The 130958-nt window shown below is 44.4% G+C and overlaps 2 protein-coding genes across 5 annotated transcripts; both read right to left on the minus strand.

The window, feature by feature from the left end:
* Positions 1 to 17278: 17278 nt before the first annotated feature.
* GLB1 (galactosidase beta 1) lies at positions 17279 to 118210 on the minus strand. The gene is made up of 16 exons (XM_061127684.1): positions 118087 to 118210; positions 91788 to 91957; positions 89973 to 90123; positions 89374 to 89434; positions 88059 to 88153; positions 81532 to 81712; positions 76375 to 76433; positions 74516 to 74637; positions 74367 to 74407; positions 72108 to 72220; positions 48007 to 48081; positions 45697 to 45786; positions 42849 to 42962; positions 39866 to 39997; positions 37751 to 38005; positions 17279 to 17832 (listed from the first exon to the last, which is right to left on the minus strand). The coding sequence occupies exons 1-16, from the start codon at positions 118156 to 118158 to the stop codon at positions 17545 to 17547; spliced, it is 2019 nt and encodes a 672-aa protein (XP_060983667.1). The 5' UTR covers positions 118159 to 118210; the 3' UTR covers positions 17279 to 17544.
* TMPPE (transmembrane protein with metallophosphoesterase domain) lies at positions 104436 to 118212 on the minus strand. Of its 4 annotated transcripts, XR_009690278.1 has the most exons (3): positions 117457 to 117867; positions 104998 to 115994; positions 104436 to 104850 (listed from the first exon to the last, which is right to left on the minus strand). XR_009690278.1 is itself a non-coding variant. In XM_061127686.1 (2 exons), exon 2 carries the CDS (start codon positions 115883 to 115885, stop codon positions 114551 to 114553), a length of 1335 nt encoding a protein of 444 aa, XP_060983669.1. In that variant the 5' UTR covers positions 115886 to 115994; positions 118087 to 118212; the 3' UTR covers positions 104436 to 114550. The 4 variants fall into 4 exon arrangements, 3 of the variants coding, with proteins under 3 accessions (XP_060983669.1, XP_060983670.1, XP_060983668.1); XM_061127686.1 differs by lacking the exon at positions 117457 to 117867 and adding an exon at positions 118087 to 118212 and having other exon boundaries at positions 104436 to 115994; XM_061127687.1 differs by having other exon boundaries at positions 104436 to 115994; positions 117792 to 117875.
* Between the last annotated feature and the right edge of the window lie 12746 nt (positions 118213 to 130958).

The raw sequence follows: 130958 nt of genomic DNA on the forward strand, positions 1-130958 counted from the left end.
GATCTAGTTCCTTGACCAGGGATTAAACCTGGGCCCCTACATTGAGAGCATGGAATATTAGCCACTGGACCACTAGGGAAGTCCCCAGCATAATGATTTGACTTACATACATCATGAAATGATTACCATGTAAGTTTAGGGAATATCCATCTGCTTATAGAGATATGAAATTTTAAAAAGGTCACCAAAGATATTACATAGTTATTAGATATATTCCCCACACTGTCCATTTTATACTTGTTACTCATATGTTTTGTAACTGGAAACCCGTACGCCTAAAACTCCCTCACCTGGCTTATTCATCCCCCACACCCTCCCTTCTGTTTCTATTTTTTAATGTTTGTTCATTTGTTTTGTTTTTGTTAATTTATTCTCACATCCATACATGACTATTGGAAAAACCATAGCTTTGACTCAATGGGCCTTTGTTGGCAAAGTAATGTCTCTGCTTTTTAATATGCTGTCTAGGTTGGTCATAACTTTTCTTCCAAGGAGCAAGTGTCTTTTAATTTCATGGCTGCAGTCACCATCTGCAGTGATTTTGGAGCCCCCAGAAATAAAGTCTGACACTGTTTCCACTGTTTCCCCATCTATTTGCCATGAAGTGATGGGACCAGATGCCATGATCTTAGTTTTCTGAATGTTGAGTTTTAAGCCAACTTTTCCACTCTCCTCTTTCACTTTCATCAAGAGGCTCTCTAGTTCTTCACTTTCTGCCATAAGAGTAGTGTCATCTGCATATCTGAGGTTATTGATATTTCTCCTGGCAATCTTGATTCCAGCTTATGCTTCTTCATGATGTACTCTGCATATAAGTTAAATAAGAAGAGTGACAATATACAGCCTTGACGTACTCCTTTCCTGATTTGGAACCAGTCTGTTGTTCCATGTCCAGTTCTAAATGTTGCTTCCTGACCTGCATGCAGATTTCTCAGGACACAGGTCAGGTGGTCTGGTATTCCCATCTCTTGAAGAATTTTCCACAGTTTATTGTGATCCACATGGTCAAAGGCTTTGGTATAGTCAATAAAGAAGAAGTAGATGTTTTTCTGGAACTCTCTTGCTTTTTTGATGATCCAGCGGATGTTGGCAATTTCATCTCTGGTTCCTCTGCCTTTTCTAAACCCAGCTTGAACATCTGGAAGTTCACGGTTTACGTACTGTTGAAGCCTGGCTTGGAGAATTTTGAGCATTATTTTGCTAGCATGTGAGGTGAGTGCAATTGTGCGGTAGTTTGAGCATTCTTTGGCATTGCCTTTCTTTGGGATTGGAATGAAAACGGACCTTTTCCAGTCCTGTGGCCACTGCTGAGTTTTCCAAATTTGCTGGCATATTGAGTGCAGCACTTTCACAGCATCATCTTTTAGGACTTGAAATAGCTCAATTGGAATTTCATCATCTCTACTAGCTTTGTTTGTAGTGATGCTTCCTAAGGCCCACTTGACTTCACATTCCAGGATGTCTGGCTCTAGGTGAGTGTGAGTGATCACACCATCATGATTATCTGGGTCCTGAAGATCTTTTTTGTACAGTTCATCTGTGTATTCTTGCCACCTCTTCTTAATATCTTCTGCTTCTGTTACGTCCATACCATTTCTGTCCACCCATGTTGTCACAAATGGCAAGATTTCATTCTTTTTTTTTTTATGCTTTTTTTTTTCCCCCTTTATTTATTTATTTATTTTTTCAGTGGGTTTTGTCATACATTGATATGAATCAGCCATAGATTTACACGTATTCCCCATCCCGATCCCCCCTCCCACCTCCCTCTCCACCCAATTCCTCTGGGTCTTCCCAGTGCACCAGGCCCGAGCACTTGTCTCATGCATCCCACCTGGGCTGGTGATCTGTTTCACCATAGATAATATACATGCTGTTCTTTCGAAACATCCCATCCTCACCTTCTCCCACAGAGTTCAAAAGTCTGTTCTGTACTTCTGTGTCTCTTTTTCTGTTTTGCATATAGGGTTGCGTTACCATCTTTCTAAATTCCATATATATGTGTTAGTATGCTGTAATGTTCTTTATCTTTCTGGCTTACTTCACTCAAGATTTCATTCTTTATTATGGCTGAGTAATATTACATTGTGCGCATATCTTAACCTGTGAAAAAGTGCAAGTGAAAGTGTTCATTACTCAGTCGTGTTCAACTCTTTGTGACCCCATGGACTGTTTGTCCATGTAATTCTCCGTGCAAGAACACTGGAGTGAGTAGCCATTCCCTTCTCCAGGGGATCTTCTTGACCCAGGGATCAAACCCGGGTCTCCTGTACTGCAGGTAGATTCTTTACCATCTGAACCACCAGGGAAGCCCATCTCTACCTGTATCTATATCTAAATCTTCTAAAAAAGAACATTTATACATATATACCTGAATCACTTTGCTATATACCTGAAACTAACACAAAATTGTAAATAAACTATACTTCAATAAAAAAACAAAGATGACATCTTAAATCAAAGGAGGGACACAACAAATTTACTTAAGGAGTTGGCCAAGTTGGACCGTTATCTGGGAAAAAAATTAAGCTTGATTCATTCGTCATACATACATGGTTGAGTGGCAAATAGATAAAAATTTAAATGTAAAAACTGGGACAATAAAAGTTCTAAATGGATACATGGAAGAATTTCTTCATAATTTTGGCATAGGCGAGAACATTCTCAAAATTCAGAAGCCATAAAAGAAATGAGTAATAAATTCAACCATGTGAATACAGAAATAAGCATGATGAAACATCATCAAAATAAAACTCAGAAGACAAGTGACAAACTGGAGAAAATATGTATATGCAATTGAACTTTTTTTCTAACAGGTAAATGACAAAAGGATGTTTGTTACATTATTCTCAATACTTTTCTATATGGTTAAAACATTTAATTAAAAAATTAATTAATGTATATTATGGAATATGCCATTATAAAAAAGAATGGCTTCCAGCTATAAACTTACTACTAGGCACAAAAGTTCATAATATATATATACATATATATATATATTTTTTCTTTGTTTGGCCATGTGGCTTTTTTTGAACGCAGGCCCTGGCACTGAAAGTGTCTAGTCTTAACCACTGGACTACCAAGGAATTCCTGTAAGTGCATTATAAAAACCTGGAACGATAAACCTAAAACTTAAATCCCAAACTGTTATTCATTAAAATTTTTCTGGATTTATTGAGATATTATTGAAATTAACCATTTCTTAAAATTATTTTTAATTACAAATTTTTATACAATTTAAAAATATTTATGTACTTGTTTTTGGCTACACTGGGTCTTCATTGCTGCATGTGGGCTTTCTCTAGTTGTGGCAAACTGGCTCAGTTGCCCCATGGCCTGTGAAATCTTCCCAGACCAGGGATCAAACCTGTGTCCCCTGCACTGGTTTTGGCAGGCAATTCTCAACCACTGAACCACCAGGAAGTCTCTTATCCATTTTATAGAGGGAAGAATTATACTATTTTACAATTTCTAGGCTTCTTTATTTCTTTAAACAAACATGCCTTCTATTCACAACCTGCCAAAACAATCAGGATCTCCCCATTTTAGAAAAATAAAAAGAGGGAGGCCTTGTGATTAGGGAAAGCTGACTAATGAACCACAGAGAGAATCTAAAAAGTAGGGCTCCCAGGTGAGGTGAGCAGGTGGTTGCTCACCCTGGTATGATACCTGCCTACAGAGAGGGGTACTTTGAAGAAGATGCTGATGTCAGTTGTGGGATGGGAAGCAGAGTTTGCATATGAGATGGTTACGAGATAGTTTGTGGGAACCTGCAGAATGTCTGCATTCTTTTGATCTCACAGGAGATAAGCCAAGGCTATGCCTGGAGCCCCGCCAGGCAGGAAAAAGCTCTGCACCAACCCTGGACTGGACTGCTACCTCTCCACGGTTGCCTTGGTTTGAGGGATTCCTCCTAATAGTAATGACATCGCCACAAAAACATAACATGCAAATACAGTGAATGGTGGTTCAAGTGGTGCATTTTGTGGTCTAGCTGGGCTTCTCTTGGGGGAATGACTGAGGAGTTTGAGAGGGTTTGCACAGTCGACAAAAACTGAGCTTGTTGAGGGAATGGATTTAAGCTGAAAATAAAAACATCATCTTTTGAAAGCTTCTTGAAGGTTACAGACATGTTGAGTCTATCACAGAGAAGACTTCCAATTAAGGTGCAACATAAGTCTACAGTGTGGGGGCCTTCCTGTTTTCCAAAACTCACTGGGATGTAACAAGAGAAATTTAAAAGATGGCTGGATACAAAAGCCACTTTAGAAAATACCTTGATAATTGTAAAGTTGAACGTATATGTACCCTATGATCCGGGAATTCTATATCTAGGTATTTGTGCAATAAAAATTAAGACCTTAGTTCTTAAAAAGACTTGTACAAGAATGTTCACAACATCATACTTGATGGTGAAAGACTGAATGCTTTCCCCTTTTAAAAAATTTTATTTATTTTTAATTGGAGGATAATTGCTTTACAATACTGTGCTGGTTTCTGCCATACATCAACATGAATCAGCCATGGGTATACATGTGTCCCCTCCCTCTTGAACCTCCCCCCCACCCCTCTAGGTTGTCATGGAGCACCAGATTGAACTCCCCGTGTGATACAGCCCCTTCCCACTGGCTATCTATTTTGCACATGGCAGTGTATACATTTCCATGCTACTCTCTCAATTTGTCCCACCTTCTCCTGCCCCTGCTGTGTCCATCAGTCTGTTCTCTCTGTCTGAGTCTCTATTCCTGCCCTGCAAATAGGTTCATCAGTACCATTCTTCTAGGTTCCACATGTATACATTAATATGCAATATTTGTTTTTTTCTTTCTGACTTAACTTCACTCTGTACAACGGGCCCTAGGTTTATTCACATCACTAGAACTGACTCAAACGTGTTCCTTTTTATGACTGAGTAATATTCCATTACATATATGTACCACAACTTCTTTATCCATTCATATGTTGACAGACATCTAGGTTGCTTCCATGTCTTGGCTATTGTAAATAGTGCTGCAATGAACATTGGGGTACATGTGTCTTTTTCAATTATGGTTTTCTTAGGGTGTATGCCCAGTGGCGGGATTGCTAGGTCATATGGTAGTTTTATTCCTAGTTTTTAAAGAAATCTCCATACTGTTCTCCATAGGGACTGTATCTGTTTACATTCCCACCAACAGTGCAAGAGGGTTCCCTTTTTTTTTACATCCTCTCCAACATTTATTGTTTGTAGATTTTTTGATGATGGCCATTCTGACCAGTGTGAGGTGATACCTCATTGTAGTTGCCTTTGCCTTAAAATCAGGAAGGAACAAGACAAGGATGTCTGCTCTTGTCACTTCTTTTTTTTTTCTTTTTTGCTCTTGTCACTTCTATCATAGTATATTGGAGGTTCTGGTCAGGAAAACAAGGCAAGAAAAAAAAAAATACTGAATAAAATGCATCCAGATTGGAAAAGAAGAAGTAAAACTATGTCTCTGCAGAGGACATGATCTTTTATGTAGAAAATTGTAAGGAATCCATAAAAAAGGAAAACTCTTAGGGCTATTAAGTGAGTTCAGCAGATTACAGGATAAAAGATCAACATAAATCAATAATACTTCTATTCAAATATTAATCTCATCCAGAAATCCTCACAGACATACCCAGAATACTGTTTAACCAAATGTCTGTGGCTCAGTCAAGTTGACACATAAACTTAACCATTACAAGTTGCCTGCACTGGCTTGATTTCCTAGGGGCTCTGGAGCATGAATTGTTCCACAGAATTAGTGGAAGCAATTTTGAAGCAAAGGGCCTTTTGTATCCACATGTCAGTGAGGCATCCTCCTACTGAAGCCAAGAGTAGATCTGTGGTAGGACTTCCTTGGTGGCTGGTCCACTGCACTTCCAGTCCAGGGCCTGGGTTCGATCTCTGGTCAGGGAACTAGATCCCACATGCCATGCAGCCAAGAAATAAATTAATTAATTAAAAGAGTAGTTTTCTGGGGGAAAAAGCAACTAACACTCACAGCAGCTAAAAGGAGGGGTGCAGCAGTAGGCAAAGGCTTCTGGGGAGGGTACCAGCAACATCCAATACAGAGGCAACCTCAACATTCCTATGCAGAGATGGAAGAGCAGAGAGAGAGAAATAAACCTTTATAAGCAAACTAATATGAAATCTCCATTCAAAATGAGCCTGCAGTCCAACATTCATTACTCCAAGGAAGAAATATGATTGTACAACAATGAACAAGATCAACAATCAAAATGAGATCACTTGAGATGAACTCAATATAATAAAATAGCAGGGAAAATATTTCTAAATAAACATGCTGATCCATTTGGAGGAAGTTATAACACCCACTGACAAAGAACAAGCATTTTTACTGACACATGATAGAACTGATCCTACCCAAAGGTGTTAGGAGAGATGCATGTGGGTGTCAACAGTAAACTTCCTTCTACAACTGAACTGAACTTCTATTTCAAGATCCTAGTTCTCCCAGAAGTCAGAGACTTAATCTCAGCCAATTCAGCATTTCACCTACTCCCCCCTCCTTCAGTGGCATTTTGGTATTACAATTTTGGGAAATGGTCTTCGTCATCTGTTATCAGCAACTGCTGAGACTCACCTAATCCTGTCCAGGCTTCAACCATCAATCCATGGACTGACCTGCTGAGTTTATCCACTGATCCTGTGGCAACACTGGAAATGTTTCATTTTCTCCTGTGTCCCTCTGTGGCCTCAGATGACATAGCAGTTTCGGGAGCCATTGCTACTTCCTGCTGCTCTGGCTGGCGTGAGAGATCACCCTTCTTCTCCCCACTCCGTGTCTGGCTCATAAGAACCCTTGAAGGGACCTTGGTCCTTGTGCAGACACCTATGCTATGCTTCCTCCAGACTTGAGCTACAGTGGGAAACTCAGGGACCTTGCTTCCTCCCCTTTTGCTCAAATTTCAAGACCTTGGCTGGGATTGCATTGTGTTCTCTAACTCTAAGAGCCTGGCCATGGGCGGTGGTCATGCCAGGACCCTTCCCAGGTGTACGTCCTAGCATCTGACTTTTGCTTTCCTTCTGACTCCTCTCTCTCAGCCCATGGAAGCCTCTTCCCTCTCAGGGCCCCTTCCTAAGAAGTTAGATCTGAAGGAGAGAGGCAAGCATGTGTCATTTCAGAAATACAGATGGGACATGCTTAATTTTAAAATCCTTAGAAATTCGGAGGTGGGAGTGGACAAAGAGAAGTGAAGATTAAAAAAAGATGGCCAAGCAATATGGACCATGGTAGAATGTCTTGTAAAAACTGGAATATCTGATATTCAGTACAATTAAGCTTATGCTATTACTCTGTAGACCGCCCCCACCCCCGTCTCTTTAAGCTTCTGTAAAGTTCTAAAGATGAAAGGGCCAATGTGGGTGAGGTTTTTGTGAAACTCAAGGGACTCAGTTCCACATTTGAGTCAAGATACTGCAAGAAAGTATGTGGGACGGTGAGCTTGCTCATGACTTGAACTCATTCAGCGGAGGCACAATGTCTAGCCAGAGGAAATGATGAGAAGGAAGCCCTCCAGGGGTTCACAGAAATCCTGGGAAGGTTTTAAAAACAAATTTTTCTAGATTTTCAAAGAGAAGGAAACCTCAGCTGACATCTGGTAGACATGGCTAAAGGAGTGCTAAAAACACATAGACCCACTCCCAATCTGTGAGTATAGACATAGAAGTTTTTTGGGTTTTTTTTTTTTTTTGCATTCAGGAAACATTGATGGACAACTTACTTTGGGCTAGATGTGCTGAACTGGGTACCAAGGACACAGGAATGAAAATCACATGGTAGTTGTCATGAAGGCTCTCTGGTCAGTGGCGAACAAATAACTACAGTTTTATGAGCTAAGTGCCATAGAGGGGGATGTAACCTGAGAAAGGGTTAACAGTCCCTCCACTGACAAATATCAGGGGAACCTGGCTCTTCCATTTCTTCATCTGCTCCTGAGGCTCACAGAATGTTTTGCCAAACTGGCCCTAATCCACATGTTTGAATTTCTGACACAGTGCCCTGGATATTTGCTTATGTGTCCTTTGCCTAATTAAATGATGGAAGTTTCTCTTCTTTTTTGATTGTTATCATCATTCACTGCTGGTTCATGAGTATAGAACAACTGCAGAATCTCCATGGTGATCCCATGTTGTAGTTGAGCTGATGGGAGAACAAGTGTCACCAAAACAGGAAATTGCCCATCATCTCAAAAGCCTTTGGGTGAGATAATTGCCTTGATGTCCATAGTTAGCATGGGGTTGCGGGAGGCATTTGTCCCAAAGAGACTGATGAGATTCTTAGCACATTTAGCTTGAAGACGGAGAGATTTTATGAGACATGCTAGAGAGGGAGGGATTGTGTGGGACATGCTTTCTTTAGGTGGGAATGGAAAAGAAGAATTCTCCCCTCCCATTTTCCATAATAACACCAATCAAAAAAAGGAAGAAAGAAAGAAAATAAATTTTCTAAGTGTCAAGAGTTGAGGAGGAAGGTAAGTTCTTGTATTCCTGACTCTGCAACAGAGGGATTCATGGGATCCTGATAGAAACATGTTAACTAAAATTTTAGAAACCAATGCCTGATTGAAATAAAAAGGTGTTTATTTGGGGTTTGTTAGGTCTGTAGCCTGGGAGACACAGACTCGAGAAACACCAGAGTTTGTTCTGCTGGACTACAAAATGAGAGAGGCTGATAAAGGCAAAACCCACAGGGTTACAGTCAGTTTCAGGAGTTGTTTATCAAGCCTTAGAATTGGAGCTGGGGAGAAGCAAGGGAACTCGTTGAGGAGGACTAGCTGGGGTCTGAATATTTCTGGAATTCTCTGTTGTCTTTCTGGATCTCTGCAGTTGCTGCTTCCTCCCCGAGATGCCTTCTGTTCTCGTCATTCCTGTTCCTCCCTCCTTCTCTTATTCTCCATGTGTCTCCACTCCAGGAGGGTCACCCTGACCAGCCCTGCTCTGCGTCAGGTCCAGGTCTACAGCTGGCATGCTCACAGCATACTGTTCTTCTCCTTGAAATGGCCTTCCCCACAAACACTGCCTCATCCATTCGCATACAACTGTGATCCTCGAGGGGCAAGAAACATGTCCTACTCAGTCACATGGGCTTCAAAGTAAGTACTGAATGAATGTCTATTGTGTAGGTGAAGACACTCTGCTCATAGTTAAAGGTGAGGGGCACACCGACCCTCAAAGGGACAGGATCTGAACGCCCCCAGGAGTCCTCTCTGGCACTTCTTGGAACACTTAATGTCTTCAAAGGTGTGGAAAAGAGGACAGGTGAGCCAGAATGGCCTAATTACCTGGATAAAGATCCTATTGCCTAGTAAAAATTAAAGCCAAGGTGAAGTAAATTGGACAGACTGCACATCTTGCCTTATGGCACCACCCATATGGCAGAAAGCGAAGAGGAACTAAAGAGCCTCTTGATGAAGGTGAAAGAGGAGAGTGCAAAGGCTGGCTTAAAACTCAGCGTTCAAAAAACTAAGATCATGGCATCTGGTCCATCACTTCATGGCAACTAGATGGGGAAACAATGGAAATCGTGAGAGACTTTATTTTCTTGGGCTCCAAAACCACTGCAGATGGTGACTGCAGCCATGAAATTAAAAGATGCTTGCTCCTTGGAAGAAAAGCTATGACAAACCTATATAGCATATTGAAAAGCAGAGACATTACTTTGCTGACAAAGGTCCATCTAGTCAAAGCTATGGTTTTTCCAGTAGTCATGTATGGATGTGAGAGTTGAACCATAAAGAAAGCCGAGCATCAAAGAATTGATGCTTTTTGAACTGTGGGATTGGAGAAGACTCTTGAGAGTCCCTTGGACAACAAGGAGATCAAACCAGTCAATCCTAAAGGAAATCAGTCCTGAATATTCATTGGAAGGACTGATGCTGAAGCTGAAACTCCAATACTTTGGCCACCTGATGCGAAGAACTGACTCATTGGAAAAGACCCTGATGCTGGGAAAGATTGATGACAGGAGGAGAAGGGGACAACAGAGGATGAAATGGTTGGATGGCATCACTGACTTGATGGACATGAGTTTGAGCAAGCTCTGGGAGTTGGTGATGGACAGGGAAGCCCTGGCGTGCTGCAGTCCATGGGGTCGCAAAGAGTTAGACACGACTGAGTGACTGAATTGAACTGAACTGAACATCTTGCTCAGAAATCTAAATCCAAAGGTTTTGCCAAAGATAAAACAGGAAACCAAACTGAGTTTTAAGTGCAGGACACACTCCTGTCATCTGACCTTGCTATATACTCTCCCTGGTGAGGCCTGTGTTCAGAGTCACAATTCCCATGTGGTTAATACCTGGCAGGACCACCAAAGGCCAGTAATCTGCAAAAGTGACAAAGGAATCCAGCTCATTAACACAGGCGAAACATACCTACTATGGAACAAGCACAGTGCTCTGCCAACGAAACCTTGCGCCAAGGGTGAAAGGACCCGATTCATGCTCACCAGGTTCTCAGACTTGAGTGGGAAGAATGGAAATACATATAACACTCCAGAATGTCCTCCTGGAACACACCCTCTGGAACCTGGCTACCAGGCTGTAAGAAGTCCTAGTCCCAGCAAAGGCCATGGGTGGAAGCTTTGGTTGACAATTCCAGCTGAGCTCAGCCTTCAGACACACCAGCCCAAAGGCCATCTGGAGTGAAGGAACCGCCAGACGATTCTAGGACCCGGCAGAGGTCGCGGTGTCATGACCCCAACAAGCCGTCCCGCAGAGTCTGAATTCCTGATCCATGGAATCACACGCATCACAAGATAGTTTTTTTAGGCCACCTATGCAAATGTATTGAAGTGCTTGGATGTGTAGCAACCGCCCAGGAGCAGCAGGCACATAGTGATGGGACGTGCCCTTCAGATTAGTAATTCAGGTGTTGGCACCAGAGAGTTGCTTAAGTTTTGAGAACAGCTGAACAGAGGCTTTACAGGAATGGAGGACCGTTTAGTCTACACTGAGGTTTCTGACGTCCACGCTGGATTTCAAGTGTTTCCTGTCGGCATAGGCGGCCCCCCAGCAAGGTCAGGCTAGTGCTGGAGGGTCCTGAGGGATGAAGCACCTCCCCCTTCTGTGCAGCCTCTGCCCTCCCCTTTTCTGGTCTGTGTCCATATTCGAAACCAAACTGTCTCCTTGGCTTTGCGTCCTTCAGTCAAGCACGGTGTCCAGTCAGAAGAGCCCCGTTGTTGAACTGAACACAAGGGGTTAAAGGAAAGGACAGTGTCTCCTGGTGGTTTTTCTCCTCAGTCTGTCCCTCAGGTTTCCAGATGACCCTTTACCTGCTTCTGTGGAGGAATGTGATGGGAAAGCACCCAAATAGCCTTCAGGAAAGCCTTTCTCCATGGCAAGTGACCTGGGAGGTACTTTTATGATTATTGCCTTTGATGTAAAAACTCCACAAGTGGAGGCCCCCTTAGGAGGCCCCCTTACGAAATGAGGGCTTCATCAGTGAATTACTTGCTTAAGATCATATCGATGGTGAGTGATGAGCGGGGAGCACCCACCCTGTATTTTTGGACCACCCCTCTGCCTCCAGCCTGTCCTATTTCACTGGGGAGACAGTGGTGCTGGCCTGGGGGCTTACGAGCCTGGGGCTCCTAGGGGACTTACACATGGAAAGCCCCTGGGGGTACAAAGAGAGCAGCTGTCTGCTGGGGAATCAGTTGAGATTCATCACAGATGGCTGCTGGGTGTCTAGTTAGCAAACCTCAGGACCCAAAGGCTGGAAGGCAGGGGACAACCCGGGAGCACGCTTAGTTAGGTCAAGAGCAGAGGCTGGGCTGAACCCAGAACCCCTCACCCTGAGCATCTGGACCCTGACCAGACTCTCCCCACAGCCCACGAGTGGCTGGGCCACACCAGCTGTCTCCTCTACCACAGACCAGACAGAATCCCTCAGAGTACGGACTGAAAAAGCAATTTCAGGAAATGACTTTTTTTTTATGATCATAAGGCAAGAAACAAAGACCACACGAGATTATTTCCTATGTGTGTCATCCGCCAGAAGACCTAGCGCTTGGTGGGGAAACAGTGAAAAAAAACCCAAACTCAGATGAACACAAAACAATTTCATTCTGAATAAACTGGATTTGCTGAGAAATAACAACGGACAGGCTGACAGATAAAAAAGAGAGAGAGATAGTGACTGGCCTGACACAGAGCAAGGCAAAGAGACAGAGGGAGGTGGGAGGGGCGTGAGTACCCTTCTTCATTCCCTCCTCGGCTCAAGTAAGATCTTCTGAAATTGTTTGGTAGTTTATTAAAAAGTTAAACATACACTTGTCATATGACTAAAGGATTCCACTCCTAGGTGCCTACTCAAGGGAAAGGAAAACTGTTGATCACACAAAGAATTGTGCACAGATGTTCAGATCAGCATTATTTGTAAGAGTCCCAAGCTGGAAACAGTCTGATTGCCCATCAACTGACAAATGGATGTTCACACAGGGAACACTCCTCAGCAGGAAAACAGAGGACATTCCACATCGTGCTGCGGCACGAATGAACCTCAAACACATGATGCTGAGTGAAAGAAGTCAGACACAGAAGACTTCATATTCCTAGGCCTACGAAATCCCAACAGAAGGCAAAACTACAGAGATGGAAAATGTTAGTGGTCACCTGACGTGGGGTGGAAATGAAGACTTCCTGCTCGAGAGAGTCTTCTGAGTGAAAACCGTGTCCTAAAACTGGATTGTGGTGGTGGATTTACACCTGAATAAATTTAGTAAAGGACTTCCCCAGTGGCTCAGCTGGTAAAGAACTTGCCCACCAATGCGGGAGACAAAAAGAGATGCTGGTTTGATCCCTGGGTCAGGAAGATCCCCTGAAGGGAATGGCTACCCACTCCAGTGTTCTTGCCTGGAAAATCCCATGGACAGAGGAGCCTGGCAGGCTACAGTCCATGGGATTGTAAATGGTCAGACATGACTGAGCACCACACCCCTCCCCCCACACACACACGTTTAGTAAAACCCATCAAAGTGTACCCTAATATGAGTGAATTTTATGGTATGTATATTATACTTCAACAACACTTTTCCAAATAAGATGATCTGCTGGTTGTGCAAATCTAGGCCAAGGATGCCAAGGGAAAAGCCCTGCTGTTGACAAGGATGGCAGAAAATACAGTAATGTTCTGGGAACATCAGTGTTACGGATGGGTTAGTTCAGGCCTGCTCAGAAAGCTTTGACATATTAAAAAAAATTATTTATTTGGCTGCACCAGGTCTTCATTGCAGCACATGGGATCTTTAGTTGCAACATGTGGGATCTAGTTCCCTGACCAGGGATCAAACCCAGGCCCCTTGCATTGGCAATGTGTAGTCTTAGGCACTGGACAACCAGGGAAGTCCCCATAAAGCTTTGACATATTAAAAATCAGCTTAAGATAAATTTAATATAAAAGGTTTGCACATCAGTCAATAAAGGTGTTGTCCCTATTATTTCCAGAGGCTCATCGAGTTTTATGAATGACATTGTAGAAGGTGAAATGTATGCCCCTGAGAGACAACCAAAGAGTTGGATGAGTTTGGGTAGAGTCCAGGGTAGGGTAACTATGTATTAAGTTACTGTTTTCCACAGTATGGACGTTCCTTAAAAAACTAAAAACAGAACTACCATATGACTCTTGTAATCCCACTCTCGGGCATATACCTGGAAAAAACCATAATTCAAAAAGATATGTGTTTCTCAATATTCATTGCAGCACTGTTTACAATAGCCAAGACAAGGAAGCAACCTAAATATCCATTAACAAATGAATGGATAAAGATATACTACATAAATACAATGGACTACTTACTCAGTCATCAAAAGAAATGAAATCATGCAATTTGCAGTGACTTTGATGGACGTATGGCAACCCACTCCAGTACTCTTGCCTGGAAAATTCTATGGATGGAGGAGCCTGGTGGGCTGCAGTCCATGGGGTCGCGAAGAGTCTGACATGACTGAGCGACTTCACTTTCAATTTTCGCTTTCATGTATTGGAGAAGGAAATGGCAACCCATTTCAGTGTTCTTGCCTGGAGAATCCCGGGGATGGGGGAGCCTGGTGAGCTGCCGTCTATGGGGTCGCACAGAGTCAGACACAACTGACACGACTTAGCAGCAGTAGCAGCAGCAGAGACTGTCATACAGAGTGAAGTAAGTCAGAAAGAGAAAAACAAATGTCGTATAATGTTGCTTATTTGTGGAATCTAGAAAAAATGGTACAGATGAACTTATTGGCAAAGCAGAAATAGAGACACAGATATAGAGAACAGACGTTTGGATACCAGAGGTAAGGGGGAAGGAAGGCAGTGGGATGAATTGGGAGATTGGGATTGACATATATATTTTTGATACTATGTATGAAATACTTAAGTAATGAGAATCTACTGTACAGCACAGGGAAGTCTAGTCAAAGCTCTCAGTTCAGTCAGTTCAGTTCATCTGCTCAGTCGTGTCTGACTCTTTGCGACCCCATGAACCGCAGCACGCCAGGCCTCCCTGTCCATCACCAACTCCCGGAGTTTACTCAAACCCATGTCCATCGAGTCAGTGATGCCATCCAGCCATCTCATCCTCTGTCGTCCCCTTCTCCTCCTGCCCCCAATCCCTCCCAGCATCAGGGTCTTTTCCAATGAGTCAACTCTTCGCATGAGGTGGCCAAAGTATTGGAGTTTCAGCTTCAGCAGCAGTCCTTCCAATGAACATCCAGGACTGATCTCCTTCAGGATGGACTGGTTGGATCTCCTTGCAGTCCAAGGGACTCTCAAGAGTCTTCTCCAACACCACAGTTCAAAAGCATCAATTCTTCAGCACTCAGCTTTCTTCACAGTCCAACTCTCACATCCATATAGGGCTACTGGAAAAACCATAGCCTTGACTAGATGGACCTTTGTTGGCAAAGTAATGTCTCTGCTTTTTAATATGCTGTCTAGGTTGGTCATAACTTTTCTTCCAAGGAGCAAGAGTCTTTTAATTTCATGGCTGCAATCACCATCTGCAGTGATTTTGGAGCCCCCCAAAAATAAAGTCTGACACTGTTTACACTGTCTCCCCATCTATTTCCCAAAGCTATAGGGTGACCTAAATGGGACAGAAATCTGAAAAAGAGGGGATATATATATAGCTAATTCACTTTACAGCAGAAACTAACACAGCATTGTAAAGCAACTATACTCCAATAAAAATTAATTTAAAATTATAAAAAGACTGTTTTCCAGAATATAGCACCCTGGACGAGGGGGAGAACCCCAAAAGACTCCCTCACACAAACAAAGAAAACACTCTGACTTTGGGTGGAGACAGACCAGGCTGGAATCCAGTTCCACCCCTCCCTGAGGTTGAAACGTTTTCATCTGTGAAGCGGGCTCACCACTGCCACTTGTGGGGTGCAGTTCTGAAGGCTGAATGAATGGATCCAGGGAAGGCAATGGAGGGGGAACACTCTGCCGAGGCAGTTTCACTCCAGGGCCTGAGCCTCTGGCGATGTCCCAACAGGAATCCCTGGGACAGGGGATGTGCAGTGGACCAACGCACATAAGGCTTTAGTCTCTCATCTTCCCTGAGCATATCACAAGGCACAGCTCTTGAGTATCATTTTCTCAATTTTCAGGAACTTAGTGGAAGAAAGAGTGATGCACTGAGACTTAGGTGCAGGGAGCATCTAAGCCTTCACCCCGTGGTCTGCCCAACACCCAAAGGATGCAGGACATCCAGCAGAAGATGCTACGGAAGACGTTCCTCAGTCCAGTTCGGGTCTATTTATTTCCGCATGTACATGCCTCCTGCAGAGTTTCCAGACTCCCAGTCATCACTGATGTCTAGGAGACAGAGAAACACACTCCTGTAAAAAGATGCTGTCAATCAGCAACAGACATCTTTCTTCCTCTCTTAAGAAAATGTACATCACCTCTGCACAGAATCTAAAATACAGGTAAGCAAAAAAGAAATTGTAAACAACCTCTCAAACACCCACCACCCAGATATGCTTATATATTTTTAAAATTTTTTATTAATTTATTTGATTTTTGGCTGTGTTGGTCTTCGTTGCTGGGTCTTCGTTGCTGCGCGCAGGCTCTCTCCAGTCGTGAGCGGGGTCTACTCTCTAGTGCGGTGGACGGGCTTCTCACTGCAGCGGCTTCTCTTGACGTGGAGCACAGGCTCTAGGCTGTGTGGGCTTCAGCAGTTGTGCGTGAGTTCAGTAGTCGCTCCGCGGCATGTGGAATCTTCCCGGACAGGGATCTAACCTGTGTCCCCTGCCCCAGATATGCTCATGTCACCATTTCCGTTCATGTCACTGTAGTCCTCTCCTCTGGGAACATGGGCACGTGTCAATATGTGACAGAAGCCGCACCAGAGCCAGAGGACTGGGGTTCAAACCACGTCTCATGACGTGAACGTGTTAGTCACTCAGTCGCGTCCACCTCTTTGAGAGCCCATGAACTGTAGTCTGCCAGGCTCCTCCATCTATGGGATTGTCCAGACAAGAATACTGGAGTGGGTTGCCATTTGCTTCTCCAGAGGATTTTCCCCACCCAGGAATCAAACCTGGCTCTCCCGCATTGCAGGCAGACTCTTTACCACCTGAGCTACCAGGGAAGCCCAACGTGTAGACTTGTGGAAAATCAGGGAAGATGACAGGATGTTCCTCTGAGTTCTGGTGAGGAATGAGTGGGTTAAATACACAGTATGCTCAGAACTGGACATGGCGGAGGACAGTGCTTACGGTGTGAGATCGGGACGCCTGAGGCAGGAAGGGCATCTCCCACAGTTGCTGGGGTCTGCATGTCCACGTGTGTGCACCTGTCTGTTGATGGGTGAACAGGCCTGGACTGACTGTGTGCACATGTACAGCTCTTATGTCCAAACCGACAACACAGGATCCAACTTAAGGCAACATGCTTTTTTCACACCACTTACCATGAAAATATTTTAAGTAAATAAACACAGATCTGCATCTGCATCTTAGTGGTTCTGGTGTCTCCCACTGTACAGATGTACCATCCTATCTATGCTCTCCAACTGCTGATGGTCTGCATAATCATTTGGAGTTGTGTTTATGAGCTCTCCTGGTAGGTATCACAGAAATTCAAAAAGTCAAAGATCAGAAAAGCAATGGTCCACTAGATCAAAACAAGACTATTTTCCACTCCTTTGAACCAACCTCAACTTAGTGAAGTGGCTTATTCAGCCCACTCAAGTCTAGTTATGATTTAAATCAGAAGCTATAATTTAATACCTGCTCAACATTAAAAACAGTAAGATCATTTGAATACAAATTTTATTTAATAAAAAGTCTACATGATTCTTAACAGAATAAAAATCAGAAAAACTTCAAACGCTTCCCTTCCAACCCTGTGGATGCCTCTGTGTTGCTGGGCTACCAGCCCCACCCCATGACCACGCAGCCTGGACGGCTGCGTCAGGCACTGCCGGGCACCAGGGAAACCTAGGTTAGAAGACGCCTAACCCATCTTCCAACCAGAAGTGAACGCTGGCCTTCTGAGCGGCAGGTGAGGTATGTGCAAGGCTAGAATTCTGAAGGGTCACAGTCTTCCTCACAGGGAGTCAGCCATGAGTCTTGCTCCGAGTTTGCATGTCTATCGGCCTGAACTGTGCGAAAAACCGGCTTGTCCACGAACTGCACGGTGCACAGCTCCGGGCCACTGTCCTGGCAGGGCGCACGCTCCAGCTCCAGCACCACGATGGTGTTCGGGGTCGAGGTCACCAGGATGTGCAGAGGCACGAACAGGGTCATCTGCGGGCCCCGCACTGGCCAGTAGCGGCCGAGGTTAAAGCCGTTGATCCACACCTGACCCTGGAGAGACAGAAAACCATCAACCGAGTGTGCTGACCCTGCTGAGGGGCGTGAGAACCTTGGTGCGGGGGGGGTGGGGGGGTGGGGAGGCAGGCGGTGTCCCCAGGAAGATGCTCAAGTCCGGGAGGAGCTGGGTGGGAGAAGCCACTCATCCCGGGACCCACCCTGCTTCAGGAGGAGACATGTTTGGTCCCTCCTGTGGCTTCAGCAGGTCAGCTCTGGATGACGCTGCGGCACATTCACCAAGTTTCTGAATTTTGTCCTGGGTCCGGCGCGACGTGGGGGTGGGGTGCCTGTCTGCACACACCCGCCTCTGCCTGAGGTAAGCAGGAGCCCAGCAGCCCAGACACACGTGCCCTCTAGAAGGATGGTGGGGGGTCGAGGAGGGAGAGGCTGGCTGCCCAGGTGGGCGTCTACCTTCTTGCTGCCTTTTGATGGTTTTCACACCAGCATAAGAGTGAGAGGTGGGGACTTGCTTCAAGGAGCACAGAGGATCCTATAAGCTGCGAGGACTTCTAGGAGTAGGAAAAGCTGCTTCCACCACAAAACCCAGAAGGAGGAAAACAGTTCTCAGGAATGGGGACCAGGCCCCGGTGTGTCTGCACAGCGTGACCGCAGGAGCTAGAATCTGCTGTCAGGTGGGACTTAGCAGTTGACGGAATAGGTGGAACATTCTGTCACAGAGAAAGCAAGGGAGCGAAGGAGAGGAGGTCACACACAAGAGGGAGACAGAATACCTGGGAGAGGATGGGAGGAAAGAAGAAGGGAGGAGGAGGGGTGGGAGGAAGAAGCACCAAAATTGGCCCCACAGTGGCCCTGATGTGTTGGGGGAACATCCTGGAGAGGGCCCGCCCTGGTTGCCCCCTGCAGCCCTGACCCTGAACCCAGCTCTGGGTGCTCACCCTGGAGCTAGCTCCTCAGTTCTCACCTTTGGGTAATTTTCAGCCCCCAGGGGGCCCCTGGATGTGAGCTTCCCAGCTGGCTTCAAACCTTATTCCTGTCGCCTCCTGCCTGTGTGACTCTGGGCAGGTCCCCACTCCCACTGGTACCTGGGGACGGGGCAGGAGGGGGAAGCCGTGCGTGGCCAGCATGGCGTGGCTGCACCCCTCACGCCACCCAGTGAAAAGACCTTGGCCTCCACGGCCCCGTGAAAAGAAGCCAGTGATGGAAAGCCACCTGTCTGTTGGGATAAGTCATTTAGAAAAAGGGTGACAGTTTCACACTTCTCAGAATTATTTTACTCTTGTTTTTACCACGGGATATGCTATCTTGATCCATCCTGAAGGTACACACAACGACAGCTTCACCAGGGTTTATCACATTGAAGATCTGGTGGCGCCCCGTTTCCGCAGTATTAGAGAACAGCAGAGCCCGTCTCTGCGGTTGGCGGGGGGAGACGGGCTCCAAGGGGAAGAGAGGGAGAGCGCTGTGAGCAGCACGTGTGGGCGTACCGGCTCCACACTGTGTCTGGGCCACACTGAGGACCAGTCCCTCCCCAAGATGCTGCCCCTCCAGTACCTCTCCAGCTGCACGGAGCAGGTCTCCTGTGTTGGTCATTGGGACTGGGGAGCTGGGTGGGAAAAGGCTTGCCCTAGCTCCTTCCAGGGTTAGGGGGTGCAATTCACCTGGCAAAGGAGATGGGGTGCGGCGGGCTGGGGCCCCAGGAGCATCTTGCTTGACACTGGAAGGTGGCAGGCCCCACAGAGCTGGGCCACTGTCAGGGGCTTGCCTGGGTAGACGAGGGGCTGGCACCTATGGGCTCAGCTCGCCGCTGGTCCTCCCACAACCCCAGGCCTAGCTTATCCTCCTAAATGCTGCCCTGCTCACAAATAGTGCGGTAGCTGCATGAGACATTAGCCGTAAAGACCGCCCCCGCCATGAGCCTCCAGGGGTACCTCTTGCTCCTGGGAGCCCCTCGAGGTGCCGACTGGACCAGCCCGAGAGGAAGATGAGCGTTTCCACCTTTGATTCTCCAGTCCCTCTTCCAACTTTCGCCTCCCCAGCTGCCCCCACATTTCTGGAAGGTCCAGCTCCCGCCAGTGAACGCCCAGGTGGCCCCTTCCCAGACTGCTCTGTGACTGACAGACGTAACCCCTAACAGTTGCTCCTGCTTGCTCATCAAAGTAGATGTAATTTTTCTTCTGACCCTCCTGGCTTTGCATCCTCTGTTTAAGTTATCTTTTCTCTCCCAAATTATCACCCGTTTGGAGCCTTCAGCTCCCATCTGGATTCTGCCTCCTAACTCACCTAAATGACTCTAATATGTAGATATCATGCCTGGCACCTTCTCTCCAACCTTCCCCAAACTCAGGATTACGGTATTCTCTGTTGCTGATGGTTAGTCGCTAAGTCGTGTCCAACTGTTTTGTGACCCCACGCTGTAGGGGTCATTCTGTAGCCCACCAGGCTTCTCCATGGAATTCTCCAGGCAAGAATACTGCAGTGGATTACCATTTCCTTCTCCAGGGGATCTTCCTGACCCAGGAATCGAACCTGTGTCTCCTACATTGCAGGCGAGTTCTTTGATTTTGGTTAATTCTCAAAAGCAAGGAAAGTCGCCAGGCCAGTTTCCCTCCACTCTCCGTCCCTGGGCGTTCAGTGATGCCTCTGACAGGTGGGTTGCCCTTCCAGCCCAGAGGAATGAAGGATTCCGGGAGCACAGATCATGGTACCTAGTTCTGAGGCCCTGCTGGTCAACAGAACTGTCCACAGAGATGAGGGCTTGGCGCTGCCCCACAGGATAGCTACCTGCACTTACCAGCGGCTGGTGGGCTGGTGCGAGGGAGGAACTAAATTTTCACTTTGAATCAGTTCAAAGGTGAATGTAAAACAGCCAGGTGGCTGGTGACTGTTGAGCTCAGCAGAGGTGTGGTGAATGCCCACCACTCCATCATCAGACCAATCTCCCTGCTCCTCTCTACTTTCACACCCAGTTCTTCAGACACATTCCGGCAGCGCTGGCTCAGGCGCCTGGAGCCACCCCCCATCCCCGACCCGGGCAGATCCCCCTAGTTCCTCTAGCTCTAGATCCCAGGCTCCACACAGCAGCTGCATGAACATCAGACAGTTCTCACGAGGTCCTGCTTCTAAGCCCCGTATGTGGCCCATGGGCACACACCTTGGTCCTCTCGCCCTTGTGGTCAGCTCCCCGCTTTCCTCCTGCCCACACCAAGCTCGCTCACCTGTGCACCATGCTTCACCCCGAGCCTGCAAGGCTATCCCCCACACTCCAAGCCTTCAGATCCCTCAAGTGTCCACCCCATCACCACCTCCACAGAGAGAAGGTCATGTCACCCTCCTCAGTCCTGGGCCTTCCATCCCAAGTTACTTGCTTGCCCTTTAATATCGTTCTTCTCGTTATTGTCATTGTTTGCACACGTAGTCACTTGTTTCACTACTGGTTTATCAGCTATTTCCAGCAGAGGCTCCATGAAGAGGAAGGCTGAGTCCATCTTGTTGAGGGAGAGCTTCTCAGCACCCAGCAGAGAGACATACGATATACACCCATGACACCCAGGAGGTTAAGACTCGTGGACAATTCTGCCCGGGCAAATACCCAGCCCCACTTTAAGAATACGCCTGTCCCTCCCCTCCCAGCTTAAGAATTTTAGGGACTACTTTTCACTGCAAGAACAATGCAGCATTTGCCTACTCCCTTGATTAACACTGTGATTTTTTAAAACACAATTTTTTAAGGCACAAAAAAAAATCAGTTTAGGACTTCCCTGGTGGTCCAGTGATTAAGAATCTGCCTGCCAATGCAGAAGGCATGGGTTCAATCCCGGGTCCAGGAAGATCCCGCATGCTGTGAGCAACTAAGCCCGTGTACCACAGCTTCTGAAGCCCACACTCTAGAGCCTGTGCTCTGCAACAAGAGGAGTCACCGCAATGAGAAGCCGGCGCAGTGAGTGGCCCTCGATTGCGCAACTAGAGAAAGCCTACGCATGGTAACTAAGACCCAGCGCAGCCAAAAAAAAAAAAAAAGAAAAATCACTTTAAAAGAGTCAAACTGAAAAAAAAAAATCTATTAAAATATGTATATATACATTCTGATTCTTGTTTCTCTTTAAAAAAAAATTATGCTGAAATTATTGGTGGGGGGACAGTAGGCCCATGTGATCTAAAAACAGACATATAACTCTTTTTTTTCCCTTTTGTTCTAGCCATGTGGCCTGTGGATCTTAGTTCCCCGCCCAGGGATAGAACCTGTGCCCCTTGAGGCGCAAGCTCGGAGTCCCAACCATTGGACCTCCAGGAAAGTTCCTAAAAGTAGACACACTCTTATTAATCAACACAGTTAAGTATTAATACATACTAAGGCCGAGCATCTGTAGAGCGAACACCGATGGCTTCAGAGTTTCCCTGGGTTGCCCCAGCTGAAACATCTCCATGACAAATGCTGACTTTCTCTGACTGTGGCTTGACCCCTGAGAGACTCCCCGCTCTCCGCTAAATATTACCACCACGGTGGTAATAGTTCCAGTGAAGGACAGGTTCCTGGCAGTGACTGACTTGCTTCTGTGTTAATCAGACAGACATGTGTCTGTCTGTTTTCAATTCTCCAGATAAATAGAACTCTCTGAGAAGAATGTAAAGCAAAAGATTCAATCCTGGTTTAACTCATAGCTTCAACATTTTCAAATATGGTCAGGAGTTCCTTTAACAACACCAAACTTGGGTTGAACGTTGACTCTGTTCTACTCTGGAAGAAGACATTTAGACACTTGGAGGACTTAAAGGTCCATTTCTCAAGGTTAAACGGTTCTCACATACATGCTTCATGAGTATTTATCGGGCTAACTTGGGAGGAAAAAGCAAAGAAAGAAAAAGTAAAACAGTGAGAGATAAGATGTTAAATAAACCTCCACACAGGAGAAAACCAAAATCTCCCCTTCCTTCAGACCCTAAATCTGTAGCTGATGCAAATCCTTTCCTTCCTCCTTTGTCTTAGAGTAAAAAGTTTACGATTCTCTGTATTTTAGGACAGACCCAGATAGAATCGAAGCCACGAAAACGCAGAATATTAACATAAAAGATGAGTCACTTCCTGCTCTCAGCAAACCCCAAAAGATAAATTCCTTCCTTTTCAACTCCCCCAGGGTGCCACCATTGCTTGATCTTTTTATGGAGCATCTCCCTTATGACTGTCTTCATGTGTCCTCACACTCCTGGAATGAAGCTAAGAACTGGTAAGTGAAAACCATCTCTAGGCAGCCAAATATTATTTGTTGCAGAGTCCATGCACTAAAATTTGTAGGAGATTCTCCTTTACTCAGAGCCCATTTACTCCTGTTGGCACACAATTCTTACAAGCCTTGTTACTAAATTAATATACATTTGGGCAAAAGTGTCTATCTAGTTTCCAAGTTCACAGGACTTGTGATTAGGAACAATGAATGAAGTGGAAATAGTAAACTTCATTGGGGGTAGGATAACTGTAAATCAGGCCAAAAAGAGTTGAAAAAGCATATCAAATTCAGAATGAAAGTAGGGTCACACAAGGCTAAGACTTCACGGCAGGCTGCAGAAATGCCCAGTTCTTCACAGCATACGCACTCAGGAAGTAGAATCTTGGATGGGGCTGGTCGAGTGTTGGGCAAAGAACATGGAAGAAGTGACATGTGAATTCTGACTTGGGTCTTAAGAATCCTTGCACATCTGCATTTTTTTCTTTGAACACTGCCAGTCATCATATGAGCAAGCCCAGGTTGGCTTGCTAGATGATGAGAGAGACACAGACTGATCTGTATGGTCTCAGCCAAGCCCCAGGAGGAGGGCCTCCTCGCCTACTGGAAGGGCTTACCCGGCCAAGACCAGCAGAACCACAACCCAGTCTGCCAACACTCTAAATCAGGAGCTAAATACAGGTTTGCTGTTTGAAACCACTAAGTTTGGGGTGGTTTTTTAGACAGCGAAAGCTAACTGATACACCACTCCATGGCATCAATGTACAGCAGAGTGCTACTTTTCAGTAAAGTAAATGATGTCATTGAACCCAATTTTCACAAGAGTAGGGTTATCCTCTACTAGTCAGTTCCTCTTTCACTAATTAGCCTCCAAATGCCATCTTCAAGTCCCCACCTCTGTCGTATCGGTACCTCTCCCAGGGTGGTTGTAAGAAAGTGAGAGGGCTCAGGTGAGCACTCTGCATGGTGGCTGGTGTGCAAGGAGCTCTCCACGACAAGACTGCTGGTATTGTTTCCCATAGCTGGGCCCCTTTTTCATCCTCTCTGCTGCACTAAAGGCCAGCTTCCTCCCTTGTCCCTGTCTTCTCCTGCAGAAGAGCAAGCTTTGGGGGAATGAGGAGGAGGGGTCTGTCTTATACGTATCAGACGAGAGGTGCCTCTGAGGCATCCAGTGGTCAGTCCACCCTGGTTCTGATGTGGTGCTCCCCGCTCTCAAAAATGACGCGCTGGAGCTGGAAACCGGGGTGTTACATATGTGGGGATGAGCGCCCCTAAAAGTGTAAGCAGCGGGCCCCGAATCAAGTCCTGAGAACTGAAACACAGAGAAAGCAAAGCCGGAGAAGGAATGAAGACAGGGCAGGAAACCAGAAGTTGGGTCACAGGCATCAGGAGAGCTTCAAGGGAGGGAGTGGCTACCTGTGTCAGACGTTACTTGCCAAGGAGTTAAGTGAGAAATGTCTGGGGAGCAGTTCACCAGGGGGTGCTGGTGGTCTCAGCAGAGACAGCTTCCGAGGAGCATGGGAGCAGAGTTCCTCCGCATCGCCCTCCACTCTACAGACTGAGTCCGTGCCTGACAGGCACCTTTCTGCTGCATTCCCATAAATGCTGAAGTCTCCCCTTTAACTTGCATCATACAGCCCGGCCCCCGCAACCTGCACAGAATTATCCATACAGACTCAAGATTGACGGGCCATCTAGAAGACGGCCATCAGGTCTGGAAACAGAGATGACACAGTTTCATTATGCTGAATGCAGCTTTCCTTTTTTGCTGTGTTCCAGACTTCATGGCCACCCCCTGTGATGACCAAGAGTGGACAGCTCTTCCTGAATGAGCAGGAAGTACCTGAGTGGCCTCTGGCCCCCACCGTACTCCTGGGTCGTCCCCCTCAGAGGCTGACAGCACCATACCTCCAGTTGTGTAGGCTCCAAACTCTGGAGTCCTAGTTCTGAACAACCAGTTGGGCATTGGGGATTCCCATGAGCCCCTCCTCAGATTCAATAATATCCTAGAATGGCTCACAGAATGCAGAAAAACACTTTACTGATATTTATGGGGTTATTATAAAGGACACAACTCAGAAATGGTCAGACGAAAAAGAGTCACAGGGCAAGGTATTAGGGGTGCAGGGCTGAGCTGCCGGCTGTCTCCATGTGCACCTCCTGCCCAGGTGTAAGCTCTCAGTATCTGGAAGTGTTCACCAACCCAAAAGCTCCTTGAATCTTGTTGTTCTAAAGTTTTTTTTTTTTTTTTAATAGAATTCCATTTCCAGGCCCTGACCCTAACTCCAGAGGTTGAGGAGGGATGGACTGGAAGTTCCAACGTCTAATCACATTGTCTTTCTGGTGACTAGGCCTCAGGATAGGACTGATCACCAGAAAGACCAAATGATTAGAGAGCTGGAAATTTCAAAAGCAAGATTCAAAAAAAGAGTCTCCAAATAGAAGATATTTATCAACCCTTCATTATAAATTCTTTTATCCATGGTTCTTTTACAGCTTCTTGCTTTTCCTCTGTATTCAATGTTGATTTTTTTTGGTCGCCAGCATGTGGGATCCTAGTTCCCTGACCAGGGATCGAACCTGTGTCCCTGGCAGTGGAAGCTTGGAGTTCTAACCACTGGAGGGACCACCAGGGAGGTCCCTCTATGTCGCTTCTTAATGTTCAAAGCTTAATTCTGGTAGAGGAAAAGCCGAAGTTATCCCACCCCTCTCACCCCCATGCTCTGCTAGGCACCCAGACCTACTCAAAGTGGTAAAAAATTCAGGAAGTCTACAGAGAATATTCATGTGGTGTCATCCACACGCATCTGAAGGAGAGATAAAGAGCACACATGTCACTGCAGACAGAGTAAGGGTTTTAGGTCTGGCCCATATGACAAGCTGGAGCACTGAAGAACAATGCTCACTGTGGGGAGTTTGTGGTCAGACGAGAGTTCTACGCAGACAAAGCACTGGCCTGTGTCTCTTGGATGAAGCAAAACATGTCAGACAACTTCCCAAAGAAATCCCAGTTGACGTTCGGGCATTTAACCAGAAAGCCACATCCGGCTCAAGTACGGCCGATTAATCAGAAATGACTTTTTTTTTTAATCTCCTGAATCTCCTTATCAGTGACTTCATTCACCCCATCAAGGTAGTTTCTCTATAACAAGTGAATGGCAGAAGTCAAAGGGTCAGAACAGGGGCCTGGATGGGGCCTCCCGGCTGGAGGATAGAGCAGGTTTGGTGCCCAGGGCAGAGTCTTAGAAATCAGCCACGCTTTGGGTGGTCCATCCCCTCTGCATCCCCCTGAACTGCTAAGTATGCATCCTCCCACACTCAGAACTCCGTGCCCTGCGGGGGGAAGTGTGTGATCTGTCTGCGGTGCATCTGCCCATCACTCAGAACCTCAGGAGCTGGCCTGGACGGTCCATGGCAACAGGGACCACCGCTCGCCAGAACAGAATAGAAAACGCGCTTGCTCTGTCCTAGGCATGATAAACGTGTGTTCTCTGACCTTCAGACCTAGGCAACCCAGGCTCGCAAATCTCATGTGTGTGTGTGTGTGTGTGTGTGTGTGTGTGTAAAGCTTTACTGAGATGTAATTCACATACTACACAACTCCCTCATTTCAAGTATACAATTCAGTGGTTATTAGTTTACTAATGAGAAATCCAACCATCACCCCAAAGAAAAACTCTTCAGTCTTTAGTATCTGCACCCGCCCCCCCGGCATTTTCCCTCAATACCCCCTTTTCCCTGCTCTAGGCAACCACTAATCTTCCTGTGTCTATAGATCTGCCTGATCCAGACATTTCACATACATGGTATCACATGGTATATATGGTTTGTGACTAGTTTCTTTCATGGAACATGTTTTCAAGGTTCATCCATGTTGTTCATTTATCTCTTTTTTTTAAAGATTTTTATTTATAAACTTAGTTTTGGCTGTGCTGGGTCTTCATTGCTGTGTGGACTTTTCTCTAGTTGTGGTGAGCAGGGGCTACTTTCCAGCTGTGGTGTGTAGGCTTCTCACTGTGGTGACTTCTCTTGTGGAGCAAGGGCTCGAGGGCGCACAGGCTTCAGTAATCGTGGTGCATGGGCTTAGTTGCTCTGAAGCATGTGGGATCTTCCCGGATCAGGGATCGAACCCGTGTCTCTTGCACTGGCAGGTGGATTCTTTACCACTGAACCACCGGGAAAGTCCTGTTCGTTTGTTTATACTGCCAAATAATTTTCCATTAAACGGGTAGACCATAGTTTGTTTATCCATTATTAGTTGAGGGGCATTTGGGTTTTTTGACCTTTTAGATGATTTTGGATAATTCTGGGTAATGCTGCTGTGTAGATTTGTGTACGAGTTTTTACATTTATTTTTGGCTGAACCATGCAGCATGTGGGATCTTAGTTCCCCTGCATGCTAGTTTTTGATCAGACATATGAATGAGTTTCTTGTGTTCTAAACACCCTGACACATTCATAAATATTGTGTGCACATGTACTTTAAGATTAATTTCTTTTTTTTTTTTTTTACTTTTGACTGTGCTGGCTCCTGGTTGCTTTGTGCGGGCTTTCTCTAGTTGTGGCGAGGGGGGCTGTGGGGGCTACTTTTAGTTACTGTCCAGGAGCTTCTCACTGCAGTGGCTTCTCTTGCTTTGGAGCACAGAGGCCTCTAGAGTGCAGGCTCAGTAGTTGTGGCTCACAGGCTTAGTTGCTCCATGGCACACAGAATCTTCCCAGGGATGGAACACGTGTCCCCTGCATTGGCAAGAGGATTCTTACCCACTGCACCACCAGTCGAGTCCTGTACATGAACTTTTCAAGCATAAAGGTGCAGAAAACCCATCAGACTAAGTGAAGAGCTTTTGCCTGGATCATTAGTACAAGCTCCCCCTGGCCTTCGAGGCCCTGTATGTGCTGCTGGCCTTTTCACTTGGGCCTCCAAGTCAGACAGACCTAGGGCTGGGGAGCCTTTCCACCAGCATGTCTGTACCTCACACCAGATACTCAGGTCTCTGAGCCTCTATCTGCTCATCTGCAAACTGGAGACACTACCAGGACATCCTACCACACGGGCCTCCTTTGATGATTATAAAGATAGTGTCTCTTAAGTGCTGAGCAAAATGCCTGGGTCAGTAACTCTTGGGTGTGACATTTCCATGACCTGGCCAAGGTGAACCCTTTTGACCTCCAAAAACATGTTATGCTTTTCCATTTACTTTTTCCTTTGTATCTAGTATTCTTTCACTTGAAGCTCCCTCCCTGACATAACCTCTGATTCTGATGAAGGACTATCCATCCTTTGGGTGTATGTCAAGCTCCATCTGAACCCCCAGCCCTGCTCATAACTCCTGGGAAAGATAATGCTGTCTTTATGCGTTGCATCTCTTGAAAGTTCTTTCTCCAAGCCACGGAACTGATACCACCTGGTAAGCCACCGTTTGTGTTGGGTCTTCTCGTGGGCCTTGGTCCCATACCCCCAGCAACAGCCAAGCCTCTCTTCACCAACGGGACCCTCGCAAGGCCTGCACTCCACTCACCTCCAAACTCACCTCCAAGAGGTTTCTTGCAAGGGACCCAGCAACATAAGCAATTTCCCTCTTCCACTTGAAGGCAGTAACAGAGCAACCAGGCCCAGGGAGGAGGCCAAATAAACCAGGCACTTAAAAAAAATGCCCCTCCTGAAACTTATGGCTCAGCAGGTGAAACTGGGGTGACAGCTTGAGTGATGAAGTGTCACGGGTGCCGAGTCCACACTGGGCTCTTGGGGGATCAAGGGGGACAGAGGGTCTAGGAAGGTTTCAGAGAGGAGTTAATGCCAGTCTTGAAGTTGTGAAGACCCAGTGGGCACAGAGAGGGAATGAAAAAGTGTGAACAGAGGACACCAAGAGGCAGAAGAGGAGGACTGGGTGGAAGGGCGGGGTCAGGAAGAGGGAGGGAGAGAAGAATGAGCATGCGCAATCCACTGGGAAGATCCGGGGAAGGCTATAGTATGTTTCCGGGTCAGGCTATACTTTCTTTCTGGGTCCCAGCGTCCCTAGATATTGTTTCTGGGCTGCATGCAACAGGGAGTTGGAGAGAAGATGGAAAAGCTGACAAAATGCTGGAGGAGGAAGAGAGAGAAGAGGATCTCGGCCTGGAGGAAGACGGTGGGGAGGGGTTTGGAGCTTACACTTCCTTCTAGAGGCCACTGGGCAGGAAGTGAGGGTGGAGGCAGAGAGATAAGTCTGACAGGAAGCTGAGGAACAAAGGATCTCACTTGATAGCGTCAAGTAGGGTGAGTCCTCAGTGGAGGAGGTGGGGAGGAGGTAGGTGGTTTAGGGGAGGTGGTGAGAGTTAGAGGCCAGCTGGGGATAGGGAAGACAGAGGCCAAGGACTGCTGGGCAGCTTGGGGACCTCCAGAGTTTGGAGATAGTGAAGGGACAAATATGCCGGAGAGGCCACACCAGGGGTCCTCAGTTACCGATGAACTAGCAGAGGCCAGTGGTGAACTCACTCCCAGTGAGGGTGAACAAGGAGTGGAAGGGCAAGGGGGCCAGTGGATTGACGGCTCCTAAGGGGGGGAAAAAAATGGTGATGTCGTCTAGGCAGGATAGGGAAGAACTGTGGCCCTGATGGTGGAGTTTCAAGTCATCCACAAGATCCAAGAGTAGACCTGGGAGCCTTGAGAGTTTTGAGGGACAGAAACATATGGCCAGAGAGAGGATCATAGAGCTTAAAATTATAGAAGTATGTTCACCAGGAAATATATGCTTGGGCAATAAACCAAGTCTCAATAAATTTAAGAAGATTTTGCAACCATCACCACAATTTAATCTGGGGACAATTCCATCACCCCAAAAAGAAACCCCGTACCCATTTGCAGTCACTCTCTATTCCCACCCTAAGTCCTAGTTAGCCATTCATTTACTTTCTGGCTGTATAGATTGGCCTTTTCTGGACAATTCAGACAAATGGGATCACACAATATGTGGTCTTTTATGACTGGCTGCTTTTACTTAGCATAATGTTTTTCAGATTTATCCATGTTGTAGCCTGTATCAGTAGTCTGCCCTTTTTTATTGTAGAATATCATTCCATTGCATGGATATTCCATAGTTTATCTCTCCATTTATCAGTTGATGGACATTTTGAATTATTTCCAACTCTTGGTTACTTTGATAATGCTACTGTGGATATTTGCATGTAAGTCTTTGTGTAGACACATGTTTTCATTTCTCTTGGAAACAGCTGGGAGTAGAATTGAAGAATCCTATGGTAATTTTAGGAGAAATTGAAGAAACTGCCCAACTGTGTTCCAAGGTGTTTGTATCATTTTACATTTCCACTAGCAATGTAGGAGGGTTCCCATTTCTCCACATCCTTGCCAACATTTGTTCTTGTCCATCTTTTAATATTACAGCCATTCTAGTGGGTGTGAAGTGGTATTTCATTGTGGTTGATTTGCACTTCCTTAATGATGTTGAGCATTAAGCATCTTTTCATGTACTTACCTTCTTTGGTGAAATGTCCATGCAAGTCCTTTGCCCATTTTTTGAGTGGGTTGGTTATCTTTCTATTACTGAGTTATAAGAATTCTTTATAAATTCTTTATATATTCTAGAACCAAGTCCTTTGTCAGATATATGAGTTGAAAACATTTTCTGCCAATCTGTAGTTTGGATATTCATTTTCTTAATAATGTCTTTTGAAGGGAAAATATTTTCAATTTTGATAAAATCTAATTCATCAATGTTTTCCTTTAAGGATTATGTATTAGGTGTCAAGTCTAAGAAGTCTTTGCCTAACCCAAGATCAGGAAGATTTTTCTCCTTCTTCCAGAAGTTTTATAGAAGAATTAAGTTAGAAATAAAAAAAAATAAGAAATGCTTCTAAAACAAAAACAAAAACACAGAGAATTCCTTGGTGATCCAGTTCTTAGGACTGTGTGCTTTCAACGCTGAGGGGCTGGGTTCAGTCCCTGGTCAGGGAACTAAGATCCCACAAGCTGTGCAGTATGGCCAAAAAAAAAAAAAAAAATGAAAATTAAACAATGCATATTTAAATAACTTATGGTTCAAAGAAGAGATATTAAGGGAAATTAGAAAATATTTCAGACAGAATGATAATGAAAACATATTTCCATAAACATGTAAAAATCAAACATTATAAAAGGGCACTTATTAAACACATGCCACGTGCATCTTCGGCTTCCCTGGTAGCTCAGCTGGTAAATAATCTGCCTGCAATGCAGGAGACCTGGGTTCGATCCCTGGGTTGGGACGATCCCTTGGAGAAGGGAATGGCTACCACTTCAGTATTCTGGCAAAGAGTTGGACATGACTGAGCAACATTCACTTTCACACGTGCATCTTCTCTTGCAGTATTTTCTCTGCAAGTATATTCTCTCCCAGTATTTTTTTCCTCTTCTCCTTCAGATTCAAACTTCTCAAGAAGAATGTTTATCTTCAAGTATCTGTATTTTTCATGTGTTCATCTCCTCCCCCTACAGTCCTCAATAGAAGGCTGTTTGGCTTGCAGTGTTCGCTCCACTGGCTTAGCCCTTACTGAGGGTCTCTGTGACCCCTGGTGCTAAATCCAGTAGAGATGCTTCAGTCTTCATCTCACTTGCCTCTTGGCAGCACAAATGCTGTTCTCCTCCCATTTGTTTGGTCTCTCCTCACTCTCCATCATGTTTGTGTCTCTCAAAGATCAGCTCAATGTCTTCCCTTCTTCCTTCTGCATCCTCTCTCCTTAGAGGAACTTGTCTACTCCATGTCTTCAATGACAATCCGTATACAAATGATCTCTTACATATATTCCCAGCCCAGATCCCTCCAACTCTGAATACCCACCCATAAATCTAACAGCCTCCTCGAGAACATTCTCTCCGCTATTCCCCATGGCCTAACTCAACTGTCCACATCCAAACTCATGATCATGCTCTTCTAGCACAAATCCTCTTTTGAAATTCCTTCTTTCAGTAAATGGTGTCATCTTCCTAGCAGCAAGCCTAGAACCTGAGAGTCACCTGATATGTCCTTCTCTTTAAATACCTATATCCAATCTATCACTACCTCTTTATGGATTTAACTACAAACATCTCTCAAATAGTGTGTCATTACCATCTTGTCTCCCACCAACCCAGTCTGGCAATGAAACTATGGTCCAGCCTCCCAGACAGTTTCCCTGAGCCCAGTTCATCCCGGGGTCACAGAAACTCATTGCATCATGACCATATGATGTCACTCTGTTTTGGTGGCTCTCAAAAGAAAGATAAAACTGTAATGTGGTTTAATACCCTGCCCCGATCTAATCTCTACCCACTTTCTAGCTTCTTCTCTGAAGCACACGCCCTCCTCTCTGTGTTCCATACAGTTGAGTTCTCTATAAGTGTCTCATTCCGGCCACTTTTCCCTCTAACCGCATAACCTTTGCATATGCTTTCTCCTCTGCCTGGCGTATGTTTCCCTCCCCTTTCTGCCATGTTAAGTCCTATTCAACCCCTCTATCTCTGTCAAGCATCATGTCCATATGTCCATCATGTTCCTTGACCTCCTTAACATGGTCAAATGCCCAATTATTGTCAGCCTCCATATCTCTTCTTAGCGTCCATTGCCTCTGCAATTTTATTAATTTAATTTGAGTGATGATATGATTTGGGTATACTAGACTTTAAGTTCCATGAGAGCAAGAGGGCTTCCCTTGTGGCTCAGATGGTAAAGAATCTGCCTGCAATGCAGGAGACCTGGGTTTGATCCCTCGGTTGGGAAGATCCCCCGAAGAAGGGAATGGCAACCCACTCCAGTATTCTTGCCTGGAGAATCCCATGGAGAAGACCCTGGTGGTCTACAGTCTGTGGGGTCACAGAGTTGGACACAACTGAATGACTAGCACACACCCAGACTTTTTAAGTTCCAAGACAGCAAGAACCATATCCTGTTCTCTTCATTTTTGGATCCTTAGTGCCTGGCACAAAGTTTGTGTACATAGTAGTGAAAAGGAGCAGGACCCTATAGTCCTTCCCCCCACCATGTTCCCTGCCTGCCTTTTGTCTGTAGAAAACCTTTAGCCAAAGGGTAAGTTTAATCAGAGAACTGAGAAAATACAGAAGCAAAGGAAAACAATCAAATAGGATAAAATAATAATAACTTAAGTCAGTAAGCAAAGTCAAGGATCTTTAGTTTCTTTTCAAGGGCTTTAGATAATATTTGAGCCATATCCTTGGAGCTGTGTTGTAGATACTGAAACCTGTAGATCCAGGTGGAAGAAGTTAACTACATGAAGACCAGACTGTAGCCATGACATAAGGTGCCACAATTCCAAGAACTGGCCCCAGGGAAATGGGAGCAAATTGACCCCGGATCTGAAGATTAATTGTACTTAAAATAATCAAGATGGCACTGGTCAGGGACTTCCTGGCGGCCCAGTGGTTAGGACTCCACACTTCCACTATAGGGAGCCCATGCTCAATCGCTGGTCAGGGAACTAAGATCCCAAAAGCTGTGCAGTGCAGCAAAACAAACACCCAAAATGCTGATCAGACCGCTGCATGATCAATTTCAAGGTGACTGTGAGAGCTGACTGTAGCCCCCTCCCTAATACCTATACAACCCTGAAGATCCCCTTTAAAAGCTCTTGCTCACTGCTTGTCAGTGGGAGGAGGATGAGTTGGCCTTTGGACAGGAGTCTGCCCTCCCTTTGGTTGCATACATCTGACAAAAAGCCAACTTTCCTTTCCACTGACCTTGCCTCTTTATTGGGTTTGAGCTCCGAGCACCTGGACCCACTTTCGCTAACAGATTTTGATGCAACGTGAGACTGAGCTCTCGCGATAACTGCCGGCTGGGGGTTTTCCCGAAAGGAAGCTGCCACCATGAAGACGCGCCAGGAAGGCTTCAAGGAGCCATTGCTCATGGCTCTCAGGCCCTGGGAGGTTTGGGGGACATTCCTACCAGCTGCCGAAACCATTTGTTTCGGGGATCCTCCCTGTTTCTCCCCTGGTCGGCACTGGCCGCCAACATGCGCTTTCTTGGTGGAACGGAAAGACGCCTCAGGACGAGTTGAGGAGCTCCCAGACCCAGTAAGTTCACGGGTGTGCACCCGGATAACTTCTCTTTTGAGCTTGAAGTGCTATTTGGGCATTTTTGCCAACTGGTTCTGATGTATGTATGATGTTGAGGACTGTTTGTGTTGGAAAGTGTTTATTTGGGACTCCATATCCGTCATCCTTTCAGGGGATTTATGACAGTTCTTTCTTCTGGTGTGTGAGTGTGTATTCTGTTTGTGTGATTGGTATTCTTGTCTTTTGTAAAGTGGAAAATTCAGGTTCAATTCATTAGAAAGATTTTAGCTATGAAACTATGACTACAGAAAAAAAAATATTTTTTGAACACTGGGTGGCCACCAAGTGTTCTTCAAACTCCAAAAAAATTGGTTATGATGACAGTCATTTATTTTTGCATATGCAGTTAGAGAAAACATACTTTTTTTTTTTTTCCTTCACAATTCTGACCCTGAGAGAAACAAAAATATGCTTAGGAGAAAGCTTGAAGTTAACTCTTGTCCTTGATATACAAACACAGCTCACATTGAGACTTCAGACTTGGGTTATTCAGTACAATTTTAAACAAAAAGAAAAAAGGAAAGAGGGCTTATATTTAAACACAATAAATGCATATTATTAAATACACATATTGTACCACATTAAAGAGAAATTGTGCTATGAAAAAAATGTATGTTTTTAGAGGTTATGGAATATGTTCTTAAGTTTGCCAATCAGAAATGCTGGTATAACAGTTCAACTACTTGTTTCTTGGTTTTGTTAAGGCTTTAAAAGGGTTAAAAATTGTAATATGTAAAAACGATAAGGGATACATTTTAGTATATAAAGCAAGTAGGATATGTGTTGTCTGCCAGAGAAAATATAAAGGATGGAGATTTTGTTTTTTTTTCCTTTGGCCCCACCGTGTGGCATGCGGGATCTTAGTTTTCACCAAGGACCAACCCTGTGCCCCTGCAGTGGAAGCTCGAAGTCCTAACCACTGCACCTCCAGGGAATTCCCTGGAGATATTTTTGTTGAAGGATAAAAGGAGAATAACTTTTGGGTGGGAAAAAATTAGTGAGAAACTAAAATGGATATAGAAAGTATCCTTTTTTGTAAAGAAAAACAAAGTACTATGAGAAAGGAATTTTGGACACTTAAGATTGATTAAAATTAGATTGAATTTAATAAGGTAAATGAATTTTAACAGTAAGCTGATACAGGGCAGCAATTTGGTTTCCTCTCTGTTATGAGACCATTTTTGGAATATTGTGCTGCTTTTGATAACAGATTATAAGTTTCTTTATCTAGGTAACTTTGAGTTTTCCAGAGGGCCCCTGAGGAATCTCAGAGAAAAATACTGTTAAGAAATTGACAGAATTCTAATGGAAAGCTGTTGTGTTTCTTCTAATCATACTTTTGACCCCAATGTTCAGAATGGAAAAAATTGTTTAATGAAGTTATCACAGAGTATAACTACTCATGATGTGTATCATTGCTGCCTTTAAGTTTACTACTTAAAACACATGTATAATGTGTAAAGATTGGGTATAATCAATAAAATGTATGACCTATAAAATGCTTCCCTGTCAGCATACTTTGCTATGCTTGTTATGTTTAATTAATTTTCTCCCAGTGTGGATGACTAGATAAATATGTAAACAAGAAGTCGGCCTAGCACCGACGGACATGAATGGATCCAGAGCAGGCAAAAACTGAGCCACTCTGGCAACAGTGGAAAAACATATTGATTATCAGTGCTTTTTATGGGAAGATTTACAATTGAAAGGGGAAAATGGTAGAAGTTTTCACATAATGAGGTATGGGGGTCATTCTGGCTTATACATGATTTAATTTGAACTTTAGGCTAACCAGGGCTTCCCTGGTGTCTCAGATGGTAAAGAATCCACCTGCAATGTGGGAGACCTGGGTTCGATCCCTGGGTGGGAGGATCCCTTGGGGAAGGAAATGGCAGCCCACTCCAGTATTCCAAATAGCCGGCTTATGACCTATTAGATATACATTGTACATCTGCTTTAACCATTAAGAAGAAAATACATTCAGAGAATAATTCAAAGATGCATTTTGATTTTTATCCTCATCCGTAATATGTCTGCTAATTTTTAAGCATTTATCCAGGTGCTGTGACAAGACAATCAGACAGAGGTCATGTTTTCATGATACAAGATACTGATGCTAAACTTGAGACTTGAGATTATTTCCAACTCTCTGTCCATTCCCCAAATTAGGCAGGACTGCACCCCATTTCAGCCAAAAGGAACCAGAGCAGTCAGCACCGCACTGCCTCAAAGAATTGGGGAATACTGGAAGAGAAATGGAACTAAAACCAAGTTCCTCTGCCAACTTTATTATTAACTTTATTCTCTATTCAAAACTTTTATTCGGTTTCTTGCTCTGTATGTGTCTCTCCTTAATCTTGAAGAGTGTCAAAAAGGGGTGGATTGAAAGGGAACAAGACCCTATGGTCCCCAACCCCACACGTCCTCTGCCTGCCTTTTGTCTGTAGAAAACTTTAACCAGTTTAATCAGAGAATTGGGAAAATACAGAAGCAAAGGAAAACAAACAGGACAAAATGATAATGGTTTAGCCAGTAAGCAAAGTTAAAGACCTTTAGTTTCTTCTCAATGGTTATAGGTAGTATTCTGAGCCATATCCTTGGAGCTGTGCTGTAGACACTGAAACTCCCACCAGATGGAAGAATTAATTACATGAGGACCAGACTGCAGCCATGACATAAGGCGCCACAATTCTGAGAACTGGCGCCAGGGAAATGGGAACAAACCGACTCTGGAGCTGAAGATTAACTGTACTTAAGACAATCAAGATGACACTGCTCAGACCACTGCATGACCAATTTCAAGATGACTGTCAGAGCTGACTGTGCTGTTTCTGCATGTAGCTCCTCCCTCCACCTATAAAAGCTCTTGCCCACTGATTGTCAGCGGTGGGGGAGTCGGCCTATGGACAGGACTCTGCCCTCCCCCAGTGTTGCCAGCCTCTGAAATAAATAAAGCAAACTTGCCTTTCTAGCAACCTGACCTCTTTATTGGCTTTAGGGTGGCGACAGCTGGACCCAGTCTCAGTAACAGAAACCACTAAAATATTTGTTGAATGAATAACTTGAGTCATGATAAGGTCGTCTAGGATGAAAATAGGACTTGAAGTAGAGAAGACAATGGTGAAAGAAGACATGTCTTCAAAGAATAAAGGAGAATGAAGCAGGCAGTAAAGTGGCCAGGGGGGAGCTGAGGATCCCACAGACAGGGGTGGATGCACCCCAGGCGTGGGAGCATCCTCATACAGAGGTGGGGTGGTCTGGAGAGTATAGAGTTAGGTGTGAACAAGAGAAAACAGACTTCCCAGAGATCTGCCCCTTTGCCTGGGCCAGATTTTCTTCAGTATGAACAAGAAATGCTCTTCCTAGTCAGTTTTCAAAGAAGGTATGATTTTTCTTAGGGGAAGGAGGAAGTTGCTAAAGAAAGTTGTCAATGAAAATGGGCTAGACGGTGTACCTTCAGGCTGACCACAGCATTTTTGAAGATCTGCTATGGCCCTGCTCCTGAGAAATGGATAAACTTCCACAGAAAACCCTCCACTCCCCTGAGTCTCATGCAGCACACCGTTAGCAGTCTTTTTGATGTTGTATCAGACACAGAAAAGAAGACATCTGAGGCCTAAACACAAATACTTTCCATGAAGACACATACCTTGGTCCATCCAGGAAACTGGATGAAGGTGTCCTGAGGCAAGTCTGAGATCCCGCTGGGAATAGTGAAGTTACCCACATAAAAGGTCGGGAGTGCGTAGGTAGGTGGGCTGTGTGCACGGGCTTTAGTGTGGTAGCCGCTGTCACGGCCATCCCAGGTCCCCAGGTGACTGCGTACTGCGTCCTCCATGTCCAGCGGGAAGATCTCCCAGTCCGTGAGGATTTCGGAATCAAGGGTCAGGTTAGAAACAAGACCCTGTAAAAGAGAAACAGAGTGATGAGCTGGGGGGTAAAGATGGGGGTGGAGAGAGGCTTCACGTGACTCTGTGTTCCAGCCCTGAATTCCTGGGAAAAGCACACTGGGATATGAAACACCAACAGCACATGAAACTCAAACTGTGTGTACATCAGAGTGACACAGATCTGGCTCGAGGCCAGAGCTTTAGACCCCAAATCCCTGGTCTTCAGTGTTTGGTTCAGAGACATGGCCAGAAGAGAAGAAATGATGGTTTTGAGGATGGGAGAGTGAATGGAGGTGGGGGGAGAATGCAAAGGAACACTTGGCCCACTGTGAAAGGATAGAAGGGTCTGTGACAATGATGGGGAGCCTGAGACTCACATTCTGAAGTTGCTCTATTTGTCCGGTGGGGGCAAGGGCTTGGGGTGTCCGTGGCACCAGACACTGCATGGAAGCCTTTGTCCAAGGCTCATCTGGCTTCCTCTTCACAGCCTTTCATGAGGGGAACTTTTCCATCCCAGTGGGATCCCACATTTGTTCTCCGACACCTCTCAATACCATGCCTCAGTGGCCCAATCAGTAATTCAATAAGCGTTAACCACGCAGCTGTGTGCCGGGCTCTTTGCTGGGTCCTGGGGACCGAGACACTTCCCAAGAGTCCCTGTCACTCTGTGGGTCAGTGTGGCCTATGATAGCCAAGCAGGACGACCATTAATTAGTCTGACCACAGGACGGTAACAGGGACATTTCTTTTATACTGGAGACAAAAATGGCCCCTGCATGACTGTTCTCTAACAGTGTCACTGCTTTGCTTCGGAGAGGCCACCAGGAGGGTCAGGAGATAGCCCCAGACACCTATCTTGTCGTGGGTGTTGCCGTCATTCCTGAGGTACAGCCTTCCCTCCTCTAGCACGTGGTGAGCTACCCAAGAGGCAGCCTGTATCTCAACATCCTTGCCTTCCCCCAAAAGCACTGCATGGAGCACACACACAGAGTATGAGCATAACAAACATTTACTGAACAGTGCTCTCAAAATGTACATCAGAAAAACATATTTGGACTAGACGCCTAGGCACAGACTAACCAAGAGAGGTGAGAGCAGTGCGCAGAGGGAAAGGCTTTCTAAAATTCAAGAGTTTGTCCACACCCAGAAAACAGCAGAACAAATGCTAAGTTGGCTTTGTTAGCAAAGGAGTGCCTTTTGCAGGCTCGGTGGGTTTTTTAAGCAAAGGAAAAGCATGGTGCGGTGGCTTCCTCCTCCTGTTTCTTGCTAAAGGATGACTGAACTCAAATGCAAGGGTTCTGTTTGCAAAGCTCAACTTTCTCATCATCTACAGAGGAAAACAGATCTTCAAAATAACCCAACTTCTAGGTTGCAAAACAAATCAGGTAAATTTACTCATCAAATTTGGCAAAGCGGGGGGTGGGCTTTTAAAAATTACTTCTATGTGGACTTCCCTGGTGGTACAGTGGATAAGAATCTGCCTGCCAGTGCCGGTGACACGGGTTCAATCCCTGGTCCGGGAAGATTCCACAAGCCTCGGAGCAACCAAGCCCATGAGCCACAACTTCTGGAGCCCCTGCACTCTAGAGCCCACAAGCTGCAACTATTGAAGCTCGTAATTCTTAGAGCCTGTGGCTCCACCAAGAGAAGCCCATGTGCTGCAACAAGAGTGTTGTCCCAACTAGAGAAAGCCTGTGTGCAGCAGCAAAGGCCCAGCACAACCAAAACAGAAAATTACTTCTACGTGAACAGGGCTAGAAGGAAAGAGTGTATGCAGGAGAGTCTTTATGTGGATTTACAGAAACTTCCCCAATGACTTAGGCACAGTTCTGTCACCCTTTGAGTCTTACTCCCAACAGGGAGGCTGGGCCTACCTTGAAATCGTTGATAGACGGGCCATAGTTCACACGCCCCATATTCTCCACTAGGAGGTCCAAGTTGGCTCCAGCTTTCCCTGTTATGTTCAGGGTGAGCACAGATTCTCGTTCAAGGACTCCCTGGGCGACCTGTGAGTTCAATACCAGATGAGAATTAACCAGGGTGGGAGGGTCAGCAGAGGCAGCCTGCTCAGTCAATTCCACACTCATTTTCCTACCCTGAAGTGTCAGCAGACTTGGGACAGAAATGCTCAGATGGCTCCTTTGCCCAAGTCCTCAGCCAGATGCCCAGGCTCCTGCAACCACTGCGTTCTACATAGGCGGATTGCCAGACTCAGCTCCCAGCAGGGAAGGGCTGAGGCTGATTTCCTTAGCTCTGGGATATTTTCCTGTATGGCTATTTTAATTTTTTTTATTTTGTATTTATTATTATTTTAAACATTCATTTATTTTTAATTTTTGGCCATGCCTCAGAGTACACAAGATCTTAGTTCCCCAGCCAGGGATCAAACCTGCACTCCTTGCAGTGGAATCACAGAGTATTAAACACTGAACTTCCAGGGAAGTCCCTTATTTTTTAAATTTAATTTTTATTTTATACTGGGGTATAGTTGATTTACAATGTGTTCATTACAGGTGTACAGCTAAGTGGTCCAGTTATATGTATACATATCAATACATGAATTCTTTTTCAGATTCCTTTCCCATATAGGTTATTACAGAGTACTGAGTAGGCTGTGCATCTATTTTTAATAGGGGATGGAGGCAGAAATTCCAGGGGAAGATTTCTAATACAGGAATGTTTTCATGTGCTCATAGCAAAAAAAAGGTAGTAATAAAAAATAGCTTTTAAACAGCATGGAGACGGGACAAAATAAGACAAACGAGATAAAATCAGAGAGTTAGGTGGAGTAGTTTTACTTCAAAATACCTGATATGATACATTAACCACAAAGATGAAATAATAGAATGAGGGGAAATAGCAGGTATTTTAGCAGCAACATATTCCTAACTTTTTAAAATGCAAGATTCTTAAAAAAAAAAAAAAGACTGTAAATCACTAAAATAACCATCAAATTGGAATTTTAGAAATTGTTGCCATCAGTATACATATTCATAGTGTTTTAGACATTTGCTGCCACTCAAATTAAAACCACTCATGACAATAGAATGGAAATATTTTCATTTAAAATTGTCTGTCACCTGAAACTACCACAACATTGTTAACTGGCTAGACCCCAATACAAAGTAAAAAGTTTAAAATCTGGAAAAAAAAAAAAAGAATAAGTAGTTTGGGAGACATGGGAGATTGCTGTGGAGAAATAGAAGAAGCAGAGAACTAGTTCTGATACTTACTTGAGTAACCTTGGGTGAATCACTTCACTTCTCTGACCCTCAATTTCTTTCCTTTTGTGTTGTTTTTGAAGCATAGTCGATTTAGAATGTTGTGTTAGCTTAAGGTGTCCAGCAAAGTGATTTCACTTTATATATTCTTTTCCATTATAGGTTATTATAAGATATTGAATATAGTTCCCTGTGCTATAGAGTAGGACCTTGTTTGCCTATTTCATCTATTAAAATCACTTCATTCTTTTTAAGAAAAATTAAAACAAAATTTTTTTTTCTCAACAAATTTTCTTGGTTAGGAAAAATCTTTCACTTATTTCACATGATTGTTTCAGTGAGAGGAATGGAAATCCTATAACTTTATGTTTACTTTGTATGAAACCAAAGCGTTTGTATCTCTTAGCTCTAATTATCATGAACAGCCCTTCAGAATATAACTTCTCATGTAGGATGAAGACCCTAAGTTATATGACTCATCTGGTGTGTACGAAACAGACCCTGCCATCCAGGAGCAAAGAAGACACGAATGACACATAGTCAAACGGGATGGCCCTGGACTAGGGGGGTGGCCAGGAAGTTCGGATGGATGAGGCGGTGTATACCTCGGGGAGGTGGCATGCAGGTGAGGCTACATCAGCAGCAAGGGGAACAGCTCAGGAGCATTGCGAGGAGGGTGGAGCCTGAGGGTGGGAAGGCAGCAATGGCCCTGACTATCATGTTACTGAGGTAGGAGATAGATGGGCCCTTGGGTTGGACATCTGGTGTTTGTCAAGTGGGGTCAAACTGAAGACACTCCGAGGACAAAGTTAGTGGCAGAAGCTGCTGAAGAGAAGAGATAAGGAGGCCACTCTTGAGGTCAGGGGGAACTTCCCTGCCACTACCTGTAAAGGCAGGCTCCTTGGGGGTCACAACATGCGCCCCCATGACAAGTGAGGACATGCACCCAGAGGCCTCTGCAGTGGGATCCGTTTGAGCAAAAAGTTAGCACGCATGTTGGGGAAGGCCCGAGGATAGGTCAAGTGTGAAAAATGAAACAATAATTGGCCAATGGTACACAAAGACCGAGAAGGACTGTCATATGAGGGATTTAAATCACCTCGTTACTACACTCCTCATTCAGGACACCTGCTGTCCTCTCCAGGTGTGTATTTCTGCCTTGCTTCAGTCTTTTATTTGTGTTCATTTATTTTTGTATTTTGGCCCTGCTGTGTGGGATGCAAGACAGTTCCTGGATCAGGGCTCAGACCCAGGCCCTGGCAGTGAAATGCTGACTCCTGACCAGCAGGCAACCAGGGAACGTGGATGAACATGCCGTTTCTCTGTGTGCTGTCCCACTTGCTGCGCTATGTCCCTAAGAATACATTTGCTACCTGCTTTTACAGTTTTTGCCTCCTTGAAACATTCCTGCTTTCAAACAGGGCAAAGAGCCGGAGAACTTTGCCCGTAGCCCCTGGTGGCCTAGCGGCTAAGATTTCTGCTTTTCATCCAGGCTACCCAGGTCCAGTTCCTGCGCAAGGAATAAGATCTCTCCTCAGGACTGCTTACTGCTGTCTCTCTGAGATCATTACCAAGTGCAACCCACAACTCTCCTCCCCCGTAGGGGCAGATACACAAATTCAGAGAAAATTCTTACCCCATTCACAGAGACATAGGCCCGGTCATGGACGCCATTGGATGGTGAAGAGAGGGGTGTAGGGTTGCTGCAGTCTTCAGGGAGTGTTGTTCGGTACAGCACAAATCCAAAGTACTGGTTAGAGAAGGATGCAAAGAAAAAGACATCACTCTTGCAGTTCATCTTAGGAGAACTGGGTCACCCTCCCATCTGCGTGAAAGCAATGTTTCTAAAACTATAAGAATGAAATGCTTCCCCAGCCTCGGCAAATATTCTGTTTGAAAGAAGAGAACTGGCTTCAGTTTTCAGATCACAGAATAACCATCACAGCAGCAAACTGCAAGGAAGCCTGGAGGCCTTTGTCAAACATCCCCTCCCCTCCCACAAGAAGGAACCAGACCCTGGAACATGTTAGGTGATGTGCCAGAATCACTTGGGGGGGACCTGTCACAGATCAAAAGGTTACTGCTGTTGTTACCTCAAACCAAAACCAAAGACAACAAAAACAAACGGTAAACAGCAACAGAGTGCTCCGTAAAACATTCTCCAGCTTCTTGGGCTAAATCTGCTCTAACATACAAAACAAGAGTCAATCAGAAACTATTTCAAGTGGAGGCGAAGGGGAAACAGGCGGCGAGAGACAGATGGAGGTGGGGGTGAAATGTGTCTCTAAATGTGCCTCAGAAAGTACTTTGAGATGCTGGGACCCCTGGTCGGAAAGGAAGCCCCCAAACACCAGCCTGGGTGAATGGCTTCCTGGGTAGTCATTAGCTGGGAGAGCTGGACAAATCAAGTCATACAGGAGAATCCAAATGGAAACCCAGCAGAAAACAAAGTTTCCCACTCCTCAGCCCTGAATGCAAGAAAGTGCAGCCCAGCAAAGGGGAGAGGTGATATGCAGGAGCGGAAGGAAAACGCTAACCCATGTTCCTGTGTTGCAGGAAAGTGCTGAACTCAAGAAACGCCACTGTCATCACCCAAACCTTCAAGCACAAGGATGCCTCCCTTCCAGACCCCCAAATCCCCATCTCTTGTTTCTTTTTTTCTTTTGAATGGAGCAGAGTGGTGAGTCCTAGCTCAGAGACTAGGGGTTTCCAGGAGGGGAGCAGAAGGTGAGATGCTCCCTGCAATGGCAAAGTAGAGGACTCCAGGGATGGGGCAGATGGGGGAGGCAGCTGCAAGGGTACCAAAGCTGCACCCCATGCCCTGCATCTGTGCCCGCCGAGAGGTTTGCTGGAAGTAAATCTACGGCCTGTCCCAGATCTGAAGCAGTCAGGGCCCAGGAGCCACGCCTCATTTGAGAGCACTGCCTTGGCCAAAGGTGAGACAGCAGAAAGGGTCTGAGAGAAAGCAAGGACACTAACCTGGGATCCACTTCGCAGGTTCCCACTGCTCTGAGTTGTGTCTTACCTGATGTGCTCCGACCCTACTCGGAGAGGACAGGTAGATGGAGACATGGATGTACAACCAGTGTGTGTTAGAGCCAGAGAAAGAACATTACCCAACGCTCTTAAAAAGCGAGGGGGAGCTGAATTAAGCACTTTCATTTATCACAAAGCAGTACTGCTGGAGTGAAATCACAAACATAACAATAGTAACTGGAAGCAAAATAAGCTAAAGCAAGATCAAATGTGCTGTTATTATATCACCCTCCAGAAGGTGATCTCCTCAGACAGTCAGAAAGGAGCCCCTAGATAATTTTCCATTTCAAAACCCAGAGCTGAGATCTTAACTAAGTGATCAAACAGAACGCTGAACTAAAGGCACCAAGTGATCCTATGACAGTACCCCGAGAAGAACACACCACTGCTGTTGTGCGTGCGCCAAAAATGTTTCACTGAATCTAACCAGTGAGGCGTGGGCTACAAAACTCAGAAACTGTCTGAACTCTTCAGACATGACCATGTCACTAGAGAGAGAGGGAAAACAGACTCAGGAACTGTTGCAGATGAAAGCAGACTAAATGCATTGTGTGATCATGGACTGGCAACTGGACTGAAAAGAGATAAGCTAAAAAGGACATTACTGGAATAAACTGGGATACCTGATTGCAGAATGTATATTAGATAATAGGACTGTATCCCTGCGAGATTTCTTAAGGGTGATCATTATTTGTGATCATGTAGGATAATGTCCTTCTTAAAAATATATGCTCTAATATTTAAGAGTGGAAGTGTCATGATGTTGACAACTACCTCAAATGCTTAAAAAAAAAAAAAAAGCAGCTGATTCTGAACCATACACACGAGAAAGAGAACACAAATGAAGCAGCTGTTAACACTTGATGGATCTAGGTTAAAGCTCTATGGGTGCTGCACTATTCTTGCAAGTTTTCTAACATAAAAAGTTGGGGAAATTTTACAATAAAGATGGAGCTGTGCCTGGAGATTACACACACACACACACACACACACACACACACACACACACACACAACCATGCACTCTGTTCTTTTTCTCTGCAAAGGCAGGAAAAAGAATCTCTAATAACCTAATTAATCTATCAAGAACACAGTCCCTATATCTTGGAACTGAGAACAAACAACTGTCTTTTTTTGAGTAATAAAACAGTGGTTTTACTCTGATACCTAATCAGATGAATTATATCAGACTTATACTCCATGTATAACCTGCAGAGAATTGTGCTAAAGCAGGTTATTACCCGTCTGATAAGAAATGGGGGTGGGGAGAACAGGAAAGGTCAGCCACTTGCAGCAGGCAGAGCTAGAGCCTGGAGGTCCAAGGTGACTTCACGTGGCGTCTGATGTATCTGCCTACCATTTTGGTCCCTGTGTTCAGAACAGGCAGTGTAGAAAGCACGTATTTTTGAGGGTAGAAAAAAGGTTAAAGCATTACCTCTGAAGCCCTACCTGTTTCACATCGATGAATGTCAAGGGATAAACACTTTTTATGGGTCCAGAGGGACACAGGATGTTGAGAGCATCCTCCACTGTCTTTAACTGAAAAGAAACAAAAACAGCATTCACTCACTGTCACCCCTCACTTAATCACAGTAGAAATAATGTCATCATCAGAGACAGCAGATTTGACCAAGCCCCTAAATAAAATGAAATGGTTTGAATTCCACCCAGGGCTGTCCCACAGTCACCTTCAATCAGTTCTATCCAGTCCCTAACTCTGGATGAAAAATAACAGATGACATTGTAAAAAGAGTTTCAAACATACCTATTCACAATCACAACCTCCTGTATAGAAAAGGCCCATAAGATGCATGAAAACCAAGACTCTGTAAAGCCTTCCCACCACCTCCAAGTAAAGTAGCCCCAACTGTGCCCTCCTCTGAGCTTGTCAGCAGCACATTGCCCACGCCTGTATCACCTCCCACTTGTTTACCCCACTGCATTCCTTGTGGACCATCAGCTTCTTTTTTTTTTTTTTCCAGTACTTTATTTCTGTACGTGCTCACCGCCAATGTCCAGCATATAATAGACACCCAATTAACACTTTTTATATTCAGCCTAAATGACTGTGTTTTCTTGTAGCCCATGATGTTTGCTCTGATGCACAGAACAACCCTGGGTGCCTTACCAAACTCTCGGAGAGACCTCCCTGTACCCATACACCTCACTGAGTCCTCACAAAACCGGGCAAGGAAGGCAATACTGTCCCTTGTTAGGGAGGAGGGACTGGGGACTCAGAGGAGTCCACTGGAGTCACGGCCCAGACGGGATTTGCAGTTAGGTTTGGCTTCAAACCCAGGGCTTTCCCCAACATGAAACTGGTTAGGAATTTTATAAACGCTTTTTAGGGCTACCTCACCGATAGGTAGCATGGAAGAAAAAAAAATCCACTCGGACAACTCAAGGAGCTCATGGTGAAAGCTTTTATCCTATATAACTATGATCTACATAAACATCATTCACTATTTTAAAAAATTAATTATTCATTTATTTGGCTGCACTGGGTCTTAGTTGCAGCATGTGGGACCTAGTTCCCTGACCAGGGATCAAACCTTGGGCCCCCCACATTGGAAGCATAGAGTCTTAGACACTGGACCACAAGGGAACTCCCAAACTTTACAGTTTTATGTCAATTTGCTGTCTTCAATTGTATATATTTAGTTTCTGGTCTCACAATTCTCCTTCCTGGTAAACAGACTGTGCTTTGGTACTAAGGTGGCTTTGTTTTAGCAATATTGTTTAAAACATTTGCAGTTATTTTCTGTTGCATAAAAATAAACTTTTCACAGCTTAAAAAGACACAGACCAAGCTCTTCCTTAAGTAGCAGGAGCAAGGAACGAGTAGAAGGTGCTCCCTTTACTAATGTGATTAAAGTCTGATTAATCTAAAGCAAGATTCCTATCAGGCAGAGAAACCGCATTCTTTGTAGAATGTAACACACATGTCTGACACTAGGTGGAAAATGTTACAAGAGCTCAACCAAACATCAAAGGGCTTCACGAGTGGAAACATTATACAATCATGTTTGGCATTTTGCTTAAAGATAAAAACGTATGATGCTATTTTAGCATATCAAGATTCTTAAGAAACGTGTAATTTTTTTTCTTGTTAGTTAACCCAGGTAGGAGTTAGGGATTATCAGAGGGGAAAACCTGAAGATGGTCAAAACAAATTGCCTTGGGCTTACGTCACTCCTGACTATCAAATGAAGCCTCTCCTCTTTTTCTCTTTCCCTAGAAGAAACAGTTCTTCGCTAATATTTATGAATCATTTCTAGCTTTCCCACTCGATGTCCCAATTAGCATACAAGCCACAAGCCATGAGGACATGATTTTTCTTTTTTTCCTGAAGACGTGGTTTTGAGATGGAGGGGAGTGTATCATTTAGAGTTAATGTTTGTGGCTTTTGAGAACTCCTTTTAGAAAGGGAGAATTATAGAAATGAATGTCACTAGCCATAACAATAAGGTTGCCTGTTATTCCTGCAAGGGTTCCTAACACTGGTTTTGACACTGATGATGGAAACAAAATGATCTACGAATGCCCGCTCACGCCTGATGCACTCACCCTGTCAACATCACACACGGCATTTCACGGCCTGTGTCCCCGTTTTCCCAGAAACATCACCCACCCCATCAGTCTCACAGAAAACAAGTTCACAAAAAAATAAGGAACCGATTGCCAGGCTTAACACTTTGACTCATGACTGCTGAATTCCACTTCCTTACTCTCAATGTTTCTGTCAGTTTTTTTTCTTACCTTTTTCAGAGCAACTTTTCCATATGCAAACTTTGGTGTGGATGGGGGGATAGGACCTTCCGGTATTTTTGCAAACTATAAACCACAGTGGAAAAAAGAAAAGAAAAACGGCTGTTAAACTCTCAGAAACATATCTCTACAATTCATGTTTCAAGAGAATGATCAAAGGTTCAAACAGTGCCAGTGATTTTTGGAAAGGCAAAGGAACCAAAAACTCCCTCCAAAACAGAATTCTAAGCATGCGTCTGTGTATGTCTGTGCTTTAAGCTCCAGGAATCATTCAAATAATTATAGAACAAAACACCTGAAAACAGAAAGTGGAAACAAGTAGACTAACATGACATTGTAAATCAACTATCAGTTCAGTTCATTCACTCAGTGGTGTCTGACTCTTTGCGACCCCATGGACTGCAGCACGCCACGCCTCCATGTCCATCACCAACTCCTACAGCTTACTCAAACTCATGTCCATTGAGTCGGTGATGCCATCCAATCATCTCATCCTCTGTTGTCCCCTTCTCCTCCCGCCTTCAATCTTTCCCAGCATCAGGGTCTTTTCCAATGAGTCAGTTCTTCGCATCAGGTGGCCAAAGTATTGGAGTTTCAGCTTCAGCATCAGTCCTTCCAATGAATATTCAGGACTGATTTCCTTTAGGATGGACTGGTTGGATCTCCTTGCAGTCCAAGGGATTCTCAAGAGTCTTCTTCAACACCACAGTTCAAAAGCATCAATTCCTCAGCTCTCAGCTTTCTTTATGGTCCAATTCTCACATCCATCTATGACTGCTGGAAAAACCATAGCTTTAACTAGATAGATCTTTGTTGGCAAAGTAATATCTCTGCCTTTTAATATGCTAAGTTGGTCATAACTTTTCTTCCAAGGAGCAAGCGTCTTAATTTCATGGCTGCAGTCACCATCTGCAGTGATTTTGCAGCCCCCCAAAATAAAGTCTGTCACTCTTTTCATTGCTTCCCCATCTATTTGCCATGAAGTGATGGGACCAGATGCCATGATCTTAGTTTTCTGAATGTTGAGTTTTAAGCCAACACTTTCACTCTCCTCTTTCACTTTCATCAAGAGGCTCTTTAGTTCTTCGATTTCTCCATAAGGGTGGTGTCACATCCTGGAATGCGAAGTTAAGTGGGCCTTAGGAAGCATCACTACAAACAAAGCTAGTGGAGGTGATGGAATTCCAGTTGAGCTGGAATTCCTAAAAGATGCTGCTGCAAAAGTGCTGCACTCAATATGCCAATGAATTTGGAAAACTCAGCAGTGGCCAAAGGACGGGAAAAGGTCAGTTTTCATTCCAATCCCAAAGAAAGGCAAGGCCAAAGAATGCTCAAACTACTGCACAATTGCACTTGGCTCACACACTAGCAAAGTAATGCTCAAAATTCTCCAAGCCAGGCTTCAACAGTATGTGAACTGTGAACTTGCAGATGTTCAAGCTGGATTTAGAAAAGGCAAAGGAACCAGAGCTCAAATTGCTAACATCCATTGGAACATCAAAAAAGCAAGTGAGTTCCAGAAAAACAACTACTTCTGCTTTATTGACTATGCCAAAGCCTTTGACTGTGTGGATCACAACAAACTGTGGAAAATTCTTCAAGAGATGGGAGTACCAGACCACCTGACCTGAGAAATCTGTATGCAGGTCAGGAAGCAATAGTTAGAACTGGACACAGAACAGACTGGTTCCAAATTGGGAAAGGAGTACGTCAAGGCTGTATATTGTCACCCTGCTTATTTAACTTATATGCAGAGTACATCATGAGAAACGCAGGGCTGGATGAGGCAAAAGGTAGAATCAAGATTGCCAGGAGAAATAAACTATACACCAATGAAAAAAATTTTTAAATGCTACCATTAAAAACAACGACAACGGGGGCTTCCCTCGTGGTCCAATGGTAAGGAATCTGCCTGCCAATGCAGGAGACAATGGGTTTGATCCCTGTGGTCTGGGAGGGTCCCACATGTCGCAAAGCAAACAAGCCCATGCACCCCAAGTATTTGAGCCAGTGCTCTAGAGCCCAGGAGCCACAACTACTGAACCCACGTGCTGCAACTACTGAGGACCATGCTCCCGAGAACAAGTCTCCGTGAGAGAAGCCCACATACCACAACTACAGGATCGCCCCTGCTCTAGAGAAAAGCCCATGCAGCAAAGAGGATCCAGCACAGCCAAAAATAGATAAGATTATTTTTAAAAACAACGACAAAAACTGAGACCTGAATTAGGAAGGGGGTGAAACAAAAAAGCAAAAGCAAGTAGAGAGGATGAAAGTGGCAGCAGAAGACTGGGGTGGGGAGGGGGAAAAAAAAGGTACATGGCAAAACTGACTCTGAAGGGAGGGAGTCTACGGTAGGAAAAGATGCTGTTTGCAAATTAAGTCTTATGAGTAGATTAAAGTTTTGTGTCAGTGTTAAATTTGCTGTGGTTATATAAGAGCATATTCTTGCCTATTCTTAAACAATATACACTGAAGTATGTAGGGGTCGAGGGTCTTGATGTCTAAAACCCTCCAGAGGTTTAGAGAACATATGGGCTTGGAGAGGGGCAGATGGTGATACAACTGTAGTGAAATATTCACACGGGTGAATCTGGGTGTAGAATACACAAGTGTTTGTCCTACTATTCTTATTCTTGAAACATTTCTGTAAGTTTGAAATTATTTTTAAATAAAAACAAAACCTTATTAAATACATACACACATAATTTATATTAATGTCAGAAGATATGGGTGTAATTCCCAGGTCTTAAAAAAAGTCTATGTCCATCTGGAATCTCCAAGTATTAATATGTTGTATTATGATCTGTCAGGGCTCTTAGTTCTTTCTTTCTTTCCCCGCCTGCCCCCCACCCCCTGCTGCCTCTCAGCTTCCCTTTTTAAAAGTAATTTTAAAAAGCATAGTAAAAAGCAGTGGTTTCCTGCAATATTCTTTTAGTTCTGTTCTTCAGAGGAAATCATTTTAAAATCATTTCACTGTTTCGATTTTTGCTTCTTTTAGTCTCTAAATTTATCTGCTACTTCTTGTTTGAGCAACTTAAAGCATGATCATTTATTTCTTTAATACATGGGATTTAGCTCAGTTGTGCTCTTCAAATATCACCCTTTCTTGCCAAAGTGGTTACGTCACCATTTTTACTTTCTCTACTGGTTATCTTTGTAGCTTTAAATAATACCCTATACCTTTATTTCTTAGTTCTTACCGACTAGGACACTATTCGTTGTCTCCACACATTTAAAGATAAGGCTGTCTGCATCCTTCCCCTTAGCTCTCCTCTCCACTCTCATCTCCAAACCATCAGCTGTGCTTTTTACAATGTCAAGGTTAAAAGTCTATCCTATAGTCCCTTCAAGTGTACGTTGACATTAAATTAAAAATTAATCACTTGTGCTCACATTATTACAATTATATAAATATTGCTCTCTGCACAGCTAACTGGCGGATATGTATCAGGATGGCATATTCTCTCTCCTTGCAGACGTTATTTTTCTTTTCTCTTCCCTAGGGTTTCTAATTGCCTTTCTTTTTTCCTCTCTGCTGTTCGGTTAACATAGTGGTTAGATGGTTCCCAATTTCCAAAGACAGTATCAAGTTTCTTCCAACACTCTTTTCTCTCCTAGAAAACTTCCTACTGGGCTCTCAGTCTTCTGCTCCAAGGGTTGAGAGTCCATGATTATTTTAGAAAAACTTTCATATTTCCTTTATTTATGGCCCTGCTGCACTGCTGGTGGGATCCCCATTCCCTGACAGGGATCAAACTCATGCTCCCTGCATCGGGAGTGTGGAGTCTTAACTGCTTGACCATCAGGAAAGTCCCCAGGCTTTATCATTATTCTGGCTTTTCCCTCCTGTTTCTAGAATCTCGTGATTTCATTTCACTAGAGCAATCTCAAGTAACTTCCTAAGAACTGGTACATGGGAGGGAAACTTCCTGAATCTTTGCATGTCTGAGTATGTCATATTTAGTTAGCAATTTGAATAGGTATAGAATTCTATGTTGAAATTCATCTTCAGGACTTCCCTGTTGGTCCAGAGGCTAAGACTCCCAATGCAGGGGCCCCAGGTTCAATCCCTGGCCAGGGAACCAGATCCCACATGCCTCAACTAAGAGTTTGCATGCTGCAACTAAGACCCAATGCAGCCAAATAAATATTTTTTTTAAAAAATCATCTTCCCTCAGAATGACCAGGGTGCTGTTTAGTGTCCTCTGTCCCCTGGTGTGGCTCATGCCAAGCACATTCCTGAAAAGGGGGACCAGCTTTTTCTCTCTAGAAGCTTGTAGGTTCTTTATTCCCAATATCCTAAATTTATGTAAAGATTCATCTGGACACACATGGTTTTTACATTCATTGTGCTAGGCAACTCAGATATTCTTTTCTATTTTGGAAAAAGTTCTGTGTTATTTCTTTGATGTTTTCTTTTGCTCCATTTCTTCCCTTCCTTTTAAGTAACCTGCACCTCCCAGATTATTCTTCTATGTGTCTCATCTTTTCTCTCCTGTTTCCATCTGTCTTCTCACTCTCATTTCTAGGAAATTTTTTAAATTTCCAATAACTTTTTCTTGGTCTCCTTTATCAAAGTATTCTGTTCGTATTTTATCAATGCAGTATCTTCTCAAATATCTCTGAAGGATATAAATTTGAGAAGGTTTGCTTTGTTTAAGATCTGTCCTCTTGCCTTTAGGGTTATCTTTTTGTTTATTTCATCTTGGTCTTTCTCCTCCTGGTTGCAGTTTTTATGGGTTTGCACAAACATCTGGCCATCATCCTTAGTTGTCTATTCACATCTAATGGTAATGCAGACGAATGCACTAGCATTTGCACACTCAGCTTCTATGTGCCAGTCCTGTTATGTGTACAGGAGCCGGGCTTGTCCAGTGGGGAGCTTTGTTTTAGGATAACTTTGCAGGGAATCAGATATAATATGTGGGGTCTTTGCTCTGGGGCTATGCACTTTCTTTTTTTTTTAAATCCTCCAATTTTCTGGCTGGTAGAGAGATGCTTCCCTGATGGACAGTTTATTGGAAAGTGGGGTGAAGGAGTGAAGGATCTGACGGGAAATACGTAGAGTTTCATCAGCCTTCCCACCCTGCCACCCCTGCTTTTTAAAAACCTTTTGGCCATGATACACAGCATGTGGGATCTTGGATCTTTGTTCCCTGACTAGGGATCGAACACCTACTCCCTGCATAAGAAGTGCAGAATCTTAACCACTGGACCACCCAGATCTTCCATTTTCAGCTTTCATTTCCATCCTTTGTCTTACTTGCATTTCCAAGACCCCAGCTCTTCTTGATTCTTTAAGGTCAATATACTCCCTGTTCCCTGTTCCTATAACCCTCTTCCATGCTCACTGGGAACCTAGATTTCCTTATCTTACTTTTTCAGTCACCACTGTTCCATCTCTTTTTGTTTCCCAGAGATTGGCTGGAATCTCTCATGCATGGACAGCTCCCTTCTTGTTGGCTTCATTTAGAAAAAAATCTTTTTTTTTTTTTTTCATTATTAGTCACATTTTGGAAGGAAGAAGAGATAGATACTTAGACACGCAGCCATCTGGAAGTGGGAGTCCTTGGTATTTCTAATATTCTATGAGTCTATATTTCTGTGAAATTTAAAAGATCATGTTAAAATGAACTTTATGACTCACAGTAACACAAAGGAGGCCAGAGTTACTCCTGATCTTAAATCAAGATGCAAGGTCTCTCTTCCCAACTTTCCCTGAAGTCTAGATCACATTCTTTCTCTTTTGCCAGGAGACATACCCCATTCTCCCCCCAACCCCCAACATTCTGGCCAATAACAGCAGTCAGCACAGATCCACAGAGGAGACCTTACAGCAGTCTGTAAATGGGGGAGATCCCCCATTTACTTGTATGTGGGAGGGGGCCACGACCCACCTAATTTCTAAAGTCAAGATGTGGCCAGGACTGCAACCTCTCTACCACACTGGATGAAAAAGTCAACTGCACAGACACCTTTATTCAACCTACACTCAGCTAACTTTTATTTGCCAGTTCTGTCATCTTATTTACTCCTTACATAGGCCCTCAGAGTTGGTTATTATATTTCCTCTTTAGAGATGAGACCAAGGAACCTGCTCAAGATTTTGAAAAGGGGCTAAGGGGGGGAGCTGGGACTTTGACTCCAAGTTTAGTGTTGTTCCTCTGGCTCTGTCTTTTTTGTTTTGGCTATTTTAATTTATTTATTTATTTGGCTGCACTGGGTCTTAGTGGTGGCACACAAGAATCTTTGTTGAGGATTGCAGAACCTTTAGTTGCAGCACGTGGGATCCAGCTTCCTGGCCAGGGATCAAACCCAGGCTCCTTGCATTGGGAGCTCCGAGTCTTAGCCACTGGACCACCAGGTAAGTCCCATCTGCAGCTCCATCTTGCCTCCTTTTTTGCCAATTGCAATAATTTTGCCAATTATTGCCAACAATGATACAGTGGAAAGTATCTTCCCCACCCCACAAAACCATCTCTCTAGCGTAGTTTTCCTCCTATACCCCCTCTATTTATGCACACGTAAAGACAAGATAATTTTATAATTTACTCCTGCCACTTAACAAAAGCACTTTTGGCATGGACCAAATAGTAACAACAATTTTACTTACTTGCATATTACATTCAAACAGATATAACAGAATTTATATAACCATCACTTTTCAATATTAGGCATTGAATCATTTCCAGTTTTTGATACTATAAATACTATTGCAATGAACACTTCTTGTCTATAACATTCTCCATGTTCAGAATTTTTAAAATAAAGTTCCAAGTAAGGGACGTGCATGTGAAGCCGCTTCATTCACGTCCGACTGTTTGCGACTCCGGGTACTATAGCCTGTTAGGCTCCTCTGTCCATGGGATTCTCCAGGCAAGAATACTGGAGTGGGTTGCCATGCCCTCCTCCAGTCAAGTGAGGGGTCATTAGGTCAAATGATATAAGCATTTTATATGATTCTTAATATAAGTATGCCAAAGTTTTCACTAGAAGTCTATACTTGTTTATGTCTTCCACCCAGTTATCTATTTGGATCTTGATTTTTTAAATCAGTAGTATGAGCTCATTATATTCTCCATATTAAGCCTCCATCTGTCTATCACATTTGCCACAACCTTTAAAAAAATTATTATAGTGAGTTTTCAGGGTTCGATCCGTGGGTCGGGAAGATCCCCTGGAGAAGGAAATGGCAACCCACTCCAGTACTCTTGCCTGGAAAATCCCATGGACTGAGGATCCTGGTAGGCTACAGTCCATGGGGTCGCAAAGAGTCGGACATGACTGAGCGACTTCACTTCACTTCACTTCACTGATTATCATATAGCAAAATTCTAATCTTCTGTCCAAGTAACCAATGTGTCAGAAAAGAAATAGACAAACATAGCAAAATAAACTTCTGAACCTTTATGTCTCCATAGTAATTTGTACTTTAATCATAGTTTTCAGACTTGTCACTGCTTCTTATCCTACTTATTTAGAGGGACAAACTCAATGTGGGAAGCTGCTCTTTTCCTAGTAGAATCCAACAGATACAACGGTGACCAGCTATTCTCTCCCCAAGACCTCTAACATTTTTGTTCATTTATCTAATAAACTCTTATTAAGAAAGTAATTGGGGAATCCACTGGTAGTCCAGTGTTTAGGACTCTGCACTTTTACTGATGGGGCCAGGTTCAATTCCTGGTCAGGAAACTAAGATCTGGCAAGCCACGTGGCACAGAAAAAAAAAATATAAGAAAGTACTTTGTGTCAGGTCCTGTGCTTGGTACTAAGGATAATAACAGCCCCAAGTCTAGAGTGACAGTGTGTATAAACAAGTTATATTAACACTAGGAGAAGTTGTGTATTCAAGATTTCCACAGTATAACATAGTGGCAGAAAGCAAAGTGTGAGTAAATCTGCAGAGAGATGACTCAAAGATGACTCCCCAGAGAAGGTCATGAGGCATGTCCTCCTTTTCCAGATGGATAAAGGTAGAGGGGCCACTCTGTGCAGAGGCCAGGGGGTAGAAGTGGCACCTCCTGTAGGACGTGAGGAATTTTATGTACCTTTATCTTACGGCTAGACAATCATGTACAAGAAAGGGAGAACTGAATAGCACAGCGAACTATATTCAGTACCTGTAATATAGGAAAAGAATCTGAAAAAGAGTACAAAGAACTGAATCATCTTGTCGTACACCTGAAACTAACACAGGATTGTAAATTACACTTTAATTTTTAAAAAATGGTTTACATAAAAGGGAGAATTGAAAGATAAGGCTTGATGAAAATAGGGGTGGAGTCATGGAAGGCATCCTGACCAGATCAGTGTTTCAGAGAAAGCACTTGGAAAGACAGACTGAAAAAGCCAGGTATGCAGGAAATGAATGGACTAATGCCACAGGAGTTTAGGTGATGCTTTAAAAGACTGTCTGTTTGAATTAGAGCGTATGCAGACTATTATATGTGGAGTGGATAAACAACAAGTGCTGCTGTGTACCACTGGGAACGATAATCAGTACCCTCCGATAAACCTTCATGGAAATGAATATGAAAAAGAATGTATCTATATGTATAACTGAGTCACTTTGTTGTACAGCAGAAATTAACACAACACTGTAAATCAACTGTGCCTCAATAGATTTTTTTTAAAAGACTAACATTCATTAAGCAATATTCACATTTTCATCCTTAATTATCTGACATAAACACTGTGTTTCCACCAGCACCATGGATCATTAGGAGACAGCTGGTTCACCCACTGAATTAATGTCATTCTAGCCATAAACCAAGAGGACATTCAGCCAATGTGGACTGGTCCTGTGTCAAGGCTCAAATGTCATTAAGCTTCTGAAATACTGAAAATCATGTTGGCCATTCTCCCATGCCCTGTCACCACCCAGCCCCAATGCCACCCTCAAGGAATTCCAAGATCCACTCCAGTCATCAAGGTCATCAACTACAACTTGATTAATTTCTACAGAATAACCCATCTTCAAAAAGTCAGCTGGACTTATCTTTGATAGAAGCCCTATTAAGAACTGGAACAAAACTCTCATTCAAAAGCATACAAAAATAAACTCACCACTGCCCCTCTCAGGAATTGGTAATGAGTAGGAGGGCGCTACCCTACAGTCTTATGGTTCATCCTCGAGGTCAAAGTGTTAACCAGGTTGGTTGAGTTTTACCCACAGCAAAGAGAATAGCTTAAAAAATGCAAATATCGAGAGCACGGTCATGCCTTAAAAGAGTCCTGCGCTGCCTGGAGGGCTGCCGGGAGCCTTCACCACTGAGCACAGGCTTGTGCAGCCTGCTGGGAATCATCCCTGGGAATCCATGTCAGTGAGAGACTGTCCATCTCCACCCAGCTTAGTCTTGAGATAGACTAAAGAAGAGACCCATTCAACTTTTTAAGTCTTTGGTGAAGGACAGAGGCAGGAAGAGGTGTATATGGGGATATTTATGATCCCATTTCTTTTCCTCCATGCAAATAAATACTCTGAACACCATCTAACAAACCAGCTAGCTGAACATCTACAAAGTCTCCTAAGAAAGAGCCCACTTTTGAAGTTGTTCTTTTTTCTCTTCCTATACCTAAAATATCAACACAGAGAACGAGGGAAAAGACAACTACATGCTATATTGCAATCTATCATAAGATGCTGAATCACATAAATTTCTGAAGATTCTGTCTCCTTCATAAGTTCATCTTACTGTGGCCACTGGTTAAACACCTGGGATCCCCTGGATTTGTCCTTTGCGTGGCCCACTGCCCTTCTTGATCAGCTCTGCATGTGCAATCTCAGCCTCTCCTGAACTTCACCCTCCGCCTCCACAACGACTGTGGAATCCATGTCTATCCTAACGACTTCTTCCTGGAACTTTTCACTCTTAAGTGAGGTGCCTGCCAGACAGACACCTCCCCCAGATGTCCCCAGAGGCATCCTGAGCATACCTGGCTTCTCTCCCCCTCCCCACTTCCCACCTGTGTTTTCCTCGCAGTGCTCTGTCTTAGCTGCTAACCCCAATACCCATCCAGTTATCCAGTTAATGTAACATGGACCAATCAATGACTCCTCATTCTTCCTCACACCTGCATTCAGCCAGTTGCTAAATCCTACCAACTTTGGGCTTCCCTGGTGGCTCAGATGGTAAAGAATCTGCCTGCAATGCAGGAGACCCAGGGTTGATCCCTGGGTCAGGAAGATCCCCTGGAGAAGGGAATGGCAACTCACTCCAGTATTCTTGCCTGGAGAATCCCAAGGGCAGAGGAGCCTGGTGGGCTACAGTCCACGAGTTTGCAAAGAGTCACACATGACTGAGCCACTAACACTCTCACTTCCCTTTGTCACCAATTTTACCTCCCAAATATTTTTCAAATCAATTGCTGTCTCTCCACTCCCTGCTGCCTGTGCCGTCATCTCATACCGTGGTTACTTCAGCAGCCTCTGAACTCATCTCCTGCACCCAGAAATGCCCTCAAGGGTCACTCCCTCCCCAAGGGGGGGGTGGTCCTAGCAGTGCGTGCTCAGAGGTTTCTGTAAAATTTGCAAAGTATCACAATTTAACCACAAAAGGCTAAAACACTCATCTCTTTCTGCTTCAGCTTTCCTCTGTCAAGCATGCTCTTAGGTGAAGGGGCTTTAGAGTGGCTACAGGCCTTGATTCAACCAGAGGAGAGTTGAGGTGGGGATTTATTTAATTTGGGTGGAAAATATATTTACAAGCTGCACTGTCAGTCCCATGAGTAGGTAAACTATTGCTAACAGATTATGCTGACTTGCAACATGACTGTGCTCTAAGGCATCCAGCCCCAGAAATAATGTGGGTTGTGGAGGGGGAACAGGGTTTGAAATGTTATGCAGCCAGAACCTGTCTGTAATTTCTTCCAAATATTATAGCTCATGCATGCAAGAACTTGAAAGACATCTCCCCAATTTGCATGACAATACTAAATAGTCATATAACACCATCGGTAACAAAATGTGAAGCTTTTCTGTTTTTCTAAACTGTCAATACTGAAAAACAAATTTCTATCAACCACACTCAAGAGCCAGTCTCACTAGAGAAGATTACAAACACTGCTCTCATTTGAAGAGACAATAAAGCAGCATGAAGCCAAAAGAACACAGGGAAAGAAGGATGGCAGAGGTGTTTCAAGCAGTGAATAAATCAAAATACATTTTTAAGTTTTGTGATGTTTCCAATTATATTAATCTTTAAAAAAATTTAACTTGCAGTGATTAAAATTTTTTTTCATTGAGGTATAATTGATTTACATTGTTGTGTTAGTTTCTGGTATATAGTAAAGTGAATCAGTAATGTTGTTGTTCTGTCACTAAGTCGTGTCTGACTCTTTGTGACCCCATGAACTGCAGCACACCAGGCTCCTCTGTCTTTCACTATTTCCCAGAGTTTGTTCAAATTATGTCCATTGAGTTGGTGATGCTATCTAACCATCTCACTCTCTGCTGCTTTCTTCTCCTTTTGCCTTAAATCTTTCCCAGCATTAGAGTCTTCTCCAGTGAGTCAGCTCTTCACATCAGGTGGCCAAAGTATTAGATCTTCAGCTTTAGCATCAGTCCTACCAATGAGTGTTCAGAGTTAACTTCTTTTAGGATTGACTGGTTTGATCTCCTTGCTATCCAAGGGACTCTCAAGAGTCTTCTCCAGCACCACAATTTGAAAGTGTCAATTTGACGCTTGGCTTTCTTTATGGTTAAACTCTTGTATCCTTGCGTGACTACTAGAAAAACCGTAGCTTTGATTATACAGATCTTTGTCAGCAAAGTGATGTTCTCTGCTTTTTTTTTTTTTTTTGTCTCTGCTTTTTAATATGCTGTCTAGGTTGGTCATAGATTTCTTTCCAAGGAGCAAGTGTCTTTTAATTTCATGGCTGCAGTCACCGTCCACAGTGATTTTGTAGCTTAAGAAAATAAAATCTGTCTTGCTTCCACTCTTTCGACTTCTATTTGCCATGAAGTGATGGGACCAGATGCCATGATCTTAGTTTTTTGAATGCTGAGTTTAAGCCAGCTTTTTCACTCTCCTCTTTCATTCTCATCAAGAGGCTCTTTAGTTCCTCTTTACTTTCTGCCATGAGACTGATACCATCTGCATATCTGAGATTTTGTTATTTCTCCTGGCAATCTTGATTCCAGCTTGTGATTCTTCCAGCCCAGCGTTTCTCATGATGTACTCTGCATATAAGTTAAATAAGCAGGGTGACATTATACAGCCTTGTTGTACTCCTTTCCCAACTTTGAACCAGTCAGTTGCTCCAGGTTTGGTTCTAACTGTTGCTTCTTGACACCTGCATACAGGTTTCTGAGGAGACAGGTAAGGTGGTCTGGTATTCCCATCTCTTTAAGAATTGATCTACACAGTCAAAGTCTTTGGTGTAGTCAGTGAAACAGAAGTAGAGTTTTTCTGGAACTCCCTTGCTATCTCCATGATCCAATGAATGTTGACAATTTGATTTCTGGTTTCTCTGTCTCTTTGCTCGTACATCTGGGAGTTCTCGGTTCATGAGCTGCTGAAGCTGAGTTTGAAGGATTTTGAGCATCACCTTGCTAGCAATTGTGTGGTAGCCTGAACATTCTAAGGCATTGCCCTTCTTTGGGACTGGAATGAAAACTGACCTTTTCCAGTCACTGCTGAGTTTTCCAAATTTGCTGACATAATGCAGCACTTTAACAGCATCGTCTTTTAGGATTTGAAATACCTCAGCTGAAATTCCATCACTTCCACTAGCTTTGTCTGTAGTAATGCTTCCTAAGGTTCACCTGACCTCACATTCTAGGATATCTGGCTCTAAGAGAGTAACCACAATATAGTGGTTATCCAAGTCATTAAGACCTTTTTTATATAGTTCTTCTGTATATTCTTGCCACCTCTTCTTTTTTTTTTTTTTTGATAGTTTTTTTTTTCCATTTATTTTTATTAGATGGAGGCTAATTACTTTACAATACTGTAGTGGGTTTTGCCATACACTGACATGAATCAGCCATGGATTTACATGTATTCCCCATCCTGAACCCCCCTCCCACCTCCCTCCCCATCCCATCCTTCTGGGTCATCCCAGTGCACCAGCCCCGAGCACCTGTCTCATGCATCCAACCTGGACTGGCGATCTGTTTCACCCTTGATAATATACATGTTTCGATGCTGTTCTCTCAGATCATCCCACCCTCGCCTTCTCCCATTGAGTCCAGAAGTCTGTTCTACACATCTGTGTCTCTTTTTCTGTCTTGCATATAGGGTTATCGTTACCATCTTTCTAAATTCCATATACATGCATTAGTGTACTGTATTGGTATTTATCTTTCTGGCTTACTTCACTCTGTATAATGGGCTCCAGTTTTATCCATCTCATTAAAACTGATTAAAATGAATTCTTTTTAATGGCTGAGTAATATTCCATGGTGTATATGTACCACAGCTTTCTTATCCATTCATCTGCTGATGGGCATCTAGGTTGCTTCCATGTCCTGGCAATTATAAACAGTGCTGCAATGAACATTGGGGTACACGTGTCTCTTTCAGGTCTGGTTTCCTGGGTGTGTATGCCCAGGAGTGGGATTGCTGGGTCATATGGCAGTTCTATTTCCAGTTTTTTAAGGAATCTCCACACTGTTCTCCATAGTTGCCACCTCTTCTTAATTTCTTCTGCTTCTGTTAGGTCCTTATCATATTTGTCCTTTATTGTGCCCATCCTTACATGAAATGTTCCCTTGATATGTCTGATTTGCTTGAAAATATCTCTAGTCTTTCCCATTCTGTTGTTTTCCTCTGTTTCTTTGCATTGTTCATTTAAGAAGGCCTTCTTGTCTCTCCTTGCTCTTCTCTGGAACTCTGCAGTTGGGTATATCTTTCCCTCTCTCCTTTGCCTTTCACTTCTCTTCTTTCCTCAGCTGTTTGTAAAGCCTCCTCAGACAACCACTTTGCCTTCTTGCATTCTTTTTCTTTGGGATGGTTTTGGTCACTGCCTCCTGTACAATGTTACGAACCTCCATCCATAGTTCTTTGGGCACTCTATCAGATCTAATCCCTTGAATCTATTTGTCACCTCCACTGTATAATCATAAGAGATTTTATTTAGGTTGAATCTGCATGGCCTAATGGTTTTCCCTACTTTCTTCAATTTTAGCCCAAATTTTGCAATAAGGAGTTCACGATCTGAGCCACAGTCAGCTCCACATCTTGTTTTTGCTGATTGTACTGAGCTTCTCCATCTTTGGCTACAAATAACATAATCAGTCTGATTTCAGTACTGACCATCTGATGATGTCCATGTGTAGAGTCACCTCTTGGGTTGTTGGAAAAGCGTGTTTGATATGACCAGCATGTTCTCTTCCCCTTGCCCTGCGTCATTTTGTACTCCAATGCCAAACTTGCCTGTTATTCCAAGTATCTTTTGACTTTCTACTTTTGCATTCCAATCCCCTATGATGAGAAGGACATCTTTTTTTAGTGTTAGTTGTAGACAGTGTTGTACGTCTTCATAGAACCTGTCAACTTCAGCTTCTTTGGCATCAGTGGTTGGGGCATAGACTTGGATCACAGTGAGGCTGAATGGTTTGCCTTGGAAACAAACTGAGATCATTCTGTATTTGAGGTTGCACCCAGGTACTGCATTTTGGACTCTTGTTGACTGTGAGGGCTACTTCATTTCTTCTAAGGGATTCTTGCCCATAGTAGTAGACATAATGGTCGTCTGAATTAAACTGGCCCATTCCTGTCCATTTTCGTTCACTGATTCTTAAGATTTCGATGCTCAATCTTGCCATCTCCTGCTTGACCATGTCCACTTTACCTTGACACATGAACCTAAAATTCCAGGTTCCTATGCAATGTTGTTCTTTACAGCATCAGATTTTAGTTTTACCACCAGATACATCCACACCTGAGCATCGTTTTCACTTTGACCCAGCCGCTTCATTCTTTCTGGAGCTATTAGTAATTGCCCTCTGCTGTTCCCCAGTAGCATATTGGACACCTTCTGACCTGAGGGACTCATTTTCCAGTGTTATATCTTTTTGCCTTTTCATACTGTTCATGGGGTTCTCCAGGTGAGACTCCTGGAGTGGGTTGCCATTTCCTCCTCCAGTGGACCATGTTTTGTCAAAACTCTTCAGTATGACCTGTCCATCTTGGGTGGCCCTGCATGGCATGACTCATAGGCTGTGATCTGTGAAGTGGGATCAGTTAAGCATATACATATATCCACTCTTTTTTTGTTTAGATTCTTTTCCCATTGCTGAGTATTGAGTAGAGTTCCCTGTGCTATACAGCCAGTTCTTATTAGTTGTCTATTTATATATAGCAGTGTGTATACCTTAATCCCAATCTCCCAATTTATTCCTCCCCCCTTACTCCCTGGTACCCATAAATCTGTAATGATTTGTTGTTACTCATTTAAATATACGTTCGTTTTTCGTGCCTCATGCGATACCCTCTCTGAAATGTATATCTATGTCACCTGGCTTTTTCAGCAGCATTAATGTTCTTGATGAAGGAGGAGATAGCATCACCTGTACCTTATGGAAAAAGTGTGGCGGTGATGGTTCACACTGGACGGGGAGAAGAATGAGGGTGGAAACAGAGAAGTGCAGACAGATAGTTAAAGGTCCAGTGGAGGCTGGAAGTACAAATCCCTGTTCCAGCCAGTTGACACTGAAGCTCACAATCCTCCTGCCTGTTTCCAGGGCCAGAGTGTGACAGCAGAATGGCCCGGGCTGGTGTATGGAGCACGGACCCTAAACAGCAGCAGAGAGAGCTATGGAGGGTGACAGTGATTCTTAACAGCCAGCCATCATAAGAGCCAGGGAAGGTCAAGAAAATGTGAGGGGCCGCAGGAGTGGGGAAGAGGCAGAAAGAAGCCGCTAAATGTATAGGAGAATAAGAGTGTGAGGTTGTGATGAGGCCAAAGATAAGACGATGTTTTGTCCAAGAAAGCACATGTAAATATCTGTTTTTAGGTTGACTTGCATTTTTTTTTCTTGTTAGGCATAGAAAAGTTCATTATTTCAGAAAGAAAAGTATTCTAAAAATAAGCCTCCCCAGCAATACCACTGCAAGGTATATAGCCAAAAGAATGGAAAGCAGGACTTGAACAGACATTTGTGCCCTGACGTTTAATATAGTGTTATTCAAAATAGCCAAAAGAGTGTCACACAATTCAAAGTGTCCGTCAAGAGGTGAGTGAAATGAATAAACTGGTACACAAGTTGTCCCTTCGTATCTGTAGGGTTCTGCCACCAGGACTCCTGCAGATGCCAAAACTCCAGGATGCTCAAGAAATTTGAGTATATCTGCATATGTCCTGTGCACATTCTCCCATATACCTTTTTTAATAATTAAAACTTCTCTGGCTATGCTGTGCGTACTCTTCTCTCATTGTGCGCGGGGGCTACTGCTCCCTGCAGTACACAGGCTTCTCTTGTTGCAGAGCACAGGCTCAGCCCTTGTGCCAAGCAGGCTCCGCAGTTGCCACTCCGAGGCCCTAGAGCGAGGCTCCATGGTTGTGGCACTCGAGCTTAGTTGCTCCAAGGTATGAGGGGTCTCCCCAAACCAGGGATCATACCTGTGTCTCCTGCTTTGGCAAGTGGATCTTTACCACTGAGCCACCAGGGAAGCCCTCCCATGTACTTTCAATCATCTCTAGATTACTTACAATACCTAATACAGTGTAAATGCTATGTAAACAGTTGTAAATACAACGTAAATGTCATGTAAAAACTTGGTGCTATGCAACGACCTCAAGTTTTGCTTTATGGAACTTTCTGTTTTTGTTTTTTTTTTCCCTTAATCTGTGGTTGGTTGAGTCTGCAGATGTGGAACCCACAGATATGGAGCACTGACTGTATATATACCATAAAGTATTATTCAGCATAAGAAGAAATGAAATTCTGACACATGCTATAATATGGCTGAATCTTGAAAATATGGTAAGTGAAATAAGTCAGTCACAAAAGGAAAATACTGTATGGTTCCACTTCTGTGAAACATCTAGAATATGCAAATTCACAGAGGCAGAAAGTAGACTAGAGCTTCCCAGACTAGGCTGAAAGGAGGCTGTAATGGGGAGTTATTGCATAACAGCGTTTCTGTCTGAGCGAATGAAAAGATTTCGTGAATAGATAATGGCCATGGTTACACAACATTATGAATGTAATTTATGCCACTGAATTTTTAACCACTTAAAAATGGTCAAAATGTCAAATTTAATGTTACATATATTTTACCACAATTAAAAAAATTAATGTACAGAATCCATTGAATTGTGTACTTTAAATGGGTGAAGTCCACAGTATGTGATTTATATCTAAATAAATCTGTTAAAAAATAAATAAATAAATCTGAAATGGTTTGTGAGATGAAGCAACAGAAATAAGTCCACAGGCACTATAACATTAATAAAATCATAGAAATCAGTCAGTAATTTAAAAAGGAAAGTACAATGGAATATTCATGTACAATTTAAAGAGACTAAATAAATTAAATATAATATATGTGGGTGCATGCATTTGTGGTAAAATCACAAAATGTATTTAAGGATAAATACCATTCCCTCCTCCTCCATCTGAGCGGGGAGGGCAAGAAACAGGAGATGGACCCAGCTTTATCTGCATTGTATTATTTTCTTAAACAATTAGAAGCAAAGATTTCATAATAACCTATGTTATATCTAGGTATTGGGTACATGAGTGCCTGCAACATTATTCTATATATTAAAAAAATTTCAAGGTGTTATATTTTGAAGACAAATATATATCATAATATTTCTCATGAAGAAATAAAAGACTCCATTTGTAAAGATATCAGAATTAGGAACATAGAATACTTGAGGATAAACATATTCAGAAATGGACAGTGACTATTTTTTTAAGAAAACTTTAAAACAAGGACATCAAAGAAGACTTGAATAGATAGAAAACCATTTTCTTGGCTAAGTCTCAATACAGTAAATATCACCCCTAATTTGATGTATAAATTTAATACAAAACTAATTAAAACATCAACAGGTATCTTGAGTTTTTGTTTTGAAGTTGATAGAATAATATGAAAGTTTATAATATCTGGGGAAATTCTGAAAGACTATAGACGGAAGACTAGGACTTTCCAGTGGCTAAGACTCTGGGCTTCCACTGCAGGGGGTGCCCAGGTTCGATCCTTGGTCGGGAAACTAGATCCCACATGCAGTTAACTAAAGATTCCACATGCTGCAACTAAGACCCGGTGAAGCCACATTAATTTAAAAGTTTTTAAATAAGTAAAATAAAAGTTCAAAATAATCTAAATGCCCATCAGTTAGAAATGGTTTAAGTAAATGGCAGTAGATCTAAATAGTATAATAGCATGTAGCTGAGTACATGCTACATGTACAATAGCATGTGATGATCTCATTACAGAGAATGAGATCATTTAGGTTAAGAAGGCTCACTAAACAGAACATCTGATGTCATTCTTGCCCAAAACACCAGTAAAATTTCAGTGAACAGATTTTTGTTTAAGACATAAAAACACAGAACTGAAGAACTGGAGAGGAGACAACAGCAAGAAAATTTTGAAAGCTGGAAAACGGACAAATGAATGGCAAATCAGTAATAAGAAAGGCAAAGAGAATGGGAGGAAGCTAAGAACCAATTCAGTTTGGTTCTGAAGAATTACTAAAAGGCTCGAAACTGGCACCACCAGGTACTTCCGAACCTGGGAGGTACAGGTGCTTAATTAAATAAGGAGCATGATCCACAGATTTCTTCTTCTCCAAGCTAAGGATTCTCAAACTCTAGTGCATGTCAGAGTCTCCTCTGACCGTAAAATCCTGGATTGCTGGCCCTACCACAGAGTTTCTGATTCAGTGGAATTAGAATTTCCATCGGTGGTTCTGATGTGCTGGTATTTGAGAAACACTGCTCTTTGTATGCAATGCCCTCTCCCACCTGGGACTAGAGATTTATTTTCTGGGGAGGAGAAAACATGGTCTTTGGGTTCTTGGTTAACCTGCAGAGTTAAGGACATGTGGAGCATTTTAAAAGGGGAGACTGTGATCATGTACAGAGTAAAAAGTAACTACTGCCATCCCAGCCCTGCTCCAGGGTGCAGAATGCTGGCAGCCAGCCGCTTACTCCAGGCAGAAAATCAGAAGATATCTTTCTTGGAAATCTTAACAGTCATAGAGGAAACATTTAAAGATACTGATACTTTGTAATTTCATATAATTAAACAAAATTAGGTCAAAAAGGAAAAAAGCAACCTCTACAAATAAAAAAAAAACAAAACCCTTAAAGGAAATAAATGAACCTGCTGGATTAGCAGCATAACCAAAAGTTACCTGTGGTTACAGTGAGTGTTGACTGTGACAAATCTGGCCCTGACTGTAGGGGGATGTGATGGTTTTAACAATATGCCCACAAATTCTCTGATCCTCTTCCCCTCAATAAGTGGAACTTAGCCCCCATGAAGATGGCCCAGACTTAGTAACTGGCTTCTGGAGGAAAGAATGTGGAAAAGGGATGGGATGTCATTCTTTGTTTAGGTAATTAAAAGACTGCAACTTGGGCAGTTCAGTGATTCAGTGACTTCCTGGGAGTTCAGTGATTCCCTGGGAGTCCAGTAGTTAAGACTCCATGCTTCCACTGCAGAGGGCATGGGTTCAATCCCTGGTTAAGAAATGAGATCCCACGTGTCATAAATAAATTAAAAAAAAAGTTTTTTTAAAAAGGTTGCAACTTTCATCTGGAGGTGCCCGCTCTCTCACAGATCTTTCACTGTGGGGGAAGCTGCATTGTGAGCCACCTCGTGGAGAGTCCTACATGGCAAGGAACTTCAGTGACCTGCCCTTAGCCATGTGAGACGGACCTTTCAAAGGGGAGCTGGTGGGAATGTAAGTTGTTGCAGCCACTATGGAGAACAGCATGGAGGTTCCTTAAAAAACTAAAGATAGAGCTGCTCTATGATCCTGCAATCCCACTCCTAAGAATATATCTGGACGAAAGTGTAATTCAAAAACTGTAATTCAAAATGTTTGTAGCAGCACTATTCACAGTAGCCAAGACATGGAAACAGCCTAAATGTCCACTAAGAGATGAATGGGTAAAGAAGATGTGGTACAGATATACAATGGAATATTACTAAGCCATAAGAAAGAATAAAATTATGCCATTTTGTAGGATGGACCTACGGATTATCATTCTGCATGAAATAGAAAGAGAAATACCATATAATATCACTTATATGTGAGATCTAAAAATTGGTACAGATGAACTAATTTACGAAACAGAAACAGACTCACTGACATAGAAAACAAACTTATGGGGACTTCCCTGGTGGTCTAGTAGTTAAGAATCTGCTGGCCAATGCAGAGGACATGGGTTTGGTACCTGGTCCAGGAAGATCCCACATGCCTTGGAGCAGCTAAGCTCAGGCGCCACAACTACTGAGCCCACTCTCTAGAGGCCAAGAGTGGTAACTACTGAAGCCTGTGCTCCACAACCAGAGAAGCTGCCACAAGCAGAAGCCTGCGTGCCACAGTGAAGAGCAGTCCCCGCTCGCCACACCCAGAGAAAGCCCTCACGCAGCAATGAATGCCCAGTGCAGCCAAAAATAAATTATTAACAAAATTAAAAAAAAAACACAAATGTATGGTCACCAAAGGGGAAAAAAGGTAGGGGAGGGAGAAATTAGGAGTTTGGGATTACATACACACACTGCTGCTAAGTCACTTCAGTCGTGTCCGACTCTGTGCGACCCCATCCCTGGGATTCTCCAGGCAAGAACACTGGAGTGGGTTGCCATTTCCTTCTCCAATGCATGAAAGTGAAAAGTGAAAGGAAAGTTGCTCAGTCATGTCCGACTCTTCGCGACCCCATGGGCTGCAGCCCACCAGGCTCCTCCGTCCATGGGATTTTCCAGGCAAGAGTACTGGAGTGGGGTGCCATTGCCTTCTCCACATACACACACTACTATATATATAAGATAGATAACCAACAAGACCTACTGCATAGCACTGGGAAGTATGTTCAGTATCCTGTAATAAACCATAATGGAAAAGAATATGTATATGTATGTATAACTGAATCACTTTGCTGTACACGGGAAACTAACATAACACTGTAAATCAACTATACTTCAATTTAAAATAGAACGAAAGCAAGAAATGGATCCTTTAGCCCCACGCAAGTCTTCAGAGTCCGCGGCTTGGCCAACAGCTTTCACTGCAGCCTCAGCAGAATTCATGAGCTAGAACATACAGCTAAGCCACCCTATATTCTTCACCGTCAGAAACTGTGTGAGATCATATATGTATATGTTTGGCCATGCCACGAAGCTTGTGGGATTCACCAACTTGGGACTGAACCTGGGCCGTGACAGTGGAAGTCCAGAATCCTAACCAGCAGGCCACCAGGGAACTCCTAACATCTGTTGTTTTAAGCTACTAAGTTTGTGGGTAATTTGTTGCACAGCGATAGGGAGAAGACAAATCTCTCTTGAAGATTCATATCCACAACTAGCCCACTACTAAAATACGCACCATTCAGAGCATGCAAGTCAGGAGGGATGTAATGGAAGTTAACGTGAGATAAAGTTCTGGTTGTAGGAAAGAAGTAAAGATATAGAATAATTTTAAATTATTATAAATTAAAACTGAATGTTAAAGCTTTTTGAAAGCCAGGTATAAAGGAGTGCATATTGCATGAATCCATCTATATAAAGTCAAAAAACAAGCACTTTTGGTGATCAAGGACAGTGGAAAGTCAGTAATTAGAAGGAACATGAGGGAAACTGCTGAGGGGTTGTGTGCTGGTTCCAGGAGTTTTGTGTTTTATAAATTCACTGAGTTCTACACTAATGAGCTGTGCTTTTGTGGGAGGGTGGGGTGTACATACTTTACGCTTCAACTGGTAACCCCTGAAGAAGTGAAAATGTAGAGGATAACATTCAAATTAGGGTGTAGAGGGGGCAGTGATACAAGAGAACAAAAATAAACAGCTCAGAAGACAGTAAGAAAGGAAGACAAAGCAAAAAAGGTAGGCAAGTAGATAATTACAAGATGGCTGAAATGAATCGATGTGTATCAAGAGTTATAATGAGTGATGACGCGTAGGTGCACCAGTTAAAAGACAAAATGTTCAAACGAGATTTTTTAAAAATCTAGCTGTATCCTGTTTACAAAGGATGTATGTTTTTATTTTTTATTTTATTTTTACTGAAGTAAAGTTGATTTACAGTGTTGTGTTAATTTCTGCTGTACAATGAAGTCAGTTATACACTTCTACATTATTTTTCATTATGGTTTATTACAGAGATATTGAATATAGCTCCCTGTGCCCAACAGTAGGACCTTGTTGTTCATCCATCCTACGTATAATAGTTTCTATCTGCCAACCCCAAGCTCCCAATCCATCCCTCTCTCCCTTGCCAGCCACAAGTCTGTTCTCTATGTCTGTGAGTTTGTTTCTGTTTTGGGACAGAGTTTTGGGGGATGATGTAGAAAGGATGTAGAAAGCTTGAAATTAAAGCACTGTGAAAGATACACCAGGTAAAAGAATGCAGGTAAGTATATTAGTATCAGACATAATAGATTCTAAGGCAAAAATCATTATCAGAGATAGAGAGTTTCCATATAATGATACAAAAAGATTTAATTCTCAATTTGCATTCTAATAATATGGCCTCAAAAACTGACAGAACTACAAGGAGAAATGCATAAACACAACTCTCTCAATAACTAATAGAATAAACTAACAAAAATTAGGAAGGCTATAAAAGATATCAATAGCACCATTAATAAGCTTAATCAAATGAACACACATACAGATTATAGCCAACAATTATAAAACATGCAGTCTTTTTAAGAATACATGGAATATTTGTTCATATTGGTATAAGTCAGGCTGTATGAGGAGGTTCAATAAATTTCAAGGATTGGTATTATACTCAAAACATTCTCTAACCAGAATGCAACTATGTGAGAAACCATCAGACTAGAAAAATACTTGTGTTTAATATTTTAAAAACTCACTTCTGAACATTTGACGGGTCAAAGAGAAATCAAAATAAGTGTGTTTAAAAGCAAATAATAATAAATACATTACATATTAAGACTTACGAGATGGAGCCATAGCAGTACCTGAAGGAAAAGTACAGACCTGAGTATTTGTATTAGAAAAGAACAAAGTCTGGTTTAAAAAGCTAAGCTTCAAATAAAGGAAGGAAACAATATAGATAGGAACAGAGAGCTTTGAAACAGAGAACAAATGTACAAGAGAGAACTTGGGAGTCATCACTCTAAATTCTAGAGATTAAACCCACAAATGAAAATCACACGCGCAACATTTTAACCACACATCTGAAAATGCAGATGAAATGAACAAACTCTGATAGTTAGGTATCGACTCTACTTTTTAACAGGTTTAAAGTATTTCATAATATTAACGTTAACACTTAGGCTTAAATTGAGACTATGTTGAAAACAAAAAAAAAAGTTTATACCATTTATAGGCAGAAAACCTTTGTTTTTTAACTTCAAAACTCAGGTGACTGAGCAGAAAAACTGTGGGTTTTTTTTTTTAAAGCCACACAGAGACAGGAAACCCCACCTGAGTGCGTTAGATGCCTCAAAAGGTCACAACGCTAGCAGGACTAAGTGTTCAGGTGTCAGGCCAGGAGGAAATAGCAATCACTTGCTCCAAAGCAGAAAAATGAAGCATTGCTGACAGCTCACACTTGCCCTGTGTTCACAATGCCCATAGATTTTCTCTCCCGCACACTTCAGCTATTTATGTGGACACACATTTATACCTTTAGTATAAAAAATAGTAACAGCTAACACTTACTGGACAGCGTATGTGCAAGGACTTTTCCCAAGGCTTTACCTATGTTCTTTCTAATCTTTACAATACAATCACGTGCTATGGCCTCACTTGCTGACAGGCTCACTCTTAACTGGGTGGGGCCAAGACTTGGGGTCAAGTCTAGCTGATGCCTCCCTTCATCCATCCTCTTGTACACAAAGGCTGCAGGAAGATGTCTACGGAGCATCGTGAGTCCCAGGCAGGCTTGGTCCAAGACCAGCCCCTGGAGCATGTACAAAGCACTCACCTTCTGAATAATATCCCGCAGAGCAAAATACTTCTCAGTGAGGTCCCCGGCCTCGCTCAGGGGGGCATCATAGTCATAGCTGGTGGGCTGTGGTTGGTAGGGCGTGTTGGCTCCTGGAAGACAAAACCATGCCACTAGTTACTACAGAAGGCCTTCTCCTGTGACAAGCTCGTATGGATTTGTGGAGGGGGTGAAGAAGGAAACACATTAGAGCCAACTGTTAAGTGACACAGAGGTGGCCCTCCAGATGCGAGGTTTCTTCCTGCAGATGGCCCTCACTAAGCACCCTGGTGTCTACAAAGGACTTTCCCCATTTACTCTCTCGGCAACCCCAGCAGATATCCCCACACTGGATCAGCAGGGCATCTGAAGCTCCCCAAAAGCCCCAGACATCTCGCAGCCAGCAGTGGCCAGGCCTGTGGCATGACTCACATGTCTGACTGTTAACCTTGCAGCTGTGATCTTGTTTATGACCTCCTCTGTGGCTAAGAAAGGTCCACGGGAGACACACAGGTTTCTGGGCCCAGGATCAGCAGCAAACCACTAAGGGGTCATCAGACCAAATAAACTGGGAGAATTTTATCATAATTTTTCCTAGCCACAAAAAAAGACCATAGGGACTTCCCTGGTGGTCCAGTGGTTAAGACTCTGTGCTTCCACTGCAGGGGGCGAGGGTTCAATCCCTGGTCAGGGAACTAAGATCCCACATGCCAAGTGGTGTGGCCAAAAAAAAAAAAGAGAGACCATACAGTAAATATAGGAATGGTTCATTTGCTTTGGAAAATACTGTGGCAGTTCCTCTAACTCTAAAAACAGAGTTAGTTACCATAAGAACCAGCAATTCCAATCCTAGGTGTGCAGTAAAAAGAACTGAAACAGAGGTTCAAACACTTACACATCCATGTTCATAGCAACATTATTCATAATTGCCAAAAGAGGTGAAACAACCCACATGTCCATCATTGATGAATGGAGAAACACAATGCAGTATATCCACATAATAGAATATTATTCTTCTATGAAAAAGAATGAAGTATGATACACACTATAATATGGATGAACCTTGAGAAGATTATGCTAAATGAAAGAAATTAAACACAAAAGACCACATACTGTGTGGTTCTACTTGTACTAAATGTCCAGAATAGGCACACCCATAAAGACAAAGAGTGGTGGCCAAGAGCTGGGAGAAGGGGCAGTGGGGCATTTCTTGGGCATGAGGTTCTTTTGGGGGTAATGAAAATGTTTTGGAATTAGATGGTGGTAATGACTGCACAAGTCTGTGCTAAACACCACTAGATCATATATTTTAAAAATCATCAGTTTTAGGGTATGTGAATTATGCCTCAACAAAATGTTTTTTAAAAAAAAAGAGAAAAAAAAGACCAGAATATATGAACAAGTAAGTTATAGCCAGAGACTATGACTTGCCCAGTTAGCTTGATTTTAAACAATAGTTTCTAAATGTACAACTTACAGCCCTTAAAATTTTTTTAAACAAAAATGATTTTGTAGGAATTCTCTGGCAGTCCAGTGGTTAAGACTCCATGCTTCCAATGCACGGGGTATGTGTTTGATCCCCGGTCAAGGAACTAAGATCTCACATGCAGTAAAGTGTGACCAAATAAAAGAAAAATGATTTTTTGACCTATTGTATAGCCAGAGAACTCGATATTTTATAGTAACCTATTAGGGAAAAGAATTTGAAAAAGAAATATATATATCTGTATCTATATCTATCTATATATATATCTGAATCATTTTGCTGTATATCTGAAATACAACTATTTGTAAATACTGTAAAGCAACTATACTTCAATAAAATTAAAATAAAGAAAACCTAGAATAATTCAAATTTACATAGGGAAAAAAATTCCACTTCTATGATTCTTACACATTTGTAAATTAAATTGAAATGTTGAATTGTAAAAAATAACTTCTGAACATCTAAAACAAGTATAGAAGGGTAATTCATAAGCATCCTAATGCTACTCATTCATATAACACTGATTATTTCATAACATCTGCATATTCAATTTTAAAAAATCATTCTCAATAGAAAAGTAAATTTCTCTCTTCCTAATAAATAAAAAATAAAAGTGATTTTTTAATGTTATATAGGCAATCTTACATATTAGGAAATTTAGCAGAAGACAAACCAAAACAGAAGAATCACAGATGGCCATAGGCATGGACAAAATCAAGCACCAGAAACATTCTACCATTAGATTCTACAAACAAATGTTAAATTGCTCTTACCATTCCAATAGGCAAAATTGGTGCCACCTATAAACATGTACCTACAAAGAAACAAGAGAACAGATGAGCCCACAGCTCATCATGAACCCACTGCTTCACCATGAGGCCACAGCTAGAGGACACCCTTCCCTCCAAAAATTAACACTCACATGTTCACATTTGCCCCGAGAGCAAGCATATCATGAAGGGTGAAAGCCACCGCTTTAGGGTTGACTGTTGAATGACGTTGGCCCCAATGATCTAACCATCCAGTGTAGAATTCAGAATTGATCTAAAAAGAAAGGGATATGGAACTTAGGACAGACTTAAACCTTCCCATGCTGGGCGTCCCAGTAACTACTGCCCTAGGTTATCCACTGAAGAACAGGTAGAGGGGGCAGCTGACATCCACTGCTTTACTGGGAACTGGGGACCAATGAGGACATTTCATAATAGCATTGCCTAAACTCAGGTCTCAGGTTTGGACAATGCAGGTGTTCCTGAAAAGCTGTACCTGCATCAAAATCTTGTTAACCAATCCCCAGTTTGAATAAGGGAGGAAAGTTTGTTGGGCAAAAGAATCAGATGACAAAACATGTTTATGAAATAATTAGCTCCAAATTCACCCTGTGTGTGAATCCAGATTTTCAGATCTCAGGTTGACTTATTTTAATTGTAGAAGAATTTAATTGAATTGAAGAATCGTTGATTTACAATGTTGTGCCAATCTCTGCTGTAAGCAGAGTGACATGTCGACATTCTTTAGATCTCAGACTGACTTAATGTGTGGTAGAAATATTGTCCAAATATTCTAGCGCTTGGTGTTTCTGTTGGGCATGACCCTGCCAAGCCCTTGTCTACAAAAGGAAAGAGAGATCTGGCTGTGTTCTGGGGACTTCCTGTCTCAGGCTGCAGGAAACAGCTCCACTCAGAGTCTGTGAACATGGGTTCTGCATGACTTGGGAAGCAGAGGCCAGGTTCAGAAAAGGCTGCTTTGTACAAAGGTGGGCACACAGTCAGGGCAGCCTGACCTGCTGCGGGGAAGACACCCCTCACGTGGGGCCAAGTAACAACAACAACTGCGTGGAAACGGGAGGCGGGGAGAGGGACACATTCACTACGGGCTGAGCACGCCTGCCAGGACCTCACTGGCGTCTCTGCCTCCCAGCCGGCCACGAAGCGTGCCACAGAGCCCTGCAACTCCCGGAGCGGCTGGCACCCTACATCCCCACATCTCCTGGCTGCTTGTCGGAAGCTCAGTGCCCCCCTCCCCAGACCCAGTACATCAATGTCTGCATTTTCACAAGACTCCTATGTGATTTCTAAGCAGATTAAAGGCAGGGCAGCTCAGTCACAAAGAACTCTCAAGAAACACAGACCCAACCTCAGGTCCTGGCCCTGCCACTCACCAGGTGTACAAGCAGGGGCATGCGACACAGTCTCTGAGCCTCACTGAAAAAGGAGCTCTCATAACACCACTTGTGAGAGCCGCCGCGAGGACCAAAGGCGACGAGCTATGCCAAGGTGCAGAGCCTGGGACTTCCCTGGTGCTCCAGTACTTAAGAATCTGCCTTGCAATCCAGGGGATGTGGGTTTGATCCCTGGTAGGAGAACTAGGATCCATTCCGGGGGGGACAGAATGGGGACCACAGTGAACATCCCCCCTCACTAAGCTCTGCTTCTTTTTTTCGTTTGCATTAGAAAAAATAAATTGTATTTATTTTTCTTTCTTTCTTTAATGATTTGACCGCACTGGGTCTTCGTTGCAGCGAGCAGGCTTCTCTAGTTGCAGCACATGGGCTTAGTTGCCCCCTCAGCGCGGGGCCTTAGTGTTGAGCAGGAGCACTGCTTCAGCTGTTTCCCATGTGTCCAGAAGGCAGTCTCCACAGCCCCATCAGTTCTGACCCCAGACCCAGGGAAACCAAGGATCCACTCCCACCCTTCACAGCACCTCATCACTCTCCCCCAACAGCAGAAAAGAAGTCTGTACGACCAAGTGGTCTCCCCATGCCTCACCCCTGACTCTTACCAGGGGTCCTCTGGGCTCAAGGCTTCTCTGGAGCATGAAAGCAGCTGTGAGGTTGGTACCTGAACAATGAGAAAGAGGAGAGAGGTCAGCTCTGGGAGTGACAAGTTCAAGAAAAAAGATTCCTTTGGAGACTTTCCAAAGGAAGTGGGTCCAGTGGTTAAGAATCTGCCTTGCAGGGACTTCCACCTTCCAATGCAGGGGACACGGGTTTGATCCCTTGTTGGGGAACTAAGATCCCACGTGCAGGAGAGAAGCTAAGAGAGAATCTGTGCTCCACAGCGAGAGATCCTGAGTGCTGCAGCTAAGACCTGGCGCGGCCAAGTGTATAATAAATTCACTTCTTAAAAAAGAGGACTTTCCCTGGTGGCACACTGGGTAAGACTCCACCTGCTGATACAGGGGACACGGGTTCGATCCCAGGTCTGGGCAGATCCCACATGAGGCGGAGCAACCAAGTCCATGTGCCACATCTACTGCGCCCACAGGCTGCCACTCCTGAAGCTCACGCGTCGAGAGCCCGCAACAAGAGAAGCCAGCTCAGGGAGAAGCCCGTGTACCACAACGAACAGTCGCCCCCGCCCACTGCAACCAGAGAAAGCCCGTGTGCAGCCACGAAGACCCAGCACAGTTGAAAATAAATTAATAAAATTAAAAAAAAAAAAAAAGATTCCTTTGCAGGACTTGAGCCTCCGGCTCCCTGCCCTCCCTCATACCCCCATGGGCCTGCACACCTCCAAGCCAGCTTTAGGTGAGGACTGCTTTAGGTGGGGACTCAGACCATACATTCGATAGAGGTGGGGACCACAGAATGATGTTTCGTTTGTGAACAGTGTCTGGGCCTCTCCTCATTCCTTTGGGAGATCATGACACAGGCCTTGCGCTTCCTCTGTGTCCCTAGAACCTAGACACGTGGCTGGTGCGCATCTCTCTTCACTCGGGTATCTGGTTGACCGAGCTGCGCCCTACATGATGACCCTGCTTTGAACATACTTCCTGGTGCCTCCACAGCACCGTAGGCATCACAGTGCCACAAATTAGAACCAGACATGGGAAAACAGACTGGTTCCAAATTGGGAAAGGAGTACATCAAGGCTGTATATTGTCACCCTGCTTATTTAACTTATATGCAGAGTACATCATGAGAAACGCTGGGCTGGAAGAAGCACAAGCTGGAATCAAGATTGCTGGGAGAAATATCAATAACCTCAGATATGCAGATGACACCACCCTTATGGCAGAGAGTGAAGAGGAACTAAAGAGCCTCTTGATGACAGTGAAAGAGGAGAGTGAAAAAGCTGGCTTAAAACTCAGCATTCAAGAAAACTGAGATCATGGCATCTGGTCCCACCACTTCATGGCAAATAGATGGGGAAACAGTAGAAACAGTGGCAGACTTTATTTTGGGGGCTTCAAAATCACTGCACATAGTGACTGCCGCCATGAAATGAAAAGATGTTTGATCCTTGGAAGAAAAATTGACAAACCTAGATAGCATATTAAAAAGCAGAGACATTACTTTGCCAAAAAAGGTCCATCCAGTCAAGGCTAGCTATGGTTTTTCCAGTAGTCATGTATGGATGTAAGAGTTGGACCATAAAGAAAACTGAGCACCAAAGAATTGATGCTTTTGAACTGTGGTGTTGGAGAAGACTCTTGAGAGTCCCTTGGACTGCAAGGAGATCCAACCAGTCCATCCTAAAGGAGATCAGTCCTGGGTGTTCATTGGAAGGACTGCTGCTGAAGCTGAAACTCCAATACTTTGGCCACCTGATGCGAAGAACTGACTCATTGGAAAAGACCCTGATGCTGGGAAAGATTGAAGGCAGAAGAAGGGGACGACAGAGGATGAGATGGCTGGATGGCATCACCAACTCAATGGACATATGCTTGAGCAAGGTTCGGGAGATGGTGAGGGATAGGGAGGCCTGGCGTGCTGCAGTCCGTGGGGTCACAAAGAGTCAGACATGACTGAGCAACTGAACAACAACAAATAATTAACAAATCAAAGGGACAAATCGTTCTCTAATTACATTTATCCTGAATCACAGAGTATACTCTGTATTTCAATTTGTACATCTCAAGCCATTCCAGACCACTTGTGCTCAATTTTTGTCTTCTGAAGTGTCCCATTAGGATGTCTATGTCTCATCTTGCTTCCCACATCTTCTGTTCTCCCCCCACTCTTCTAAAAAGAGAAAGGGTTTCTCCACAGAGAAGTAATGAGCACGAACAGTGTCTCTCCAGCCAGAGTCGAGGACACCCTGGCCCACACTGTTCTGTCCAGTTCCTGCAGCAGGTGTCCCGGAGTGCAAGGACGCCAGCCAAGTCTCCAAATAACCCCTCGCCGTCGGACAAGTCTTGGGCTTCTCTGTGAGGCTAGCTCTCAGAAGAGAAAGTGATGATCAAGAAAGAGTGGAATTTCATTTACTTTATGGCTGTAAATTTCTCACTATTAACTAAGCATTAGGTGGTTTCTAGATCTTTTTAAAAATTTTTATTGGAGTATAGTTGATTTACAATGTTGTGATAGTTTCAGGGGTACAGCAAAGTGAATCAGTTATACACATACATATATCTACTCTCTTATTTTTTTTTATGTACTTTTCTCATATAGGTTATTACAAACTACTAAGTAGAGTTCCCTGAGCCGTACAGCAGATTTTATATGTTATCTATTTAGCACATAGTAGATCCAACCAGTCCAGGGAGGCCTGGCGTGCTGCGGTTCATGGGGTCACAAAGAGTCAGACACGACTGAGCGACTTAACTGAAGCAAACAATCTCCCAATTTATCCCTCCTCCCGCCTTATCCCCTGATAACCATATTTGTTTTCTACATCTGTGACTCTTTTCCTATTTCATAAGTTCATTTACACCTCCCCTTTTTTCTAGATTCTACATATAAGTGATATCATGTGACATTTGTCTTTCTGTATCTGACTGACGTCACTCAGTATGACAATCTCTAGGTTCATCCATGTTGCTGCAAATGGCATTATTTCACTCTTTTATGGCTAATATTCCTCTGCATGTGTGCACTACATCTACTTTATCCATTCCTCTGCTGATGGACATTTAGCTTGCTTCTATGTCCTGGCTATTGTAGACAGTGCTGCACTTAACGCTGGGGTGTATCTTTTTGAATTCTAGTTTTCTTCTGCTCTACCCTCAGGAGTGGGATTGCTGGATCATATGGTAGTTTTAGTTTTTAAGGAATCTCTATACTGTTCTCCATAGTGGCTGTTACCAACTTACGTTCCCACCAACAGAGTAAGAGGATTCCCTTTGCTCCACACCTTCTCTGGCATTTACTGTTTGTAAATTTTTAGATGATGGCCACTCTGATCGGTGTGAGGTGATACTTCATGGTAGTTTTGGTTTACATTTCTATAATTATTAATATTAGTGATGTTGAACCTCTTTTCATGTGCTTTTTGACCATTTGTATGTCCTCTTTGGAAAGATGTCTACTTAGATCTTTTCTCCATCTCTTGATTGGGTTATTTGGTGTTTTTAGTTTTTTGGCTTCCGATCTTGAAACCTGCTCTCAAGAGCCTCTCCTAGGATCTGACCCCAGGCATTGCCCCTTTCACACTCCAATAAATGAAGTCGCCACCGTCCCACCTGCCCCAGGCACACTGGCCTTGAGTGCGTCCTTGAACCCACAGCGGTAGCAACCATGCCGTCACCCCACATACAAATAACACTTATAACTAACTTGTGATAATCCTCAATTTGTTCCTCCCAGCAGAAAAACACTGTGCTTCTTCATCACCGTGTTAGGAAATGTGCCAAAGCAGGAGGAAACCATCGTGCCACTTCCTGTGCAGCTCTGTGTAGGTGACGGACTTCATCACCAAGTGCTCTGAGCAATGTACCGTGTTTCTAGAAACACTCAGCTCGCTGGGAGCCAGTTACCTCTTTCTTTGTAGTGGAGAAGAATTTCTTTAAAAATGCAACTTCAGTCTGAACACCCTTCTCTACAGAAGGCAGTGCTGGACATGTCTCCTCGCTCAGACAGGACAGCAGTGGGGTCTTTATGCCACTTGAAGAGCTGGTCTTTTGGGCGAGTGGGGTAACGTTTTATTTTGAAATCATTCCAAATTTATAGGAAAACTGTGAGAATAATACAAAGAACTTATTTTCCCTTCACCCAGGTTCCCCAATTGTTAACATTTTACCACATCCATTGGTTTTTTCCCTCTCTATATAAATATGCACATTTTTTTTTCTGAGCTGTTTGAGAATAAATTGTAGACAGGATGGTCCTTTACCCCTAAATACTTCAGCATGTATTCCCTAAGAGCAAGAGCATTCTTTAAATAAATACAATACAATGATAAAAAAAAAAAAAAAGGAAATTAACATGGATAGAATACCATTATCTAAAGGCTTTATTCAAAGATTTCAATTGTCTCAATATTGTCCTTCATAATAACAACAACTAAAACAAACAGAGAAAAAAGTTCAGGACCCTTTTCAGGATCACATTGCACTTAGCCATGATGCCTTTTATAAAAGCCGCTCTCAACCCACATGAAGATCTCTTAATGTCATTTCAGCCCGAGCACCCCAGCCACGCTGTGGCTTACACAGCACGAATGCATCAGGAAAGACGATTCTTTGCAGCATCTTCCAAACCACCTCCGGCCCATCACAGTCCCCAGTGTTATGAGTTACACAGAAAGAAGACGGAAGTGCCAGGTATGTTCTCTGCACTCCAGAGCTGACCTCAGAGTTCACAGTGGCCTCAACCCGGCCCAAGCATCCAGCCACACCTTGGGGGCACGGGGGGCGGGGGGGCGGGCAGGTGCAGAGAAGAACAGCACATCCCAGACACAGCCTGAAAGGTGGAGCTCCTCCAGCTGGGGGAACCCCTGGCAGCAGCCCCTAAGAAAACAGGACTCCAGGCTGCAGCCAGCTCCACCAAGGCTGGAAACAGAGCCTGTGTCCTAAGGGCCAACTCAGCTGACATCAAACCATCTCCGCCACCAAGGGGTGCTTTATCAAGTATTCTATGTTACCGTTACAGATAAAGGAAAATTTGGGAAATCCTACTCAATATGCCCAAGCCACTTAAACAATAGCTGCCTAGAGCAACTGACCAAGTAAAAGGCCCACATTCGCCGGCTGAGCTGGGTCTCTGCAGATACCAACCTGCGTTGAAGTCCACGGTGGCATAGAGCCCCTGGAGCGCCCCGCACTGCAGGAACCTCTCATTGAGCCCGTCCGTGGTGAACAGAAGCACGTCCTCACCCAGGTGGTCGTGGAAACGCTTCTGCAGGAAACGCAAGTAGTCGTAATCACAGGAATAGTAGCTGCCATATTCATTTTCAACCTGCAAGTTTAAAAAAGGAAGAAAGTGAAGTCGCTCAGTCGTGTCCGACTCTTTGCGACCCCATGGACTGTAGCCCACCAGGCTCCACCATCCATGGAATTTTCCAGGCAAGAATACTGGAGTGGGTTGCCATTTCCTTCTCCAGGGGATCTTCCCAACCTACGGATCGAACCCGGGTCTCCCACGTTGCGGGCAGACGCTTTACCGTCTGAGCCACCAGGGAATCCCATAGTTTAAAAAAGTTTTAAAAAGAGGAGGGGAAAGAAATCAGAAGACTCCAGCGTTCTAAGGCAAACTGTTGTTTGGAGAAACTCCCCGAGCCTCTCTGAGATGATGAGGCTTAGTGGTCCCCTCCCCCTAAGTATCTCCTACACTTGATTCTCAAAACTCATTTTCCAAAGAGCAACTCAGCATAAAAACCTAAGCCTGTGAGTCACAAGTAAGACCCATTGCAGCCAAATGAATAAATAAATATTTTTTAAAAAAATCTTAGAGGTATAGAGTTTAATGAAGGAAGCATGACACTAAAAGAATAAACATAATACAACTTCCCTAACAGAAAATCCAAACCAGTTAAAACCAAACTATAAGTGTGGGTGTGCGGATAGTTGGTTGGTAGAAGTGTAAAAGAAAGCAAAAAGCTGATGGTCGTGAAAGTCAGGACAGTGAGAAAAAGTAGAGCATGATCAGGAAGCTTCTAGGGTCCTGGCCGCATACCATTTCCCATCTTGGGTGGCCATTCTGTGGCTGTTCTCTCCACAGTGCTTCATTCACTGCACATTAATGTGTGTGTGTTACAGCTCACAATTCTACAAAAATTTAAAAGTTGCCCAAACATAAAAATTTCAACTGGCACACAACACAAAACAAGCTTCTGTGATACGAGGGATATGTTGTCTTTGAACATGAGCATAAGAAACCAAGAGCCCCCAAGAAGGGATAGTTAGGGAGTGTGGGATCAGCACGTCTGCACCGCTATATTTAAAATGGATAACCAAGAAAAACCTACTGTAGAGCGCAGGAACCCTGCTCAATGTTATGTGGCAGCCTGGACGGGAGGGGAGGATGGGGGAGAATGGATCCATGTGTATCTGAGTCCCTTTGCTCTGCACCTGAAACTACCACGGCATTGTTAGTAATTGTTAAATCCAACACAAAATAAAAAGTTAAAAGAAAAAGAAACCGTGAGCCCCCAGAAAACAGGTGTCTAGCCTGAGGGAAGCCGGGAGAGGAGGTTAACGGAGCTCCCCCAGAGGGGTTACCCGAGGCAGCTCTAGACAGAAAGGCACTGGTCAAGGAGGCGAGACAGGTGGAGAGCGCTCCCCAGAGAGCAGGCTGTTTGCAGAATTGCCAGTAGCTCCAGGAGGCCTGTGGACACAGTCAGGGTGTGGGGAGGGTGGGGAGTGATGCAGAGGAACCAAATACCACCGTCACTGTCTAAAAGTACTACCTTCCAAATGGCTTAATGCATGATGGTTTTCTCAGCAAGAATCCCTCTGTCTATACTGTCAAGGTATGGGTTCAAAAGGCAGAATGGGGACCTCCTGGGTGGTCCAGTGATTAAGACTCCATGCTTCCAATACAGGGGACACAGGTTCAAGCCCTAGTCCCTTTGAAAATAAATAAAGGAAAGCTTCATAAATACTGGCAAGGTACATTCCCCCTCATTTTCTTTTTCCTCCTTTTAATTAAGAGCTATTTATAGGGACTTCCCTGGTGGTCCTATGCTGAAGACTCTGTGCTCCCAATGCAGGGGGCATAGGTTCAATCCCTGGTTGGGGAACTAAGATCCCACAGGCTGCACGACACAGCCAAAAAGAAGAAAACAGGTACTTAAATGACTGTGTCTTCCTTCATCGTCTGGCTGCCAAGGAGTTCAGAGCTAACTTTAAGGTCAGCTCTAGCAACAAAGTGGGTTCACAGCCTCTGCACCCCGAGTTCTTTTCTGGCCATGCCCAAGCTGACATCGTCGATCTTCACTTACTTTTTCAAGCCTTGTTTATCCATTAACATCATTATATTACAGTAAAATGTAGGAGTGTATTTTAAACAGGATTGTAGTTAATGCACACACATAATTTGGTTCGCTTTTTAGAGAAAGAGAGAAAAGCTCCACATTGGCAAGACAGCTGAGCGCTGTGGTCACAGGCACAGACATCAAAGGCCCAAGAGTCCTCGTGCAAATCTCAGCTCTGCCTCTTCTCATCCATGTGGCTCCACCTGTAAAACGTCTGTCTGTCTGTAAGAGGTGAGTGTGCCTTCCCCACTGGGCTGCATGAGGAGTCCCTGAGCCGATGCACAATACCCGGCACCTTGTGAAGGCTCAAAATGCTGGCAACAAAGCGTATATTCAAGTTCTCTATCACTGCCAAGGAGGGGAAAGGAGAGGCGGGGCAGGGGAAAGGAGAAACACACAGAAAAGGGCTTGAAAGACACACAGAAGAAGTTGAAGTGAGATTCTGAAGAACACTGATTGTTCCAGAGCAGGAGTTTGCTGACTTTTTCAGTTAAGGGCCAGAGAGCAAACACTAGGGGCTTTTGGGCCATAAGTCTCCGTCTCAGCTACTCGAGTACGTTACTGGGGTGTGCGAGCACCCTAGACGATGCATAAATGGCCGTGTGCCAGTGGCATTGATTTACCACAACGGCAGAGGGCCCCTATTGCAGGTTGCAGATACTTGCTCTAGGATAATCAACTCACCCTGTAAGCTCCTAAGTACCCTACATACGAACCTTCAAGTTGTGAACTATCAAAGATGTGAATGTGCTCAGAGAAAGGATGAAGAGAAACAAGAGGAAGGTGAAGAAACTGAAGAACTGAAAAGATTCACGACGCAGGGAAATGGCAAGGGGATTTTCTTGACTTGAGGAACCACTGTTGGTTAGTTTTCTAGGCGCGGGACCCAAATGTAGAATAGTTCACAAAGACTGCAGGAGCTATTCAGAATGCAGTCCAGTGCTACCGCTGTCATCTACAACGACAAAAAAAGAGCTACGGCCTAGATATCGCTGGGTCAGTTTCCAAGAGAGTAGACAGAATTGTTTGTCTATGACAAACCTAGACAGTGTATTGAAAAGCAGAGATATTACTTTGCTGACAAAGGTTTGTATAGTCAAAGTTATGGTTTTTTCCAGTGGTCATGTACAGATGTGAGAGTTGGATGATAAAGAAGGCTGAGCACCAAAGAATTGATGCTTTCAAACTATGGTCCTGAAGAAGACTCTTGAGAGTTCCTTGGACCAAGAAGATCAAACCAGTCAATCCTAAAGGAAATCAACCCAGAATATTCATTGGAAGGACTGATGCTGAAACTGGAGCTCCAACACTTTGGCCACCTGATGCAGAGAGCCGACTCACTGGAAAAAATCCTGATGCTGGAAAAGATTGAAGGCAGGAGGAGAAGGAAGCGACAGAGGAGGAGATTGTGGGTGGCATCACCAACACAATGGACATGAGTCTGAGCAAATTCCGAGAGATGGTGAAGGACAGGGAACCTGGAGTGCTGCAGTCCATGGGGTTACAGAGAGCCGGACACGACCGAGCAACTGAACAACAGACAGAATTGATCCAGCAAGGAACCAGAACCTGCACCATCAGCATCAGGCATGGATGAAATCAAAGCTTGTCCTCCGTCCCCTATCACTGACGACCCTTCAGCTCTGCCATCTCCCACCTCGTCTCCCTTCTCCAGTCAGTTGCTCTTCTTGCCTGCTCGCTTGATGCCAGCCCCCGTGTGCCAGTTGTTGTACTGTCCTACTATACTTTTCAAGGTACTGTACTGTAAGATTGAAAATGTTTTCTTTTTTGTGTTTGTTTTTTAATGTATTGTGTGGAAAGTATTATAAACTTATTACAGTACAGTACCATATAGCCGATTGTGTTAGTTGGGTACTTGGGCTAACTTTGTTGGACTTAGGAATAAATTAGACTTAGGAACGTGCTCTTGGAATGAAACTCATTCATACATAGGGGATTTACCGTAAAGCAACAAAGACATTTTCAGTTGTTGACCTTCCAAAACAACAGGTATAAACAGAGGGAGTCCCTCATGACGAGCGCCCCACAAGTTAGGTTGTAGGGTAGAAGGCCCCCATTCCTGATTACCAAGGGGCAAAAGGACTAGGTGGGCTTTGAGCAGGCAGAGAGATGTGGGGAGGAAAAAGAGGAGGAAACTGAGTCCCCTGGCAGGATCCACAGTGAAGTTCATGTCATCTGGGGTTGCCAGGGATGGATACAGGAGAAAACATGCCCACTGTCCACCCCTCTAATCAGTCAACTTTGCTCTCCTGTGCAGAGTTCGTATCTGATGACATTTTGAAAATGAAAGTGTTAGTCACTCAGTCGTGTCCAACTCTGTGCTACCCCATGGCCTGTAGCCTGCCAGACTCCTCTGTCCATGGAATTCTCCAGGCAAGAATACTGGAGTGGATTGCCATTCCCTTCTCTAGGGATGACATTTTAGTGCCTTTCAATAACCAAAAGATACAGAAAACTTGTGAGCAAAAATTGAAAGTGATTTAGGGGGGACTTCCCTGGATGTCCAGTGGCTAAGACTTCTTGCTTCCAATGCAGGGGGCCTGGGTGTGATCCCTGGTCAGGGAACTAGATCCCACATGCCCCAACTAAGAGTTAGCATGCTGCAACTGAAGATTCTGCATGCTGCAACTAAGACCCAGCACAACCAAGTAAATAAATAAAATTTTTTTAAAAAGTGACTTAGAAGCAAAGGGCTTTCCAGGCGGCTCAATGGTAAAGAATCTGCCTGTCAATGCTGGAGATGCAAGAGATGTGGGTTTGATCTCTCGGTTGGGAAGATCCCCTGGAGGAGGAGATGGCTACCCACTCCAGTGTTCTTGCCTGGAGAATCCCATGGACAGAGGAACCTGGTGGGCTATGGTCCATGGGGTCACAAAGAGTTGAATGTGACTAAGCAACTCAACAACAACAAAAAAAAAAGTAAAAAACAGTGGGAACTGAGGAAAACCTGAGATCAAGAGGAAGGAAGAAGACCCAGCTAGGCAGACACATCCAGTTTCAGCCTTGAAATCCTCATGTAGGAAAATGGGCTCCTATCAGCTTAACTGGTACAGACTCAGGACAGGTGGGGGCAGTGAAAGCTACCAGTAGGCTATCTCTCTGGGAACAGCAGCCTGGCCTTTCTCTACCACGCAGTGTCGGAACAGGCACCCTGGTCAGCCCAGCCCTCTTGCTGCAACCTGCATATTCGTTTGTTAGTTTTTTTTTTTGGTGGGGGTGCTGCCCCACACAGCTTGTGGGATCTTAATTCCCTGACCAGGGGGTGAACCCAGGCCACAGCAGTGACAGGGCAGAGTCCTAACAACTGGACCGCCACAGAACCCCCTACAGCTTGTATCTTAAGCGCACAGAAATGGCCAAGCTCCCTCCCCACCATGACCATCCCTACAAACAGTGAACAGTGCTGGTCCCAAGTGCTGGCCCACATTCCCCTAGGGAGCGCTGCACACACCCCATGCTGGTCCGGGACACAGCCAGTTTTACATAACATACTCTCTGCAATAAGAGAACCCTTGCAAAATGACCAACAAACGTGGTTTTGTCTGATCTAAGTCATTTTACAAACACCGAAAATCACAAGTGAACCGATCTTTCTGTTGGAACACTCTTGCCACATGACATACTCCTCGATCTACCAGTCACTGCAAAGAGAAAAACATATGGAAGAAGGAAGGTGAGGGCAGGAAGTGGGAGAAAAAACACAGTGGCCCCAGCTCACCGCATCCTCTTTCCACACCCACAGGAGCCGACGACCAAGGTGATACAGACACCAAAGTGGGTCGGTCCGGGGTGCATCCCTGCAGCCAGAAGGCTCGTGTGAGCAGAGGGGAGCCAGGCTGCAATCCTTACTGCCACCAGCCAGCTGCGTGACCTTGGCCAAGTCACTTAACCTCTTTGGCGACGGTGGCTGGGATAACTGAATGGAATCCATAGGGCAGCCAGCACAGTCTCACAGAGGGCATTCAAAAATGGTAAAGCCCTCTCAAAACGCAATTTAAATCAAGTACCATCTGCAGCATTGCCTCTTAGAGATAGACACAGGAGGATAAAGAGCAAGGACCTTACTGTAGAGCCCAGGGAACTATATTCAACATCTTGTAACAACCTATAATGGAAAAGAATCTAAAACTGAATGACGTCGCCGGACACCTGAAACTCATACAACACAGCAAATCAACTACACTTCAATTCTAAAAATTAAAAAGAATAAAGAAAGAAAGAGTCACATGAGGCTCACGTCTGCTTCACTCCCATATACTGTGTGGATAAATGGAAACCTCCCCCTACCCACCTGGGCTCCATGATTACCTGCACTGTGATAATCGGGCCTCCATTCTTGTAGAGGAGGGGCCTCATCTTGGGCAGAAGGACCCCCAACCACTTGTCCACAGCCGCAAGGTAATCTGGAAAACAACCAGGTTTAACACCATCACACACCTTTTGTCTACAAAGAGGCACCATGCAGCCTGTTATCCTGGAGCTGGCAGCAGAGATCAAACAGACTGGATTCAACCACTACCTTCTGAAACGGGGGTATCACGTGCACTCCAAGTCTGATAAAAGTTGTCCTGCCTGGAGCTGTCTGCTCAGCGGAGCCTTCGGAGGACCAGTGTGCCTAGTATCGGCCCCTGCCGCTAGGACCACAAGCCTGCAGCACAGAAGGCATCTGCCAATGTTTGTTGAATGACTGAGTGACGGGTCCTTCTCTGTCACAGCTGAGTTCTTTAAAAATTAAGTTCTAATCAACTATACATTTACACTGTCAAATGGGGATAAGTACGCAGTTCATAAAGCTGCTGTAAGTATTAAATGAGATAGTACGTGGGAAAACACTAATAATACACTAAAAATGTAAAACGTGAGGGTAGTACGCTAAGAAGAAAAGGCACGCAGAGCGTAATGTACTAGCCTTTTTTTTTTTAATGTACTAGCCTTTTATACAGCAGATTTAATCATTGTTAGCTGCTCTTATGACCGGCTTCATCCCCAAGAGAAATGAAGTCTTCAGAAGACAGAAATTCAGCTAAGAACTCTACTGAGTACTCCGCAATGACCTACGTGGAGAAAGAATCTCAAAAATATGCATAGCTGATTCACTGTGCCGTAAAGCAGAAAGTAACACCACATTGTAAGTCAGCTACACGCCAGCAACAATAAATGCAGCTAATCGGGACCTGCAGACTGATCAGGGTTTATAGCTTAGATAAGGGAAAAACCTATTGCTCACGGATCACTCTGTAGAAGCAGATGAAGAGACATCCAGTGATGCCACCACAGAAACTACGTCTGCCCTTCTGGTTAGCTGGGGGTCACCCCCCCATCAAGTCACAGACTGAATGGAGGCAGAGAAAGCATTCAAGTCAGTCAGTCAACCGCAGATAGGGCCCAGTGCCAATTCAAAGAGTTACCAAGGCATCGACGAGATCTGGTCGGGTTGTTCAAACAATCCTTCTTTCCTACACACTCAGTGTCTGGTAGAGAATGATGGACACCCACACTTTTGCTAAACTTTCAGAAGCATTCACCCAGGAGTACCCCAGCCTTTGAAATATTGTATCTGACCCTTTGGATATAAAATATCTGAACTTTCTTAAATTCTCTTACAACATCTCTAACAACTCACCTGGATCCGAAGAACGCAGAACAATAGATTTTTTCTCCAATAGCCAAGCAGGTAATCCTCCCTAGGATGGGAAAACAAGCAAACAAATAAAAAAAAGAAACCATTTTAAGGTCTTAGGGGAGATAGAAATTATTAATACTACTAGCAGTGAGAGTAAAGAAGAAATGTGTCATGCAGAACAAGTATTTAAGCTAGGCTTTCTAGTTTGTAACTTTCAGGGCAATGAGAAATTGTAAACATAATAAAAAATAAGATCACTCTGCATGAATGCAACGTTTTGAGAATCAAAGATTTTTCCATAGATTGCTCCCCTGAACCTCACATCTACCCTGTGGGGCAGACAGAGGCCACTTCATGAACTCCTCTTAACAGATGAGGAAACTGACTTCTGTCTGTGACCACCAGGAGGACCCATGCCTTCTCACCCCTCCCTGCTCCTCTCTGCCTGGCCACCTCCTAAGGTGAAAGACACTGGGCTTTCTTAGCTACAGGCCCGTGCTATCTGGGAGGAGATTCATCCACAGCGCTTTCATTCCCTTTCCCCCAGAGCCCCGTCTGCCCACGCAACAGGCAGACGAGGCCAGGTTAGCCGCACTCACCATGTCCCACTCTGCACAGATGTAGGGTCCAGGCCTCAGGATGACCAGCAGTCCCAGCTCGTGTGCCAGCTGAATGAAATGCTCCACATCGTGGTCCCCAGAGAAATTGTACTGTCCAGGCTGCAGCTCGTGGAAGTTCCAGGCCACGTACCTGCCAAGACGCACACAGCTCCTTCCTGAAAATAGCTCAAAAGTCCAGGTATCCCATACAAATTTCTAAACCACTCAGCAGAACTATAAACCCACAGGACACACACAGACATCTTCCTAAGGCAGCTCTTGAGAAAAAACTCTTGCTTTGAGCTTTCACGGCAGCTACCCAGATAATCAAACTTGTGGGGACACTTTTAAGTGTATGCTCCACAAAGGATGCCCATTCCTATTTAATGCTTGATTAAAAAAAAAAAAAAATATATATATATATATATATATGGAGTTCCCTGGTGGCCTAGTGGTTAGGATTCCGGGCTTTCATTGACAGGGCCGGAGTTCAGTATCTGGTTGGGGAACTGAGATCTTGCAAGCCACAAGGCATGGCCAAAAAACAAAAAATACACAGTTACATGGACACAAACTTCTACTGTGTAAAAATTATATATGCCTGTGTAAGGCTTAGGAAAAATGAAAGTTACCTGTGTTAAGGTCATAAGAGATATACTTACTTTTTGAAAAATGTTTTTCAATAAAAACGGAAAAGCCTCCAAACCCTGTGTCCTCCTAATCAAAAATTTTATCAGGAATACCCTGAAGGAGGTAAAGTAACAAAAACTCTGACCAGTTCCCCTGACTGCCTGCAGCACAGGACACAAATTTAAATACGAAGCTACCCATTGCCATCACAAAGGTCTCTCTGATGACCCCTGACTTATGGTTTCAGGGTTTCAGGGTTCCCTGGAACCATTTTGGTCTCCGAGAACTTAGTTTAGTTTTAAAAGTTTAGTTTTAGGGCTAAAACGACAGACAGGCCCCAGTGGTCCTACAACCAGGAGAATGAGTGGGACTCTCCCTAACCATCTGTCCCAGGAATCTGCTGCTGGATTTTCTCATACTTTATCTTTGAAAAGTTATCAGCAATCCACATCAGCAACACAAAAACCAGAGTGGCCAGCCACCCCAGCTTCCTTCTCAATTAGTCACTTTGAAACAAACAGAAGAGATGAGGAGAGATAGTTATTGGGGGTGATTCTGTAATCCTGGGCCATAGAATCACCCCAGCAGAACCACAAAGACAAACTAGGTTTCAGGGATCTACCCAACAAGGCATGTTCCCCTAGGAGCTGAGAGGAGCTATGGCCGCCTACAAACACACTGATCTTCAAATCTCAGCCAGATTTCCGTCCAAAAGCACATGCCTCGGCAAATTTCAGATTTATCAGTTGCATTCGGTAATAGTGAACTTGAAGAAATGGCATCATCCATGTCATATGTCCTGCACACAGCAAATCCTCAATCAGTGTTACTTCCCTTTGCCTTTTTAAGCTGATATTCATTTTATGATTTCTGCTGACAAAGTTCAAGGTTGGAAGAAGTAGTTAACTGTCTAAAGAAGTGACACCCAAGCCCATGACAAACCTCTCCCAGGAGACTGTGCATGCTAAGTCACTTCATGTCCGACTCTCTGCAACACTATGGACTGTGGCCTGCTAGGCTCCTCTGTCCATGGGATTTCCCAGGCCAGAATACTGGAGTGGGACACCAGACCATGTTATTCCTGTTCTGAGCAACGAAACCTCTGCACAGAGAGATGCAGCTGGCCCCCCACTCCAGGCGTGGGTGTCTCTGCCTTGGAGGGGAGCCCAGCGCCCTCCTACTTACGTCTGGATGGCGTTCAGCCCAGCCATCTTCATCTTCAGCAGCCGGTCCTTCCAGTAGAAGCGGGGCACACGGAAATAGTGAATGCTTCCTGAGATGTAGCGGAAGGGCTGGCCATCCTTGAGGAAGCGGTTATGGTGGTAGTCGATCTGGAATGTTCTCTGGGTGGCGTTCTACAGAGCAAGGATTGGACCACATGAGAACTTCCACCCTCAGAAAGCAGATGTTTGGACAGTGCTGAGGGACTCCCTACCCATTTAGTTTGTGTACATGCCTGGTTCTGGGCTATAAAACAAACCACTGCTGAGTTAGAGCGAGGAGGACCTACATGCAAAGTTCCAGAGGCTGGCACTAATGTGACAATCAGTGGTTGAGATGCTGAAGTTACATTACCAAAGAGTCCCCCTGCTACAGGGGACTCCTCTCAAACCCAGTGTGCTGGGGCAGCAACACACACGCGCATGCACACACACGCATGCACACACACTGCCCCCCCGCCCCAGCCCCCTGTGGCCATGCCCTGCTGGAGCCCTGCATTTCCCTCAGCAGGAATGTCACTATGCTGAGAGCAACAGGCCAGAAACCTCCAAAGCCCTGAAACCTTTTCCTAGCTGCTGCTCTGAGTCCCACCATGACCGAGCATCCTTCTCTAACCCTGTGTCTCTTCATCCATAAAAATGCAGGATGCCAGACTAAATGAACTCGAAGGCAATATCTGCAACCCAGTTTGTGAATCGTGAACTCAATCTGGGTGATTAGAACTTTTTTAAATGATAGAGAATAGAAAAAAGAAAGAAAAAAATCAGTGTTACACATAGTAAAGACAAGTGTTATTTAAAAAATTGTATTTTATTGAAGTAGTTGATTTACAATGTTGTATTAATCTTTGCTCTAGAGCAAAGTGATCCAGTTGTACCTATATATACATCTTTTTTCATATTCTTTTCCATTACGATTTATCACAGGATATTGAACATAGTTCTCTGTGCTACACAGTAGGACCTTGTTGTCTCTGCACTCTCTATATGATAGTTTGTATCTGCTGACCCCAAACTCCCAATCCATCCATCCCTCCCCCAACCCCCTTCTCCTTGGCAACCACAAGTCTGTTCTCTACAAAGATAAGTGTTATTTTATGAAACTTTAGTTATATAGGCATATATAGATTTGCATATGGATGTATATCTCTGTGGTGTTGCAGTGTAAGTTGTATTTCTAGAATCAAATCAAATTTCAAGAAACACTGTTTGGTGATCACTTCAGAAGGCGAAATGATAGGAGTTGAAAGAGAAGACCTCAAAGGGGAGGCCGACTTTTAGGTAGAATAGAACACTGCCCTCTGGTGGATGGAAAAAGGCAGCAACAGACCTCAAGTAGCAACAGGACCAGGGTTACAAATTGTTGTTGTTGTTTAGTCGCTAAGTCACGTCCAACTCTTTTTCGATGCTCTGGACCTTACAACCCACCAGGCTCCTCTATCCATGGGATCTTCCCAGGCAAGAATATTGGAGTGGGCTACCACTTCCTCTCCAGGGGACCTTCCCGACCCAGGGCTACAAGAAACCATTTAATTAGTGTCCTCCATTGTTAACAATGGTTATGGTTTTTCCAGTAGTCATGTACAGATGTGAGAGTTGGACCATAAAGAAAGCTGAGCACCAAAGAACTGATGCTGTTGAACTGTGGAGCTGGAGAAGACTCTTGAGAGTCCCTTGGGCAGCAGAGAGATCAAATCAGTCAATCCTAAAGGAAATCAACCCTGAATATTCACTGGAAGGACTGATGCTGAAGCTGAAGCTCCAATACTTCGGCCACTTGATTTGAAGAACCGACTCATTGGAAAGGAGACCCTGACACTGGGAAAGATTGAGGGCAGGAGGAGAAGGGGGTGACAGAGGATGAGATGTTTGGATGGCATCACCGACTCAATGGGCATGAGTTTGAGCAAACTCAGGGAGACAGTGAAGGACAGGGAAGCCTGGCGTGCTACAGTGCATGAGGTTGCAAAGAGTCAGACACAACTTAGCGACTGAACAATTGTTGGTAAAATTTCTTGTGCATCTTTAGGCATTTTTTAAAAATCTTTTTTTCATAGCAGCATAACAGTCCATGAAACTTTTGAGTGTTGCCTTGAAGCCATATCTGGAAACAACCATGAGAGCAAGGGTCCTAGATCACACTTGGCTTGAAATCCAACTAGAGAGTTAAAGTACTATGACTGTGGGACTTCCCTGGGGGTCCAGTGGTGAAGACTCTGCACTTCCACCACAGGGGCATGGATGTGATCCCTGGTTGGGGAACTAAGATCCCGCTTGCTGCAGGTATGGCAAAAAAAAAAAAAGCATTGTGATTAAAAGTTAAACAATTCAGAGACTGCTAAGGGACAGCTGGAAAGCTTTACTAACCAAAAATAAACAAAAAACTAAGAATCATTTTTTCAAATGCCAGAGTGTCAGTATCCCTTTATTCTTCCAGTAAGCAATGCTTTAATCGCCATTCAAAAATCAGAAATTAACAAAAATATAAAAATTATTTCTTATACCTTGTGGCCCAATGGATGATTTTGGAAACATCTCACAGCATGTATACGACTAAATATCAAATAAGGGTTTCCCACAAGTTCTAGGAGTTCAAAGGCAGCTCATAGGTTGGGGAAATTCTTTAGACCGATAGAAAGGGAGGGAGTGACTTCGGGTAGAACTGGGAAGAGGAAAGGGCTGTCTAAAGTCTGCTTGTTGGAGATTTCCTGGCTGTCCAGTGATTAGGAATCTGCACTATCACGGCTGAGGATGCAGATTCAATCTCTGGTCAGGGAACTAAGAGCCCACAAATCTCCTTGTCTAAGAGAAGCAGTTCAGAAAAGTAGGAAATGAGCTTAGAGAGGAGTGATCCGATAGAAGGTGAAATCCGGCTTAATCCCACAGAACAGAGCACCACCACCGTCTCTGCATTCAAACAACCTCAAAATACAGCCCAAACACCAACTTAATAACTGCTTATAAAAATTACAAACACCTACTATGTGCTGAGTAATAACAGGGGAACCACGTGAAGCTTCTGTCTAGTAAGGAAGAAACCCAAGAATCAACACAGTGAGTCCTAGATGATTAAATGAGGATAAAACCACCGCGGTGTACACCTTAAACATATACAATCATCCAATTATATCGAGTACAGCTGGGGGACAGGACAAGAGCAGAAGATGGCAACAGAAATAAACGGCTTGTAACTCAGGTCTGGGGGACAAAGACGAATTTCCCAGAGGAAGGAACACCTCAAATTGTGATTCTCAACCTTGGCTGCACATCAGAATCACCTGCCCAAGCTTTTAAATATAGCAAAGTCAAGCCTCATCACCCAGACATGCAGATGTTAATTGATCTTGGGTGGAGCCCAGGCCTTGGTATTTCGTAAAACTGCCCAGATGATGCAATGTACAGTCAGCGTTGAGAATGCCTGGTTTAAGCTGAGCCCCGGGATGAAGAAGAGTTAGCCAAGGAGAGGTGAAGGCAGGCAGCAGAAACTGGGAGCCCTGACGGAGAGGGTGCGGCACTAGGGCAGGGAGTGGTGGAACAACCCAAATAAAGCACAGTGACAGCCGAAACCGGGGAGACGGGAGAGGCCAGACGGAATGGGCTCTGACGTCCACATCCAAGGGCCTGGACTTTATGCCAAGAGCTACAGAGAGCTACTTAAACAGAAGACTGATAGGATCAGGTGTGTGTTTTCAAATATTTGGCACTCTGCTCTTTTCCTGAAATGGCAATCAAGGAAGCAGAGTTGTGGACCCTGGTGGCGGTAGCGAGGGGTCAGGTGGGCAGGAAGTGGACCCCACAGAACTCATGGGTTGCTTAGCTGCAGGATGAACACAGGGCCTCAGCCAGAGGCTCCGACTGGCCCTGGGCAGGAAAAAAATGAGCTTTTTCTTTAAAAAAGAGAGAGGGACTTCCCTGGTGGTCCAGTGGTTAAAACTCCACACTGCCAATGCAGGGTCCAATCCCTGGTCAGGGAACTAAGATCCCACATGCCGTGCAAAGCAGCCAAGAGATTAAAAAATATTTTTAAAAGAGAGAAACTTAAATTAGGGTATCCTCTGGAAAAAGAAGACTGCAAGGATATTAACACCTATGAGTTCATAATGATACACACAGGGGATAAAAGCATTCATCAGTCACCTTTAGAGACTGCCAGAGTACCAACTCATTACTCCAAAAATGACAAGCAAAGGGAAAAAAACAAGCAGGTTATTTCTCTTTTCACTGAAAAAATATATTTCAGGGTAACCAAGAAGTTGACAAAGGAGAATTCTTCACAGAATTCGAGCTAATAAATGGCAAAAGAGTAACAGAATCTGAAAAACATCCTTTCCTAGCCTTTAGCGAAATAATAGACTTAAGCTGTAATCATCAGTTCAGTTCAGTCGCTCATTCGTGTCTGACTCTTTGCGACCCCGTGAATCGCGGCACATCAGGCCTCCCTGTCCAACACCAACTCTCAGAGTTTACTCAAACTCATCTCCACTGAGTCGGTGATGCCATCCAGCCATCTCATCCTCTGTCGTCCCCTTCTCCTCCTGCCTTCTATCTTTCCCAGAATCAGGGTCTTTTCCAATGAATCAGCTCTTCGCATCAGGTGGCCAAAGTGTTGGAGTTTCAGCTTCAACATCAGTCCTTCCAATGAACACCCAGGAGTTATCTCCTTTAGGATGGACTGGTTGGCTCTCCTTGCAGTCCAAGGGACTCTCAAGAGTCTTCTCCAACACCACAGTTCAGAAACATAAATTCTTCCGCCCTCAGCTTTCTTTATAGTCCAGCTCTGATATCCATACATGACCACTGGAAAAACCATAGCCTTGACTAGACGGACCTCTGTTGGTAATCATCAATGTATGCTAAAACCATCAGCAAGGTTGAAGGAATCTTATAAAGGAGGGATCAGGCAGATGTGACCCCTCTGTTCATGCTGACCTCATAAAAGTGGAACAAGCAGACGTGACTGTCATGTTGTGATTCAGGAAGATGTACACAGCCCCACCTCGAAGCAGTGCTCATTGTTGAACTTTAATCTCAACTGAACCTGAATCTAACTCTAACACAAGGAAGTAATAAGCCAAATCTAACATGTGGGACATTTTAAAGTCCAGTGATAAGAGTTACTCTGAAAAGTTGACAGTATTAAAACAAAATAAAATATTTTTGAAAATAGCAATGCTTGGGAAGGAACACTGGGGAATTTTCTGGGGCAATGGTAACATCCTAGAGCTGAATCAGGGTTTGGGATTATCAGGTGTATGCGTTTATCAAAACTCATCAAGCGGTGGGCTTCCCTGGTGGTCTAGTGGTTAAGAATCCTGTAGCCAATGCAGGGGACGCGGGTTCAATCCCTGTTCCGAGAAGATCCCACATGCCTCATGGCAACTAAGGCAGGGCGTCACACCTGCTGAAGCCTGGGTGCCCTAGAGCCTGTGCTTCCAGAAGAGAAGCCACCACACTGCTTCACAGCGCATGCACCACAACCAGAGAGAGCCCGCACGCAGCAAAGAAGACCCGGCACAGCCAAAATTAAAGAAATCTTTAAAAAACCCAAACAAAATCTCTCGTGTATTTCACTGTATGTAAAGTCTGTAGTAGTAAAAGTCGCTCAGTCGTGTCGGACTCTTTGTAATCCCATGAACCGTAGCCCGCCAGGTTCCTCTGTCTGTGGAATCCCCCAGGCAAGAATACTGGAGTGGATAGCCATTCCCTTCTCCAGGGGATCTTTCTGACCTATGGATAGAACCCAGGTCTCCTGGGTTTCCTTTCTTTCCTTTTTATTGTATCAGTATGAGAAGAGGGATATTACCACCTACTGTGGTAATCATTTCACAATATGTAAATCAGTCAATCATGTTGTTTACCTTAAACTTATCCAGGGATGTATGCCAATTATTTCTCAACAAAACTGGGAAAAAATTAAGCTTAAAGTGTGAACTGAGGGGACCTCCCTGGCAGTCCAGTGGTTAAGACTCTGTGCTCCCAATGCATGGGTTGTGAGTTCAATCTCTGGTCAGGGAACTAGACCCCACAGGCCGCAACTAAAGATCCCAAGTACCGCAACTAAGAGTTGGCATAGTCAAATAAATAAATATTTTTAATTAAAAAAAAAAACACATTCTATATCAGCTCCTGTAGAGAGTCCCTTGGGAACTCATTGTACTGTATGCTGATAGGGTCTCATCTCAAACTCATCCCTCAAGTCTTTGTGATTTCTCACCCCAAAGTCACTGTAGACAGTGACTGCAGCCATGAAATCAAAAGACGCCTGCTCCTTGGAAGAAAAGCTATGACAAATTCAGCGTATTAAGCAGAGACATCACTTTGCTGACAAAGGTCTGTCTAGTCAAAACTATGGTTTTTCCAGTAGTCTTGTATGGATGTGAGAGTTGAACCATAAAGAAGGCTGAGCACCAATGAATTGATGCTTTCGAATTGTGGTGCTGGAGAAGACTCTTGAGAGTCCCTTGGACTGCAAGGAGGTCCGACCAGTCAATCCTAAAGGAAATAAACTCTAAATATTCATTGGAAGGACTGATGCTGAAGCTGAAGCTCCAATACTTTGGCCACCTGATGCAAAGAGCTCACTCATTGGAAAAGATCCTGATGCTGGGAAAGATTGAAGGCAGGAGGAGAATGGAGAGGATGAGATTGCTGAATGGCATCATTGACTCAGTGGAGCAAACTATCTCCATTTAAGCAAACTCCAGGAGATAGTGAAGGACAGGGCCCAGGAGTGAGGTGGAGTCCACACCCCTGGGGGCAGCCCTGGTGGAAGGCGGATAATTACACTCTCTTCTTTCAGGCAGACAATTCAGGAGACACTCTGTGGACTTTCCAGGAATCTTTGGCAGAATCACAGTCCTGTCGCCCAGAGTGAGAATTATGATATACATCCTCATGTAGGCTTTTGCCTCTTTCCACCTGTCCAATTTGGACAGCTTCTCAGATCACATGCACTCAAGCCCTTGTTTCATGTTTTACTTTGAAAAGTATAACTGTTAGTTGCTCCAACTGTTAGTCATGTCTGACTCTTTGCAACCCCATGGACTGTACCCCGTTTTAGGTCCTACAGAAATGTTAGGTCCATGAAAAGTAGGAAGTAAAGAGATAACCTGGAGTAAAAGGCAAATTTGGCCTTGCAGTACATAATGAAGCACAGCAAAGGCTAACAGAGTTTCTCCAAGAGAACTCACTGGTCATAACAAACACCCTCTTCCAACAACTCAAGAGAAGACTCTACACATGGACATCACCAGATGGTCAATACCGAAACTGATTGACTACATTCTCTGCAGCCAAAGATGGAGAAGCTCTATACAGTCAGCCAAACAAGACCAGGAGCTGACTGTGGCTCAGATCATGAACTCCTTATTGCCAAATCCAGACTTAAATTGAAGAAAGTAGGGAAAACCACTAGACCATTCAGGTATGACCTAAATCAAATCCCTTACAATTATACAGTGGAAGTGACAAATATATTCAAGGGATTAGATCTGATAGACAAGAGTGCCTGAAGAACTATGGATGGAGGTACATGACATTGTATAGGAGGCAGTGATCAAGAGCATCCCCAAGAAAAAGAAATGCAAAAAGGCAAAATGGTTGTCTGAGGAGGCCTTACAAATAGGTGAGAAAAGAAGAGAAGTGAAAGGCAAAGGAGAAAAAAAGACATAAGCATCTGAATGCAGAGTTCCAAAGAATAGCAAGGAGAGATAAGAAAGCCTTTCTCAGTGATCAATGTGAAGAAATAGAGGAAAACAATAGAATGGGAAAGACTAGAGATCTTTTCAAGAAAATCAGTGATACCAAGGGAACATTTCATGCAAAGATGGGCACAGTAAAGGACAGAAATGGTATGGACTTAATAGAAGCAGAAGATATTAAGAAGAGGTGGCAAGAATACACAGAAGAACAATCAAAAAAGATCTTCATGACCCAGATAACCATGATGGTGTCATCAGTCACGTAGAGCCAGACATCCTGGAATGCAAAGTTCAGTGGGCCTTAGGAAGCATCACTACGAACAAAACTAGTGGATGTGATGGAATTCCAGTTGAGCTATTTCAAATCCTAAAAGCTGTGAAAGTGCTGCACTCAATATGCCAGCAAATTTGGAAAACTCAGCAGTGGCCACAGGACTGGAAATGGTCAGTTTTCATTCCAATTACAAAGAAAGGCAATGCCAAAGAATGCTCAAACTATTGCACAATTGCACTCATCTCACATACTAGAAAAATAATGCTCAAAATTCTCCAAGCCAGGCTTTGACAGTATGTGAACTGTGAACTTGCAGATGTTTAAGCTGGATTTAGAAAAGGCAGAGGAACCAGAGATCAAATTGCCAACATCTCCTGGATCATTGAAAAAGCAAGAGAGTTCCAGAAAAACATTTGCTTCTGCTTTATTGACTATGCCAAAGCCTTTGACTGTGTGGATCACAAAAATTGTGGAAAATTCTTAAAGAGATGGGAGTACCAGACCACCATACCTGCCTCATGAGAAATTCATGGACCTAACATTCCAAGTTCATTGACCTAACATTCCAGGTTCCTATGCAATATTGTTCTTTACAGCATCAGACTTTACTTCCATCACCAGTCACATCCACAACTGGGCATTGTTTTCTCTTTGGCTCTGTCTCTTCATTTTTTCTGAATTTATTTCTCTACTCTTCTCCAGTAGCATATTGGGTACCTGCAGACCTGGGGAGTTCATCTTTCAGTGTTATACCTTTTTGCCTGTTCATGCTGTTCATGGGGTTCTCAAGGCAAGAACACTGAAGTGGTTTGCCATTCCCTTCTCCAGCAGGTCACGTTTTGTCAGAACTCTCCACCATGACCCGTCCATCTTCGGTGGCCCTACACAGCATGACTCATAGTTTCCTTGAGTTAGTCAAAGCTGTGGTCCATGTGATCAGTTTGATTAGTTTTCTGTGATTGTGGTTTTTATCCTGTCTGCCCTCTGATAAGGATAAGAGGCTTATGGAAGCTTCCTAATGGAAGAGACTGACTGTGGGGGAAACTGGGTCTTGTTCTGATGAGTGGGGCCATGCTCAATAAATCTTTAATCCAATTTTCTGTGAGAGACTTAATATTTTTGGGATCCGAAATTATTGCAGATGGTGACTGCAGCCTTGAAATTAAAAGACCCTTGCTCCTTGGAAGAAAAGCTATGACCAACTTAGACAACATATTAAAAAGCAGACACTACTTTGCTGAAAAAGGTCCATCTAGTCAAAGCTATGGTTTTCCAGTAGTCATGTATGAATGTGAGAGTTGGACTATAAAGAAAGCCGAGTGCTGAAGAACTGATGCTTTTGAACTGTGGTGCTGGAGAAGACTCTTGAGAGTCCCTTGGACTGCACGGAAATCAAACCAGTCCATCCTAAAGGAAATCAGTCCTGAATATTCATTGGAAGGACTGATGCTGAAGCTGAAACTCCAAAACTTTGGCCACGTGATGCGAAGAACTGACTCACTGGAAAAGACCCTGATGCTGGGAAAGATTGAGGGCAGGAGGAGAAGGGGACAACAGAGGATGAGATGGTTGGATGGCGTCACCGACTCAATAGACATGAGTTTGAGTAAGCTTCAGGAGTTGGTGATGGACAGGGAAGCCTGGCATGCTGCAGTCCATGGGGTCGCAAAGAGTTGGACATGACTGAGTGACTGAACTGAACTGAACTGGACTGTAGCCCGCTAGGCTCCTCTGTCCATGGGATTCTCCAGGCGAGAATATTGGAGTGAGTTGTCATTCCCTTCTCTGTAGAACCTTCTCAACCCAGGGATCAAACCTAGGTCTCCTGCATTGCAGGCAGACCCTTTACTGTCTGAGACACTGAAGAAGCCTGTTTCACTTCTAGAGGAACCCAAATTAAGACAGTTTGTTCTAGAAGTGGCCTAAACAGCAGATCCTCATGATGTTGAGTCTGTACCTAGATTTCTCATTTCCTGTACATCAAGACAACGGTGAGAACCCTAAAGTAGTGCTCAGTGAGGGGGCGACAGCCTCTGGTTTGCAAACACAGGCACTGAGGCCCCACCAGTACAGGCCTGGGAGGAGACACAGGCAGACAGGAGCTGGCATCTGCCCTAGCTCTCCCTGTGGGTCGGGGCTGAAGGACGGGGTGCTGGTAACTGTAAGGACTCTGAGCTTGGCTGGCTTTTATTAACGGATTGGCAGCTTTGAAGAAAGACTGGCTGACAGGCTCATATCATGCGTCCACGCAGGGCATTCTGTGAATGCTAGAGGCTTCTGTGGCAATGTTGAAAGAGACCTACATCTCCTGCCAGAAAGATAAGGCCAGGACCTAATGGGGTGGAAGGGAACCCTGGGAGCGGATCTCAAGGGGACGAACACAAGGAGGAGGGAGGGGAGAGTATGGACATGGCTCATTCTCCCAAGATTCGTGAGCTTTCATCTTGGTAAAGGCATTCAATCCATCCCTGTGCGGCTGGAACCCGGACTTGATGTTGACCTATGAGAAATGAAGTGAGGTGCCAGGACTGCAGTGCAATCCTAAGGAAGGTGTGAGACAGCTCTAAGAGACGAGAAGGTAAAGCTGGTGACCAAACACCCCACCATCTGCCTACACTCCCTAAGCCTGGCCAGATAACGCGCCCTTCTGTCAGGAAGGCGGAAGCAAGGAGGGCCCTGGAGACCTCACGCACCCTGAGGGCTGCGCTCTGTGGGCAGGGAATGGCAGAAGACAGTGCTTCGTGTCTTCGAGGGTGATGAAATCCTGGCATACCCAAAGAGGGGCCACCTAACTGCCAGTGGCCGGTGGACATAATCACCATCACTATGACTGTGGTGGCAACCGGGGCGTGTTGACCTCAGAGATGACCTCGGGCAAGGGCTGGGAAACCAGAGCGTTCCCAGAGGGTGAGACAGCTGGGCAGCCAGTGGGGCTCCAGATTGATGTGTCTCATAAGAGACAAAAAAACCAGCCACTCGTGAACAAACGGCTAAGGTCGGCCACAACCACGGGAAATCACGCCTCCTTCATCCAGGCCCCAGCTCTGAGGCGGGATCCAACTGAGGGAGGGTCCCCTCGCAGAAGGGCCCTGTGATGCCACCCAAGTACACATGATAAAAACTCCTTCCCCAATGGGACTTAGGGCACCTTTGTCCTAAGGGAAGGGCACCCCTAGGCCTTGTGAGGACTGTCAGATGCAGTCTGGGCTGACACTGATACCAGGACTTCTGAAATGCTGTCATCCCCACCTTGTTGCTCTTTGGGAGGCCATGGGAAAAGGGCGACGTCCTTTTCACAACAAGTCAGAGGACCTACTCGATGGCAATATCCCCAGTCAGGAGTGTAAATTGGGATGGTTTCCCCAATGGCTCAGCAGTAAAGAATCTGCCTGCAATGCAGGAGATGCGGGTTTGATCGCTGGATTGGGAAGATCCCCTGGAGAAGGGCATGGCAACCCACTCCAGTATTCTTGCCTGGAGAATCCCATGGACAGAGGAGCCTGGTGGGTTACAGTCCATGGGGTCACAAAGAGTCAGACACGACTGAGCGTGCACTCAACTCAACTTACTTAACAACCTCCAGAACCTTCCACCTGAGTTAGAGCCTACGGTTGGGGGAAGGGCCAGATGATTGTCCTGGAGCGACCCACTGCCCACCTCTACCCAAGAGAAATCAGAACAAGCCCACAGTTCCTCCTGAAACTGCAGATTCCTGGTGCCTCTTCCACAAGAGACTCAGTGGACACCCTCACCACATCCGCAGTCAGATCACCTGTGAGCCCTGCCAGAAGCAGGCTGATGCTGGGAGACCACTTGTTTAACCGAGCACCAGCCCCAGGGGAGGCTGTGGAACACCAACACCGTTTTAATCCTTTCAAAACTGTCACTAAAAAGCATCAAAAGCAGTCTGTGAGTGGGCGTGACAGCAGACACCTTCTTTCTCTTGCTCCAGGGATCTGGTACCCGACCTGCTCTGTCCCTGGGACCTTGACTGCCAGGACACTCTGAGCTGTCATGGTAGTCAAACAACAGTGTGTGATTCAGACCTGGAGCAGTGGCAAGTCTCTGAAAGAAAGCTTAGAAAAGCAGCAAGTGGGGGGACTTCTCTGGTGGTCCAGTGGCAGAATCCACCTTCCAATGCAGGGGACGTGGATTCAGTCCCTGGCCCCTGGAGTAGGATGCCGCAGGGCAACAAAGCCCGTGTCACAGCTAGAGAAGATAATGTGCTACAAGGAAGACCCTGAGTGCGCAACTAAGACCCACCTCAGCCAAACGAATAAATCAAAAAATGTTTTTTAAAGGGGGATAATATGGACAGATACAGAAGCAAGAGACGTCACCTAAGAGACCGCCTCTAACTGGTGCCTGCCACAGCCAAAGTCAACAGGGCACATCCACCTCACGGCTCCAAAGCGACCCCTCTCCAAGCTGAAGGACCTGAAAGGATCCAGCTTACTAGAGCCAGCTTCCTTAATCTCTGGGCTGTGGCACTACAAATGGGGGTAAGACAATCAAGGAGTGGGGACAGGAGGGACGAAAGCTGTCTTCAGAGTTTACTCCCCCAAAATATATGCAACGGAAAACCAGCCTTCTGTGCAAATTCCACCCCTTTTCAATAATTAGCACCGGAACCAACGACTGAAGAGTCACAGTTTTATTTCACATGTGCTCGGGTGTGGGAGCGTCAGTATTTACAATACATGAAGTCATAGCACTCAAAAAAAGTAATTCCAAGCAAGTCGAAGCCCAGGCTTTTCCAAGCCACCCCCACCACCTCAACCAATGAGCACAGTGTATACAATAACTGGAGAAAAAGGCCAGAGCACAAGTGACCCCAGACCAATATGTATCAGGTAACTCATACTGTCCAGTACAGCAGTTTTAAAGTTATTGACAATGTTTGAGATTATTTCAGTGGTAAATAAGCCTTTCTTTTAAAAAATTAAATATAACATCAGTATTTACATCACCAGGTAATGCGAACATGCCTCAAGTTTCTTAATCCTCAGGACTAAAAATGATTATATTTGCATTATTCCTGCACACTCCTCCACCTGAATAAAGAAATAAAAGGAGATCAGTGCTATCACAGTTATGGGTCATGCTGATTATGTGAAGATAGTTAAGTTGCTCACTCTAATTCAGTTAAGCACCTCTGCATGGACCTCCATCCCTAGGCCCTACATACCCTCTCAACTCACCCCAGAGGCTCCACAGCCTGGAGAATCCCTGACATGAGCTGCTCAGCTCCAGGGTGACAGAGACACAACCCTTCTAGGCTGATAGGACCCTAGGGGTGAGCAAAATGGGATTAAGAGAAGGGGAGAAGACAAGGGTGGAGAGGCGTTTACACTCATGGGCTTCCCAGACCCCTCAGTTCACAGAACAAGGGGAAAGAGAAGCAGTATTGCAGTCACTTATAAAACACACTTTCATTGTGCCAGAGCAGGAGCCCTTTCAAACATGAAACATCATGGAAGCATCATTACATCAGACAGAATGGAGAAGCAAAACCACCACAGTGAATGAACAGTGATAACCAATATGGATCTGCAGGAATTTGTGAATGATCTGCTATAGCTTATGTATTTACTCATTTTATTTATTTATGCTTGTCTTATTCCAAACAGATTTTTGTTCAGCATTCCAAATGACCGTGGATGGAAAGAATACATTTCAGTGGAAGAGGAAGGAAAGATGGCAGAATAGAAAAGACGTGAGCACAGTTGAGGATCAGTTCCCTATCCTCTAGGACTCACAGACATTTACAGATTTAATTCTATCCGCTCCTCTCAGAGAAGAGGTAAGTGCACATTTCATTAATTTAAAATAAAATTAAAAATATAAAATAAAATTTTAAAGGTTAAAAACAGTTAAGAAAGTTAAGACCTAACTTTCCACAGAGAAAAGAATCAAGTCAATTTGAAATAGTATTTTAACTAAGGATAAAAATATATCTTGAGCTGCATTAAAACAAATAAACCTGCATCCAGTAGATTTCATCCTATTAATATTTCATAACTATTTTGAATTCATAAAATACACAGTAGGATACATATGTAATTATACTGGGTTGTTAAGAACCAAAATTTTCAATGTAAAACAGAAGCAAATATAAAATCAAAGAAAGTTAATTAAAAATCCTATAATCATAAAATCTCTATACCTTCCACTCAATTTTGCTATGAACATAAAACTGCTCTAATAAATAATATAACTTAAAGTTTTCCTTTTTCTAAAAAAATATTTATTTCCCAGCAATAGCCATAGAAACAGCTTAGAAATGACAATAGCCAGTAGCACTTAGCTCATCTAGTCCCTTAAAGTATAGTCTCTAAATACTTCCCATTAAAAGAAACCAGCGCTCCTTAAGAAATTAGTTAATCCAAGTCTGGGTAGAATATATACAAAATAGGCCTAAAACAATCAATAACTATTATCAACAACAAAATTACATAGAAGCAAATTTGAAAGGGCTCCTACTGGCTGAAGATGGGCTATTTTGAGCATCAAAAGATTTAACATTTCCCTGGATTGAAACACATCAGACATGTAAAAACAGTCAAATTCAGAAAACTCCTTCCCACGCAAAAGAAAAGCTTTTTGGTCATCCATCCTTGAAGTTTGCTGGGGTATCAGTTCATTATCCTGAAAACTCAAGAGTGAAGGGGAAGAATCAGCATTGCTCTTGCCTTTGCTACAGACTTTTCCAGAATAACCAAAAAACTGATGAAGAGAATTCTCTGTAGAAAAACCATAGCTAGTAAATACAGAAGAAATGATGTGATTAAAAATCCTCATTTTGGGGGCTGATGGCCGAATTATACCTTTTTTTGGTCACACTGTATTGCTTGTGGGATCTTAGTTCCCCAATGAGGGATTGAACCTGGGCCCTCAGGAGCAAGAGCTCAGAGTCTTAACCACTGGACTGCAGGGAATTCCCAGGATTATATTTCTCAGTGCCACGAAAATTCCTTCAAAATACAAAACTGAGGTAAAAGAAGCTTCCGTTGTCTCTTGAATAGATTAAAGACAACTAATTATTCCTAGGAAGTCTACTTGGTATTCTGGCCTACTAAATACATTCTGTATTAAATGTATCAAACTTAAAAAACCATCATTTTACAATTCCTACTAATGACTTCAGGCAACAATCATCAATGACTCCTGAAACCTTAGATGAAAAGATGATGTGGAACTTTCTAGTCGTGGGGCCAAGCTGACAACACCTGATCAACCTCAGCATCCCTGAAAACAGTGGAGTCTTCCTACCAAAAAGGGCAAAAGTTGAACATGAATCTGTCCAACTTCTAGCTCTAACTTTAATAGATGTCCACCTCTATCAGTTTACAGAAAATATGAAGGACAGTATATGTCAAACACCACCACAAATCCAAAATGCAGGAAAATACCAAGATATAAATCCAGATAACTTGAACAAATAAATGACACAGCATAAGAAGAGAAGATATCTTAAAGACTTAGAGAGACTTATGAAATATATATAATATATGGACCTTGTTTTTAGATCCTGATTCAAACAAAAGAACTATAAAGTGACACAATTCCTCAAGAAATCAAAGGAAAAAACTAAACCTAAAGCTAACAGGAGGGAGGAAATAATACAAATTTTTGCAGGGATAAGTGGCTCAGGCAGTAAAGGATCTGCCTGCCAAGCAGAAGACCCAGGTTCGATCCCTGGGTCAAGAAGATCCCCTGGAGAAGGAAATGGCAACCCACTGCAGTATTCTTGCTTGGAAAATTCCATGGACAGGGGAGCCTGGCAGGCTATAGTCCATCAGGGTCTCAAAGAGTCAGACATGACTGAGCAACTAACACTTTCCCTTTTCAAGTGAAATAGAGAATAGAAAAAAAATCAATGCAAGAAAGAGTTCATCTTTTAAAAAGATCAACAAAATGGACAAATCTTTAGCTAGATTAAGAAAAAACAGATAAAACTCAAAATTAGAAATGAAAGAAAAATGCTCCAACTGATGCTACAGAAATAAAAAGGATTATGAGACTATTATGAACAACTGTATGCCTACAGATTGTGTAACATGCAACTTACCAAGAAACATACAACCTACATAGACTGAATCATGAAGAAATAAAAAATCTGAACAGACCAATAACTAGTAAAAAGACTGAATCAGTATTGAAAATCTCAAAGAAAAAACAAGAAACTGAGGCTTTGAAACTGATAGTCGCTTAGTCATGTCCCATTCTTTGGGACCCCATGAAGTATACAGTCCATGGAATTCTCCAGACCAGAATATTGGAGTGGGTAGCCTTTCCCTTCTCCAGGGGAATCTTCCCAACCCAGGAATCGAACCCAGGTCTCTCACATTGCAGACAGATTCTTTACCAGCTGAGCCACAAGAGAAACTGAAGTATACTAGAATGGGTAGCCTGTCCCTTCTCCAGGGGATCTTCCTGACCCAGACATTGAACCGGGATCTCCTGCATTGGGGTGGATTCTTCACCAACTGAGCTAGGGAATTCTACCAAACATTTAAAGAACAGTTAATGCCAATCCTCCTGAAACTATTTGAATAATTAAAGAGGAGGGAACACTTTTAAGTTCATCCTATGAGAACAACATAATCCTGACATCAGTGCTAGATAGGACATAACAGAAGAGAACTACAGGCCAATATCCACATCCTTGGTTAATACTGATGTAAAAATCCTCAACAAGTATCAGCAAACTAAATTCAACAACACTTTTTCTTTCTCTTTGGCTGCACCACTTGGCTTGTAGGATCTTAGTGGCCTGATAAAGGATTGAATTGGCACCCTCAGAAGTGAAAGCGCTAAGTCCTAATAACTAGACTGCGAGGGGTTTCCCTTAGCAACTCTATCTATCAGTACATCATGACCAAATGGGACTCAGAACACAACAGTGATTCAACATATGAAAATCAATGGGTTGCACCTCATTAACAGGTTGAAGAACTAAAAACACGATTACTTCAATTGAAGCAGAAATCTATTTGGTAAGATTCTATACCTTTTTATGATAAAACACTTCAACTATGAATAGAAAAAAATTACCTCAACACAGTAAAGGCCATATATGAAAATAAATGGCTAACATCATACTCAGTATGACAGACTGCAAGTTTTTCTTTCATGATCAGGATGCTCATTCTCACCACTTCTAGTCAAGATACTAATGGAAGTCCTAGCCAGAGCAACAAGGCAAGAAAAAGAAAGAAAAGACATTCAATTGGAAAGGAAAAAGTAAAATTATCTCTGTTCACAGAGGACATGATCTTACAGGTAGAACACCCTAGAGAGTATCCCCCAACCCCCATACACAAACAGTTATTAGAACTAATAAATGAATTCAACAAAGTTGCAGGATATAAAATCAACATACAAAAATCAGCTGCGTTTCTATACATTGACAAGAACAATCCAAAAAGGAAATTAAGCAATTCCAATCAAAATGGGATCGAAAAGAATAAAATGCTTGGGAATAAACCTAACAAAGGAGGTGAAAGACTCACACACTGAAAACTACAAAACACTACTGAGATTTAAAAAGACTCAAATAAATGGAAAGACATCCCACGTTAATGGACCAGGAGACTTAGGATTGTTAAGATGTCCGTATTACCCGGTGTGATCTACAGAGTCAGTGTAATCTCTATCAAAACATCAAGAGGATTCTTTGCAGAAATGGAAAAATTCATCCTTAAGTTCATATGGAATTTCAAGGAACCCCAAAGAACTAAAAACAACTTTGGAAAAGAAGAACAACATTGGAAGACTCATACTTGCTGATTTCAAAAGATATTACAAAACTATAATAATAAAAACAATGTTACTGATATAAAGACAGACAAGTAGACCACTGGAATAGACGGGCCTGAAATAAACTGTCACGTATATGTTCACCTGATCATCAACAAAGGAGCCAAGACCACCCTGGAGAAAGGACAATCTCTTAAACAAAGTTTTGGGGAAACTGGATATCTGCAAGCAGAAGAATAAAACTGGATCCTTACTTTACACCATATACAAAAATAACTCAAAACAGATTAAAGACTTAAACATAAAACCTAACGTTTAAAACTCCTCAAAAAAAAAAAAAACAAACGTGGGGGAAAACTTCATGATATTGGGATTGGCAGTGACTGCTTGAATATGATACCAAAAGCATGGGCAACAAAATCAAAATAGACAAATAGAATATGAAACTTAAAAACAATTTCACTTCAAGGGATACAATCAATACAGTTAAAAGTGAGTCTATGGGAGATAATACTTGCAAATCATATATCTGATAAGCAGTTAATATCCAGAATATATAAAGACCTACAACTCAAAAACGAACAAACAAAATCAAATACTATGACTAAAGTGGGCAAAAGACCTGAATAGACATTTCTCTAAAGATGCTATACAAATAGCTAACAAGCATATGAAAACATGCTTAACATTACCAGTCATCAGAGAAAGGCGAATCAACACCCAAAGTAAGTTTTCATCTCACACTACTATCAGAAACAAACACAGATGATAAATTTAGGTGAGGATGCAGAGAAACTGGACCATTGTACTGCTGGTGGGGCTGTAAAGTGGTCCAGCTGCTATGGAAAGCAGTATAGAACTTCTTCAAAACGGGAAAAATAGAAACTACTATATGACCCAGCAATTCCATTCCTGGGTATATACCCAAAAGAAGAGAGAGCAGTGTCTCAAAGAGATATCTGCACACCCATGTTCAAGCAGCACTGTTCATAACAGGCAAGGGGTGAAAGTAATCCAGGTGTCTACTGATGGATGATCAATAAACAAAATGGGGTAGATACATGTAATGCAATATTATTCAGCCTTAGAAAGGAAGTCTTGTCAGATGCTACAGTATGGATGTACAGAGAGGACATTATGCCAAGTGATACAAAAGACAAATAATGTATCATTCTGCTTATATGAGGTACCCAGAGTAGTCAAATTCATAGAAACAGAATGTGAAGTGGGAGTTACCGGGAGCTGGGGGTGGGTAGGGGCATTGTTGTTTAATAGGTACAAAGTTTTAGATCTGCAAGATGAAAAAGCTCTGAAGAGCTGTCGTACATCGATGTGAATATACTTAATACCACTGAACTGTACACTTAAAAAATCACTAAGATGATAAATTTTATGTTATGTGTTTTTTTAAAATCACACACACAGAAGACAATTGAAATAATAAAAAAAACCCTGAAAACTAATCCTTATCCAGTTAACTGCATTTGAATCCTATACTTACCTGTAATAGATATAGCTACTTAATCCTCAGACAGTGCAAAAAACACTCTTATTAAGAGGTAGAAGACCTATTACAGCTTCTAGCCCCCAGTCTCCTAACTAGGTATTAGATGATATTAAAGAATTACTGTGAATTTCACCAGATACAATAGCATTATGGATACACTTGTTAAAAATTGATTCATATTGAAGTATTTTAGGGTGAAATCATATTTTCTAAGATTTGTCTTAATATGCTCCAGACAAAAACAAAGAGTGTGGGGCTGGCGTAGATGAGAAAGAACAGTGGAATAATCACAAATGTTGAAGCTGGGTGACAGGCACATAGCTCAGTTGCTGTTTTCTCTACTTCATGAATACTTTCAAATTTTCCCAGTAAAAGGCTTTAAAGAGAATAAACAAAATAAGAGGGGAAAAGGATGGATGGATGTCTGGAATGAACAGCAGAAGGATAAATGTAAGGGGATTTTCTAACAATAGTATCATACTACACATGCTACTGTTAATTTTTAGAAAGTTTTTTGTTTAACTTGCATTTAACAGATTAAAAAAAAAAAACTAGAATGCAATTGAAAGCATTTTCAACCTTCAAGTAAATGTTTCTCACCACCTCCCCTGGCAATAAATAAATCAAAGACAGTAAATGAGCAAGGAACGGGGGAATATAGGCGCCCGGCGACCATGGAGAGCAAACCACACATGCCCCTACATAGACCATATCTGAACAGAAATGGAGAAATTCCTGCTCGGAAAACTTCCACCATAAAATCAAGGAACATAAACCAAGCGTGAGAAAGTGTTGCTGACTATTCCTTGGGCACAGAAGACGCACCTGCCCTGTTTCTGTTAAGACAGGAATCCGTCAACCAAGGACCCCAGAATAAGGATGACAGGGCACAAGACCAAAAAATACTGGCACTCAAGCAGAGGAGAAGAGACAAGATGCAAGATGAAAACAGGACTGACGCAAGTAAATCCCATCCAGCTCAGGCGCCGGAAAGATCCCCAGTGAAGAAATCAGTGAAATAACACTTGTTGGAGCAGGAGAGACACACACGGCCTGTTGCACCATGAGGTGGAAGACAAACGGCAGAAATGACATAGACTGGGGGGATCCAAACAAGCGAGTCAGAGAGCCAGGGGTCCCAGCTGGGGTCAGGCACGAGAGAGTCAGGGGGTTTGGGAGAGCGACCTTTCTGAGACAGGGAGAGGCGGGGAGCTTGAGTGATGCCATGGAGAAGGGAGTCAGAGAACTGGAGCTGAGCTGGGCGCTGCCCAGGGCAAAGCACTTCCCCCTCCCACGACCCCACCATCTGCAAAATGTGTTCAAAGGAAGGCTCTCCAGGGTCCCTTCCTTGCTTCTAGATAAGTTTTTCTCCAAACATACTCCTGACTGTAAGGACGATTAAACACAAGGGGGTAAACAGTAAGGAAACCACTGACATCTCCACTCAAAGATGCATTTTAAACTTGCCTGGAAGGCCGGCTGTCAACACATTGGCTGCCTGCAAACAAGGGAGGTGGTCTCCAGGATCCCCCAGGGTTCCACTGACCAAGAAGAGAAGTAAATGACACTTGCCTGGGGAAATGGAGAAATGCCCTGGCCAGGCGGAGTGTACACAGGGAGCCAAAAGCAGGTAGAGAGGCAGAGGAAAGCAACGCCAGCAGCTGCCGCTCTGATAAGCCCCTGGGCATGGCACCCACTCCCATTCCCTAGGAGTGGGTGCTCCGCAATTTCTCTGGGCACCTGGGACCAACAGCACCACTGCATGCTCCATGGGATGCTTTAAAATTAGCAACATCAAGTGCCTCCTTGTGACCTAGCCCTGGCAACTGTTGGAGAACGTGTTTTGTGTTTTTGTTTTCACCATGTTTTAATACCCTCCCCTCAAAACAATCTTGAGGTACACACAGTAATTATCCCCATTTCAGGGTGAGGGAAACTGAGGCTCAGTGACGTCAAGTTTGCCCAATGCTGCCTGACAAGTGAGCAGGAAGGTGAGGAGCGCCCCCCCACCCTGCCTGCCCCCGGGGCAGAGATCACAGAAAGATTCCCACTGAGGCCTTTTCTATCAGGATTTACTGCTAGCCCGGGGTCACAGGGTCCCCTGTCTCTGGCACAGAGGCCAGCCAGTGGGGTCAGGGCTGCTCCAGACATATTGACCCCTGCCTCTTTTTCTGTGGATCCAGCAGAGGGATGGCCTTCTGGTTCCATGACCAAAGCGCAAGGGTAACTCTGATGGGTTCAGCTGGAGAGGAAAGATAGCCCAGCATCCCAAAGCCAGGACCCCCAGGGAGGAAAGGCCCTGGCCACTCCCGATGCAAGCCTTAACCTCCGCACTGGGAGAGCGCGAACCTCCAACCTGGGGTGGAGAGTGTGGTCTTCAGTTTCCTGGCTGTCCCTCCCATATAACAGTTGCCCTGAATTGAAACTGTCTAACCCCCTTCCAGGGCCGGCCCATGTAGTTATGATGAACTGAAATCAGCCTCAAGGAGAGCACTTGGAAAGGACATCAGGTTCCAGGCCCTTCTCGATACTGTTACTTGTGTTTGAATCCCGTTCTCACCTGTAAGGATTCAGGCAGTGGGAAGAACACTTCCGTTGGGAGGCAGAAACCTGGCTCTCAGCCCAGAATCTCCCACAACCCTTGCAATGTTGCCAGTGCCCTAACTTCCCTTTGCCTTAGTTTCCTCATCGCTCAGCAAGGGCAAGTTGCCTGTCCCTAATCACTCCATCCAAGTGTTGTAATACAAATGGAGTCAAGGTTGGCAAACACCCTCTGAATTCTAGGCAGCAGCACCATGACCTTCATCTTGTGGTGCTCACATCCCTCCACTCCACCCCCAATCCGAAAGGTCCAGCAGCCAGTTAGAGAGCATCAATCAGGGCCCAGAGGAACAGGAGGGACCCTGTATTCCAGACGGTTTGGCTGGTGCTCTCAGTAAAGGTGACTCTGATAGAACCAAGAGGGAAAAGTAAACCTTCTTTCCAGCAGCCAGAGGGGCCTCCATCTTGCCTGTTCTCCCAGATTACCTAGCCCCACTGCCCCTTCCCCAGAAAGCTCAGGATCACTGATTTCTGGAAACTGCTTAGGCTCGAAAGAAGATTTTTAGAACACCAAGAGTCCCTTCCCTGTTCCACTTGCCAGAGGCATCGCTATTCAGCAACCCCTGTTTTCAGGACATCCTTGTGAGTTCTGCAGAGAAGGGCTTACTTCACATCATTTGGAAAATAGATGCCCGTCCTTACACATGTTACTTGAGTGGCCTCACAAATGCGTATGAAAAAGCAGGTGGTCATCTGCAGAGTTAACCTCCCTGGACTTGCCAGGCAGCCTCAGCACAGATCACGGTGCCAGCCAGTCTTGTGACAAGTGTGGGTTGGCAGGGGAGGCTGGAGGGGGTAGATGGGCGGCCTGCCCTGCAGAGGGATGGGGACAGAGGACAAGGGCAACGAGGAGGCAGGTGCACGGGGGGCAGGCAGGGGTGGGGTCAGGGGGCGGGCCGCAGGATGAGCTGGGTAATTTCTGCCCGGCTGCCCAGACGCATGGGTATCCCATAATAGGCCGTGCCTGGGCTCACATATACAAATGTAGACTCGGCCACCTGGTAGAGACCAGCAAAGAAGGGGTTCAGGAGATAGGCTGCCACGTTCAAGGGGAAGATCTGCCCAGCATGCGTGTGCCCAGAAAGGATCAGGTTAATATCTGGCCGGGCCTGGAGGGCTCTCTTGGCAGCCAGGGGCTGGTGAGCTAGCAGGATGGTGGGGTGGTCCGGGCTGCAGCCCTCCAGGGCCTTCTCCAGGTCCATGCCATGGCCAGTGTAGTGCAGGATGTTCGCTTCTATGTCGTCCACCCCAGCCAGGCAGATCCAGTTGTCATCCTCACTGTGGGCCCCGGTGGCGGAAATCCTCACGTTCTCATTGTGGAGGGGCTGGACGTTCAGGGACATCAGCAGCGCAAACCAGTTGCTGACATCTGACGTGTAGTACTCGTGATTGCCCGTGACGAAGTAGGTGCCCAGGCGTGAATGCAGCTGGCCCAGAGGAGCCACAGCGGTGCGCAGGACAGAGGCTTCGGAATCGCACAGGTCGCCCACGATCACCGTGACGTCCGGCTCCAGCGTGTTCACCATCCTCACAAACATGTCCATCTTGGTCCTGCCCACCGTGGGGCCCAGGTGGATGTCCGAGAGGAGCACGATCTTGAGGGCGTTCATGGAGGGGTGCAGCCGACGCACGGGCACCTCCACAGTGGTCACCGCTGGGGGCTGGGCGGCGTTCAGCAGCCCCACCACGCTGAGCACCGTGGTCACCACCACCACCAGTGCCGGCCGGAGGGCCAGCTTCCTGGTCTTGTCAAGGCTGCCCACCGCCCTGCCGGCGCGCCAGGCCAGGAGCTGGTAGGCCTGCTCCATGCCGCTGAGGACACAGAGGAAGCAGAGCATGATGACATACGCCCCAAGGCAGGTGTAGGCAACCAGGGAAAAGAGATAGGGCTCCTCGGCCACTAGAAAGATCATGGTGAAGAAGCTGGAATGCGCCAGGGCCAGGAAAGCCGCGACGATCATCTTCCAGAGCTGGAAGCAGGCTGACTCTGCAGCCGGGGAATGCCTGAGATTGCTGACGGTGCTACGCCAGATGTAGATGGAGCCGAGGAGCATGAGCGAGTTGGCAAACAGGGCGAGCTGCAGGCGGAACAGGCATCGCCAGGCCCTGAACTCCAGGCTCTCCGCCAGGTAGGACCGGGAGACAACCATGGACACGAAGACAGTGCCGGCAGCCAGGGCGGCCTTTGCGCCCAGGGACAGCTGCCTGAAGATCGCCATTGCCTCTGCTCCTAAGCGGACACCCCGCCAGCTCTGTGCGGGCGAGCTCTGGAAGGTGAGTTCCTTAGATAGGACAGTGGCCAAGGACAGGTTTCCAGGTCAGCTCCGCCTGCAACCAGGAACCGGCGTCAGCTTTGTGATATGAGAGCTTTCTTGTCCCCTGTCAAAACCTGAAGGCCACTTACATCTGCCCAACCAGCCTTGAATCCAAGCCACTCAAGTACCAGTCAGTTGCTAGACTTTATTAGTGAACTACAAACGCACCCGATTGTAACAGGATGGGCAGTTTCCCTCTCTTACAGTTTTCTGCGTGTTTCAAGTATTTCCACAACATGTATATGAACTTTTATAATAAGAAGAACATTATTCTAAATCAGCGGTTCTCAAAGTGTGGTCCAGGGAGACCCTTTGGCTGTTGGTGTTGGGGGGAAAGGGGCGCGGGGGTGTCCACTGACTGTTTTCAAAAACAGTACTAGGCCATAACCATTCTCTCATGAGTGTACAGTGAAGTTTCCAGAGGTTACACGACATGTGATATGGCAAAACTGAATGCAGAAGTAGCTGCGAGCATTCAACAGTCATCTGTTAAGATAGACATGAATGGATCCATGTATATGTACGGCTGAGTCCCTTGGCTGTTCACCTAAAACTACCATAACATTGTTAATCGGCTATACCTCAATACAAAATAAAAAGTCAAGTTTGAAAAAAACAAAGTCTAATCTCTAAAACCAAAAAAGACATGAAAGAGAGTTGCAAAAATGTACAATGTCACTTTGTGCCCTAAAAACTGGAGAGAACAACTTACTTTTAAAAAAATATATATTGTTTATTAACATATAGTTTTAAATGGTCTAACTTCTAAGACAGTTACAGTTTGAGAACCGCTGTTCTAAAGTGTAAACCAGGAAGCCATGGAAAGCTAGTCTGCTGGTATTTTTTTTTCAGCTGTAGGCCAAGGAGGGGAACTGAGGCAACTGACATAAAGATTCCTGGGGTGGAGCCAGTCTCCCGGTTGGTTCTCCTAGCTGGCTGGCTCCCAGACAAAAAAAAACTGTGCAAGGGAACTACAGACCTGGATAGACAAAGGTTAGCAAATATTCATTTGAGGTGACCTTTTCCCAATAAGACCCAAAATGAAAATATTTTCAGCAGTTGTTTTCCAAGTAAGATTCTCAATCTTGCTTTTAGATAAATGTAGGCCTTTTTTTTTTTCCTGTTTCTGTTCTAGGCACTTTATTAAAAAGCCTCATATCAGAGGGTGTAATTTGCGAGTCAAGTTCACCAGCTTCTACTTATAAAACAAGCCCCAGACTCAGCCCACCGGAACTCTGGAGGAACCAAAATTAGTTCCCAGAAAGTGTAGAGAGAAAGGCGCCCGTTTCAGGTCCCCCCTCTCATCTCCCAGCTCAGATCTCCCCACCCCCACCTTTCCAAGGCCAGGATGCTGACCTGCACAGGGGCGACCCCGAGTTCCCTCGGCCCCTACCTTAGCTCTGCCGGGCGGACTGAGGCTGTCCTCCCGCAACAGTGCACGACTGCCCCCTTCCCCGCCCCTCCCCAGCACACACCTCGCCCGGCCAAACCTCCCTCCGGCAACGCGGGCGGCCACCTGCAGCCTGCCCCTTGCCCACCGTCAAACGCTGAAGCTTTGAAAAACCCAAGCTTTAAAAGTAGGCGGAGGGAAGTGGCGACACGGGCAAGAGACGTCCTCAAAGAGAACACCCGAAGGTAATTAATCCAATGTTCCCACTGCTGGGGCCTCTCCTGACCCCACTATTCTCCTTCCGGAGCGCACCGCAGAGCGCAGGCAAGCGAGGCGCGCCAAGCCCGAGCCTCCGGCGCCCTCCAGGAACGCGCGCTGCTCAGAATCCCACTCCCGGAAACCCGCAAAGCTGGAAAGCACCTCATCTCAGCCCTCGGTTGCACCGATAAGGAAGTGGCTCTCGGCGACAGAGGCGGCAGGAGCGGAACTCACGAGCGACAGAGCTGCTGGTAAGGACGCGCGCCCCGCCCCGCCCGCCCGCAACGGGAAGGCCGGCCCACTGCCTGAGCTTCCCCGGGAGCCGGGCGGGCCCGGGCGTGCCTCGGGGTCCCAGGACCTCCGCCCCGGGGGGCCCCAGGTGGCCGCAGCCCCAGCCCGCTTCCCCGCCAGCATTCCCTCGATTCATCATTTGTGCGCGGGGGTCCTGTGGACTTACGTGCAAACCATGCGCAGAGCCCAGCAGCAGCGGCACCAGCAGCAGGGCGAGGAGGCGAACCACCCCCGGCATGTCCACTCTCGGGCCTCTCGGCTCCGCAGTCAGCCCGGGCAGCCGGTCGGCGTCACTTGACCGAGGATCGGGGCCTGGCCCCGCCCCGCGCCGGCTCCACCCCGCGCCCCGCCCCGGCCCGCCGCCGCAGCCGCGGAGCCCGGAGCCGGGGCAGGCGAGAGCCTGGGGCCACACGCGGCCGCGTGACTCCAGGGCAGTGTTATCTGACCCCGGCCGGCCTCCGCCGGAGGGAGGAACCTTTTGCATAGACACTCAGGAGTACTCGCTGTCAGCAGCTTGATAACGCACCTCGGGTTTGGACCTTAACAAGGGTCTCCTTGCTTCCCGGCTCCCTGGACACGACAGAAACGGGCCAGATAGACCTAAGTGGACTAGATGGATCCTCAGCCCTTCATAGGGGCAGTCTGAAAAACATCCAGGGGTCCGCCAAGTGTGGTCCCTGAACCAGTCTTCTATCTGGTACGTGTTAGAATTGGAAAGAACAAGGCCTCGCCCAAGAAACCCTAGGGATAGGGTCCAGAAATCTATTTTTACAACCCTCCAGGTCGTTCTGACGGCACGCAAAGCTTGAGAACCATTATTCCAGGTTACTGATACATTAAAAGGTGTGGTTCAACTGTGGCAAAATCTTCAGGAATGCCTACCCTCAAGGCACCCGGGTCTGCGGAATTTTTATTTCAAGCTGGATTTTGAGAGATAAGAGTACCAACGGCTCCCATCTTTCAGTTTTGCTCTTAAGCCACTCAACATCCCTGTAATGCAAATAGGTCTGTCAAGTAGAATAAAATATCTAGTATGATCTCTTTTTTACACTTGGGGAAAGGGAGACTCTACTGTGAGCTAACCAGTCCAGGACTGCTGGTTACCCCTAGATCTGAACCTGAAGTTCTTTTCCTACCTGGTTGCCAAAACTCTCTGCAAATCCCCCCTTTGCATTTCTGCACTTTAATCAACTTTAATCAAAACTGAGTCTCAGAGGAAGGTGTGTTTAGGGAAATCGCTTTCAAATGTATATATATTTTCCAGCTTTATTGAGTTACGTTAACATTCTACTGTTGTGGAATCCGCAATCACGAAACACACCTCAAAGGACACAAGACAATGTGGAGTGCCATTTATTACGCCAGCAGGTCCAAGGGGAATCAGTTCCCAACAAGGACCTTGATGTTTCCCAGAGGCCCAGTTTTATAATCCTCCCCACCCCCCCACCAGGGGAGTGGTTACATGTTAGCAACCTCTTTGTTGTGTATGAGGAGTTTTACAACAAGTAGGTGCTAGAAGAACAAACAATTAAGGTTAAAGGTGGGGAACAATGATTATACATCAACGAGGGATATAATCCCATGGTTAATCTAACAGGGGCACCCTGAGTCAACTACAGTCTCCGTTTGCCATCTGTAGGGAGGGAAGTCTCCAGGAGACCTGGTTTTCATTAGCAATGGTTTTCTCATTCTTGGGCAGGATTCAGGCCCAGTTTACATCCTGTCTTTAAGACAGATGACAGGCTTCAAGGTGGAGTCTCTCCTGCTTTCCTCACACTGGCCCCAACACTACAAAATGCACTCATGTTAAATATATTCACTTGCTGATGGTTTAGTCGCTAAGTTGTGTCTGACTCTTTCTGACTGCAGGGACTGTAGTCCACCAGGCTTCTCTGTCCTTGGGATTTCCCAGGCAAGGAACCTGGGCTGGGTTGCCATTTCCCGCTCCAGGGAATCTTCCCCACCCAGGGATGGAACCCAAATCTCCTACATTGCAGGCAGATTCTTTAACACTGAACCGCTAGGGAAGCCCATATTGTTAACTTGAGACTTGAGGTTAACAGTAACAGTATAGGGTTAGGGGATTCCCTGGTGGTCCCAGGATTCGATCCCTGGTAGGGGAACTAAGATCCCACAAGCCAAACTGCGAGCACCAACCCCCCCAAAAAATTACAGTTTATTAATAGACTCCTTGACTAAACTTTAACTAGGCTTCTCTGACTAGAGAGACTCCTCTAGACTCTTCTAGACCTGGATCTTGGCCTTCTGTGCATGACCTGTCCTTGCCTGCCCCGAATTGTCCAGTCTTAGCAAATTAGCAAAAAAAAAAAAAAAAAAATCTTAGCAAAGAATCCTGCTAAATCAGTTTGGGAATAACCCCCCAGTTCTTGTTATCTGATCAAGTTACTCATCCCCATCCCACCTCTTCTTGACATCTAACTCTTTGACCGACCCTTAGCAAGAATCCCTTGAGACCGCCTCTTACAATTTTCCACCCACAAGCCCCTAACTCTGCTGGTTATAAATCCCCAGCTCTCTTTGCTGTAGTTAGAATTGAGACCCATCCCTCTCCACCTGTGGTAGTAGAATTGAGCGTTATTACAAAAATCTTGAAGAAAATCTTCCTTACCACTTTAGCAAATATCCAATTTTTTTTCTTTAGCACTATTTTTTTTTTTTTTTTTACAATTTGCAGACCTTTTTCAAACTTAGTCTGGTTTTTAACAATGAGAGTGATGGTTATCAGAGACAAGATTAGTGGTTATGAGACTTCTCTGGTGGTCCAGCGGCTAAGACTCTGAGCTTCCAATGCAGGGGGCCAGGGTTCGATCGTTGGTCAGGGAACTAGCTCCCACAGCAGCACATGCTGCAACTAAGAGCTTGCATGCCACAGCTAAGACCCGGCACAGCCAAGTAAATAAATAAAGTAATAATAATAAAGAATAGTGATTACTTATGAGAATGAGGGCCTGAAATGGGAAGGGGCCCCCAAATTTTGTATCTTGAACTAGAGCGTGGTTACAGGAGTACTCGCCACTTAGTCATTCATGTTTTGTGTCACTTCCTGTATCTTCTTCTTCTTTTTTTTTTTTTTTTGACCTTGCCTCACGGCATGTGTGATCTTAGTTCCCCAATGAGGAACCGAACCTGTGCTGCCTGCAGTGGAAACACAGAATTCTAACCACTGGACTGCCAGGGAATTCCCTGTAATTGCTTTTAAAATTAGTTTAAAAGTTATTTGGGGGGCTTCCCTGGTGGCTCAGTGGTAACGAATCCACCTGATAATGGAGGAGACACGGGTTCAGTCCCTTTTCTGGGAAGATCCCACATGCTGCAGAGCAATTAAGCCTGTGTGGAGGACCTGCGTGCTGCAAGTACTGAAGCTCGTGTGCCTAACGCCTGTGCTCCACAAGAGAAGCCACTGCAGTGGGAAGCCCATGTACCGAAACTACAGAGTAGCCCCCACTCTCTGCAGCTAGAGAAAGCCCACCCAGCAACGAAGACCCAGCACAACCAAAAATAAAAATAAAGAAACCTTAAAAAAAAAGATTCAGGGGACTTCCCTGGTGGTACAATGGTAGAACTCCATACTTTCACTGCAGGGGGAGAGGGTTCAATCCTTTGTCTGCTAAGAACTAAGACCCCCACAAGCCTTGAGGCATGGCCAAAAAAAAAAAATATATGAGATCCAAATGTTAGCATCCATGAGTAAAGTTGTATTAGACTACGACCCCTTCTGACCCACTGCATCCTGCATGGGACTGCTTTGGGATCACAATGGCAGTCGAGCAGCTGAAACAGAGCCTTTGTTGTTCTTGTTCAGTCCCTAAGTTGTGTCCAGCTCTTTGCAACCCCACAGACTGCAGCACACTAGACTCCTCTGTCCTCCACTATCTACCGGAATCTGCTCAAATTCATGTCCATTGAGTCAGTGATGCTATCCAGCCCTCTCACCCTCTGCCTCCCTTGTCTCCTTTTGCCTTCAGTCTTTCCTAGCATCAGAGTCTTTTCCAATGAATCCACTTTTGCATCAGGTGCCCAAAGTACTGGGGTTTCAGCTTCAGCATCTATCCTTCCAATGAATATTCAGGGTTAATTTTCTTAAGGACTGACTGGCTTGATCTCCCTAACGTCCAAGGGACTCTCAAGAGTCTTCTTCGGCACTCAGCTTTCTTGATGATCCAACTCTCATATCCATACATGACTACTAGAAAAAACATAGCTTTGTACCGACCTTTGTTGGCAAAGTGATATCTCTGCATTTTAATTCACTGGCTAGGTTTGTCATAGCTTTCCTTTATGAGCCACAAAACCTAAAATGGATCATATCTGGCCCTTTACAGTAGAAGCTTGCCCAGAGAGTATAGATGGCAGTTTGTTTCTGAGATTTTAGCGCCAGACTCTGTGTTACAGTTGAACTGGAAGTGATAATAGCCGTGGTTGTGCTAAAGGCTTTACCAGCAGTGAGTCAGTCTGCGTCAAAACCTAGTTGCGTGTTATTATCCACATTTCACGGATGAGAAAACCGAGTCAGAGAAGAGGTACGTGCCAGGAGCCACAGAGCCGGGAAGTAATGGGATCTCTAGTCTCATTACCTGACTGTAAACACCAAGTTATTTTTTATCTTTATTTTTTTATTGAGGTATAGTTGATTTACAATGTTATGTTATTAATAGTTTCTGGAGTATAGCAAAGTGGTTCCAGTTTATTTATATGCATATATATATAAATGTTCTTTTTCATATTTTTTTCATTATGGTTTATTGGAGCCCGGGTTATCTTCACAAGGCCCTGATGCTTCTGTGCCTGCTTTATTTGTAGTTTCTGTCTAGGTGTGCACACACAGTATGTGCTGCTATTTTGTGCAATGCTCAGTTGTGTGCAGCTGACTCTGCGACCCCATGGACTGCACCCCACCAGGCTCCTCTGTCCATGGAATTTTCCAGTCCAGATTGCTGGAGTGGGTTGCCATTTCCTTCTCCAGGGCATCTTCCCAACCCAGGGTGAAACCCACATTTCTTGTGTCTCCTGCATCGGCAGGCAGATTCTTGACCACTGTGCCATCTGGGAAGCCTCATGTGTATGTATCATATATATAATTATACATTAAAATAAATATACATTTATTACATGTATATATATAATTATACATAATATACATATTATTACATGTATAGGATGAGAGCAAATTATGGAGCAAATAAGGCAGAATGTTAACAATCGATGAATGGGGCAAAGGGCATATAGAAATTCTTATATCAAAATAAAAAGGTTATTTAAAAAATATAAAATAAAGCCTCCTGCCTACAGCTTCAGACAGTTCTGCTGTGTAGCAATCCCTCATGCTTCTCACAAGTCTTTAAATTTTCTGACAAAGAAAGTCATAAGAGCTGTATCCTGGGGTTAAATTGTGCAACCAACCAATGGGTATGATTATGAAACAATCAGTTCAGTTCATTTCAGTCACTCAGTTGTGTCTGATTCTTTGTGACCCCATGGACTGCAGCACACCAGGCCTCCCCGTCCATCACCAACTCCCAGGGCTTACTCAAACTCATGTATCTCGAGTTGGTGATGCCATCCAGCCATCTCATCCTCTGTTGTCCCCTTCTTCTGCCTTCAATCTTTCCCAGCATCAGGGTCTTTTCCAATGAGTCAGTTCTTCGCATCAGGTGGCCAAAGTGTTGGAGTTTCAGCTTCAGCATCAGTCCTTCCAATGAATATTCAGGACTGATTTCCTTTAGGATGGACTAGTTTGATTTCCTTGAAGTCCAAGGGACTCTCAAGAGTCTTCTCCAACACCACAGTTCAAAAGCATCAATTCTGCAGCGCTGAGCTTTCTTTATAGTCCAACTCTCACATCCATACATGACTACTGGAAAAACCATAGCTTTGACTAGACAGACCTTTGTTGGCAAAGTAATGTCTCTGCATTTTAATATGCTGTCTAGCATTGTCATAGCTTTTCTTCCAAGGAGCAAGCGTCTTTTAATTTCATGGCTGCAGTCACCATCTTCAGTGATTTTGGAGCCCCAAAAATAAAGTCTTTCACTGTTTCCATTGTTTCCCCATCTATTTGCAATAAAAAGATGAAATTGTGAAATCATCAGCTTGCAGTTTCCTCACAATCTCAATAAAACTTGGCAGCTGTGCCCCAGGACTGGCCCACCTTTCATGACTCTCATGAGGTTAGGATGCCTTGATCTGCATGTCCTCAAACTCCCTTTCAGGAGTCTAAGATCTAAAATCAAAAATATCCCAAGTGAGGCCCTTCTTAATGGGGGAGGGGGATGGGAGGTGGAATGACTTTGTTTTCAACACACACACTCTCTCTTTCTCTGAGACTTCCCTGGCAGTCCAGTGGTTAGGACTTCATACTTCCACTGCAGTGGGCGAGGGTTTGATCCCTGGTCATGACGCTAAGATCCCACATGTTGCATAGTTCAACCAAAAGAAGAGAGAAAAAGTGATCAGAAAGTCTAGCCACAGAAGGCCCAAGGTCCTTTGTGGTAATGGTAGATCATATATTGCATTGAGACATTCTTTAGGCAGGTAGGTTATTTCAGTTTGCAACATCTCCTTCTGGCCTGTTGTACCTTTGCTATGGTGCAACCTTTGCAGGCCCCAGCAGACATGAAAATTTGCAACTTCTGGGCCAGAGAGTATCCATGGTAATTTGATTACAACCTCTCTGATTGCTATATCAAACATATTGATGTGACCCATCAGATTCCCTAGTTACCTGTCTCCAGAGCCCTCAGCTGCCTGCTCCAGCCAGCCAGCCTGGCTGCACATCTATCACCCCAAACCAACCACCTGGAGTTTCTGGCTCCTCCAGATACCTGTGTGCTCATTGGAACAGAGCACCACGCTCCCTCTGTGGCTGCCAGAGGCTGGGTGGTGCAACCCAGAGGGGCAGGCAAGTTCACTCTCTCACGGAGAACCACAGTGCAGTGGGGATCAGAGCAGGAAATGAGCCAGTAAATAAATGTCCTCCTCGCCCTTCTTTGCTGGGATCAACTGTTTCAAGGAGTGGTTTCTCTGTATAGCTTGTCCAGAGACATTCCACATGGTCTGGTAGGTGCAGGTGCCAAGGCCCACATGTCTTCAAGCTGTTCTGAAGTTGTAGCCACTGTGGGAACATGTTACTTTGTGTCTATGTGTTGCATCTCAGGGGCTTCCCAGGTGCCTCTAGTGGTAAAGAACTGGCCTGCTACTGCAGGAGATGTAACAAATACAGGTTAGATCCCTGGGTCAGGAAGATCCCCTGGAGGAGGGCATGGCAATCCATTCCAGTATTCTTGCCTGGAGAATCCCATGGACAGAGGAGCCTGGCGGGCTGTAGTTCACAGGGTCATGAAGAATCGGACATGACTGAAGCAACTTAGCAGACACGCACGCACTTTGCATCTCATCTTTTCTTTCCTTTTCCTTTCCTTTCCTCTCTCCCAGTCGTGCATTCTACCTTCCACATAAAGTCGGAGCGCTTAATTTTTGCCTCAGTCTCTGTCTTCTAGTCCACCCAGCATGAGACCATTATTTGTTGAACGTGGAGAAACTGCTCTGCAGCCTCCTATTGCCTGTGTGTATTTCTTAAGCTTTCTCTATCGGTGAGTTCTGGGGATGTCCTCTTAGATTTTGCTTTTAGGACCACAGATCACAATTCATTCCCAATTCAAATTCCAGATGTAATGCCTCTTTTGTAATGAAGTAATTAGTGCTTGCACTAGCTAAAAGAGTTCTTTCCTTCCCACAATTTCCACATCGCCCTATATACATCTGACTTATGACATTTATCTTTCTCTGTGTTATGACTCTTTATGTTCTGTGCCTTAACTCAGACCCTCATCTTCTTTTAATTATGAATGAATTAATTATTTTTGGTCACACTGTGAGGCTTGTAGGATCTTAGTTCCCCAACCAGGGACTGAACCTGGGGTCCCCAGCCATGGAAGCGCAAAGTCTTAACCACCGGACCACCAAGGAATTCCCACGGCTTCATCTTTCTGATAGGATCACATTTGGGGTCTTTATGCTGTTTTTTGGCCTCCAGTCCCATCACCTCTCTTCTCCTTTGTAGCTGTTATTTCTTTTGCCAAGAATCTTCTTCCTTTTTCCCTTCTTGCCTCCAGCAAACTTCTGTTCCTTTTGTTCAGGCCCTTCAAGACTTAAAGAATGACCTCTTGCAAGAAACTTTCCCAGACTCACCTTCAGACTAGGTTAGTGCTACAGACTGAAGGTTTGTGCACCTCCCCAGATTTATATGTTGAAACCTAATCCCCAAAGTGATGGTATTTGGAAATGAGGTCTTTGAAGTCTTCGGGGTGATTAGCTCATGAGGACAGGGCCTTCATGGATGGGATTAGTGCCCTCGAAAAAGAGACCCCAGAGACTTCCCTGATGGGCTGCCCTCTCAATGCAGAGAACATGGGTTCAGTTCCAGGTTGGGGAGCTAAGATCCCACATGGCATGAGGTATGGCCAAACATTTATTAAAAGAGAGAGAGAATCTAGTGGTTAGGACCAAGTGCTTTCACTGCAGTGGCCCAGGGTTCAATCCCTGGTCAGGCAACTAAGATCCAGCAAGCCATGCAGCCAAATAAAAAAAGAGAGACTCCTTGAGGACTTAGGTCAGCCCCAGGTGTGGAGGTGGCACAGCTGCTTGGATCGCAGGGACACTCGCACATGTGTGTACCCATGGCTGATTCATGTTGCTGCATGGCAGAAACCCACACAATATTGTAAAGCAATTATCCTTCAATTAAAAATAGGTAATTAAAAAAAAAATAGGGAGGGATACCAGAAAGTTCCCTTGCCCCTTCCATCCATGAACCAGAGAGCAGGTTCTCACCTAACACCAAACCTGCCAACACCTTGATCTTGGTGGTTCTCAGCCTCCAGACCATGAGAAATAAATCTCTGTCTACGAACCATCCATTGGGCCTGTGATAGCAGCCGGAAATCACTAAGATAGTTACCCAGCCTTCTTTGGGGTCCACATAACACTCTCTCCAGCTCTAATGGTGGGTAATTAAAGGTTTACTTATCTGTCTTCTCAAGACTTTGAGGGAACAAGTTGATATTTCTTTAATACAGTGCCTGTCACACAATAGTTTACTATAGGTTAATGGAACAAATGCAAAAAAATATAGATGTCTTATCTCTACTGAACTGGAAGTTCCTTGCAGTCAAGGATGTATGTCTGATTCATCTTTGCATTCCGTGCCAAGGGCAGGACCTGGTCTAAGGTAGGTGCTGAACAGTGTAGTGAAAGAATGAATCAATTCATGATACTAAAGAGAATTTGTCACTTAAGTCACCTGAGGGGCCTTCCACCTTATAGGAAATCATGATCCAAAAGTTTTGTTTATGGTTCCTTTTTCATTACAGTTTTATTTTGTATGTTTGTATGTTGCTGTTCAGTCTCTCAGTTATGTCTGACTCTTTGCGACCCCATGGACTGCAGTACACCAGGCTTCCTTATCCTTTCTCCCAGAGTTTGTTTAAACTCTTGTCCATTGAATTGGTGATGCTATCTAACCATCTCATCCTCTGTTGCCCCCTTCTCCTCCTGCCCTCAATCTTTCTCAGCATCAGGGTCTGTTCCAATGAGTCAACTCTTTGCATCAGGTGGCCGAAGTACTGGAGCTTCAGGTTCAGCATCAGTCCTTCCAATGCAGAGTCAGGGTTGATTTCCTTTAGGATTGACTGGTTTGATCTTTGCATCTTCTCTTTAAAAAAATCCACTTTTGTTTTTACACAGGTTATTTCTGCTTTCTGCCATTAGGAACTGTGCTGCTGTATCATACCAAAAACACTTATTAAATACAAAAGAAAAAAATGACATGGAGAAAAAGGATACAACCTTAACAAGGTAATCACAATTAACATCAACGATAAGGGGCTGACAGTGGGTTCCTCCAGTGACATCTGAGAAGGACTGTATTCTAGTCCAGTGGTCCCCAACCTTTTTGGCACCAGGGACCAGATTCATGGGAGACAATTTTTCCATGGACTGGGGTGTGGGAGGGTGGGTGGGGGGAATGGTTTGGGGATGATTCAAGTGCATTACATTTACTGTGCACTTTATTTCTATTATTATTACATTGTGATAGACAATGAAATAATTCTACAACTCACCATAATGCAGAATCAGTTGGAGCAATGAGCTTGTTTTCCTGCAACTAGACGGTCCCATCTAGGGGTGATGGGAGAGTGATGGGGAGTGGCTACAAATACAGATGAAGCTTCGCTCACCTCCTGTTGTGGCCGGGTTCCTAAGAGACCACAGACCGGTATCAGTCTGTTGCCTGGGCGCTGTTCTAGTCCAAAGACCTTAATCTGAGTCTAATCACGAAGAAACAGCAGAGAAACCTCAACGGAGGACTTTTTATAAAATAACTGACCTGTATTCTTAAAAATAATCTTATTTGTTTTTGACTGTGCTAGGTCTTCCATGCTGTGCAGGCTTTTCTTGTTGCAGAGGCCACTCTCTAGTTGCAGTGTTCAGACTTTTGTTGCAGAGCATGGGCTCTAGGTGCATGGGGTGTAGGCGGCCCATGGGCGCAATAGTTGCAGCTCCCAGATTCTAAAGCACCGGCTCAGTAGTTGTTGTGCCTGGGCTTAGTTGCTCTGAGGCATATGGGAACTTCTGGGACCAGGAATTGAACCCGTGTCTCCTGCATTGGCAGGCGGATTCTTTACCACTGAGCCACCAGGGAAGACCCCTGTATTCTTTTTAAAAATAGACTGGAGCAGTTTTAGGTTTGCAGCAACGTTGAATGAAAGGCACAGAGGTTTTCCATCTACCCTCCACCACTGCATACACACAGCCTCTTCATTATCAGAATCCCACACCAGACAGGTACAACTAGTACAACCAATGAAGCTACTTTGATTCCATATAATCACCCAAAGCCCATGACTTACATTAGAGTTCACTCTTGATACTGCATGTTCTTTGGGTTTTGAGAAATGTATAATGATATCCATCCACCATTATAGTATCACACAGAATACTTTCGCTGCCCTAAAATCCTCTGTGCTGTGCCTGTTTATCCCTCTCTCCCCATAACACCTGGCAATCAGTGATCCTTTTACTGTTCTCAAAGTTTTGCCTTTTCCAGAATGTCACATAGTTGGGGGAATTCTCTGCTGGTCCATTGGTTAGGACTCCACATTCTCACTGCCAAGGGCCCAGGTTCAATCCCTGGTTGGGGAGCTAAGATCTCACAAGCAGTGTGGTGCAGCCAACAACAACAACAACAAAAACAAATAAATAAAACCCCCAAACATAACGTCATATATAGTTGGAATCATACAGTATATAACCTTTTCATATGTAACCTTCTTTTATGTAGTAAAATGTATTTAAGTTTCCTCCATGTCTTTTTGTGGCGTGATAGCTCATTTCATTAGTGCTGAGTAATATGCCATTGTCCGGATGTGAATGTACCACAGTTCATTCATTCACCTGTTGAAGGACATCTTGTTTGCTTCCAAGTTTTAGTCATTCTGTAAAAAGCTGCTATAAACATTCATGTGTAGGTTTCTGTATGGATAGACGTTTTCACCTTATTTCAGTCAATACCAGTGAATCTAATTTTGCTGGGTGGTATGGCAGGGTATGTTTAGTTTGGTAGAAACTGCCAGACTGTCTTTCCAAAGTGACTGTACCATTTCACATTCCCACCAGCAATGAACAGAGTTCTTGTTGCTCTGCATCCTTGTCAGCATGTGGTGCTGTCAGTATTTTGGATTTTGGCCATTCTAATAGGCGTGTGGTGGATCTCACTGTTGTTTCGACCCGTATTCTTAGTGTCAATAGTATAACAATAAAATCTGAAGGTTCAGATTCTGGAACATTAGATAGAAGAAACAACTAGATACAATACATGATATTGGATTGTTTCCTGCCCAGGGGGAGAATGTGCTATACAAGACATTGTTGTTATTGTTTAGTCGAAACAACAACAGTTGGGATTGAATCCGCCTCCCTTATGTCTCCTGCATTGGGAGGCAGATTTTTTTTTTTAACCACTGAGCCACCAGTGCATCTCCAACTCCTGCACTGCAGGCAGAGTCTTTACTGCGGAGCCACGAGGGAAGCTCGTAAGAGACATTATTAGTTGACAAAACTGGAATAGGGGATATAGATTAGTGAATTTGATCATTAATGAATTTGAGCATTGTAGTTTAGTTCCCAGGTGGGGCAGTGGTAAAGAATCCGCCTGCCGATGCAGGAGACACCGGTTCAATTCCTGGGTCGGGAAGATCCCCTGGAGGAGGAAATGGCAACCCACTCCAGTAGTCTTGCCTGGAGAATCGTATGGACAGAGGAGCCTGGCAGGCTACAGTCCATGGGATTGCAAAGAGTCGAACACGACTGAGCACACACACAGTTTCGGTTCCTAGGACATACATACTTAAAGATTAAATGGTAAGTTATGCAATCTTCTCTCAAATGATTCAGAAAAAGAAATGTGGCCTAAGTTATTCATTTGTGAATGTGTATAAAGGATATATAGGAGTTGTATGTACTATCCTTGCAATTTTTTGTAAATTATTTGAAAATAAAAAATTTAAGTAATTAAAATTACAATGCTGGGACTTAATCACTGGCGGTCCACTGGTTAGGACTTGGCGCTCCCACTGCTGGGACGGGTGTGCTCTGTGGTCGGGGAACTAAGATCCCTGAAAGTCGCGCGGTGCGGCCAAAAAAATTAATAATAATAAAATAACAGTACTGCCTTTAACATTTCATCCACATCTTTTGATGCACACATACACGTTTTTCGAGCGTATTCTGAAGCGTGGAATCGCAATCATAAGGTGTGTGCATCTTCAACTTGATTAGCTCAATAGTTTACAAAGTGCCACCGACATCCTTATTAATTTTATATATGCACTCTCTCTCTCTCACTGAAATGTAAGGTCGTTTGCGGTCATCAAAGTGTAGGCCGTGGACCCGCAGCATTAGCCTCACTAGGGTGCTGGTTAGAACTGCAAACCCTCAGATCCCCATCTCAGCAAGATTTGA

Source organism: Dama dama, chromosome 24 (assembly GCF_033118175.1).
Source record: "Dama dama isolate Ldn47 chromosome 24, ASM3311817v1, whole genome shotgun sequence".
In the NCBI taxonomy this organism is placed as follows: domain Eukaryota; kingdom Metazoa; phylum Chordata; class Mammalia; order Artiodactyla; family Cervidae; genus Dama; species Dama dama.

Excerpts from the sequence above, each read along its gene's own strand:
- TMPPE (XM_061127686.1), bottom strand. The coding sequence starts at position 115,885 with ATGGCGATCTTCAGGCAGCTGTCCCTGGGCGCAAAGGCCGCCCTGGCT.
- GLB1 (XM_061127684.1), bottom strand. The coding sequence starts at position 118,158 with ATGCCGGGGGTGGTTCGCCTCCTCGCCCTGCTGCTGGTGCCGCTGCTG. Across the intron at positions 48,082-72,107 it reads TGCGGGATATTATTCAGAAG|TTTGCAAAAATACCGGAAGG; the intron begins GTGAGTGCTTTG and ends TGTGGTTTATAG. Across the intron at positions 45,787-48,006 it reads GAAAAGTTGCTCTGAAAAAG|TTAAAGACAGTGGAGGATGC; the intron begins GTAAGAAAAAAA and ends GTTTCTTTTCAG.